This window comes from Onychostruthus taczanowskii, unplaced genomic scaffold, assembly GCF_017590055.1.
Source record: "Onychostruthus taczanowskii isolate IOZ18803 unplaced genomic scaffold, ASM1759005v1 scaffold272, whole genome shotgun sequence".
In the NCBI taxonomy this organism is placed as follows: Eukaryota; Metazoa; Chordata; class Aves; order Passeriformes; family Passeridae; genus Onychostruthus; species Onychostruthus taczanowskii.
In genome coordinates, this window is record NW_024500040.1 from 1 (window position 1) to 142,481 (window position 142,481).

General features: G+C 42.2%; 2 protein-coding genes across 3 annotated transcripts; both read left to right on the forward strand.

Annotated features, from left to right (window-relative positions):
* Positions 1–10,734: 10,734 nt before the first annotated feature.
* SLC49A3 (solute carrier family 49 member 3) lies at positions 10,735–35,764 on the forward strand. Of its 2 annotated transcripts, none has more exons than XM_041407655.1 (10): positions 10,735–10,873; positions 19,707–19,865; positions 20,733–20,952; positions 26,636–26,712; positions 26,830–26,967; positions 27,526–27,642; positions 29,179–29,331; positions 31,147–31,304; positions 32,315–32,427; positions 33,853–35,764. In XM_041407655.1, exons 1-10 carry the CDS (start codon positions 10,745–10,747, stop codon positions 34,005–34,007), a joined length of 1,419 nt encoding a protein of 472 aa, XP_041263589.1. In that variant the 5' UTR covers positions 10,735–10,744; the 3' UTR covers positions 34,008–35,764. The 2 variants fall into 2 exon arrangements, with proteins under 2 accessions (XP_041263589.1, XP_041263590.1); XM_041407656.1 differs by lacking the exon at positions 33,853–35,764 and adding an exon at positions 33,235–33,445.
* A 15,914-nt stretch (positions 35,765–51,678) lies between these two features.
* Positions 51,679–109,519, forward strand: LOC121337508 (neuronal acetylcholine receptor subunit alpha-7-like). Its single transcript, XM_041407653.1, has 10 exons — positions 51,679–51,804; positions 68,090–68,229; positions 81,421–81,465; positions 83,164–83,273; positions 85,571–85,650; positions 86,854–87,021; positions 88,503–88,697; positions 89,992–90,078; positions 102,993–103,102; positions 108,522–109,519. The coding sequence occupies exons 1-10, from the start codon at positions 51,726–51,728 to the stop codon at positions 109,041–109,043; spliced, it is 1,536 nt and encodes a 511-aa protein (XP_041263587.1). The 5' UTR covers positions 51,679–51,725; the 3' UTR covers positions 109,044–109,519.
* The last annotated feature ends 32,962 nt before the right edge of the window (positions 109,520–142,481 follow it).

Consider the following 142,481-nt stretch of genomic DNA (forward strand, 5'->3'; position numbering starts at 1 on the left):
GGAGTTCGCAAGCAGTTTCCTGATGCATGTCTGTATCATTACATGGACGACATTTTGGTGGCTGCGTCCACCCAGGATGAGCTGCTGAACATTCAGCCTCGGTTGCTGGATGCTTTGCATGCTCATGGGCTGCAAGTGGCTCCAGAAAAGGTTCAAAAACAACCACCTTGGAAGTATTTGGGGGTCAAAATTCTGGAACAGACAATTTGTCACCAAGAGGTGCAATTTGTGCATTCTGTGAAGACACTGAATGATGCTCAGAAATTGGTAGGTGTCATCACTTGGTTGCGTCCATATTTGGGACTGACCGATGCACAGCTGTCTCCGCTGTATGATTTGTTGAAAGGAGACATTGATCTAAAGTCACCTCGCACATTGACCCCTGAGGCGCAAAAGGCACTGGAGGTGGTTCAGCAAGCTGTTTCGGCTTGCCAAGTTCATCGCATTGATCCCTCCGTTGATGTCACTGTGTTCGTCACCACTCCAGATTCGCATCCCACAGGTATCATTGGCCAGTGGAGTGACAAATGGTCCGATTCCTTGCACATCTTGGAATGGGTTTTCCTGCCCCATCAGCCGCAGAAGACGGCAACTGCATTGTTTGAGCTAATCGCTCGCTTGATAATCAAATGCCGGCAACGGTGTTTGCAATTGATGGGTGCGGATCCCGCAAAGATTGTACTCCCGGTGCAACGGGAGGATTTTGACTGGAGCTTTGCAAACAGTGTGTCCCTGCAGAGTGCTCTGGAAAACTTTTCAGGGCAGATCACTTATCATCTGCCCAGCCATAAGCTGTTGCATGTGGCGAAATTCACACGAATTTCTTTGCGGCCCAAAAATAGTCAGGAACCCGTGCAAGGACCCACCGTCTTCACTGACGGTTCCGGGAGGACCGGAAAGGCCATTGTTACCTGGAGGAACGGATCTGAGTGGCAGGTTTTGGAAGGTCATGAGGATGGATCAGCCCAATTGGTTGAACTGAGGGCTGCTGTCATGGCATTTGAGAAATTTTCCCAGGAGCCTTTCAACTTGGTCACGGATTCCGCCTATGTGGCCGACATCGCGCAGCGACTGGGTCATTCGGTTTTGAAGGAGGTCAGTAATCCTGCCTTGTTTCATTTGCTGAAGACCTTGTGGTGTGCCATTCAGGCTCGGGTTCATCCCTTCTACGTTCTGCATGTGAGGAGTCACACCTCTTTGCCAGGTTTTATAGTGGAAGGTAACGCGAGGGCTGACAAGTTGGCTAACCCAGCATGGGTAGCACCTCAGCCTGATACACTCGCGCAGGCCAAGGCATCACATGGGTTTTTCCACCAAAACGCACATACCCTGCAGAAGCAGTTTCAGCTGACGCCAACTGAGGCTCGTGACATTGTCGAGTCGTGTGACGACTGCCACGCGCTTGCTCCGCCTTTGCCGGCAGGGGTAAACCCCAGAGGCCTTAGGGCCTTGGAGCTTTGGCAGACCGATGTCACCCAGATTGCCGAGTTTGGCCGGCTCAAGTATGTGCATGTCACGGTGGACACGTTCTCCTCTGCGATGTGGGCTTCTGCTCACACTGGAGAAAAGGCCCGTGATGTCATTGCCCACTGGAGGCAGGCCTTTGCCGTTCTGGGCATACCTTCTGCTGTGAAGACCGACAATGGTCCTGCTTACGCATCACAGAAGGTGCGGCAGTTCCTGCAGTTGTGGGGTGTCTCACACAAGTTTGGTATCCCTCATTCTCCGACTGGTCAAGCTATTGTAGAACGCGCTCATGGTACTCTGAAGCGGGTTCTTCAAAAACAAAAACGGGGAATGCAGGGTGAAACCCCGCACAGTCGGTTGGCAAAAGCTTTGTACACAATCAATCATCTTACAGTGCCGCAGAACTCAAATAATCCTGTCATTTTGAACCATCATCTCTCGTTGCAGGCTGCGGATGAGGCACTTCAGCCTCGAGCGAAGGTTCAGGTGCGGAATTTAGTCACCAAACAGTGGGAAGGTCCCTATGACCTTATCGCTTCGGGGCGCGGGTATGCTTGTGTATCCACAGATACTGGGGTACGCTGGGTACCTTCGAAGTGTGTTCGCCCTGACCTGCGACCGCAGAGACAGAATCTGGCCGACGGGCAACATGGAGACCGTGACCAACCTGAAAGGCATCAAGCGGGTGGCTCATCGAGTGATGACTCGGATGCAGACGACGCGAGTGATCACTCTGATGACTCCTCCGCAGATGGACACTGAACATTGTTCATGTTTGTTTTTTCACATTGTTCATTTTCTTTTTCGTTTTTTCTTTTTTAGACAGAAAAGGGTGAGATGTCGCCCTGATTTTGTAAGACTTTGTTAAGCCTTCTGATGTTTACATTCTTTCAACAAACTTTCTCACACACAGTTCTGTAAATAACCTATGTTTTGCATTCTTTCATGGAGGTGGAGAGAATTGATGGACCCTTGGTCTGTCCAGTGGCATTGGAGAGGTGGCACTGTCACCCTCCAATCCACTGTCACCTTTGGAAAACTATAAATGTTGGAGTCAGAAAATAAAGTTTTTCTTCTTCTTCTTTTTTGTTCCCCTCGAGAGCAGCAGTGTCTGTGTCATCATTTCGTGCCTTATCACAACACTTGCTAGCTCTCATTTTCAGTAACACTGACTACATGCATGACAAAAATAATTACTTTTCCATTTCTCTTCCTTCTGGGTTGGTTTAGTCCCAGTTGGTTTGTTTTATATTTACTGGTCAGCACCTATATCAGAAACAAAAGAAGGACTGAGATTAACTGGTTAATGCTGGACCTCTGTGAAGTTTTCACATGCCACTTTCTGCCACCACTGTGTAATAAAAATATTGAATTGCTCTTTTCCAATTACACAAACTGACAGCAGAAGTCCAGGAGCAAAGTAAGCATGCATGCCTCCATGGGTTGTGGATGTGAGAACATACTGTGTGTCCTACTGCAAAGAGATTAAGAAGTTGCCTGCTAGGGATTTCTGGCATGCACAGATACAGGCAAAACAGAAGAGGAGGGAAGTAACCTTGTAAACCTTTGCACTTTGGTGTCCAAAATCCTCTGCCAGCCTATATATGCTTCACCCAGCCTGTATAATTGAGCTGCTCTCTACATCTGCTAATTTGTATAAAGCAGAAGGAATACATTAGTGCATTTGACTACTGAAAGGCAAAACTAAAAAAGATTTTTAAGAACTCTGTGTAGTTATTAGCAGTCAAAAATTACAACATCCTCTTTGGTGTTTCGAATTAGGTTTAGGAAGGAAATTCCATTCTAGAAAAATGTCCAGCTGAAGGGGCATGTAACGGAATGTGCATCCAATGACATGATAAAGTCCACTGAAGAGAAACTGAAAATATCACAAAATAGGTCTTCCAAACACTAGGAATTGAACCAAGATGACCAATATGCAGGAAAGGCCTAGATAATCACCCAGCCTTTTTTGTTGTTTTTCAGAAAGAAGGAAAAGGAAAGAGGAAGAGGAGAGAGAGAATGAGAACAGGGAGCTACTGTACACAGGTGTCACTGCTTTCTGGGAAGATGAACAACAATATCTTGAGGTATTTAAAAACAATAATGATATTTCCTTTTCACAGTATCCTTAAAGCAGATTTAAATAAGTCCCTTGTATGCTCCACCTGGATAGCAGCAACCATCTCTTCTCATCTTCATCTTTGTTGCAGTGCACCTGGAATTGTAGCCAGGGACCATCAGGCATCTAATTGTGTTGGCAATATGTGGATGCTTACTTCACTCATTAGCTCCCATTTAACACATTTCTTTGTGCAGAGAACAAAGGACAAATCTGAGAGTGTTTCTGAGAAAAAGCCTGTCTTGGCTTGCCCACACCTGGGGGACAAGGCCCAGACTCTGCTGACCCAGTGAAATGCTGACAAATAAGAGAAAAAGAAAAAAGAAGTGCAGAGACAACGCTGTCTCAGGAAAGCTAATCCTTAAAATTTCCTTTTACTTAAAAATGTAAATTGGACCTATTTTGTTTGGATTTTGCATTTGCTTATTTTAAATGGAGCATGGCATATGGTCCAATATAATGATTTTAAAATAGTTTCAGCTATGGATGTTTGCAAAGCCATTAAAACTAATATGTCTTTCTACACCGAGAATAAAATAAAATAAATAAAATAAAATAAAATAAAATAAAATAAAATAAAATAAAATAGTAAACAAAAGTTTTATCTCCATTTCTGTTATTGAAAAATTTATTCTACAAGGCACTAAGCAAGCGGTGAGTTCACAAAGGACAGATTTTTAAATAAACTATAATTCCACTTGCTTGTCTTGTATATGTGGGAAAATTGGTACAACTATAACTGGAAACAAAATAGCTCAAAGAGGACTAAATACAAAATAGGAAAATACTTTGAAATATTAGGAAATTTTTACATCTTTCACTGAGTAATCTTAGACTTCAGAAAACACTGGCAGCAGAAATACAGCAGTCAGGAGTGTGTTTTACTTCACATTCATAGGATCCACTTTCTAAGGCATATGTAATTTATTTTTGCCAAAAAAGACCTGTTGTGAGACTGGATCTCCCCATTTGAAGGAATGGTTGAAGGTACGAAGACAAATCTGTACTCAGCCTTGGGAGAAGCAACAACTCCACAAAGAAGAGTGAGACAAAGTGTAGACAAGTCTTTAAACTTACCCTGCAGAAAATTATTCCAAGATGGGACTGCATAATGGACTTGTCTTTCACTGGTACTTAGAGCAGCAGAGGTGACACAGCTTCCCATGCTTTTTGGCAGCTGCTTGCAGTTCCCTTACAGCTGGTTTTCCAGGCTCACAACTGCCAGTGATGACAACACAAGTAATCACTCCCAGGATCTGCCTCACTTTGAAGAGATTCAGGCACTGGACAACTGATTTGCTACCTGGAGTGTTGGACATGCGTTTTGCTATGATATTTTTTTTTGTGATTTGACTGTCCTGTTTTGCTCTGTTTGTTGAAGCAAGCAGCTAATCTATGTCTGGAGGAAAGTGTCTGGTTCAGCAGTCTGCAAACATGCCAGTGCAGTGACTTCTGCATTCCTGTTTCCTCTCCATACCTGCCAGTAATGTGGAACTTGCATATGCAATACTCTCTTGCAGTCTGGGAGATACTTTGCTGCTGTTTTGCTCTGTGCACTCAACAATTGCTCTCCTTTCTGAAATCTTTTGATTTTGCTGTTGTTTTTAATTCATGACCTGCTCCATGAAGGGTCTTAGACTTATATCATGGCAGTCTTTGACTGTTCAAGATTTAACTAGTTTCTTTCAATTCGCCTTCCACACTGTGCACTGTTGATACAAACAGTATCATTGCTGGCCTCCAGGTTTGCAGAATGAGTCTTCAGAGCCCTCTATGCTAAAAATCAAACAAATACACACTTTAATTACCATTAAAATATCCAGATTAAACAAAATTCAGGATTCCCTGGGGAAACCTCCTTTTGCTTCTAAGATCTAGAAAAAAGCAATGGACAGTGGATCCATTTATGTAACAACAGCACTTTTCACCATATTTTTGTGTAAAGAAAATTAATTAAGACTTGCTAATTTAAACATTAAAACATTAGGAAATGCCAGAATAAAAATTGCTTGAGCAATCCTAATTCCACCTCCACCCCCATACACACATTCTGTATTTAATGAGTTTGCATGGCCTTTAATTACACTTTCAGGTACCATGCGGGCTCCTTAGATAGTACAGAATGCACAAAACTGGTAAGTTTGCCTATTGCTTTCTCCTTTCTTTCTTCTTCTTCTTTTTTTTTTTTTTTTTTTTTAATGTTACCAAGTTTTAATGATACATGGCAGAGAGGCAACATATCTAACATCATGAAAGTCCCTAGAGTTTCCTGAAAACCTGTGGCTAAGGAGAGACAAGAACCTATTAGCACCACAGCACAGAAACCTGCAGTGTCAGCAGCAAGCAGATGATCCATGCAGAAAGATATTATTTATGCCCCAACCATGATGAAAGGGTTGCAACTTACTCAGTGCTAGTCAACCCAAAGGTGCAGTCCTAAGGTATCTGACTCCTTAGTTCTGCAGCTCAGGACATCTTGTTCTCCACCTCTTGCACAGCTGCTTTTCCCTCTGTCACTCTTTCCAGCAGTGAGGAGATCTCTGAAGCTTCAACCAAGTGTAAGAATAGGACATCTCAGTGTTCAGGAAAAAAGAGAAAAATAAACATGCTGGCTTGGGTAAATACGGAATTGTGGCAGAACTCCAATGCAAAAATATACAGAAGATGGAAGGAGGAATGGGCTACACAGGAGGAATTTACAAACATTGCCTGGGCATGTAGGAATGGTGTCAGGAAAGTAAAAGCTCAGCTGGAATTTAAACTTGCATGTCAGTAGTAGCAAAAAGAGCTTCAGCTGCTAAATGGTAAGCAGCTGAACTAGGAAAAAGGCATCTGGTCACTGAGTAGGCTGGGTGTTTTACTCTAAGTGGACACACTCAAACCGGAGGAGCTCAATGCCTTCTTTACACAGCAAGGTCTCCTAGGGTTTCAGGCCTGATATTCATGGAGGGGGAGACATACCATGAGTGGGTGAATTAGGAGTTGCTGGAGAAACTTGGCTTATACAAGTCCATGGAAATACAAGGGCTGTGTCCAAGGATGCTGGGAGAGCCGTTGGATGCCAGCACAAGATTTCAATCACCTTTGAGGAGCCATGGATATCCCTGCCAACTGTAAAAATGTTGCATTTATACCTAAAAAGAACTCAAAGAACAGCCCAAGCAACTGCAGACTGTCCGGTCACACTTCAACCCCTGGCAAAAAATATCATAAAAAAGTTCTCTTGTATGATATTTCTGAACACATGAAGGAGAAATAGGCAATTGTGAATAATCAGCACAGGTTTCACCAAGGATAATTCATAACAGCGAATGTGCCTGATTGCCCTTTTTTGATAAAAGAATGGGATTTGTGGATGGGTGAGAGCAATGGATGTTATTTACCTTGAATGTAGCAACATTTTCAATTCTGTCTACTAGCATTCCTGTATTTAAGCTAAGACATTATGGTCTGGATGTGTAGCCAACTGATCCAACTTTGAATGAGGTCAGAGGGTTGTGCTTAATGAGTTGTACTCCACCTGAGGGCTGTGTTGTGGCATCTATCCTAGGACTGACCCAGCAGGAGAATCAATTGTCCAAAGAGGTTGTGCAGTCTCCGTTGCTGTGGGTTTTCAAGACCAGGCTGAGTCCTAAGCAAACTGGTCTGACTTCATTGCTGTAGAATCCTAGGAGATAAGAGGGCTAATGTGTGTGTCTCAAACACCTATAGCCAGATAGCTGTGGAGCCAGCCATGGATTGTTGGTGATAACAGCCAAGAATTGTTGGTAATAATAAACCGAGAAAGAAGAGGATGTGTCTGGAGAAGAGTCCATAAGGAGGTAGGGCAGCACATTTCTGGGACAAACATCCTTGTTCTGGCTGCTGGAGACGAGCACAACACAACCCAAGTGCAGGGATAAGGCTGAGAAGTGGGCATGGACTGTAAGAGGGGATTGAGACCACCAAAGATCCCCAAAGCCTTCCAACCCATTTCCAGAAAAGTCTAGAGGAATGGACTGCACAGGATTACTAATTTGCATAGAAAGTGAGAAACTTATCTCCAAGATGGGGAGATTTATCTGTAAAAGGTACCCCCATAAAGCTTGGGTGTGCAGGTGCTCCCAGAAGCCTGAACATACCATCAGCTGGATCAGTGCTGGAGCCAAGGCTGGTGATCTCACTTTCTCCCTTTTTTCCTTTTACTCTGTCTCCTCCTCTCCAATCCATGCCTCTGTTTTCATTCAACTTACCCCATTACCCAAACCCAGTGCCATGTGCTTATACCAGTTTACACACCATGAGTATCATTTACTAATAAAACTTTTAAGCTTTTGTAGCCCTTCTGACTTGTAATTTCTTTCAACCGTGAGCATCTACAAATCTGGGGTACACCCCTCCCCCTTAAGCCACAATTTCTGATCCTGCTTTGAACCTGGATGATCCTGTAATTACCATCATGGGGGCTGAATACTTGAAAAGTGCTATGGATGCGGAATTCTCTTCCAACATGAAGTTATTTCACATCCATTTTTCAACCAAGGTACAGAGACTTCAACTACTCCACTGCTGAAAACTTTCTTTCCCTTACTTACTGTATCAATTGCATAGTTGGATCTGTTCAGTGTATCTTAGATATGCTCACACATCAGAGACTACAGGTATCCCAGTACAAATACCTACAAAACAAGAAACTGCTTAACTAAGAAGCAGAAATCTGTCTTATCTCACAGTTCATAGAAAAAAGAATGAGGGAGAGAGAGAATGGGGAGAAAGAGACTGATAGAAATACACTAGGAACAAACAAAGCACCAGGAAAGAATGAGAAGATGCAGGGCAGATGAAGCCATTCTCCTTCAACACTAATCCTCTTGCTGTCCTGGTTGTGCTGCCAGTACAAATGGCGCCCCTGTTCACAGGGGATGGGGTGTAGAGCAGAGGAATGAGGAAGCAAAGTGCTGCTCAAAGTACTCCTATCTTTCTGCAGCTCCAGACCAGTCCTTACAGGGTGCATACAGCAAGGCAATACATCTAGAGGGATAAGTGGAGAATAGAATTAATTTTACGCCCAGGTGTGGGAGTAAATTGTTCTGCTGCAAACCTCAAAGCAGTTCTCTTCTGCTGCATTGTTCTTTCTGTAGCCCTGTTTGACACTGGATTTCTGATGTCTGCACCCAAACGGCAGAGCTGTCACAGAAAGTATCTCCCTCATCATCCAGCTCCAATTTTTTCTGGTACCCTATTTCAAGTAAACCAAACATTTTATCTTGACATAAATAATATAAAAAGGGGTTAAAAGGGCAGACTTGATTCTAATCTGTCCTCCAAATATGCACAATTTGAGCTTTTAAGATATTTTACTAACAGAATGAATCAGTAAAGGAATTTCACATGGGATCTTGGTTTCTGACAGCATTGTTCAGACATCTTTAATGATAATAGAGATTTTAAACAGAAAAGGATGTGAGCATGGTGATGTTCTACATAGAGTCTTAGTGAAGTTGATTTTCACACAGTTGATTTTCACACAGACACTTTTCCTCTCTGTCAGGAGAGACCAGTGAGAGGAGGGAATGATGGTTCTCCTGGTGAGCACTGGCCACTGTGCCTTTCTGCTGTCCCACACACCTGGGCTGTTTCTAGCTTGTCAGTGGATAAGTTTCTCTGCATGTGACAGCACTGCTGAGTCAGGAGGGCAGTTCACTCATGCACACAACTCAGATCACTGCATGTCTTTCCAGAGCAGGGCAGAAGTTGCTGTGCACCAGCCTACAACATACAAACAACAGTGCACATTTGTCAGCAGCTCACACACCAGGCAAACCGGGTCAGGCATTTGTAGACAGACGAACATGTCAATCAATTATATTACCTTAATATTCCCACTTGCTGTTACAAAATGTCAACTGGTATTACTAAATGTCAAACCCTAATTCCAGCTAAGGGAGACTAGAAGGCACAATCTATCAGTCAGTAAAGCTGACTAGCTTGCTCACCAGCACAAATAACCCATGCTTCTCTCTACAGTGAAACAACAGGCTTGGCATGGGCTAGAAATGGTTTCTTCATCTTAATTTTCCTCTCTCCATTCCCTACTCCTCTCCCACCCCAGAAAATTTCAGCTAAAGTTGTTCATGAGAGAATACTGGCATGCAGGATAACCTCCTTAACCACTCTTCCAAATATGCTCAATGCATTTGGCATAAAGTCCTTCTAACAATAAGTGACCTCAGCCTCTTACTGAGAGGTTGATATCGTCTCAGCAGGTTGTGGTGAGGAATGGCACAAGGATTTCAAAGGTCTGAGCAAGAGGTGACATGGTGGATGTTAGTATTTTGGGGCCATTTCTGGAGTCCATCAGCCTGTCTGCTCAGTACGGCTGAGGCCGAGCATTGGTGTGTGGTGGGCGTGGGAGGGTGATTACACCTCAGAGTTGACATAAAGACGCCAAGGCCCTGCCAGTGTTCATCCGATCTGAAGTCACAGGTCTTGTTTGGAAGCAGTGGAGACTTTTCTTTTGCATTCCTTTGCATTTTTTCACTTGGTGAGTTTTTGACTAGGAGACAACATCTACATCGGGGAAAGATAGCAGCAAAACCAGTCATAAAAATCCATAACCAAACTATATATCCTGCGGCTGATAGACCACTGTGGGTCTTACCATTCTCCCCTTATTCTCCTCTAATTCTTTTTCTACTCCAGTAAGCGATCACCCCTCGGACAGGGCTGCTCCCGGAAGGCTTCTCCCGGCTCATGCCGCCACCAGCACCCGCAGCTGCGGCAGATGCCGCTCGGGTGCTGCCCGGAGGCGACAGCTAACGGTGACTACCACGGGAACGCGGAGCCGTCAGCGGGCATTAGTGATGGTGGCGACGCAGATGTTGCTTTTTTAGCGACACACGAGCAGGAAAGGCGTCTCCTTGCCAGGGCAACCCCCGTCCACACACCTCAGCAGCCCCGATGCGGAGCGCAGGGCTTTCCCCCGCCGAGGAGCGCGGTAGGCCAGACCCGGCTCCGCGGGGAAGGGCTGGCGCCCGGCCCGGCGCGGCTCCGCAGCGAGGGTACGCCCGCAGCGCAGCCCCAGCCGCGCCGAGCCGGGCGGGACCGCCCCGAGGAGGCCGGGAAGAACGGCGGGGCGGGACCGGACGGGGCAGTGCCGAGCCGAGCCGAGCCGCGATGGAGGGCTCCGAGGCGGCCAGCCTACTGGGGGAGAGCAGCCTGGGGCCGCCGGCCCGGTTCAAGACGTACCGGCGGCGGTGGTTCCTGCTGGCCGTCGTGTGCCTGCTGAACTGCTCCAACGCCATGGTGAGTGCGGCCGCCTCTCCCGGCGCGGGCAGCCGCTCCCCGCAGCCGGCCTGCGGCTGGGACGCTCCTCCGGGGTGCTGGGGAAGGGGGCGGCAGCAGGGTGCCCGAGCAGCAGGCGGAGGCGCAGAGCAGGCAGGGCACGCAGCCCTTCCCTGCCGCCTCGCTGTGCAGCAGGTCTGGAGAGCAGCTCTGGCCGCTGCTGCTGCTGGTGCGGAGGGAAGACGGGCTGACATGGCTCGCCAGAGCCAAAAGCACCTCCTGTTTCTTCCTAGAAGCAGCCAGGCAAATCCTCAGAGCTCTGCCCCAGTGCCCTGTCTCAGATCCACCCCCTCATCCTTGGAGCACCGGAATCGGTTGTACGCGAACAGTTCAGAGAAGCCTCAGCCTGGCCGTGCCTTATGGACGGAATAACCGGCTTTTACTTTTGAACTTTGTCGTTTTACTTATGACCTAGGCCTTCACGCTTTCCTTTCTGACCGGTGGGATCCGGGGCGCCGAGGGGTGGTGACGGGGGAAGGGCAGGATGGGGCGGGAGGGTGTGTGGGATCTCCAAGAGCACAGCAGGAAGTACCGCAGGAAGACTGGGTTGAAGCAAAATGTGTCCTGGAGCTCCGCGAAAGTTGCTGCCGAGTCCACTTCGTATGCCATGGGGAGACAGAGAAAGTATTCATCCTTTCTGAGGGTCACATGTTTCTAGCCTAAGAATAGCAGAGCAGTGTTGAAACGCCGTGAGAGAGGAGCAGGAGTTAACTCTGCCGCATCGCTTGCCCGTGACAGCAGATTTATCTGGTCAGGAAAAGAATCAAGTTTCCTTTCAGGGTCTATTGCATATACAGAACGCTATAGGAGTGATTATGCACTAAACAGATGGTTTTATGAACTTGTTTTTGCCTACTCTTGCTGCCTTGTTCTGAGAGACTTGAAAAAAATTGCATACCAGATCATACCCCACCTGTTGAACAGATTTAAATTCAGTCATTATAGAGATAAACCCATAAGGTTTCCTCTTATCAAGGCTTACTATATGAAAAAGAAGCCCAGATCTTCGGTCATCAAGTCATTGAGGACATTGTTGATAATTATCAGACTGATACAGACTTATTCATATTCTTGAGGATTACCATGCTGTGAATACGGGCTGTCTGGCAGACAAGATCAGGCCCTGCAACCTGCAAACATTTAAATGCTTTGAAGGAAGATTAGCTATTCCATGATGCAAGAGTGCTGGAGTAGAGAAATGGAAAAACATAGTGAAAGTTTGGCTGTATATGGGAAAAAAAAAATGAATGCACCTTCTGAATGGAAAATCAGTATATCCTTTAAGAGTGTAAAAAAGTGTACTGCAGAAAAGCCCCACTGCTTGCTTGTGGTTAAATTGGCACAGCAATGGAACATTGTGTGACAAGAAATAAACTCACCCTGCTAGAAGTGGATGGTGACAGCATGGATGAAGGAAACTGTACCAAGCCTTTTCCAGAATGTCTTGTAAGATTTTGACTTTGCTGAAATCTTAAAGGTGAAACAGAAGGGCTTCTTAAAATGGGTCTTTTCAGTACACCTGCAGTATTACTGTGTCTCCAGTGTGTTGCTGAAAACTTTGTTTTCAAAGTTTTCAAAGCCCTGGAAGATTGACCTGTTCTGTCTCCTTTGTATCTTGATAACTTCCTGACTGCCCATGGTATTATTTTTCCACGGTATGAAATTAGTCCAGAAATTTACAACTTCAAACTGAGTGCCTAATAAATATCCTAGAGTGGAATTACTGTTTCTAAGCCATTGCAAATATCTGGAATGGCAACTATGCTAACATAAAGTTGTAAGCAGACATTTCCTGATGCTGAAGTTTTTTCTAAACATTCCTGATAAAAATCACATTAAAATGGACATAGTAGTTGAAAGTTCATGACATAAAAGTGGTTGGTTGCTGTTTAAAAGTTGCAGATGAAAAGATTAATTAACCAGTTCTGTGATGTGAAAAATTGCACTGAAATTTGTGTCCTCAATTCCTGTGCAGCACTTTGTTCTATGTACACCTGTGTCAGGCTATCTGTAAATGCATGTAGTAAGGACACATGACTTTTGAATTGTCTGACTGGGACCTTATTTTGGCAGACCAAGCCTCCAGAATAATGCCTTGTATTCCTTATTCTTGTCTATAGACATGAAGTTTTCTGTTAGTGGCCTTTGCTGCAACTAGCAGCGGCAATCAGTACTGAGTGGGGGAGACTTTCAGTATCAAGAAGCCAAGGTAGAAGCAACTTAACAAGCAACAGCACATTTGGTCGTGCAGCAAGGACAGGCTGAGAAAGGAATATTTCTTAGTCTGGTTTAGAGTGTGATTGAGCAAAGCCAGACCAGATCGTGTGGTGATGAAAGAGGCACTCTTCCCTATATCCTCCTTCTCTGTTTCATCGTGTGAAATCCTTTCATTAACTGGAGCAGAGTGGGGTTAATGTGATATAGAGGCTTTTACACCAGCAATAAATATAGCCCCTTACTTGCGCTTCTATTACTGACCTGAGTTTAAAAGCCTCTGTCTCTCCCTGCTGTACAAAGTGGGTACTACCTTAGCAAGAATTTGTTATCATTTCCTAAATAGGGCTATTCTGGGCTATTCCTAGCTGACAATATAGTGTAAGAAACTCCTGCCTTATCTTAGGCAGCTGCTGCAGTGCATAGCTCCTTCCTTTTTTCCTCCTTCCTGTGAAGCTGAACAGGTGGGAACTTTCTATTTCAAAGGAGGGACTTTCTCTTGCTTTAGCACTGGGGACACAGAAAAAGACAGAAGAATGAAACCAAGAGTGTTTACTTCCCAGTTCTGTGTTCACCACCATGAGCAAGCTGGGAAGGAGCAGGGGAGCAGAGGGTTGGTGCTGGCTCACACTTGGCCGAGTGGCTCCTGACTCACTAAGTGGAGGACTTACACCACCACTCAATGTACTTGGGAGAGGAAGGAGAGCTGCACAAGTGGAGCCTGGCATGCTCCAGGGCAGGGTGCACACGCTCCTCACCCACACCTGTCTGCTCCAACAGTGCCCCTGTAGTTACGCGTGCGCACACAGCTGCTGCTCTTTTTTCCTGCTACTTCTCTTGAGAGCTGTAGAGACTGAAAGTGACATCTTGGCAAGGATCTGGCCTTTTCTAAAGATCACGCCTCTGTCCTAATGTCCTAAGCTCCTGTGTCAGCATGGGTGCTTTCAGCTGAGCACAGGGGCTGTTTGGTTCCAAACTGTTTGGCCCTTTTAACCTTGAAGATGAGGACTCTGGTGTAAGGGCTTCATCATCCAGTTTCAGGGGAGAAGGAGGCAACTTCCATGTCACAGAAAGACCTCTTACATCACCTTATAAGCTGTCTTCAGGTGTATAAAATAAAGCATGCTGGAGCTGGCAGAATTGCTGTAGGCAAAGCCTGTGTGGGGACTGGCGAGCTGTGCTGGTGCCTGTTACAAATCAGAAATTCCCATTTCATGCAAGACAACCCCCTTGGCTCCTCGTTTTAAAACTGTACATGAAAGGTACTGCAGGGGGATTTCTACAGTCTCTTTCTATAGTCAGCTGTACAGTATGTTAGACAATGAAAAGCACTCCATTATAGCAAACTTTCTTAGCTGATACCACCACTGACATGGCAAAGTGGCCTGATTCACACCCTGCCTGATTGTATGTGCTTGCCTTTCTGCAGATATTTTGCTTTCCACTTTTAGAATCTTGATTTGTTCATGAGGAAAGTAGGCACTGATTACCAGCTTGCTTTTTGTGAAGAGCATGTTTGGCACTGCTTTTGACAGAGTTGTACCTGGTTATATGTGTGATGCATCAATATATCATTGCTGCACTTTGAGATTCATAAATTTTGCATCTGTCATGTATGCTGTTTTCAGCATACATGACAGCTCCCAGCTGTTGCTTACCAAAGTGTAGAGCCTGTGTGGAGTCCTGCCTTCAGCTACCACTTTGCTACCACTGCAGACAGAGAAAGGTGTCTCACCGCCTACCTCCTGCTGAAATGAGAGGAAGGACAAACGCTGACCTCTCTTCAAATGGATGGAGGGAACCAGATCTTGCAGGTGAAATTGGTCCTGGAGAGTCTGTGTGGTAGTGGAAACAGTGAAGGCAGTAGGGTGGAAGAACTGAACTACCTGATTCTGGGAGGAAGAGAGTGGGATACCTGTAAACCCTTACATATCAGCTGAGGGTTTACAAGGGTATCAGAAAGAACAACATAAAAACTTAAAAATGGAATCAGGATGAAATCAGCTGTAACCTGTTTTGGTTACAGGAATGCCCATGCAGGCCTGCAGTTGTCATAAGATCATGATCATAGAATCATAGAATGTTGTAGGTTAGAATGGACATTAAAGATCACCTAGTTCCACCCCTCTGCCATGAGCAGAGACACCTTCCACTAGACCAAATTGTTCACCCAGCCCGACCTTGAACACCTGCAGACATGGAGAGTCCATAACCTCTCTGTGCAACCTGTTCCAGTGCCTCGCCAACCTTAAAGTAAATTTCCTAATATCTAATCTAAATCCACCCTCCCTTAATTTAAGGCCATTCCTTCTGGTTCTAGCACTATATGCCTTGTGAAAAGTCCCTCTCCATCCTTCCTTTCAGCCACTTTTAATGAAGATTAAATCTCAGTTAATGGAGAAGAGACCAAGCAGTTTCTGGCAGGTGCAGGAGAATTAAAATGTCAGCTAGAAGAAGATTTAAGCAGAGGGCAAGAGAGCTGAAAGTGGAGCCAGAACAATTCCCAACATCAGTATTAGTCAGATAGTTTGAGTGTCAGTGCCCTGGCCCTGGTGCAAGCTTCATTGTTAAAGAAGGTGTGGAGGGGCCCTCCTGTGACAGAATATGAGTCGACTGTGGGTGGAAAACATTTATGTCCTTTTCTTCTAGTGTTGGGGCATGGCTCCCCAGACAGCTGTGTGCAGTGGGAGTTACAGCTGTACTCCAGTGCTAACCGGAACAGGCTTGTGGATCATCAGGGGCCCTTCTGTCCTCTTCCTCAGCTGCTGAGCACAAGTTTTCATAGTGAAGAGTGTATGCTGAGGTATGTCTTCCAGACCAGACTAACATGCACTGGAGCTTTTGCTATCTTTAAACCTAGAAACCACAGTGAGATGAAGATGTTTCTGAGGCTTGAGCTCAGAAGAGGAGTGTAGGAACTAAAATTCCTGCCTTTGGAGAAGAAACAGCGTCTATTATTACGCTGGCTGTTGCAACATCCTGCTAGATGCATATCTGAAAATAGGGAGAAGTCCATACCATATGATGAAGGAACAAATACTGTGATCTAAGACATCAGTGAAATAACGAATGATATTGGATTATACTACAGGAGGAGCTGTAATTTGAAAACAACGAATGTAAAATCTGTGAGAGATTGCTGGGGCAGTGAGTTTTGACAAGTGTCAGAGGATCGTGCTCACAAACTCATTGTGGCTTTTTGGCTTGCAAAGATAAGAGTCCCTGTGATTTAGTGGCTCTGCATGGGTTTCCATGTAAATCTTGATTAACTTGCAATGGTCCAGAAAGTGAACTGCTGCTGCCTTTCATCATCATCTGCTCTAACTTGTGCCAAATTGAGAATTTGGTCAAAGTTTGCCAAAAGGTTTTCATTAATTGTAGCACTGGCAGGGCTTTGAAGGGATATAAGCTGTAGTAGGTGAGTGAAAATTGCTTGTCAGCATCACAGTTGGGAATTGACTTTGTGGCATCTATCGAGCTACATTCAGAGAAGCAACTGTGAGCAGGGATGAAGCAGTGCAGTGCATAGCAAGGACTTGTCTTGATGCCTTCTGCAGCTCACACTGAGGCTCTGGTTTTGTGTGGCCTCTCAGGCAATGGAGCAGCATGCAGCTTGACCAGATCATGAGGGTGTATTTCCACAAAATGAAACTTGTTCAGGGACTGAAAATTGCAAGGACTGAACAACCCTGCAAGAGGTATCTCTCTGTTTCTCCTTTCTTTATCTGTCCCAGAAGCAACAAGCTTCTGGGGTCTGACATCCTGTAACCCCACACATTGTCTCTCCCCTTGTCACTGTGATGTACAGTGATAAGCTTTGATACAGGCCATTCAATTAAAACTTGGACTTGATGATCCTTGTGGCACCCTTCCAACTCAGAATATTCTGTCATTTTGTGATTCTGTGGTATTGGTGTGCCAGAGATGAGTGAAGAAAATGGCCCTTGGGGAGTGATGGAGGCCAGAATCTTTCTGTCTCTATTCTGCATCTTTGGAGCTTTGACCTCACCAAGAGAGAGCTGCATCTTCTTTACCTGTTCTACCTTAGGATTAGCTTACCTCCGGGCAGCCCCTGTGCAGGGGCTTTGGCAATGCAAAGTTTCAGAAAATTTGCCCCTTGGCAATGCAAAGTTTCAGAAAAGCACGTTGGATAAGCGTTCTAGCTTCCAGCAGAAGAGCTTATTAACTGCTGTGGGTGAAGTTACCATAACTGGGAAAAGCAAAAGCAGAAGGTGGCATACTGACTGTGTATTTCCCTCTGTAGGCAAAACTCCACAATGCCGCTTTTGGTGGCCTCTTTGGCTGCAGTTGCATCTTGATCTCCATTGCCCAGTTCTGAATTTCTATGTTAGAGCAACACATGGTAAACAATGAAACATACATTTTCTCTCCAGACCCATAAATAGACCCAGTTCCTATTTTGAGGGACAAGCTCATTCTTGAACAAGCTGCAACTTGCCACCCTCAATGCTCTCACATGGATATGCTAGGACTGGAGCTCTTGCTCAGAATAGGAATATGGGGCAGCTCCTGTGCTTGGTTTTCTTCATGAAATGGTTTTACTAGATCTAATGGAATTGTGCCAGTGCTTGATCCCAGATCGCCTAGATGCATACAGTCACTGAACAGAAAATGCTGTGCTTTGGCTTGTGGCATCACTTTCCTAAAGATGTAATGCATGATTGAGCATGTTGTGTAGAGGAGCAGGAGGGGTGAAAATGTATCTGAAGCTGGGTTACAAAATGTATAATCTCTTTAATTGTGTCCTGGGAGAGTGTTTCATCACCACCACTCCTGCATAGAAGGCATTGAGGAACCCAGAAGTGCTGTTGTTGGAAATACACAGCTGGGATTTGTTTAGCAGCGGTTTAGCATCCCATAAGGAAACTAATGCTCATGCCTCAGTAATGCTTGTAACATCTAAACAGTTACACTAGCATTAAACAATTAAACTCTAATCCCAGTCTGATGGAAGTCTGGAAAGTGACCTGGATTTGTCTCCTTGTTGTTTAAGAGAGCAGTTTCCTTCAGCACCTAGCATCTTCCTTCACCAGGCTGTAGAAGCTGAGTAAACACCAAATCCATCCCCTACCTGACCTCTGAATGATGTCACATAGGTGTGTCTGAGCCCAGCATACTGATGTGAGCTTTGAATTGAATACAGGAGGTACAGCATGGCAGCTCCTTTCAGAAAAGAAGAAAGGGCTGATGCTAGGAGTCCTTGCCAGGCTGCTGAGAATTTATTCAAAACTTCTCTGTTACTACCTTTTACTCATTGCATCTCTGCTAGGTGAGAAGCCTAGCTAAAGAGTCATTTGTATGTCACACAGGCTATTGTCATACAGTGACTCTACGGAGAAGAAAAGCCCATCTCTCCTCTGCTCCTGTCTAATGGGGTAGTTTTTATGGTCCCTATCATGTAAGAAAAAACAACCAGGAACACTGGAAATAACAAGTAGCAGTTTGTAGGAGCACACCTTCCTCTGAGATTATCCAAGCCTTTTTCGTTTACACATAAACCCAGCATCTGATGCTGGGTGCAGGATGCAGGCTGTGAAGAGGAAGCTTCTGATGACAGAGGGGAGTACCTGGAAAGCAACTGTGGCTGTAGTTCTTTTGTAGAAAGCTATAACTGAAGTTTTTGTTCACATTTCTGCAAACTTTATAACCTTGAGTATTCAGCAGCAGCAGGATCATCTAACAGTGAGATAGCCTGTAATCAACATTATTGAATGGTTAGGCCATTTGACAGGTTAGACCAGTCCTTTTGAAAAGCACCAGGACGCATCTTGGCAAATAATCTACAGAAATATCCTCTAACTTGTAGTACCTCATTTTCTTTCTTGTGGATGTGATCTCAGAACCTAATTTTAGGATCAAGCAGTTCTTGTCATTTGCATAAGAAAGCAGAAGCAGACAGGAACCATGAAATCTAAAACAAAGATTAGGGAGTTGTGTTCATATATGGAACTGAAAGAAAAATGTGGATAGTTGTTGAAGTACCTCTTCTGTGTGTACCTCCCTGTTACGTCTTCTAATACATTAAATAATGCAATCTCTGGGTAATTTTCTCTCTGTTGAGTGTGTCTAGGAAGGCAGGGAATAATGTATCTCTTGGCTGACACATAGTAAAGTTGTTCTTACAAGGCCACATCCAGGTGTTACAAATGGAACTGAAAATACCAGTCCAAGTTTAAGGGGATCGTAGCTGCAGAGAGGAGGTGGCATATTCTATTTTGTTTATGCTAACACAGAATGAGTCCATGTGGTTTCCATCAGGTAAGTGCATCAGAGCCAACCTGTTCAACATGGGGACAGGAAAAGATACTGACTTCTACTTTTGCCAGCCTCCAGCATCAGGACTAGGGGACTGGGGGTGAAGCAGTGAAATGTATGGGGTGCTCTGGGCCATGTAACTGCAGACACTGAAGGTTTGAACTTTTGTTACCAACCTTAACATCACAATTTCAAGGAGAGACTTGGACAGCGAGCCTCCTCCCAGCTCAGTTTGAGGGGATGCTGAATTACTGTTCCCTTGGGGGGTGTTCATGCTTACCGATTTTTGGTCTTTGTTTGGCAGCTGTGGCTGACGTTTGCTCCTGTGGCTGATAAGACAGCTGCTTACTTCCACATTTCCCTGGAGACCGTCAACTGGCTCTCAATGGTGTACCTCCTCATCTCGATCCCATTTGGCCTGGTGGCAACATGGGTCCTTGACAGCGTGGGGCTCCGCTGTGCTGTGAGTTGAAGTGTTCAGCTTCCCTGAGGGAGTTTCACCCAGACGTAGCAGTAGAAGCACAAAACAGTAATGTACATGCTTTAAATAGGAGTCTTGCCAAATGCTGCAGAGAATTAGCATGTTGAAAGCTCTATCCTAGTTCAGTAACATCAGCTCTGTGGCGATGGTGGAGAGAGCAGTGGGAAAAGTCAGAATAAAGTTGCATGTTTGCCTTTTCCAGCTTTAGTTTTCATTGTCTTAGCCAACTGACAGGGACAGATGACTGTGAGCTGACTCTGTGAACAGCTTTCTGTGATTGGGTCAGATTTGGTGTGGAAAAATCTTAGCATCACAATTTTGTTGACTGGGCCAGTTTAAGGAATAGCAGGACAGAGTGCAAGCAAGAGATTGTCAGGTTAGAGCTTGGCCTCTGCTAAGCCAGCTTGCAGTCTGTACACAATCCCAGAACTGTGTTGTGGAATGCAGCACTGAAACACTAGCATGCTAATAGAATAGAAGAACATTTGCAAGATCCATAAGCTGCATGATTCATTGCCATTATCTTTGGATTGTCACAGCAAAATACGGGTGATGGCGCAAACTTGAGGTGTGATTAGTGAACTTCAGATTTCTCATCGATGTGGTTTTTATATGGAGTTGAGACAGCCACCTTGCTCCCTGTCACCCCAAGACACTCCCTAAGGAGTTGGGTAGGAGCAGGAGCATCTTGCAGTGGCCCAGAAGGGTGGGGATGGTCTGCAGGCAGTGATTACTAACACCCAGTGTCTCCTGTAGTGCATTTGAGACCTTGCTCATGCTAATCTATTGCATTAAGTTCTGCCCTTCAGGCTTCAGCACACAAACCTGTTTTGTTTCTGCTCACTGCAGGTGGTCCTGAGTGCATGGCTGAACATGGTTGGTAGCATCACCCGGATGTTCAGCGTTCTGAATTTTCTGAGCTTGGGTTCCCAGAATTATTGGTATCTGTTTGTTGGACAGTGCTTCTCTGCATTAGCACAGCCTCTTATCATCTTTTCACCAACAAAGCTGGCAGCACTATGGTTCCCAGACCACCAGAGAGCGACAGCAAATATGATTGCATCAATGTGTAAGTGATAGCTGCAAAGTAACGTTGCTGCCTCTTGTGAGCAATTTGTTTGCCTTTCAGAGGCAGCAGGCAGAGAAAGTCCTTTGTACTTCAGCCATTTGCCCTTGCAAATACAGCTCCACCCAAGAGTCTTGTAGCCATGTGCAACAACACAGGTGAACAAGAAGTGGATATAAGCCACATCCAGGTGCAGTGCTCAGTATAAGCCATCCAGACTCCTAACTTTCTTCCTCTCTTCCAGGACCAGGTTGTCATTTTTGCCTAAATATCCCATAGGTTGACGACAGCCATTAATGTTACTAAGTGTTTAGTGGTCTTAGTTTTGCAGTTTCTTAGGAAGGTGTCTTAAATTGCATTGTAGTGCCAGTGGTCACAGTTGCCAAGTTCTGTAACTGGATAGAGGTGAGGTGAGGCTGCTGTGGCAGTTTTGCCCACCAGTTCATCCAGTAGGAAGGCTGAGCACGTATTCCTAATTGGTGTGTATGCACACACAAACAAAATATACTTGTCTGTATTCACAAACTTGTTGGGGATGCTGAATGGCAGGACTATCCATGCAGAAAGCATACCTGCCTTGCTAAGTGCCTGGAATGTGGGAAACTGGAGGAGAGGCACCAGATAAGCTTGCTTTAATCACATTCCTCTCTTGGCTTCTTTGGGCACAGATAGAAACAGGATACTGTACCTGATAGACCTGTTTCCTCCCCTTATGTGACATTTTACCCAGCAGCCAAAGAAATCTGTTCCTCTTTTCCCCAAGGACTTGCGAGATGCTCCAGAAACTGGGCTGGTTCACTGGCTCCAGCTGTGAAGTCTCACAGTACCTGCATGTGTGTGGCAGCCCCATCTGTCCTTCCCTTGAAACAGCCAGCAGCTGCCTTCCTTCCCCATTGTCTTGAAGCTGTAAGGAAAAGTTAGGCATGGGGAAAGAAGAGCACCCCTGTGCAGCTTTTCTAATGCTGCTACTGGACTAGAGCATGGGCGCTATTGTTTAGCAAGAATGGATCTATGGTGTCAGAACAAATAAATAATTTTTGCACTGCTTTTCCTAGAATAGGGTGGATATGAGGACTCACCTGGTTTTCCAGTGCTGAGACAGACCTTCACCTCTGCTGTTGGAGAAGGAGCTCTGTTGTCAGTGTGGTACTATACAAGCATTACCAAGGACCACTGGGCACTGCCCTGGAGGACAGCAGCCTGCAAACAAAGGGCTCTTTTAAGTAAGAGAGCAGCCAGAGAAGCTAAAGAGCATTTCATTCACACAGCATCCTCAGTCTTTACAGAACCAAGTTAATCTAGCTATGACAAAGAGCAAACTTGAAGAGCAAGGAACAGTGGAATCGCAATACCTGAAGCTGTTCAGTGTCTGGCATGTTGGGATGTCAGAGTGCAGGCTGAATGGGCTGTGATTGTTGTCTGCTGCAACACCTGCATGTTGCTTCCATTAATAATGTCTGGTTACATCCATAATGTATGCTGTACAGTAAGGGATTTAATTTCAAGAAAATTTAAATACTGCCTGGAAGGAGCATCTACCACAGTCCCAGTCTTTTAATCCGGTGGTTAATTGACTCATGGCAAATGTCAACATCTTGATGCTCTTTATGCCCCATGTATTCAGTCTTGTTGCACCTGTCTGTCGGGCAATTATCAGCTCTTCTTTACTTTGTCTTGAAAGCCTGAATGGCTCCCACCCAGCCACTTTACAGCCAAATTTCCCTTTGCTTCTTCGCACTTGTCTCCATTCTTTCTGTTGCTGATGTGAGCTTTTTGTGTCATCTTGCTCCAATTTATCAGTGCCCACTTCCTGTGTAATTAATGCTGAGTGGCACTCAGCATTCCACTACTGTCAGTATCAGTGCTGCATACAGAAACTGGCTCTACAGCCTCCTTGTCTATGGTAGGCTTCCGTGGGCTTTTGTGATAAATATGAACCTTGCGCCCAGGATCCTGCTGAGCAGCTGAAATTACTATGACTCAGCTGTCATAATGATTAGTGACTCAGCTCAATTGTTTGTTCTACGCATCATTTGTAAAGACTTAAAGAGAAGCAGTGCAAGGCCAAGAACTCATCCCCTGTGAAGATCACAAGAAATTCTCCTGTGTCAGAAGTAGAAATAGTTGTCTGAGTAGGAGTCTTCATTTACTGAAGTCTCTTGGTATATCACTTTCTTCACCCTGAAGAGTTCCAGTGCATCAGAATCACTGACCACAAAACACACAGCCCCACTGCAGAGTACTGCAAGCTAGTCCACCAGGACCCCTCGATCATAATGTATAGTTGATTAACTCAGTGGTCTCCTTTCCATTCATTATCTAGGCCATGTAATAGCTCTTCCCAGGAAAAGAAGGCATCTGAAACCATGTAATTACCCAAGTGGTCTCAATGCTTTCAAATTTAGCCCAATGCTCACCTATACCTTTCCAACCCTCATCTACACTTTCTGGAACTGCTTCAGCATGTTGATAGTTCATGGAAACAGCTGACTAGTTCACAGGCAGTCCCCTACAATGCCCAGTTGCATTTCACCCCAACAGAGAAGATGTAATCCATCTCCTTGGAAACTGCTGTTTAATTAGAAGCAGGTAATGTACTTAGAAGCAGGTAATATTTTACCATCATCATAAGCTAGTACTTTCTCAAGCACAGAGTAGAAATGCTACAGTTTTGTGCTATAGGATTATTAATGATGCCTCAGTATCATTATAGACAGACAGGGGTGGAAGTTACCTCTTGGGATCATCTTGTCCAACCCCCTGCTCAACCAGAGTTGTCTAGACCAGCTTGCCCAGGTTTATGTTGAGTCAGGTTTTGATTATCTCCATGGATGGAGATGTAGCAGCTTATCTGAGCATCTTGTTTCAGTGCTGAACAGCTATCACAGTAAAGAAGTTTATATTCAGGTAGAGTTTCCTGTGTTACACTTTGTACACCACTGAGAAAAGTCTTTATAATTGCTCATCAATGTTCTTTTCTCCAGGCTAACTAGTCCCAGCTGTCCCAGCCTCCTTAGGTATGAGGGATGTTTCGGACCTGTAATCATGTCTGTGGCCTTGACTGGACTTGCTCCACTAACTTGGTGCCTTGTATCAAGGAACACAACATTGGACTTGGCACTCTCTATGTTTCTCACCAGGGCTCAGCAGAGGAGGAGGATCATGATCTTCCACCTGCTCTTCCATGCAGGCCTGCATACTGTTGGACACCTTTCTGCAAGGATTCATAGCTGGCTTATAGTCAACTTGCAATCCACCAGCACCCCATGTCCTTCTCTGCAAAACTGCTTTCCAGCAGCTTCTCCAGGCTGATCAGTCCCACCTCTTTTAGTGGCTCCTCACGTGACAGAAGCTCTAGTCCTCTAATCATCTTTTCTCTTTTCTGGACCAGTAAATTCATGTCTCTCTCACACTGGGAGCCTGAGAACTGCTCACAATTCTCCAGATGTGGACTTGACAGTGCTGAGTAGAGGGTAAAGACCAGCTCCCACTGACAACACTGCTTAATGCTGAGCCCAGGATTGTGGTAGCTTTCCTTATGAGAAGGCTGTGTTGCTGGCTTATGATCAAGTTGGTGCGCACCAGGACTCCCTGCCCTCTCCTCATCTGGTCCTTCTTTGCAGAGTTGCTTTCCGGTTGGTGAGTCTCGACGGTTACTGGTGAATGAATTATTATTCTTCCCAAGGTGCAACATATTATTTCCTTTAGTCAAACTTCACAAGGTTCCCCTTTGTCTATTTCTCCAGTATATTGCAGTGCCTCTGAGTGGCAGTGTGGCCATCTCTTCTGCAAGTCACTCCTCCCATTGTCGCATCATCTGCAAACTAGCTGTGGGCGCACTCTGTCCTATCATCCAGGTAAACTGTATGGCCCCAGTATTAACCCCTGTGGTGCATCACTGATGATGGGCCTCCATAATAATGATGACAACCCTCTGGGTCCAGCCATTCGGCTGGATTTCAGTTCATCTCACTGCTCACTTGTCCAGACAGTACTTCATCAGCTTGTCTGCAAGGTTGTTATGGAGACAGTGTCAATTGCTCTTTCCTCATCCATCCAGCAGTCATTTCACCGTATAAAAGCTACCAGGTTAGTTAAGCATTTTTCCTTTTCACCTTGTCATCCCTCATGTGCCTGGAAATGGTGGCAAGGATTGATTATTCCATGACCTTCCCAGGGAACACAGTAAAACTGAAAAGCCTGAAGTTCCCTGGATTCTCCTTCTTGTTCTTCTTGAAGATGGGAGTGACATTTGCTCTCTACCACTCCTCAGGAGCCCCTTGAAATTGCTGTGGTCTTTTAAAGGTAACCAGAAGTGGCCTTGCAGTGGAAACAATCTGTTGCTTCCACACTGATGTGTCCTATCAGTCCCATGGATTTGTGTCTCTGGCTTACTTAATGTTCTCCAACCTAGTCTTTCTCCATTGAGGGTGGATCTTTATTGCTTCTAACTTTACCTCTGATCCCAGAGCTGAAGGTCAGTCTTACCAATCACAGAAGAGATGAAGAAGGCATTGAATACTTTGATGTTTTCTGTGTCCTTTATCACTGAGTCTCCTGTCCCATACAGCAACAGGTGCACATTTCTCTAACTTTCCTTTTTCTGCAAAAGCACTTAAGGGTACCTTTCTCATTGCCCTTCACCAGACTCACCAGGCTGGCTTTGGCTTTCTTAACCCTATCCCTGCACACTAGTAGAAAAGCAGCTTTACTTCTTTGACTATTTGCAGAATGTTGTCTTAACATTAAAAAATTGTTGCTTGCAAGCTGAGTTCCCAGAAGTGCTGCTTCACACACTGCTCAGCTCCAGTCCCATAGTAATGCAACTGCCTCCTCCTATACAAAATCTGCAAGATTCTCTGCTGCCATGTAATTTTTGTACTTGGTAGCAGAGATCAGTTTGTGTACCTGCCTGGTCTTTGCAAAGGAAGTATAAAGGCTTGAAAGGTCTCATGAATGACCTAGTGTCACTTTTTTGTTCATGGCCTTTTGACAAAGAAAAGTAATAGCATCCTGGTGACCCTCATAAAGAGCATTGCCAGCAGCTTGAGGGATGTTGCCTGTCTACATCTGAAGAACTGTTTTGGGTTGTAGATTCCTATATATAAGGAGGACATGGACATATTAGTGTAAGTGCAGTTAAGAAGCCACTAATACAATTAAGGGAAATGAGCATTTGTCATGGCAGTAGAGGCTAAGAGAGCTGTGGCTGCTCACCCTTAAGCAGAGGAATCCTCTACACAATGTATACATGCCTGATGGCATAGGGAAATACAGAAAGAAAAACACCTCTGTAACTCCTGCTATGTAACACCAGGACAGATGAAATGGATTTGCCCATTTTAATTTTGTTCCTTCAGCTTGACATTTACTGAGGCAGCCTTGTGAGAGTGAGGATATCATAATCCATAGTTGAAAAACAGTTTACAGGAGTTAGGAGTTAAAGGGAGATGGTTTTACAGAATGGATTTCATGGGCTTGAGACAACATATGTGGCAAGAGTAAGACTACACAGTCAACTTCTCCAAATGTTTCCCTTCTGGCTCTCTCTATATATGCCTTGTTTTGTCCTTGTTCATTACAATGCTGCACACTGCAGCTGGGATGCAGCTGGCAGGCAGTAGGGGTGGATACACGATCCTGACTGCTTGCATGAAAAAAATGTTTCTCTTCTCTTTCCTTCCAGCCAATCCCTTGGGCATTCTTATAGCAAACTTGTTGTCCCCTGCACTAGTTCCTGAAGGAAAGCACATTCCATTGATGGTAAATGAAAACTGCTTTAATCAGTCAGCTGGGCAGATTTGGGTCCAGCTGATTTATTTGTTTGGAGGTGGTGGAGCTGGAAAGAGTGGTAACTTGTCTTGTCCTTCTGTTGCGTAGCTGGGTATTTATGCTGTCCCAGCAGTAACAGCCTGTGCTCTAGCAACTCTGGGGATTCACGAGAAGGTCCCGCCAACGCCTCCATCAGCCAGTGCCACCAACTCCAACTCACAGCCATTCTTCACAGGGCTCAAAATGGTAAGTGTTGCAGCATAGGGACTGCTGTGCTGGAGTGAGGGATGCAGCTCTGCAAGGCGGGGATATACTGAACAATCTGCTTACAAAACAGACTCTGAATGCCACTCCTCCAAACCTGCCATGGAAGCCCCTTGAAAGAAATCAGTATTCCTTCCTTCCTCAGGCAGTGGAAGCTGCCCACAGCAAAGGTGCAAGAAATGCTATCTGACCATTCAGCTGTGGGCTGGGAGCCATTTAGATAGCTCAAACAGGCTGACTTGGACTTATCCAAGAGGAGCACACAACCTGAATCTTCTGAGCAGATATGGTAACAGGATAGCACATGGCAAAGCAAAAGAAGAATTTGAGCACTGAAGAGTTCCTTCCTCCCTAACATGGTCCCCCTTGTAACTTGTCCTCTGGCTGAACTGCCAGGACAAAGCCACACCTTCCTCAGTGACCATGGGGTTACCTTGTGAGCAATTTCAAGTGAGGAGTCAGAGCCACTGACCCTCAAGTCTGCTGTCACAGACAGATCTTTTTCCTCCTCCACTTATTTACATTAATTTCTTTTTTTAGCTCCTGAGAAACAAGCCATACATCATCCTGGCAGTGTGTTTTGGAGGAGGAATTGGGATGTTCACCTGCTTTTCAGCTCTGCTAGAACAGATCCTTTGTGAAAAAGGGTATTCAAATGTGAGTCTTCTTGCTTTTCTCCCCATTGTCCACATTGTCTATGATACAATCATATTGATATTCCCTCATAAAGGACTCAGAGCAAAATGAAGACAATTGAATATGCTGCAGTCTCATATCTTATTTGTTCATGTTATCTAAAATAGATTAAGCAGCAGATTAATCCAGAATGCAATCAGACTCTTAGTATAATAAATGACCTGCATTTCCATTATTGCCCATGGCCAGGCTCCCACTTGTAAACAAAAAAATTTTTAGGAAAAAAGAATATTGTGATTTTTCTAAGCCACTCCAGAGCACTGCTTTCTATGCAGCCTTCTGTCACCTACTCCAGAGCAGAATGGGGCCCAGGCAGGCCCTAGAGTGAAGCTGAAAACCAGCTGATGCAAGCCTTTTCCTCTTTGCACAAATTTACATGAAGTCAGGGCAGCAGAAGAGGTAAGTGGTACTGTGACAGCTGTTTATTCATTCTTCTCATGACACCAGCAGGTGCTGCTCTTACAGTTCAGCACAGTATGTGTACAGCTGGTTCCTGCTGCTCTCTCCCTCCTGCTTATTAGGAGCTCTCCCGCCCGCCCCCGCCGCCCAGTTCAGGTGTTTCCTCTCAGCAGGTTGCACTTCTGTCCTGGTGTTTGTATTGCCATGGGAGTCTTCTTAAAACACTTCTCCAGCTGTTACATATGCACATTAACATATCTGGTCTCTATACACCCCCTCTTCAGCTCCCAGATCTGGCTCAGGGCTCCATAGCCAGGTCACATTTTGCACACTTCAATGGCTTTTAACTGGAAACCTCTTAAACTTTGCAGCCTTGCTTTCTGCGCATCCTGATTTTGTCTCTGTGTGACTGGCTTGCCCTGGCCATTTAGTCCAGAGAAGCTATTCCATATACCCTTTCCTTCCAGTGCCCCTGAGGGTCCCAAAAATGTTTTTCCAAGTTTGTTGAAAGCTTCTCTGCTTTCAGGATTGATGTCTGTGTTTGAATTCTTATGGAGTTGAAGAAGTGCTATAAGCATGTACCCTATCCTAGCCACTGCTCACTGCCTCTCTAGTTAGACTTTGACACAGCCGGTGTCTCCTCTAACATGCTTTGGGTGTGCCACTGCAGGTCCCTGGTAAGAAAAGGGCCAGGAGGATAATTATAAACATCAGCAGGTACCAAGGCAGGTGGGCTTGTTGCCACCAGTGTGGACAAAGCACCTGACTGCCACTGGAAGAACCCTGTGGCTCCAGGCTGGAATATTTAATGCCAGGGACCTGCTCTGGCTCTGCATCCAGCCTCCTCTGACAGGTGTACGGAGACTTGTCATCCTTTGGGAGTGCTTGTCACCTTGCTGTCCCCACACACTTGTAAAAGCACCTGGACTCTGTCATTTGTTACTCAGAGCCCTCTGAAGGCCTCAGCTACTGCAATGGGCAAGGAATCTTTTCCTACCTCAGGAAGTGAACCACTGGTAGCTGACAGATGGGTCAGTGACATTAAAACCTTTCTCCTAACTGCTCTAGTTTCTCATTACTTGTTCTTCTGTCCTCCAGGATTTTGCTGGCCTGAATGGTGCACTGTTCACAGTCTGTGGTTTGTTGGGTGCTTTTCTGCTAGGCATGTATGTCGACCGGACAAGGAAGTTCATAGAGTCCACCAAGATCAGTTTCTGTCTGAGTGCACTTGCCAGCATCATGTTCGCAGTGGTGAGTTCTCCCTTGCATTGTGCCATTCCCATGAGCTTATTTCTGTTGCTATCTGATAAATCATCAACTTAAACCAAGGTCATTTGATGTCATTGTGTTTATTAAACCCTGTGTTATGCTTTGGGATTATCTCTTTGGGCTGGGAATTTCTTGTTTTAAAGAAAAACCCTTTACTGAGGATTTGACAGTGACTGTGGAGCCTGAGACAGACTGATTTGGGATAAATAGGCATAATTTTACTTCTCTGTACTGGCTCACTATGTTTGCATACTAACTCCTGAGACCATTCTTTCAAACACAAAAAGAAAGGGAATTGCTAAGTATTTATATCACAAAAATAAACAAGAATGTCATATTTTTCCAGCTCCTGCCTTTAACACTGGTGAGTGTGTTAGGGTTGTAACATTAGTGGAAAGCACCTAGTTATATTCTAGTTCTGAAGTAGTTCCTTGAGGGGGACAAGAGAGGCAGAAGAGGAAAACACTTGAATTCAGCCAGGAGAATGCACAACCTGGAGACTTTACAGCCATGGGGCCAGGTTACAAGTACTGCACTCGAGCACAGCCACTGCCAGTGGGAGCCAACACACAGGAGGAATCTGTTCACAACACACAGCACCACAGAGGACCCAGAATGGTGCAGGTTTCTGCTTTCCCAGGAGCCTTATGCTGTGCATTTCTCTTGTGTAATAAAAAACACAGACTTTCACTAGAGGGTGATCACACCTTCCCTGGCAAGGCCCCAGAGATGGTAGCTTCATTTGGAAGAGACAGACAAATATAATGCTTTTGTCAATGTAGGACAAGATGCCTAAAGCACACCTTGCATTTTCCACTTTCATATTCTGGCATTTGTTTTGAGGATGACCGGAATACAAGCCAGCTTGCCTGGACTCAGGTGAAGCACTGAATAGGTAAGAGGCTATGTTAGGAGCAACAAGCAAACCTATTCCTCCTGCCCTTCCCTCCTCACCTTCATCTGATACAGATGAACTGTTAGCTCAGAGTAGTAGAACAAAAGTCGCCCATTCAAATCTGTTTGATCCCTTTGTGCTTTGAACTCAGATTCCCAACACATAGAGTTTTCCTTGACGTAGCCAGTTTAGCTGGGTCAGGTTTCCTGCCATCCCAGGACAGACACCTTGTACTCCTCTGTGGGAATTTATTACATGGTCAAGGAAGGAGGAACCAGCAGCATGGCTGCAAGTACTTTGTCTTTAGTAGCATTGGCTGAACAAGGTCATACTCTTTCCTCCAGAGTTGGAGACAAGGCTGTTGTAGGCACTAAACTAATCTTCAGGTTCTGTAAATATGTCAGATGTTTTTTTTGTTTGCTTTTTTGTTTGGGTCTTTTGATGTTAAAATCCTAGTGTTACAAATGTGTGTCTGACTGATTTTCCCTGTCATTGAGCTGCAGCAACCCAGAATTCTCACAAGTAACTTAATAGAAACGTAATTTCCAAAATGTTATTTTGCTTTGGGACAAAGGTGTGTGTTTCACTTGGCCCTAGAGAGATGTTGAAATACTACTGGTAAGTTACTGACCGGTGAAGTTACTATAGTACAACCAGACCAGTGCTTTTCAGATAATTCTGCTGATCCTCTCCTTACTTCAATTCAACAGATAGCTCTCCATTTTGTAGCCTTCTGTTGACTCTAGAGGGCTGAAAGTAAAAAATTGATTTCCGTAAAAGGTAGGGAATATACTGGTGAGTCATCCCCTGAGACTTCCTGCAGGTTAAAGGTTCAGAGACTCTGCACAACAGTGCTGACATTGAGACTTTGGTATTGTTTTTTTTTTTTTTTTTGCCTGCAGACTTCTCGGTTCAGACATCAGGCCATTATGTTGGCCATCACCAGTTCACTCTTCGGTTTCTTTGGTTTTGCCATCTACCCCATTGCCATGGAGCTGGCTGTGGAGTGCTCCTACCCTGTAGGAGAGGGCACATCTACAGGCCTGATTTTTGTTGCAAGGTAAGCAGATTAAATCCAATTGACAGATGAGCTTGGGTTGCAGCACACACAGACACACACAAGGGTGTGGGTGCAGATACAGACATCAGTGCTTGCTGTCCTGATGAATGTCTTTCTGGTGTCTGTGCACTTGCCCCTGGCAAGGGGAGCTGGTTGGCTAAGCCATAGAGTTGAAGAGCTAAATGCTTTAAAACAGGGAGGACTATGTGGAAGAGGTGTAAGAAACGCAGTAAGAAAGATGAAGGTCTTCCTTGGCTGGCACAAAGCATGATTTAACTATGCCCAGCACCACCTGCCTTTGAAGTAGATGGGGGTTGCATGCCTGATAGAGGCACCCATTCCCACAACAGTACAGGGACGAGTCAGTTCCCTGTGCTCTGTTGAGGGACAGTGACTGTCCTTCCAGTTACCAATTTACCTGCCTGGTAAATTAAGGTATAAATAAGGGCTGGGTCTGGGCTTCAGCAGGAATGACTTGCTGGAGCTCTAAGCAGTGACACCAGTGACCTGATGCCATGTGTTTGTGTCAGGAGGAGGTGCAGCAGCAAGAAACACCAGTGAGGGGCATCAGACACTGCCTTTGAAGGCTGTTGTCTCTTACTGGTTGTAGACTTAGTGACTGCTGCCAGCCAGCTGTGAATGAGGAGGAGGCTGAAATCATAACCTTTTTTGTATCCTCAGTTCTGCAGTGAGAAGTGTTTCCAAGTCTCTGCCCAGTGAATATGCCTCAGGTTTTTGTCAGGTGTAGTTCAACACCTGCTCACCTTCAGAGGGAGTATATAGTGATCCTGCCACACTGGCCCTGTGTCTGGAGTTGACCTGGATACCCTGTGGGACAGGACCAGTTAACCAAATTTTTGGGCCAGAGGAATCCCACAGCAGCTTTCTCTGCTAGAAGGACCATGCTGCAGAAAGAGGCATCATTCTCTTCTGGCTGGGGAAGGTAGCCCTGTCTGCAGCACTGGTACCTCAGGCAGGTAACATAACTGCGTGTTGGCTTCTCCCCACAGCCAGATTGAGGGTGTGATTTTAATGATTCTTCTACAAGCTCTCACTGTCCATGTTTCTGAGGATCCATTTTCCACCTGTGCCCTTGATGAGGATGGAGCCCTGGACTGGACAAGTACGTATGTCCTTTAGAAATTATGCTGGACACTTAGTTGCACCCCATGTACTCCCCACTGTCCTCCAGGTCTCAGTTTGATGAACCCTGCAAGTCTGATTCCTATTGTAGAATATCTTCTAACCCCCTTTCTGAATCTGATGGTGCACTCCTTGCTGCTCCTGCTAAACCAATCCTGCAAGATTGAAATAGTAAGAACTCTAAAGCCACTGCTGGCTCTGGGTTAAAATTTCTCTTGCAGTCACCCTGCAGAGACTTGAGTTTCATAAAACTAGAAGGCAGTTGTTCTGAGGGGAATACATTGTCCGTGTAGTTCATAACCAGGGCTGGTTTTCATATTGGAGGCCAAGGTTACAAATGCTTTGACTGAAAACTACATGTGTCTGTTCTGCCTGTATTTGTAACATACTCGTATAGCTTTGTTTCATTTACTCCAGATTTCCCTTCCTTTCCTAGCTGGTCAGAAGAGACAGTAACTGAGAACAGGAGCACATGAGTGTTTTCCGTGCAGGCTAAACCCTAGTCTTGATCTCTCAGCTGGTTCATATTTGTGTAATACTGACACCTGGGGACACCATAAGCAAAGGCTGACCATCACCTGTTAAATATATCCTGCTTGGCTGAGCAGAAACTCCCCAGAATAAGGTCTACTAGCTGTAAGGAATTAAGGCTTCATAATAACTGTCCCCAAAAAGCAATTTGACTGCTTCATCTCTGAAAGCCTGCAATTTGCCATTTAATCAGATCAGAGCTGGATCTTGGGATTAGATATCCATTCATATTCCTTTTGTGGTCTGATACATACAGGAAAATCTGTGGAGAAGGGGATGAAGATGTTCATTTGGGACACTGGTGAAATTAGAACTACTTCCAGGCTTTGTTGCCTAATCTTTTAGATATACTTTTTTTCCCCTTCAGAAAAGATTCTTTAAACACAAATTTGTCATTAATAAAAGTTCATGTTAAATGTACTTTTCTACATGTTGCTCTCAGATGATATTACAAGGAGCACTACCTGTGAGGACCTATTTCCTTGTGGAGCTGAAGTGATTTGATTCAATCTTTTTTGTAATGTTTTTCACTAACCCCCAAGACACATATGTGTACACTTATAGAGGGACGCACACTCCTACAAGTAAAATGTGTGCTCCGATGTAAGACCTCCAACCTGGGGGGTCATGCAGGACACAGAGTTCTGGAAGCCTTCCACATTTTACCTAAATACTCTTCCTATGCTAGTGTTAGGTAAAGCAAGTTTTGTCTGTTACCAAACTGGTAAAGTCCCATTGTGGTCTGCACCCTGTCCTCAGTGGTATCCCTTGGAAGGAGGTCAGACAGAATGTGTCATTTTGTGGAATTGACCTGTAGATTTCTGTACCCATGGGAGTTTTGGATTCACTGCCTAAAAGTGTATCTCTCTCACAGCTCCAGTACTGGTGCTGGCTGGCCTCTGCAGTGGTATGGCTTGTTTCTACGTCATCTTCTTCCACACTGATTACAAGCGGCTCCATGCTGAGACAATCAGTGCTGATTTGGTCAAGGCAGAAGATGCAGCGACAGCACATGTTCCTGAATCCTAAACTGACCAAAAGGGGATGCCAAGGGTCAGGACTCAGACTATTGGGCATGGACCAATCCTGAGCTGGTACGATGGGATATTTTTGTCATGTTGCACAACAAGTAAGGACTAGAGCAAATAGCACCTTGGCGGCGCATCTCTCAGTCTTGTGTTTATTTGGGGATCTGGGCTGTTAGAAAGGCTGTCCTTCTAGAAAGGTTAAAGTGGAAATGGACAACTATGTTCTCAACTAAAATTTTTAGCCAACTTGATTCAACCTAAAGAAATGCTGCAGTGGAGGGTAGCATTGTATTTCAGCCATTTTTAAATTTTCATGTACATGGATCAAGGGTGAAAGTTTCAGAAAGATGGAAGCTGTGCCTACCACAAACCCAGTGTAAAACATCTATTTAAGGACTGCGGTACAGCATAACAACTCTTCCACTCACGTTGGAGCTAATTGTGCCTTTTAGCTAAAGGGCAGTAGAAGCTAGAGCATCCTTCCATTCCAGTGGGGATATGTAAGTATGTGATCTGTAATACAAGTCTGTTACAATGAGTCACTTTGTATCCTACAAGAAAAGAAAAGCCTTGCCTGTAGTGCCCCTATAAAAGAAAATATCAGTAAGCAGCAGAAGTTAAATACAGCAGCATTTCTCACCCCTCTGCTTCTCTGCTAAATGCTGAGACATTCAGGATTAGCTTGTTTTACTTGGGATTCTGTTTCTTCACCTCTTTTGCAGTTTCAGTGGTTTGAGTTTTCCACAAGAAGACAAACTTGCTGGTTTAGTATTAGACTAATGTGATGCTCTCCTATCAAGCATCACTCCTTGGGGAATGACACTGTAGTGCCTGGCATGGCAGAAGCTGTGCAAAGGTGACGCTTTAGTGCAGGGACTTGTCATAAGTTTCTTGTCATAAGTTTCTGCAGGTGACAGAGGCTTTTGGGAGGAGACCAAGTAAGAAACAACATCAAAAAACGCCTGTTCTCTCTTTGTTCTTTACTGTTAGATGAGATGGGAAGTGACACAAAAGATCCCTTCTGGAGTTCAGTTACACTGACAATTACAATGGGTACAACTGTATTTTTTCATTTTACAGTACTTCCACAGCAGTGTAACGTCCTGCTTTGAGTTCAGGTCTAGGTGTACTACCTGAGAAATTCTTACTTTATAACACATAAAAAAAAAAAAAAAAATAGATAGCTGGGATTTTGTGATGCTTCATGTTATACGTATTTCAAGAGAATCTGAGTACTTGCTGATTAAGGGACCTTGATGCAAATTGAATCTGTGACTAGCTTTATCCAGTCCAGCTAGGAGACAATCCCAATGCCAAGAACACACTGTGTCTGGGGAAAACGTACAAAGGATCTTTCTCAGTGCCTAAATTCTCTTCCCCATTAACAACTGGAAGGCTCTGCCTTTGCTAAACGTGTTTGCATCCTTCTAAGGAGCCTGCTTGTTCCTACAGCTCGAGCTGTGCTCTCACTAGGAAGCACTGATGTTTGACAAAAGGAGCAGGAAAGAAGTCTGAAACCAAAGTGAAACAAGATTGTTTAAACCTGTCAGAGGAATGAGATAGCTGTCTTTTGCAAAACTAGCTGGTCAGTTCTGCAGCCCTAGAACTAACACACCAAACAAATTAATGCCAAATTTACCTGCCACTTCTGAATTCCACTGTATTGGGAAGCAAGAAGCACTTGATATTTTATAATTTTATATATTTACAAATGTTTATGGTTTGTTTTTTTTTAATAAAGGGTGGTTTAAGAAAGGATTAACCTCTTCTCACTGTATCATCTTTTAAAAAGTATTTTCTAGATGCAAGGTTATGTTGGATCTGCTGTGCAGTACAAAGCAAAGGCTGCAGTATTTGCTAGCTGTGCTTACACTGACAATGTGTGAAATATAATCTCAGAGTAATCTTAGATTCTTAAAATGACCATGTGAAGTTAGCTGTAGGATAAACTATGGTTAGCTCTGTTTTGAAGGATAAGTTAAAGAAGTAAGGAAATACTGCTAGCAACTGTCTCCAAAACCTGCTGTTGCCCTGGTGAGAGAGTCTGCCTTGCACCAGCTGAGACACTATTATCTTTATCCAAGCACATAAAAGAGATGACAAAAAAGGGGAGACTTTTCTGTCTACTAATGCATGAGACATAGAGGTGTGTAAGGCTCTTTTTGGATTCCTGATGAGTAGTTGCTCTCTCCCTCTATGGTTTGTCATACCCTGACAGCGTGCCATAAAGGTGTGATGGCACTGCCAAGCAGTGAGGCCAGACAGCTCAAGCAGGTACCTGCTTTGCAGCATCAGCTGTTCCTGCTGGCTCAGCTAACTTCACATTTTGTGTTTAGAGCAAAAGAGGCTCGAGTGTCCATGCTAGTCTGTAATCCACCACAGCTGAAGAAGACTTTCTGCTGTGTTCTCTTCAAGATTGTGTAACTGATCTATCTCACAGCTCACTTATAGATGTGCCTTTTCTTGGAAAACTTATGGAAAATGTGAAGCTGAAGTCTTAGCAGAACAGAGGGATTTTGATGTTAAGACCTGGGCCAGGTATGCTGGGGACCCGTGTCCTTTCCCTGCCAAAGGAATGGCCTTCCATGACCCCAGCAGAGACCTCTACAAAAAACCTCTCTGGAAAACTGCAGAAAGTCTTCTGCAAAGGTGAACACTCCTGGCTGTGGTTGGGTCTCACTAGAGCCCTCCCATTTTTGTGAAGTCAAAGGAGAGGAGATGGGACAGTCACGTCACTAGTCCCATTACAGCAGTGGATCAGAGAGAAGCCCTCTGAAACAGGCAGGGGATACACAATCTTGCTGTGGCTGCAGTCTGAGGTGTGCAGTGCACCCTCTCCCTACAGCAGTTCTGTCTAGGTGGGGACAGCAGACACCACCAGGATAGATAGGACAGATCTGAAATTGCAGGAAGAGACACATTTCTCCTGGGGCAGGGACAGGCAGCAGACCTGCATACAGAACACATGCTCAGACGGTGCACCTCCTGCAGCAGGTGGCTGAGCTGCAGAAGGCAATGAGAAGGCTGCATAACATCAGGGAGACTGAGAAGGTGTTAGCTAGCTGGTCAATGCTCAGCCTGCAGTGACCCCATAAGCCAACGACCAAACAGCCAGAAAAATTCCCTCACCAGCACATATGGAAGGGAGGGCCTAATAATGCAGAAGAATGGAAGCTTGCAATGACAAGGACCATAGGGGGAAGAGACTTCCCTGAAGCCTGAAGTGCCCTTGCATAACCACTTTGTTTCCTTATGGACTGAAGAGGAATGACCTGTCACATCATGAGAGGCACTGGAGCTGAGTAAGGCAGCCCCATCTGCTCGCCGTATAACAAGCAGTAAGGCAGCCCCATCTGGTCCCACATCACAGCCAGCACAACTAAGAAAAAGTAAGGGGTGATAGCAGTACGTGACTTCTGAGAGGTTCAGAGGTACTGAGAGACCTGACACACTCTCTAGGAAGGTGCTGCTCACTGGGCAGTCGTAGCAGAGATGTCACTGATAGGCTGCTGAGCCTTGTACAGTCCACTGACTATTGCACACTGCTGTTTCATTAATTCCCCCCCCTCAAAGGGAAGGTGTTTGAAAGGGCCAGTCAGGTCTGCTAAATCAACAAGTGGTTACAGGCTGGTACCACAGTCCGCGTTTTGGCTTCCTGGACCACATGGCTCACCTTGAGAAACTGAGTGTACTGAGAGGGCTCATGGGGTCCACCTGTCAGAGAGGGGGAAGAGCTTCTTCAGCCACAGGCTTGCCAGGCTGGTGAAGAGGGCTTTGAATTCAAGGTGTCAGGAGATGGGAACCTCAGTCCCTCTTAGTCCTTCCAGTCTGATGGCAAATCAGCAAGAGACGGCCAGAGCTTGGAGCGGGTCAGGAGAAGAACACATGAAAAGTCATGAAGGAATTCCTGACACTCCAGCCAGTAAGTTTGCTTCAGGAAGGACTGAACTTAAATGCCTTTGTGCCAACACACACATCACAGGGAATGAACAAGAGGAGTTAGAGATGGGCTAAGAGGCACCGCAGAGATATGGTGGGGTGGCTCCTATGAGCCAATGCTCCTGTGAAGCGTTGGAATGAGAGGTTACAGACCTCCGTGGGGTGCCCCCCTCCAAATGAACCACATCAGGGATCAAGTAAGGAAAGCTGGTTTTTGGCCTGGTTTTGATAGCAGGGGTGACCACAGAGGTGGCTTCTGTGAGAAACTGCTGGAACTTCCACTGTGTCTAGCAGAGTCAGTCCCTGATGGCTCTGAAGATGAACATGTTGCTGGCCAAGTCTAGAGATGATGGTAATGCCTCTGTGATAAAATCTTTAAGAAGAAACCAAAAAAAAGGTGGGAGCACAGTTTTAATCCCAGCCAGAGAAGAGGAGGAAGTGAGAATATGTGAGGCACCAGGGTCAGTGAAGATGGAGGGGGAGGAGCTGTTCCAGGCACTGGAGCTGGGATTCCCCTGCAGGCTGTGGTGAGACCGCAGTGAAGCAGCTGTGCCCCTGCAGCCATGGGGATCCACGGTGGGATGCCGAGGTCCACCCGCAGCCTGTGGGGGAGATGCCAATGCCAGAGCACTTGGATCCCTGGAGGAGGCTGAGGAAGACCCACTGGAGAGAGGGGGCCCTGATTCCAGGGTAGAGCAGCCTGTCCTTGGAGAACTGCACCCTGTGGAGAGTGACCCACACCACAGCAGTTTTGGAAGGGACTCAGATTGCAGCAGTTTTGGGAGGACTGCTGCTCCTGAGATTTGGAGCCATGCTGGAGAAGTTCATGGAGAACTGCCTCCTGTGGGAAGGGACCCCATGGTCTCACAGGGGAAGGGCTCCTCTTCCTGAGCAGCAGAAGAAAATGTCGGGTGATGAACTGACCAAAACTCCCGTGCCCTGTCTCCCTGTGCTCTTGGTGGGAAAGAGGGAGCGGTTGCAAGAAGAAAATGTGTTTTTAAGGGCTTATATTACTTCTTATTATCTTCCTCTGATTGTTTTAGTAATAAACTCACTTTGTATCTCTAAGCTGAGCCTATTTTGCACTTGGGAGTATTTTCTTCTCATCCTTATCTCAGCTCATGAACCCTACATTAAATTTTTCTCTCCTCTGCCCAGCTGTAGCAGAGGAGGGTGAGTGAGTGGCTCTCGTGGGTGCCTGGCACTTGGCCAGTGTCAAACCACAAGTTCTCATAGACATAAATCTGGCCAGGGACAAAAAGGGCAACAAGAAATGATTCTGTAGGTATACTGCATAGGTACTGTAGCTAGGCTGTCTCAGTCACTGTCAAGTAACACCTGTTTTGGCACTGGCAAAGGCATGGTGACAGACCTATTGCTGGGGATGGTCCTGATGTGAGGAGGCTGGACTGAAAACATCCTGCCAGCAGCACAGCTGAAAGTCCACATTCAGATGAAGAAAACAGGTGGGTGGAATGTACCTCAAATCCCCTCTAATAACTCAAGCACCATGGGACCCAGCCTTTCAGGATCTGTTTCAGGATCACTATTTCCAGTTTCCAAATGATGTCAAGCAGTTCAAATATGCCAGGCCAAACATATTCTGTGGAGGATATCTAGTTGCATGTGCCCCACCATCAGGTATGAAACTTCGCACAATATCTTGAGGTAGGTCAGGATTGGGCATTTTTGGGTCTAGTTGCATTCTGAAAGAGTCCTCTTGTCTCACACGCTCCATAGCATCTTGAGTTTTAGAAATCTGTAACACAGGGAGTTGCATAACCAAAGCAAAAGTTTTAGTTACCCATGATTTATAAATACACCAATCAGGACATAAGAATATCATATTTTCTTAAATACATGTGTAAGTATACTCAACTACTGTTCTGCAGACTGTTCAAGAACTTTATAATACTCTGATGACACAGCCAGATGCACTTTGTGGTTAAGTATGTGAACCATGTAATTAGCAAAGGGGCAAAGTAGGATTCAGGTTCAGAACACAGGTTTTTGAGTAGCTAAATGTTGCTAGAAAATAAGCACAAGAGACTGGAAATAAGAAACATTCTAAATACACAGTAGCAAAAGCAAACCAATATAAACAGTATGAGGAACAGGGGAGACCTCCAACCCATTTTGGGAAAGAGCATAAAAGAAGCTAGCCACAATGGAGGAAAATAGAAGACGTAAGACAAGCTTACTTTAACCTCTCTCCTCAAAGTGCTTTTGTGGCTTAGTGCCATTTCCTCCATGACTAGAAGCCAGTCAGGACCACAGGCAGCAATGCTAAGGAGGTGGCATCTGCTACATGGTACTCATAGCTTACTGAGCACTGAGCTACATACTCACAGGGTGGGAAATGGAGATATGATGAACAGCATGCAAGACTGAATCATTAGCAAGAACTGTGTTGTTACAGAATAGATCTGCAATTCCCCAGCTGATAGATAAATACACATATATTCAGATATCAGTCCTGGTTTGGGTTGCTTTTTTGACTCCAAACCTTCCTCCACAGTCTCCTGCAGGTCAGATTCTCAGAAAAGTTTGAGAAACCTGACAGCCTTCATTGAGCCTTGTCTGGCATTGAGGAAACACAGAAGGAAAAGAAGCTATAAGAGATGCTGCTGTACCTATCATGCAACCTCATCTTAACCCACTTTTTCCTTTCCAAGCAGGTTGTGAGTGGAAAAGGGGAGGTTCCACGCAGGGGCTGCTGTTTCTGGAAGCATGCAGTTTGCAAAGGGGAGAAGTGGAGTGGCTGAGGTAGCACTGATGGGCAGTGCTTGGGATCAGCACAGACAAGACAAAAGCACTCAGGCTGCTTAGGTCAGCTAGGATATCGACAGAGGCAGGTTTCATTCTACCAGTGTCATCTGGGAGGGGTGGGCTGTCCACCCTGCAACAGGGCAGAGTCTTCAGTTGGGCAGAGGGTCTCTGCTTCCCAAAGACATTTTCATCCCTGAGGTGCTCCATATAGATTCGGGATCTTACAAGTGTCTTGAAGGTGTCTCCACCTTCCTGACTAGTCCCACAAGCAGGCCTGCAAAGGCACTGGGGAGTCAATCTGAAGTGTTCCTCTGCTGACAGTCACCAACACTTCCCTGGGTTCCCCCATGCTGTCACAATGGTCAAAGCTCCTGTGGCTAAAGCAGCAGCTTCTCCATATGGATGGACAGCCCTTGTATGCACACTGCTTTTTCTCTTCCCTCCTTTCCTTGTCCAGCAATTCTCACTCCCATGGACCCTTCTTGCCCACAGTGAGGGAAGGCAGCACTTCCTACCTGTTCTGGCTTGGTACTTACTGTTTGCACCAGGAACATGGACTGTTCATGCCCAGCACAATCCTGTTGATCCTCCAGATGTAGCAGGAATGGGGGATGATAATGCAGCTCACAGAGTTCATGGCTTGGCCTCTCCCGAAATGAGTGCTCCTCCCCAGCTTGGAGGAGAAAGAAAAGAACATAGAACTGAAAAAGTTACACATCCAAAAATCAAATAGTTGAAGCATAAGCATCCCTTGCCTAAGTCTATCACTTTATCACTCCACAGTAATTTCAAGATCTTTTTGTAGTTGCCTGTGGGCTAGAGAGAGTTTCCCAAAGGCTTTTATTAAGACAACAGCATTGCTGCCACAGCCAGAAAGGAATGACATGCAAAGCTGTTGTTGGTTAGTGGTATTGCTCTCAGTGCTTGGCCCCGTCTGCCTGGACAGCTGGCAGGAGGCCAGCTATGCACTGCCTCTCTGCTTCTGCTGAGTGAGCCTTCTGCAGTGGGCTCGGAGCAAGCCTGAGTGCCCCCTCTGCAAGAGGAGGGTGACCTCCATCCTGTACTCGGTGTGGGAGGATGACAGCTTTGAGGAGCATGTCATTCCACGCCATGGGGCACCATTGGACAAGTTCCACCTGAGAGCAGGAGGTCCCGGGTACCCAGCTGCCCCCCACATCTGCACAGTCCTGCAACAGCCTGGCCATCGGCGGGATGACAGCCACCTCCAGCGGCTGAAGGTGAGTACAGCGACTGGAACTGCAATATGTGTGAAGTTGCACTCGCTGGCAAATGCCTTCATTTTTAATAAATTTGAGAAACAAAACCAACCAAACAAACAAAAACAAAAACAAAAAACCAACCAACCAACCAAACAGAAAACCAAACAAAAAAAACCCCAACAAAATAAACAAATCTAGCACAAAAATAATGGATTCTGCTCCAGGTTTGCATTTCTGTAGTTGATCCCAGGGCAGATGTTTCCAGCCAGGGCAACTCCATGGTCAGCCTGTGCCCCAACACAACCTCTCAAGTTCTCTTCCTCAGCACATCCTGTGCCCCCCATCCTGGGGCTCTGCTCTCCTACCAGCTTGCACTGCCTGCTGCAGCCTCACTACAGCAGTGCCCAAATCCCTCCTCCTGTCCGGAGTCATGACTTGCTGCTGCATTGGCCCAGGGCTGTACCCTATCAAGGCAGAAGCCCCAAGAAATTCAACAAGGGGAAGTGCAGTTTGTGGTGAAAGAGAAGTGGGTGAGTGTTCAGAACAGAAAAATGACAAAAGAAAGGCCCAAATGATGAATATAATTAATTCAAGACTTTGCCTCACCTTGCCTTTCTTCTGCTGGTGAATAAAACTGTAGTGAGTGGGGAGGTAGAGGAGCTGTCCTGGGGGAGCCAGGCATTGTGTAAAATCCTTTGGTGTGAAGCTAGCACCTTACTTACAGAAAAGTTGCAAAGAACCTGCCAGGTAGCAGGTAGAGCCATTGTGAGTCAATTTTTCAGGAAAGCAGCACACCTCAGTGTTTAAAGCAGTCCATTCTGACAATCCCCCTTGTAGGAAAGAATCCAAATTTTGAGTGCTTTGAGTAGAATTGGCAAGGTATGGAATCTTGTGGAGCCAACAGGAGCTAAGGCACATCACAGTATATTTGGGGTTTGGTGAGATATGTATGAAACCTTTGGCATGGCCTTGGAGAAGTTTGAGAAAGTCTTGGGAGGGTTTAGGATTTAGGTTGTTTGTGGACATTTTAGATGAGTGTTTGGGGGAAGTTGGGTGTGATTTCAGATGTATTCCTGGCCCAAGAGAAAGGTTTCAGGGTGTTCAGTGATTGCAGACCTGGACACAGGGCATAGGAACTTTTGGGGGCCATGGACAAGCTTGCAGTTTGTTTGGTCGCTCCTGGAAGGGACTTATGGATGTTTTGTGGACTTCAAAAAAGTTTTATGGGGTGTTCGTAGGAAATTATGGTTTGAGGGTCTTTGAAGAACAACTTTCGGGGGTTCAGAAGCAGGGGTTGGGAACTTTGGGGGCTGTGAGGCAGGTTTGGGGGGTTTCCAGGGTACTTGGGTAGGGTTTGCAGGTACTCATGACACCTACATGACATTCTCCAGGTCCCATTCAGAGGACCAGAAGCATTCAGAAGTATTTGGGCACCTTCGAAAGCAGTTTTGGGTGTGTACTCTGAAAGGATTGGAGAATACCGGAGATACTCAGGTAGGCTGTGGGGATAAGTAGAGGTACCAGAGAGCCGGACTTAAGACAGTTTTGAGCCTCTGGCATGGGGATAGGGGTGTGTGGGGACATTTAGATAGGGTGGGGGGAAGCTGCTGAGCGAGGTTCAGACAAAGGGGACTTGAGTAGGGTTGGGGATGTTTTGGGGCCCTAAGACAACTCAAGCATCCTTGGGTTTAGTCAGGCAGGAATTTGGGGTCCTGAAGCTCTTGCATCCAAAGGAAGGCTACAAAGATTGTTGAAGAGCCTTAAGGAGAGGCCATATGAGGAGTGCCTGAGGTCACTTGATCTGTTCAGCTTGGAGGAGACTGAGGGAAAATCTCATCCCATTGTTCAGCTTCCTTGTGAGAGAAAATGGAGGGGAAAGCACCCTGGTGACCAGTGACAGGACCTGAGGGAACAGGGTGAACTTGCGCTAAGGAATGTTTAGGATATCAGGAAACAGTTCTTTACCCAAAGGGTGTTTGGGCACTGGAACAGGCTCCCCAGAGAAGTAGTCACAGCATCAAGCCTGACAGAGGTCAAGAAGAATTTGGACAATGCCCTCAGCACATGGTGTGATTCTCTGGGATAGTGCTGTGCAGGGCCAGGAGCTCGGCTGGATGATCCTTGTGGGTCCCTTCCAACTCAAAACATTTTGTGTTTCTGTGATTATGTGAGGCTGAGTCTTGGAAGCCTCAAGCAGAGCTCTTGGTGTTTGAGGTTGTGGGGCTGGTTCGGGCTTTCCTGCGGGCACCGGAGTAGGTTTGCGTGTGCCCAGTGATAACCAAGAGCCCCGAGTTAGTGTGGGGAGCCTTTTTAAGCTGAGCGTAAGGGTGGCGATGGGCTGGTTCAACGTTGCAGGAACATGCTCTGGGAACGTCTTTGCCGCTTTCCCGGCTCCCGCCAGCAGAGGACATCCCGCCGCCGTCCCTAGCTCCGCAGCAGCGCCGGCTCCCCACGGTGCCGCCCCGGGCGGGCGCGCTCCCCGCCTCAGGCCGCGCTCGGGGCGTCGGCGGCCGCCGCGAACGGGCTTTGGTGCGGCGCGGGCCGTGCCGGGAACAGCGCCGGAGGCGGAGGCCCCGCCGCAGCAGGCAGCGCGCAGCGGCGGGCGCGGAGGCCGCGCACATGCCCCCGGTGTGCTCGCAGCGCCGCCGGCTCCGAGGGGACAGCGAGCGTATGCCGAGCCCGGAGAGAGGCTGGGACGGTGGAGGGACTCTGCCCCGCGACGAGAGGGAGGGAGAAGGATAGAGAGCGAGGAGTGGGGATGTGTGCGAGAGTGGAAGGGAGGGACCGGGAGAGGAAAAGAGACAAGAAGGGGGACAGAAAGAACGAAATAGGGACGAGGATGGGAGGAGAAGGGGGAGCAGAAGGGAGAGAGAGCAAAAGGGAGACAGGGATAGAGAAAGAAGTCTGGGGACAGGGAAGTGAAGGGCTAAGAAAATATACAAAAAGGATACAGAAACAAGCCTGAGAGTGTGGCAGTAGGAGGAAGAGAAATTGGGAAAGAAGGGGGGTAGAGTGCAAAAACCAGGAAGTAGGGCAGAAACAAAGAAGAAAAGGGATGGGGAGCAGGAAGGAAGCACAGCGGGAAAGAGGGAGGTGGACACTGATTTGGAGAAAGAAATGTAGAGATGGGAAGTAGTGACATAAATAAGGCAGGAGATCTTTCTCCTTTTCAATGCCTTTATTAAAGAGATTCAGCTCAGGTGGGGAGAAAGCGACGGGTCGCGCCCACGCCGCCGCTGTCCCCAAGAGTGGCACGGAGGAGGAGGGTGATGCAGCTCTGTCCGCTGGTCTGCAGGCAGAGCTGGGGACTGCGTCCTCACGGGAGATTCGCAGATTCCTACTTTTCAGTCCAACGCTCCGGGTCCCTTCCTTAGTGAACATCTTTTGAGGTCAGGGTGTGAAGCAAAAAAGATCCAAGCAGGCACTGGACTTCACGCCCATCCTTAGACATCACCTAGGGTCCTCTAATTCTATATTGGTTCGTTGTTTTTAGGGGTTTTCTAGGAAAACTTTAGCGCGGTGCATTTCTCATTTGCATACGTGGTCCCAGGTCACTCCTATTCTCCTGGGCTTCGTGTCCAGGTGTAGCTCCGGGGCAAGCATTGGGAGAACAATGGCTAAATCACCAACCATTAATGGGCAATTAAAGAACTCTTTACAATTAAGCTAATTTAACAGCAACTGGTCCCACCGTTTTTTTTTTTTTTTCTCTGTAACCTTAAATAAAAATAGGTATATTTTTATTCATAACAGTAGGACAGATAAGAAGATCCGTAGGCCTCAAAGATGCAGGCTGACTCCAGGAGCACTGCATGTCAGCGCAGACCCCATCTAGACTGAGGCCCTGTCAGCAGGGCCAGAGGCTGGCATTGCTCCCTCACCAGCAGAGCATCCACCATGCCCAGTGGTGCGGACCCCAGAACCCGAGGAGGGGAAATCACGCTCTCAGCTGAGCTCTGGTGTGGTGCCCTACACCTCTGTGCTTCTCTTCCTCTTGTGTGGGGAAAGGACAGAGCAGGGGCTGAAGAATCAGAGCCTGAGCCTTTGGGTGAAATATCGGATTATCTGCCCGGCTGTTGGGGTCCACTCTTGGTAGCTATTGACCCTTGCCCGCATGATATTTCATAGACAAAGTTAAAAGATTGAGAAGCGCTCTTCTCCATGTGGGAAACATTCTTCTTTATTCCAAGACACACATCAGGAGGACAAACCCATGGGAGAAATAGAGCGTGCCCTGGTGGCAGGGAGCTTTTATACCCCAGGATGGGGACAGAGGGAGAGGTCCACAGACAATGGGATATCAGTGAGGAGTGGTGAGGGGAGGGGTAACCCAGGGGGGAGACCACCAGGGGGTACTGGGGTGGGTGAGGGAAAAGACCATGTGGTGGGGGAAAGGGGTAACAAACCACAGGTATAACCTAAGCTATACAGTGCAATATAAAACTATTCTGTGCAAATTCCCAATCACCCAGTGCAAGAGAACAACTAAAACTGGTGCACCACAACATTTGGGGATGAGGGGCTACTGCAGGCCTGCCTGACAGGGCTGGAGCTCCTTGCACCTTGCTTTTGTCATGCAGCTCTTTCCATGTGCCATTGGAGCATGCAGAGTTCAAGTGGCAGCTCCATTGCAACCTCAGCCCACCCACAAGGCATCTGCTGCCTGCAAGAGTGGGAAGCCATGAGGTCCCTAGTTCATGCAGACCCTCCTGCCACCATCTGCCTCCCTTTGCATCAGCAAAAGGAGTGGACCCCTCTATAGCTCACTTCCTTGGCTTCCTCATCCTAGCACCCAGCAGAATTGGGATCACCCCAGCCCAGCTCCCTGCTTAACCAGCCAGGTATTCATATCCTGCAATACTTTCCTATCTTCCAGCATCCCCAGCCTCACCAGCAAGGTCACTTGGTTTGTGTATGTGTGGCCTGGTGTCATCTGCTTTCCTTGGAGAGGAGCTGAACCCACTGAGTGATCTTGACATGCATGGTGAGACCCTGGTGATGTAACTTCTGAACAATGCACTATATTCACTCCAGCATTTGACATCTTTATCAGACTTCCCCAAATCACTCATAACTCATCCAAACCACTCCTGGGATAAAGCACTTTCCAGCACTTCCTGCATTATAAGGGCTTTCTTCATGCTCCTTTCTTCTTGCTCGGCTGTTAAAGTGTGACTGTGGCCAGCTGTCCTTTATCTCTGTTCGCTCAAAGCATTAGGTGCTGAGTTTGGATTGGAAATCAGTGCTAGAAGGGCTGACTGGGCAAACTCAGTAGCAAGCACAGCGAAAGGTGGTAGAAGAAGAGCTGTCTCACCTGCAGACAAACCCATCCACAGAGGAAGGGTGCCCAGCTCCAAACTTGCTGAGTTGTACCAATGTGACCCAGAGGAGACACAACCTCAAGAAGAGGAGCAAGTCACATAACTTCACAAGGCCAGAACATAGTCTGAACCACTAAGCAGAGCTTTGACATGGACCTGTAAGCAGTCTGCAGCAGTCCATCCCAGGTTTCACAGAAAAATGGTAGTGAGAGAAAATGTCTGCCTCCCAGCTCTTTGGTGAAAAATCATGGTTTCTGTATTCATGTCATCTGCTTCCGTAGGAGATGGATACTGAACAATGAAAACATCCAGAGCTGAGGGGCAGGTGTATATCCTTCCTATAGGATCTCAGCCAGAAGGGCTGATTTTACCTTCTCTGGGAATGCCTTTTGCAGTGGCAGCACAGTTCAGGTGGACATGGGAGAGGAGGAGCACAACAGACTTGCACAATAATTTTGTTCTCACTGTATCCTTCCTTAACAACAGCCTGTGAGAGAAGCACACCTTCAGGCCCCTGCACTGATGACCTATGTGAGCAGCAATCCCAACAAAGAACCTGGTTGCAGCTCAGTAGTGCAATAAGTTATGTTTTCTAGACTCCACAGTTATATTTGGTTGTCAGATATGCTTGTTTTTGCCAGATGAGATGGTTAAATGGCTGTCTGTGGGACAAAGCAACCCAGGCATTTCGAAGAATTCACTTGTAGCCTAATTTTGAAATGTGATTAAGAGCTGAGGAGTGCAGGAAAGGAACTGGACTGCAAAGGCCCTAGATTCTTCCTGTATGCATTTGCATGCTTAAAGTGGGATATTGCAGCACCAAATCTACTTGCAGAGAGCCAATAATATAGGTGCATTTTCCATCCTCATGAGATCAGTGAATTTCAGCCTGTGCCCCTGTGAGTCATTTGCAAAATGAAGCTCTCAGTTGAGGCAGCCGGGGCATTCGGGCGTCACTCTTGCAGCAGCAGAAATTATCTGGGAGGGGAAAACTCCATCTGGGGAGTGGGAAAGGTTTCCTTCCTGAGGGACATGGGTATTACTTCCATCTATCCTTAGGCCAGACAACAATTGTGGCCTCACTTTTCTAGCACAACAATTGCTGCTGCAGTGTCACTGAGAGACAGTGAAGTGGTTTGTCATCCCCAGCTGTCTTCAGACCCCACAGCGCATGGCAAGCATGGCCATGGAGCTGGACAACTGCTGTCCCATCTGCCTGGACAGCTGGCAGGAGGCCAGCTATGCACTGCCATGGCTGCTCTGCTTCTGCTAAGTGAGCCTTCTGCAGTGAGCTGGGAGCAAGCCTGAGTGCCCCCTCTGCAAGAGGAGGGTGACCTCCATCCTGTACTCGGTGTGGGAGGATGACAGCTTTGAGGAGCATGTCATTCCACGCCATGGGGCACCATTGGACAAGTTCCACCTGAGAGCAGGAGGTCCTGGGTACCCAGCTGCTTCCAGTCCCCACACTCTGGCCATCAGTGGGAGGACAGCCACATAGAGTGGCTGAAGGCAAGTATAGCAACTGGAACTGCAATATGTGTGAAGTTGTACTCACTGATGAAAGCTTTCATTTTTAAAGGAATTTAAGAAAAACCCAAATGTAAACCAAAAACAATGACAAAACTATGCTCCACGTTGTTCTACTATGGGGATGTGAGGGGAGTAGAGAAGGAGAAAAACAAGATGTTTTGCTACAGGTCACAGATGTTTTCCCAGTCAGCACAATTGGCTGCAAGAACAGGCATCTCTGCTGTTGGACAATACCTTTTTCCTGGCCCAGAGATGGGACAACTGAGAGGCATTTTGAAAGCTTTTATTCCATTTTTAGTCTCATGAAAAGAGTGAGACAATACAGATGCTATAATTCACACCATCACAATCAGCAGCTGACTATTTCCTAATTACAATACACTATAAGCATTTCTTGGCCTATGAGATTTTTGCCACACATGCTGTAAATGCCTTAAAGCCAGTCATCTAAAACTACTCCTCATGGGTCCTACTACAATGCATCTTTCATAGTTCTGTTTCTCCAAAGTATCTAGTCTTATTTGCAAGGCCATTCTTTGAAACCTTTTTCTAGCTCCATTTCTCTCTCAGCAATATCTGTCCTATTCCCTGGCATTTCTGTCAGCATTTCTTGTCTCAAAGTTTGCATACAGATACATACTGTGTGGGTTCTGTCAGGCCCTGAGAACTCTCTATAAATCCATTTCCCACACTTTGCAATGGGCTCTGCTCAAGTGATCTCCCCTGCATGGAGCTGTGATCATGTGTCAGAGTCACAGAAAATCTGATGCCTGATCTAAGCACTTAGCTGCCCCCAGTCTCCATTGCCCTGCAGCACTATCAGACCTGAGAGTAGGACTTCCTGCTGCTCCTAGTTCCCACAGCGCTGCAATAGTCCTGCCATCAGCCATGTGGCCACTGCCCTGGCGTCAGTGAGCATCTCCTGCACTATGTTTCAGCATCCCTCCTCTACCTTGCTGTTCTCCACCACCTGCTGTCGTGGTTGCGCTGGGAGCTGGGGCAGATCTTTAAACATGGTAGGAAGCAGCAACAGTGCAGTGCTTTGTCCCATCCAGCCTGCACTACTTTGGCCCAAATGAGGCTTTGTTCCATGTTCTATGGGCCTCCCTGAGGCACACAAGGAGCTTTGCCCACTGGCTTATTGACAGCATCACATACAGGCTCAGCAAGGAGACTCAACATCAAATGGGACCGGAGGTCAGCAGTGCAGCTGGAGAGTGGGAGGACAGCCCCTCTATGGTCCCTGGCCCTCATGCTACCCAAGGGGATCTCCCAGGCCAGCCTTCATGGGGTCCCAGCAGCGAGTCCCATTATGTCCCCATTCCTAGCCATGGGTTGCAAGAAGGAGCCTGGAAGAACTCAGCAAAGGCTGTGCCTGGTTGTTCATGTGCAGCTGGTCAGTGAAAGCTCACCTGGGGCACGGTGAACAAGCCTCCAAAGGGAGGGCCAGCAACTCTGAGGACCCTTCCCAACCCCAGCAAGCCTCCAAAGGGAGGGCCAGCAGCTCTGAGTGCCCTTCCCAGACCCCCAGGAAAACAGCCCACCATCCAGTGACAGGGTGAGAGGGCATTAGGATACAGCTAAATCAGTCCAGACTCCAGCTTGTGGTCTCAGCCTTTCAAATCTATTTAACATTTATTAAAAGAAAATGAAAGCATGAAAACTGCAGAAGACTTTTGAGTGTTACTAACTAATGCTTGTGGTGTTGCTTTCCCCACTTGTACCGTTTTCCTCCCCTTTCCTGGTTCTTTGACCAGTCATTTCTCACATGTTTCCTGAGCATTATAAGTTTGCATTTCTGCAGTTGATCCCAGGGCAGATGTTTCCAGCCAGGGCAACTCCATGGTCAGCCTGTGCCCCACCACTCAACCTCTCAAGTTCTCTTCCTCAGCACACCCTGTGCCCCCATCCTGGGACTCTGCTCTCCTACCAGCTTGCACTGCCCGCTGCAGCCTCACTACGGCAGTGCCCAAATCCCTCCTCCTGCCCGGAGTCATGACTTGCTGGTGCTCTCTGCATCAGTCCAGAGCTGTACCTTGTCAAGGCAGGAGCACCAAGAAATTCAGCAAGGGGAAGTACAACGTCCTGTCCCTGCTTGCAGTGAAAGAGAAGTGGGTGAGTGTTCAGAACAGACAAGTGAGAAAAGAAAGGCCCAAATGATGAATACAATTAATTCAAGACTTTGCCTCACCTTGCCTTTCTTCTGCTGGTGAATAAAATTGTGGAGAGGAAAGGAAGCCAAGGTGTGTATGTAATCCCACAGCAGACAGCTGGGGAAGAGAGCACTCAGAGCATCTCCTTACATCTGGTGGAAGCGATTGCAGGAAGGGGTGCACCAAAAACAGACAGGAAATTGGTTATTTTAATATTTTTAAACTTTTTCACTATTGAATCCCCCCTGCCACCTCTGCTGGGAGAAAAGGCAGGTGTGTGCCACAGGTGCTTGCTGCAAGTTGCCCTGGCAGCTGGGAGAGAGCAGAGGGGGACACACACTAATTCATTTCACTGGGAAACAACTCTAGAGGCACTCGAGTACAAGCACTGGAACACTGCAGCCGTGCTGTCTCGAGTTAGGTACAATATGTGGAGATGTGGAAAGCATCTCCGAGGCAGCACACTCCCCCTTCTTGCAGTACACAGACAGCTGTGTGCGAGGATCACTTGCATTTGCTCCTGACCAGGGAAAGGCTCAGTGTGTCGAGCAATGTGAGTCCAAAGGAATGTAACCTGTTCCTTTGTGTTTGGATTTACTGACCAAGAACTGACTTGGCTCCTGAGGACTGGAGAAGTACATGAGCAAATGCACTTTTCTCCCCTGGTGGGAAGCTGGTTTGATGCCTTGTTACTGTAATTGCCAAATCCATCAGTCATTGCAGGCTGTCTTCAAGACTTCATCTCTTTCACCCTCTGCTCAGGAAGGAGATCCAGCTTATTTTGACAATGCTCACAGAAAAGTGCTTGGCATTTGTTTATTCTGCACTGTATCTCTGGTCATCCTTGCTCTTCTCACTCTTTAAAGGTAAGCTCCTCTGTGTTTGTCCAGGGCTTTTGTTTTTTTTGATTGTGGTTTATGTTTTTTGTTGCTGTTTTTAATTTGTTGTTTGGGGTTTTTTTTTTGTTTTTGTTTTTGTCTTTGTTTTGTTTTGTTTTTTGTTTTTTGTCTTCTGAATGCTAGTTACATCCAACCCCAAATTTTATTTTCAGGAACTCTTGTATCTACTTGTATTTTGAACTTCATTACAGTCCTGTGCTGGTTTAACTCACTTTTGTAATCAGTTTCGGTAAGTTTGTAGATCTTACAGTGCTAGGCACATTTTTTTTTTTAAGAAGGAAGAAGGTGTGTGTTTGTTTTCGTGTTTTCTTTTTTTTAAATTAAAGGTGAGTAATTTAAACATTCATAAATTAATTGAAATGGTTGTGTTTCAAAAAAATATGTTTTTGCTTCCCTGAAAAATGTAACCTTCCCATGTTTTTTTGACTACAAGCTATTATAACTTCAGACTGGGCAGAATGATTTGAGAACCTTATAGGTGTGTGAGTGCAATGGTGTTCTACAGAGAATTACAAGCAGAAGAAAATTCATAACTATTTATTTTCTGTGCATCATGTAGAAAGATTAAATCTGTATAAATACATAAATTTACTAATTCTGGTTTCTTTTTATTAAACATACTCTTAGTATGCTTAATAAAAACCAGTTAAGACAGAGATGGATATATAGCTGGAAATCTAATAAGTAGAATAATGGGTTTCTGTAGTCTAAGGTGTCAGCTCTGACATAGCTATCTTCAGAAGTTTCAGCATGGTGCTAACAAAAATAGGAGCTGTGTGATTATTTCAAAACATTCAGGATAGCAAGGCTGACAATAAAGTGTTTTTAAGTGAGAACATTGAAATAGCCACAGTCATGAAAGATATTCAGTATTCTACACAAAATGTGCTTTTATGGCTCCCTTCAGCTGAAACATAAATGCCTGCAGTAATCAAAAATTCTAAAAATGAGTATTCTAGGTGTGAAGGACCATGTCTTGTTACTCACAATTTATCTATAAAGCAGGATTGTCTTTTTAAAGCTGATAAAGGTGACCACCTATTTCAGAAGTGCAAGGGCACTGGAAACTTGCATATATGTGATGTTGCACTGGACTATTCATGCCACATAGACAATTCCTCATTAATTCATCTGAAGCTGTAAAACATCTGAGTATTTCATTATTACAGACCCACACTTCATCTGCCTAATATAGTAATGGTAATGCAGAAAAATGTTTCCCTACCTTGCTAAATTAAGAACCTTGCTATCTTCAAAACATTTCTGTGCTGCTGTAGGAGCTGAACTAACAGGCCGGTTACAGCATCTAGTTATGAGATAAGTAATTTTGTTGACATTTCCATTTTGAGAAGTTGTGTGTCATGTAAATCCTGCCGTTTAAATAATGAGTAATCACTAATTCATCAGGGGATGCCTAATTTCTCTCAACATCACATGAAGACAAACTGCTTTTATAAATAATTCAGAGAATTTTTTTTAGGTGCTTTTACTAACAGCTTACAAGTACGCACTTTTAAAGAAAAAGGCTAAAGCAGAATAAAATGAATCTCTTATAATGTTGGTCTGTAACTGACTTCTGCTTACAGATTTTTTTAACTTAAAAAAAAAAAAGAAGGGGAAAAACCCTCAGAAATACCTGGGAATTGAGCAGTTGGGACAGAAGAGAAAAAAGTCAAGATGATATTAGCATGTTATCAGTAGCAGGGTTTTTTAAGTAAATCCAGAAGAACTCCCCCCTGGGTTCCTTAGTTCACCCACATGGAAGTCACGGCAAATTCAAATCATAGCTAACATCACTCTCACATAGCACTGAGTTGTTTCAACATTGTTCATAGCAATTTATCAAGTACTGAAAACTCCTGAAGGGCTGTTTGACAGGAAAGTTGTCACAAGAACCAGATAAAAACCAAACACAAACAACACATGGAGAACTTGGGTTTTTTCCCCAGTTCTTTCCTCAGCTGTCTGCTTCAACCAGACTTTACTTGCAATATGCTAGGAGCCCCAGTAGTCATGTCATTTAAGCTAGGTCATTGCAGCCCTCTTTCTTGAAGGGCTGATGATGCTTTTTTTGAGACATGGGTCTAAGGAAAAATCATGAAACTGGTTTTCAACCTTCCTATATCCCAGGTGAATACTCTCAGGGTCAGACATCTCTTCCAGGCCAGGGGCAATCCTTGAAGGAGCACCCAGAATGTAGAAGCACCTAGTGAGTCTCAGCAGCTACCTAACAACCTTGGGTGGAGTGACTTGAAAAACCTAGTCCAGGGATTGATTGAAAGGAGGGATAGACCCATTCCTGCTGCTTTTTTTGATTGTGGTCTGAGAGATAGGATACAGGCAACCCTACAAGGACATTCTGAGAAACGTGTCACAGTGACCACAGAGATGCATAGCCTCTCTGAGGAGTTATCTTCAGCTCAGGGCACGGGCACCTGGAGGGTTTAACAGCCAGGGAGGTTAAACATGCACTTGGCTAGTCTCCAGTCAAACCATGTATTATAATTACTGTGCCTTTATATCCTTTTTTATTTCTCGAGTGAGACCACAGTGCCCATGTGCCACACAGAGCAGAGTCAGACCTCTCAGTTTCTTTACTCTATACAGACTGCCATCAGGGTCCTATCTGGCCAAAAAAAAAAAAAAAGCCCGACAAAGACAAAGGCAAATTGAGGACAACAACTTTCTCTGCAGTCTGGTGGGAATATAAGTGCTCAGCTGTATGGGACAAATCCTATGGCAGGGGATGTTGCAAGTGAGCTGACCAGCTCAAAGATGTAAATGATGAAGTAATTCAGCCTGACTTGGTGTACCCAGCTGGTGCAAAGCAGCTTTTCTTTGGCTCACTCATAATACAGATTTGAATTGTGGTGCTACACCCAATTTCATGCTTTTTCACACCTTTGCTTATTTCGAGAGGGTCTAGTGATCACATCAGAACAGAACTGATGATTTCTTGGAGCAAATCCTCACAAATTTCTCGGTTCACTTCCCTGCAAGCAGGTTCTGTTTCTGCAACAGCAGAAGCATTGGCAAGATAGCCTCAAAAGGCCAGATTCCGCTGCCAAGCTACAATTTCTCTAATGTGAGCTAATTAGACTGAGGTGACATGAGTATAGAGATCTGTGTAGTAGGAAGAACAAATCACATTACTTAAATACCTATATATGGAGTTTAAACTTCAGGCCTCAGCTGTTTAGGCCCGATAGAACGACACTGATATGTTTTAATCAAACTTATTTACTCCAAAGAGACATGGTTGAACAGATAAAAGGATTCCTGTGCCTTAAGAGAGTACAGTATTATATCATTGGTAGTTTAGGTGGTGAAGTAGCTGTATTTTTACATCTCAAAACTGTTATCAGAGTAGAAGCAGGTGTGAAAGTTAAATAATTTAAAATATTTCATACCTTTAATTAGAGATCTGAAAGTTGTTTTCACCTCAGCTCTCCACATTCTCTGTGTTGATGCATTGAATGGTATAGTTTCAAAGATAACAATGCAGCTGATACACACTGAAAATAGAAAAGATATGAGCTAGGCCTTAGCTTGTACTGGTGGCTCTTTTTTCCATATTGATGGCATAAGAAGATGCTACATGTGTAGCTTGCATACATGGGAAATTGCTGTCAGATCCCTGCCAATTAGATATTGCTTTAATATCTAATAGCACAGACAGCAGGGCTGATCACTCTGAATGCTGAGAGCGTGCTAAGGCATTGCATATGCATGGAGCCAAGGGAATAAATATACTTGTCCATGGCATGTGTACATATGTTCTCTGATTAGGAACACTAGTGCTGTTGATATGTGTCGATACATTTAAGATGGGCAGGCAGGGTCCTAAGCAAACGCGTATTTCCCCGGCATTACTGTCTGCTACAGTAATTTGCTGTCCATGCTTGCTTCTTGAGGTTGACTTGATAGTTCAAAGAACCAGACCTGGTGTTCAGTCAGTAATCTTCTATGTGCATTCACTGGCAGGCACAGCTCTAAGGCTGATCTGCATTTTCATAGGCACAGCTGTGACAGTGGAGCTGGCCCAAACTTCTGAGAAGTTGCCAGGCTCCAGAAAAGTTGGAGGTATTTCTATGTGCATTTGCTGATAGTGATCTGAGCTAAATCTTGTGTTAATTCTTCTCAAATGTCACTGGAAAAAGTGGTCAGGTCTAAAAAAGGCAAATGAGTCATGACATCACCAGTGCCTATTGTTGCATGCACCTATTGGTATAGCAGTCTTGCATGTAGGGAGGGGTCCAGAAGCAGACACAATGCATGAGAATGTAGCACCCATCTGGTCTTTGGGTTGATGCCAGATGGCATCTTGCATACCTTCAGCCTTGCTTCAGCTCACAGAGTTTTCTGATGGTATCAGAGCAGAAGTTCTCATTCCAGGCAGAGGATTCATTTCTTAAAGGCAGCTTTTTTCTCTCTGGTTTATTTTCCTAAGGCATGTGGAAAAGAACATGAGTTAGTGATGGTGGTAGCATATACAATTTCATTTGTATGTGACAAGAAGGAGGGAGATGTAGTCTCTTCAGCTCTAGAGTGTGGTTAAAGGAGATGAAAACCTTTGCATCAGTCCTGATATGGTTGTTTGAAGATGTCTACTGCCTAGAGATCCTACCTAAACTAATTAAGAAAGAGATCAAATCTGACTGAGACAGGTAGGGCTAACACTGGCAATCAGTATCAACCCAGGAAATGAGAAAGGCAGACAGGAGTTTATTGCTGTTTTAGAACACACTCCTGAGAAAATACAGATTGAAGAAAGAGTTTTGCTTATCAAATACTTTCTGCATTGAGCAAAACAGCTGATGAGAAGGCTGAGACCAGAACCAGATGGAGTGTTTGCAAGTAAGAATCTCCCCACCCAGGGCTTGCAATTAAGTCAGTAAATTGCAATGGCAGGGGAACCTGTAGTCAAATGAGTACTTAAGCATGTAAACAGTGAGGTGCAGGTGTCTCTGTCTTGCCTTGCTATCATCGGCTTTGCTCAATTAGAAAATCTGTGCTAAATGGGGTGCTGAAACAGATGCCTGCAAACCTTTTCACCATTCAGAAATGGATATTTTCAACATTTTTGCATTCCACAAGGTTGGAGAGAAAACCACAGTCCTCATGTCTATTCTTAATGCAACATAGATTTGGGCAGAAAAATTACTTAGAAGAAACAGGCAGGTTTGAGGAGGTCTCATTTCTCACTGAGAACTCATAGAGGCTGAAGTCAGTTTGCAGATTGGACTAAGGCAGTACACTGTGTTCCCTGAAGCTCAGCTGTGATTATGTGGAAAACCATCACTGGTCACTTAGATCTTCACCATACCAAGGGAGAAAATTAAGTCATAAATTGGAAAAGATGTGTCTGTGGCAGCTGAGGTGAGAGAGGGTCTGATCTATACAGGTTCATATAGTGGTAGAATAATTTGGCTGGAAGGGACCTCCAGAGGTTATCCAACCCTTTTTCTCTATTGGATTGTTATCTGAGGAGTCAAGCTGCAAACATCTCCAAGGACAGTAGTGTTCCTTATGTAGAGTACCCTTGAGATGAAAAAGACTCTCTTAGTACTGTGGGAATGCCCCATCATGCATCTTTATCTTACCGGTCCTGTCCCTGTGCACCTCCCAGGAGAGCCTGGTTTCTTCATGATGGAGCACTTCCTCATGGAAGCTGAAGACAGCCAAAAGAACTCCCCCTTGTTTTCTCATCGCCAAGGATCAAAGCCGTATCTCTTTAATCCATCTGCTGTGTTACAGCATCTTGTTGTCTGTGGCCTCCACTCCACTCCAAGAGATCAGTGCTGCCCTGTGGAGGCTTCATGACACAGAGCTAACTCTGTGTCATGCAGTGAGTCTCATTGAGCGCAGTCTGGCTGTAGAGAATGATGCTGCTTAATGTTCTCATCACATCTGAGTCAGTGCATTTGGGAAAAATCAAAACTAGGAAGTCATATAATCATGCAGATAATACTTTGCATAATTCTTAGCCATCTTGTGGGTTTTTTTGAAGATCCTGCAGAAGTGATAAAGCAATTAATGGAGTGCTTTCCCTTTAATATTGTGTCATTTTAGAAAGGTAGTCAGTAAACTGAAATCCAGCTTAAGCAATTGTAACAATGGGAAGAAGAGATGAGAACTTAAATAAAAAGTTGCCAGATACTTTGCAGTTCCCACTGTTTCAAGTGGCAAATGGGCAGCAAATTTGAATTAAACCTGTTCATGTTCAGTCTTCACACACAATCCATAAATGGCAATGGGGCAGCTCCAGGAGCTCCAAGCTAAAGCTCTGCCTTTCTATTATAACCAAACAGCTATCCTGTAGCGTACTCTCTGCAGTAGCATTTTGTTCAAGGTCTAAGACTTCTAATGTAATTTCCAAAGATATTAGGGTCACCAATTATAATTTAAATTTATTGGATAGGTATCTCAGCTCAAGCACTTCAGCTCTCCTGGCACCATCAGATCTATTTATGTGTTGCTGGATTACATGAAAAAGGGGGCAGCAGGGTAAAGAGAAGGTAAATCTAAGGGAAACCAGTCTGTGGTTAAGGAGAAGAGACATCCTTCTCCAGAGGAGGCCTCTGTAAAGTGGGCAAATTACTTCACCTTTGAGTCAAAATGCTCTAGCAGTCTCAGGAATTCTTTGCTGAGGAATACAAGAGGGCAGCCCAGACAGCACAGGATAACTTTCTGGCTTTCAGGCGCATTCCGGTAGCACATCCTGCATCTGTGGCATTGCTACTGTATTACAGGGTGACAATCATGCTCCCTCTGGATGCACAAGGCATCAGTTTTGTTTTAATTTTGTTTTGTCTGCACCAGCACATAATTCAGGAGTAGTAGACTGAAGTTACCAAAGCTTAAAAGCAACAGAGTAAAGACAGGACAAAATGACGCTCCCCAGATCGTCATTCTCTATAAGTACCTCAATTTCACTGTGATTCATTCCTGCTCTTAGCCAGGATGAGTGACTCAGCCAAGGCAGGTTTGGCTGGCAGGGTGCAGCAGGGAGAGACCAATATTTCATATAACCAGTAACAAAACCAGGACCTGAGCCATGTATCCAAGGAAAAGACAATAGCATCTAGTATTATGAAAACAGATCAAGGCTAACCAACACTCAGCTGTCACTGGGATCTTGATACCTTTAAAGTCTGGGGGAAAAAATCAAACAACAAAATAGATGTAAGCTTTTAAGCCACTTTGTATGCATATATGCAAATCTGGACTGAGTCAGCCAAAACATAATACATACAGTTTCAAGTGTCTTAGGTCAGATCTCCACAAACCTTGTTTGATTGGTCACAAGTCCAATTTGCTCAAAGCCAGTAATTTACTTCATCAAGACAGTATAAGAAGCAGCTTTTATCTTCAATGTGAAATAAATTCAGACTCCTTGCTAAGAATGTTCACACCCTTATTTACAGTTCCCTTTATCTTTGAAGACTTCAACCACCAAAACTTCAGACTTATTTCCCTTAGAAAAAAAATCCCTTGATAGCAGCCACTTCTGCTGCCAAGACCTCCAAACTATGACCAGCTGATTGGCAGCACAAAATCTCACATAAACAGGCAAGTTGACCTGACTTAGTGGAAGATCACTGGTGCTGCCTAAAACAGGGCTGAGTCTTATCTATAGGTATGTTATGAAAGTTCTGCTCCCCAAACTGTTTCAGATTTAGGAAACATTTAGAAAATGTCTCTCCATATTTCCCAGTTCACATATTAAGCACTGAAAAAATTAAGAGTCATTCAAGGTGCAGTCAGAATTTTCATCAGACATTCCATCCCTTTCAGAGGGCTCTTACACTATTTTTCTCATTATCCATCGTTTGACTTCTGGTATTGTAAAGACAAACTTGGAACTTTCTTTGTATTCTCAGATCTGTGTTCACTAAGGACGTTTGTGTCTTGCCTGTGCCTTGCAGCCAATGGAGCTCTTACTTTGTTCATGGGCAACAGCTGCAACTTGAGTGATGAGGGAAAAAGGCAGGAGAAGCCATCTCTAGCCTTGCGTTGCATCCTCAGTGACTTTGCTGCTTGGCTTTGGACAGGTGGCAGGCTGGCAAGGCAGAAGTTCATAGTTTGGGAAACTAGCTGTCTCTGGGACCATAACCAGCTGATGAGCACTGCAGAAGGATGCAGAAGGAAAAATGGAAAGAAGCACTGCAACATCTCTGAACATACTGGGCACAGTATTTTCACAGTGTCTGTATCATTTCCACTTCAGTCTATCCTCTGCATTGCCCAGAGGAGTTAAACCATATTACCACTGCTTCACCAGTAACACACTGAGGCAATGGTTTAGAGCAAGATCTCTCCTTCATCTTGAACCATAAAAAAAGGCAGCAAGCGTTTTTTCCTGTTAAAGACATCCCAGTGACTAAGGAATAGCTCTTGGAACATCTTGGGACAAAATGATTATGTTTCTCTTTCTGGGAAGTTAGCATATCTCAGTATATAAACTGAGGAAAACTGACTAGAAGAGGCTGATTGCTGCTCAGGGGTGGGCTGGGCACAGATCAGTGGTTGGCAAGCAGTTGTGTTGTGCATAATTTCTCTTCTTTGGGTTTTATTTCTGTCTCTCATTTTGTTGTCTCCCTTTTCATTACTATTATTATTATTATTATTATTATTATTATTATTATTATTATTATTATTATTATGTTTCATTATGGTTTATTTTTAATATGTTTAATTAATGTTGTTGTAATTTTTTCTAGTTCTTCTCTCCAGCCCGAGGAGTTAAACCATATTACCACTGCTTCACCAGTAACACACTGAGGCAATGGTTTAGAGCAAGATCTCTCCTTCATCTTGAACCATAAAAAAAGGCAGCAAGCGTTTTTTCCTGTTAAAGACATCCCAGTGACTAAGGAATAGCTCTTGGAACATCTTGGGACAAAATGATTATGTTTCTCTTTCTGGGAAGTTAGCATATCTCAGTATATAAACTGAGGAAAACTGACTAGAAGAGGCTGATTGCTGCTCAGGGGTGGGCTGGGCACAGATCAGTGGTTGGCAAGCAGTTGTGTTGTGCATAATTTCTCTTCTTTGGGTTTTATTTCTGTCTCTCATTTTGTTGTCTCCCTTTTCATTACTATTATTATTATTATTATTATTATTATTATTATTATTATTATTATTATTATGTTTCATTATGGTTTATTTTTAATATGTTTAATTAATGTTGTTGTAATTTTTTCTAGTTCTTCTCTCCATCCCCTTGGGGAGGGGAGATTTTAAGCGAGTGACTGCGTGGTACTCAGTTGCAGTGTGAGGTTAAACCACAACATCATTGCAGGATCCATCACTGCTATTATCTGCGCTGGGTTTAGGAAAAAGAACTCTTCCTACCTATTGTTTTTCTCAGCCTATCTGTTACCACAGAAATCATTATTACACCTGTCATTTAACTTATGAGTTTCCCAGATCTGAGCTTCCCACATGTGTAGATTGGGCTTTTGATGGGGAGGTGCAGACTGACTTGACCCTTTTGAGAGCCATCTGTTAATGCTGTCCATAGTGCCATGGCTGCTGCATTGATGGCACTTAGAGGGTGAAGCTCATAGTACTTTCCCAAGAAGAGCTTTCCCTGGGTTAACTGGTTTGGGTGCTGAAACACGTAGAGATGAAGGGATTGTGACAAGATGCTCTGCAAGCCAGTGGGATCAGGGAGTGCAGAAGCCCAGTCCAGTATACTGATGACTGTATCACTGGTATCTTGCTTTAATTGTACTGTTTTGTTTCTTTCCTTTGGCTTCACTACTACTCCTCTCCACAAATTTCAGGATGGCTGGCAAGAGTTGCTTCCAGACAGCCGCAGATCTCTGTAATGTGTAGCAAGGGGTGTTCCTGTCTTCATCACTGCTCCAGATTACTCCTCCTGTGCTTCCTGTGCATCTAGTATTGTAGCAATGACACTTGTATTGCATAGAGCTAATGTAAACTAGCATTACACTAAAAGTACATTTTTTGCCTTTACTGGCTGTAGCTACTTAGATTTCTGACCTGGATTAATTAGGCAGCTTAAATAAATTTGATAGCTATGATTGAGAGGTATCCCACTGTTTATACCTCAAAGTGTGTATCTCTGCCTTACATGCAATACTCAGCCTTTAAAACACCCACAACCAAGCCAGTAGGACCAAAAATGTAAGTCCATCCTTTCATTATATAGTTTTAACATGTTGACATGGGCTTAGAATCTTTAAGAAAAAACCTTTCCTTGCATACCTTTTTATATCCACCACTGCTGAGAACTTTTTATCTGCTACGAAAGAACAGAAATTACTCATATCAAGAATATTAGGCCCTTCTTGCTTAGGAAATCAAGTAATTTCTCACATTCCTCTGATGAATTTTGTGTGTAAGATGCAGAAACAATCTGCATAGCAAGAGACAAAGATTAGAGTCAAATATTACCCAGAAGGGAAGTAGATTAAAAAGAGGTTTTAAATGAGAGAAATATTCAAATACACAACACATAAACACACACACACAGAGACACGCACAGGGTAGAGGTAGCTGATGTGATTCCATTGTTTCTTATGTGAATCTGCTTCCCTGAAGGCATGATGGCATACATTTTAAATCAAAGGGCATTGAAAGGAATAGTGCATTTGCAATCACAGATAAAAGTAACAATGCTGCACATAAGAACAAAAGCAGATGGGACACATCTGTGTCTCTGGGGATTAAGTGACATATGGTAATGACATTCTCAAAAATCTGCAAAATATTCAAAATAAGTTGTTTTTTATAGCTATCAAATCATAAGAACATGCCTCATTTTATAAATGCTCTTGCCATTGCAGTTATTTATGCAAATGAAATTGTCTGTGAAACAACCTGCTTTTTTCCTGTTATTTTTCATGTTGCTTCCCCCATAATTCATTATTGCATGTAGTGTGTGGGTGTGTGTTTGTGTGTGTATGTTTCCTGTGATCATTCTGTTTGGATTCTGAAAGCAATAGCTAAAAATCCCTGCAAAAGTACAGTGATAAACTAAAATGAAAATAAACAATAGAAGGAGCTGTGGCAGGAGGATTTTAGGAAAATAGTTTTAAGTTCTAGGATTTAGCTCTGATAAGCATAGTTTTTAATGTTTTTTTTCTCTGTAAATATTCCAGCTATAAGAAAATTAAATACAATCATTACACAACTAAACAATTCTTCGCAGTATAATGACACGTTTGTGTTTGTCTTTTTTTTTAATGCCAGAACTTTACTCATTTTCTTTTATGAAACAAATAACAAACAAAACAAATAACGAACAAATAAACCAAAACAAAAGATACGTGTCAAAGTAACAGTACAGAGATAAAAAAGTGATATAGATGTGGTGAAATACCTGGAGAAGGTACAAGGGGAGTGAATAAATGTCACAACCACAGTATCACTCCATTCTGAGACCTTTCATGAAGTACGGGGGGGCGAAGTATATAAAAGCAACAATGTGATGGATCAGAAACATGTTGTTGATTGTACCTTACCATGTTCTTAAAAAAGATTATAAATTTAAGTGATTCTAGGAACTGTCTTTGGGAACAGAAGAAGAAAACAAAGAGACATTTTATAATTCAGAGGCATGCATATATGCTAATATAAATTGATATGGAAAGAATATGATGTTTTGTCTGAAAGCTATCATGTTAGGTACCAATAATCTTGTATGAATAAAGTAATTACTTGTGTATTTGGACTCAGGTGTCTGCCTAAAGAAATGAGCAACAGATAGAAAACAGCTAGAAGCTCCCCCTCTCAAAAAGTTGAGAGATTATGAAAACAAAACCATGACACACTATGAAACAGAGGTGGAATGGTTGATAATACAGGTGTCGTTGCTGAAAAACTAGTGGAAATCCATGTTCTGCTACCTATCATCTTGTCAATATTTCATTATTTCTTCTTTACTGTGCACAATCAGCCAGAATGTGTCTCACACAAGGGTTCTCAGTTAAGAAGCTGACTACTTTGTGAACAATCCTGGGGAACTGGAAGGGCTGGACTCTTGCCTTATAGCTTGGGGACCTTGGTATGCAAAGCAGAGCAGGAAAATCAACCAGCCAAGACCAGACATGACCGCACAGCTCCTGGAAAGGAGAGAGCATCCGTCCTTCCTGGGGATGCCATATGGATAGACTGGCTGGATCTAGCTGCAGGTTCCCTTGCTGTGCAATTGTCAGCAATTACATCCTGGAAAGAAACATTAAATACAACTATAACATCTATTATCAAAAGATCGGTAGCAGTTTATAGTTTATATAAGTCATTCAATCAGTAGGCTTCTTGCAGACTTCTTTGCACATGCAGAAGCACGGAAGGAATTCAGAGAGGTGTTTAAAAGTTTAACATAGTGCACCAGTAACTGCTTTCCCTAGAGCTCTTCACAGCCAATCCAAGGCTTGGTTGCTGTGTGCTTCCCAGTTGTCTGCAAACTCCAGGAGCAGTTTAGGGAACATTTTCAGATTATTAAACAGTAAATCTTGAGGAACAATCCAGTCCTTGATCTGGTAATTTCATGTTTCCTTTCTACTGATAAGCCCCAGCACTGGATCCAGCATTCCAGGTCTGTATCACCAGTGCTGAGTAGAGAGGAAGAATCACTTCTATTGATCTACTTATATGGTTCTTCCTGTTGCAGCTCAGGTTGCTGGTGGCCTTTGCTACAAGGGTGCATTGCTGGCTTGTAGTCAGCTTGGTACCTATATGGTTCCTTGGGGCTTTTGTGCTATCCTGCTCACCAGCCAGTGAGGCCCCAGCCTTTTCTGGTACCTGGGGTTACTCCTCAGGTGCAGAACAACTTTATACTTTATTTCATTGAACTTCGTGGGGTTTCCGTCAGTCATTTCTCCAGTTTTTTAAGTTCCTTATGAGTGGCAAAAAACCTTGTGCTGTATCAGCCACTCCTCCCAGTTTTGCACCATCTAAAAAAAACCCCAGCTTGCTAAGGGCGCACTCTGTCCCATCATTCATAACACTGTTAAATATCATTGTTTCCAATATCCATCCCTGGAATACTCCACCACTGGCTGGCCTTCACCTGAACTTTTTGCTGCTGACTACAATCCTCTGAGCCTGATAGTTGAGCCACTTTTCTGCCCACTGTTCACTTATCTAGCCTGCAAGGCATAGACAAATATGTGTGAGAATTTTTCAGAGATGGTGTCAAAAATCTTGCTAAACTTGAGGTAAACTTCCTACACTGCTCTTCCCTCAAACTTTAATGAGTTTGTATGTTTTCCTACTGCTTCAAAGATATTTCATAGACAAGGGAGACACTATCAGAGGCAATGGGTCATAAAAGCTCTCAGATTTTTTCCTTATAAAACATGCCCTTTGCCAATTACTTTTACTTACCAGTAACATAGGCAAGCAAGTCTGGCACTGATTTTGGGAGACTGACTTGGCAAACTTATATATGGACATCCGTCATCTAGCCTAGTTTAAAAGGTGAACCAGTGCCACTGTATTTGATTAAACTTGCTGTGACTGAGGGGTAGTCAGTGGTAAAGCTTATTCTACCACTTGTCCTGAGAGAATCAGGCTTCCCCATCACCAGCAAGCACTCCATTTAGCACACAGAGTTGTAGTGTCAAAATGCCTTAGTACAAACATAGGAGAAAAAAGCAGAAATCTCTCTGGAGTATGAAACATTAAGTATTTGAAAATTACAATTTAAAGAAAAAGTCGTGAATATATAAGTCAGACTAGTCTTCCACATCAGTTCCCTTCTCCAAAGCAGCTGTAGCAGAGAGATGGCAGTGTGTTTAGGCTAGCCAGCTCTTTGTGGTATCAACAGCTGCTGTGGCAGTTTGCCAGGACACCCCAGGGTTCCATTGCTTCTGAATATATGTCATTTTGTAAGATAAACCATGCAGCACAAAAATACGTGGTCACCAATGTCAAGTCGGCAGACTAAGAATAGATCATCTATGACTATGTTAGCGTTTTGAATACAAGAGATTGCAAAGTATCAGGATTACATTACAGAGAAGAGAGTCGAAGAAAGGATGGAAAACTAGGTGCAGTTCTTGGCTACTTCACCTCACAAAGTTTAACAGGGAAAGAGGCTTGGCTTCAGCATGGATGAAGCACACAGCACAAAGACAGCTTTCCAAAGCCTAGAGCAAAGGGTTATGCTTAGATTTCTGCAAGCCAGACCTCCCTTGGGGGGCTGCTTCAATTTACCCTGACAATGGTAGTACCAGTCTAGCAGCCCGGTTGGGTCCAGAGACTGGTGAAGGGTGCTTTTCCCCTTGTAAAACCTGAGGGAGCTAGTTCAAAAGAAAGGTTCAAGGCAAGTATTATGTAAGTACTCAACATGAGAGCAATAGTTCAGGAACTCATTTCTTCCCTAAAGCCCAGGAGCATGGGCGGGTAGGTGAGTGAAAGGACAGCAAATTTGCTCCAAACTCAGAGCCTCTTTCCACAGGGCAACGTGTGGTGATTTTCATGGGTTTCCTTCACACACAATACATTTATGATGGAGTCTGGTCCTGCTGAGGAACTGGAAAGTACTAAGGCCACAACAGGGGACTTAAATCTCTGCTTAAGTAAGCAGGAAAGATTACTTAAGATGTTGGAGGAGAGACACTGTGGTTAGAGCTCATCTTTGCCATTGGTGAAAACATAGCAACCAATACTGAGGTGTCAGCAAGAGCTATTGAAGGCTTGCTTACAGCATTTGCTCCTCTGGGTGCCTGTGATCATGTGGAATATTACACGAGAGGAAAAAGGGCCCATGAAATTGATGTGATGGTGTAATTTATCAAACTGAACCAAAATAATCTTCTTTCTTGTTTATTAGGCACTGCAATGCTAGAAAGTCACAAACTCCCTTGAGTATCAGCAAAAATGAAAAGAACACAAGTTAAACAGACCTATGAAGTTTATAAGCTGAATTTATTATTAGTTTTAAAAGGCATGGCTGCTTTGTTGTAGGGCAGCTTGTCTCAGGCTTGAAGGGTTTGCTAAGCATAGTAAGAGGCTGGGAAGGCAGAATGGGTTGTTATAGTTTGTTTGCACTGTCAATAAAATATTCATCACAACTTCTCTGAGAGAAGTTTTGGTCTCAATATGTAGAGCTCTGATCAAGAAGTAAAAACCATCATATACAGAGAGTGGGAACTGCAGTGGATAAAAATTGCTTCAGCCCAAAGTAATAATGATTTAGAGTGCAATTCTCTGCCAGGGATTGAATTTATACAGTTCAGAGAATACACACTCATGTTGACAGGACTGGTTGACCTCAGGGAACCTGTAGTCCATGAACTTCCCTCTCTTAGGTGCAGCTCTTAAGTAGAGCTCAGGCTGCCACTAGCCAGAGCACTAAGATTGGCAGTTTTGGGGAAACTAGGGCTCTGAGCAGTCTATCCCAGCAAACTTCTTGCTTTGCTGAGGGAAGATACCCAAACCTTTACCATCCATACTTGTCGTGGCAAGGAAACCTGGTCATGCAGGCTAGACAGATGCTCTCCACATTGGAAATTAAGCATAGAATGAAGTTCTGCTAATGTTTAACATGCTCAGCTGTTTACATGACAGCTTTGTTTGGAGTCTGTTCTCAGTGCAAACTGAGTTAAGCATTTAATACCAGAAATTCAATATCTCTGTAATAGCTGTTAAATACTCTAGCCTTCATACCACCACCTCAGTAGTGTTAACAAAGTGTGCTGCCCTCAGATGTAAAAAAGTCAAAGAAAGTAACCTAAAACCTGGAAAAAGGAAAAACAGTTGTTACTGTTTCTTGAGCATAGAAAAAGGCCTGATACTTCAGCTCCAAGAAATAAGGGTACCTGTTATCCATGCTTGGTATAAACACAATATGGCTAAGTAATAACAGTGCTGGCTCACAGCAGCCAGTGTCTAGGAAATAAAAACAAGCAAATTAATTAATTCATTTGCTTGCCTTCCAGGAAGCTGTCTGGTAGATCTGGAGCCACAACTCTACTGTCCATCAGCCGGAGGGACTCCAAGGAATGGGGACATTCAGTCACAGCCTCAAATTCTGTTCAGTAGTTTCTGAATGTTACTAATGAGTTAGAGTGTTAGTAGTTAATTTTTTTGAGAGTTCATAATTCACATATGCAGAAAAGCTGAGTCACATCCATGTGCAGAATTTGGGTGATATCTTTGGGAACTACTTTCTAATTACAAACGTAATAAGAGGGAGTTTTCAACAAAACAGACAAACAATGGTGACTGTGTGACAGTGTGAATGACAGATACCTTCTTTCTTTTCCTCCAGTCTCTCAGCAGGGGGAAAGCCAGAGACGCTTGTACAGAGAACTGCTGCGGAACTACAATCGTCTGGAACGACCTGTAATGAATGACTCCCAACCGCTCGTAGTTGAACTCCAGCTTTCCTTGCTGCAGATAATTGACGTGGTAAGTTACTTGCTGTTTTCTTCTCTATGGCACCCATTCAGCATAACAAATCTGATCTCTCATCTAGGAGACATATTTTCATTTTTATCAGGCTATCAGAGATGAAAGCAGTCTGTCGTTTGCTAAGCATCCTCCCTAAATGCTGGAATACATGCTTTGACACTTTAGAAGAGTGAATATCGTCCTAAAAGAACAGCCACTTCTGACACAACATGAGCTTCAAGGAAATGAATTATGTATTTTTTTTCCATTTGTTTTAAACAGAAAAAAGAATTCAGTCAATTAGAAGCCATGTGTTACTAGAAATTATTAATGATACATTCTTCTCAGAGCTGTGTGTGATGCAATAACTCAAGACCATGTACAGCATTCAAAGCAACCATCACTGCACTTACAAATTTTCATTAGATATTATAATGGCATTGGCCTCTTCTCCCATCATATTTTTACTGTGCACAGCAGCTGAATGAATCTGCCCTGATATGAGCTTAGAAATACATAAAAGTAAAACCTGGAGGCACAGCCCTCTAATTTTCTTGACTGCAACATGCTTTTACAGAATTGGAGATTTGACCCATGGAAAATTTTAACATAATAATCCAAATCCTTTTTTTCATAATGAAGAGGATTCTGTATGATAAACCATGATATATATAGACAGGATTTCTTTCATCTGTGTGAAAAAAACAAGCCAGGAGAACAATTCTGAGCATCTTCACCCTGTCAGCAGAGCAAACAGGTGAACACACTAATGCTCTTATCTTCATCCTACCTTTTCCATAAACTGTATTTGGAGCTGGTTTCTGATACACTGTCACCGTCATGAAGGGAATGAGGAATAAAGGAGAGATGTGGAAACATTTGTGTAGTCACAAAGCAATTTAACAGGACCCTCAAATATTTAAACTTTTTTAAGCTCTCACAATCTTTTTGAAAATGTGTAGTACACCAGGTGCTCTCCCTGGAGAGGCAAGCAGGACCCTGAAGGTGTAGCCCCCTAGCATCACAACATGCAAGTAGCAGGTCCAGTCAGCTGTGGTATTCCTGGAGGCAGGCAGGACCCACTTAGATAGAGTGTGCATCTTTCTGTTTTGAAATATTACCAACTGCATCGAACTGGAAGAAAGAGGAGATCTGTACTGTCAACCAAAGGCCTCTACATGAATAAAAGAGCAAAGATTTCCTGCAGCTAATTCAAGTAAATTTCAGCAAGCAATTCTAAGTTTAGCAGAGGTGTCTCAGCTCCAAAGATCTTCCTTCAGTCCTTCTTTATTTCATTTTGGCATTCTCTTTCAACCTTATTTGAAAGTTGTGGGTACTAAAGGGCCATAGGGCTGTAAGTGTACATTTTCAAAGTCAGGAGGAGTTACATAAAACAATTTTCAACTGTTCTACATTCATATATGAAACCCAACCTTTCAGGAAATTGCTGTGTTTTTAAAGTACTTTATCTACATTAGGTCAATGTCTATTATAAGAAATGTAGTTCCACTGTTCCCCTTTGGTTGCCCAAATAGGAAATAGGTATGCTGGATGTTCATACCTTTCAGAAATGAAGCTTTTTTTCATTATATCTTTGTACCCAGTACAGATGCTAGATGTTAATCTGTTTTAATCAGAACCTGTTCCAGGCTTGTGGTTTTGCAAACCGCACCTAAAGTGTTTTAAAAAACACCCGGAGGTGCCTGAATTTTTTATCTTGGATGATGTGAAAAGGTGCCTGTCTCCTCAGTGGAGGACAAAAACTCACTAGGCAGTTGAATCCCTATACTGAAAATGTCATTGTGGCATCAACAAGTGGCTAAACCAACCAACCTAAAAGTGTGCAAAACACTTATCCTCTGGATCCTTAAATCAGGAATCAATGCAGAAACATGCCAGCAACAAGCACTGTACTTATGAGCCCCTCATCCTCCATTGCTGGCTGGACAGATGGCAGTATCTGTCTGCTCCAGCTGCTGACGTAAATGTCTCTTTAAAAGGAGGCTCGTTGTAGCTACAATGATGTAAAGAAAAGCAGTCAAGCTACAAGAAAGAGGTAACTTCTATCAGCTAAGACACCATGAGGCAAACCAAGTGGCCATCTCTGTTCAGTCAGATGGGAGTCTGGGGTGAGTAGACTCTGCCTCCTCAGCTGCCCTGCCTGGTGGAAGACAAAGCAGCTGGTGCACAGCTCTTCACTTTGGGAAGAGGAAAGAAAGCATCACAGTCTTGGCAATAGTGTATGCATTAACAAAGGGAAAAGCTGCTCTTTCTGAGGACTTGTGTGTCTGGTGTGGTCCATTACTGTAAAAGAGCAGGGTGCTAGGCAGGGCCCCAGCATGAAGGCACTTTTTACATCATACTGCCTGGGGATGAAAAAAGCATTCCATGCTCAGGGATGTCATGTGCCAAGACATACTACAGCATTGCTGGACTCACAAGATACTTGGCAAGCAGTCACTGCAATGGGCATGAGACAGTAGACCTGTTCTTGTTTCCCTGCAGGAGAAAACAATGTTGAGAAGATGAAAACAAATCTGTTTTTTTGTTGCATGGAAATGAGAAGGGGTCTGCCACTGATACTCAAAGAACCTTGTGCCTTACCCATGCCAAGACCTGGCATCACATCTAAAGCACTTCTGTCTGGGACAGGTTCCATCACATGCCTCCATAAGTCTGTTTCTTACACATACTGTATTAAAATGTAATGAATCCTAAATTCATCTTCTGCTGACAGGCTGCTGAGAACAGCATTGGTGACAATCTAGTTGCACACTGCTACACAGAGAGAAAAGACTGCTCTGAGATCGCTGTGGTTTTCCAAGCAGTAGTATAAGTAACTACTTAAAATCTTACCTCCTCTTCTTAAAACAAAGAAAATGTCAAAGCATAACGGCATTGGATGATGTTTTCTACTTCTTTGTGCATGTATTTACCTACACAGGATATGTATGGTTTGTAGGATTCAAAGCCAGTCATCATACTCAAAGCTGAGAAGAATATGTTCTCTGCTTGTCACAGTTGTGGTAGACAAATGCAAATGAAGGACTTTGGGGTTCGGACTTTTTCCCAAAATGATATTAATTCATAACTACAGCCATGACAGGCCCATTACATTCAGGAAACAAATGAGCAGAGAGAGGGACAGTTACAGCCCCTGTTTAACAGCAGGGTTGAGTTCAGTTTGCCTTGTCCTCTTTGTGGAAGGACAGCTTCATGCTGTGCTGTCTCATGTGTATGCCATTTCTGAGGGTCACTTTTGCTTGGAGCCTGACCTCCAGGCACTCCCTGTGCATCAAGAGGGCATTGGCTGGTGATCTCTTTTGCAGAGCACTGTCAGACACTGCCAAGCTCTGCCAACCCAAGAAAGGGTAGACGTCCAAGTGTACTTGGACCAAAAATTCTCCTCTTATTTTGTCTGAGAGCCCAGTCATCTGGTGAGGGTACCGTAATTAAGAAATGAGGCATGGCATTTTCGCAGCAGAGGAAATGCAAACGTTTTCCTTTGGCACAATGTGAAAGGAAGCTGCTAGGTGAAAACTATTTGTCATCATGAATGATTGTTTTCATTTCTCATGTTGGCATCTGCAGGAGACCTTATCTGAAGGGGTGTATATGTGGTCGTACTGTTAAGTTATTAAAAAAAAAATACAGCTGTTGACATCCCTGCATATGGTGGAGTCCTGTAGCACTTTTCTCCTCCATGTTCAGTCTTCCAGCTGCCACTCTCAGAGGTCATAATGACAAAAAAAGGAATTGCAAGTAACTAATGGGAAGAAACAAAAATTCTGCAAAAAATCCCCAGCAATCCATGAGTCATATGCACTTCCAGAAGCCAAAAAAATACATAATCTTCTTGTATTTTGGGCTGTAAACCCAAAACAAATGCTGTGTCTGGAAAAATTTATTATGGACTGTTTTGGTTCAATTGCACAGTGTGTAAAATGATTGTACATCCTAGGGACTGCAGGATTATCCCAAACATCATGGTTGGGATATCACAAGGCTGCAAACAATCTCACTTTTAAACTACCGATGTTGTTGCTAAGGTGTGTCAAAGCTCTCCACATTTTTGGAAAGCAGCAAAACAAGGTAATGTAGGAGTTTAGTAGGACAATGAAAACAAAGATTCACTTTGAGTTTTTTTCCCTGAAAACTGGGTCTGAGCCTTGCTGTTCAGAGAAAACAAGAGAAAAGATCCTTGCATACTTTCACCAAGTGCTCAGGTGCAGTCGCTATCACTATAAGCAGCATACTAGCTTAGCAGCATAGATATTTTTGCCTTCTGTACCCAGACCTTATCAAAATGTTGGATTCAAACTTAAGCTTCCACTGGTTTCCTCTAAATCAGAGAATACAATCCTGAAGGAGTTGGAGGTTATTGTTATTTTGGGTTGGTTGTGGGGTGTTTTTAGAAAGTGTTTGGTAAGAGACCAACTATTAAATGCAGGCATCTGTTGACATTGAAGCTGCCTTTACCAGCCTGCTCATTTCTCAGGTGATCTGCTCCTCAAATAATAGGACTGTTGAACTCAGTCCTCAGGAGCTTAAACCTTTTTGCTAGGGAGTTCTCTATGGGAGTGAGAGTTGCCAAAACTAGAAACTGCCTGTCAGTGTACTATACCAGAAGTTAAAGGTGAGAAAGCAGGAGGGGAGGCTATGCCTGGCCCTGGGGTGCATCCTGTCTGACACAGCTCTCCTACTGTTGAGTTTTTCACAAAATCTCTGTCAGATCTGAATGCCTTTAGCAGTTGATAGCCTTGTTTTTAGATTATTTTGTTTCATTAACTGTCTAGGGCTGGTTCTGCAGGTGTATTGAAAGCCAGAAAGTTCAAGGTTTATTTTCTAGCTCTAATTCACCTCTTCCTTGTTAAACTGACCTTACAGCATCTAGGTCATTCCCTCCAACCTTTCATTCCAGCACTCTCACACATACAAAAGTCTATGCTGGGTGTTATGTAGTAAACCCAGATCAACAGACAAGCAATTCAAGGAAACAAATAAAAATATGCAGTGCACATAAGCACCTACTCATTTGTTATTCCCAATATAGTATCCGTATTTACTAGATTAAACTATAATCTCTATAGTACATCCCGTACAAATCTTTTACAGATAGATATCTTCAACTATATAAGCTTGACTGTTCAACTGACTCTTTGAGCCCTTCTAGATTAAAGTATCTTTTTTTTTCTTATTTCCCAATAATGCCTTTGTATTTATTTGTGGGCTTCCTGCATAGCTTTTGTGAGCGATGTTTACCCTGTTTCTCCTTGAAAACCTACTCTACCAAACTGCATATCTTTCTGGAAAGTTTTTTCACTCTCATCTTGCAAGAGACAGTTTGATGAGGCCAGAGCAGCAAAGATGATTCAAAATGGTGCAACTGAGAAGAAAAACAAACCGGACACCATTATAAAAGGTGAAAATCAGTTCATGATCAAGAGCATTAAAATTTCAGACAGAAAAATTACAGAAAGGATTCTAGATCAACAGATTCATTAAAGTTAAATCCCAAAATCTTTCTCTTGGTCACAGAACTCACTTATTGTGACCAATTTTCAACTCCAGGAAGAAAAAGTAAAATTCCTCTCCATTAGCATGGGAGGATATTGAAAATTGGGAAATTCAAGGCTAATTGAGCCATGAATTATTATTTTGGCTGTCCCCTATGTGCCAGACATTATCAAAATGCCAGTCTCACTAAACCAATTAAACATACAACATATGAATTTGCTAGCACAATGAAGTTATGTGCCATGGGAGTTATGGCTTCCTGACTAATACTACTTGCACATGCCAGCCTAAAACATTATGATGGAGTTTTAATTACCTGAACCTTACTGGCATCTTTTTACTTTGTAGGACTTCTGCCCTGCTCAGCTCAGAGTGGAGGCAGCTCACTTAGTGAGAAGAAATGCCATGGTTTGTTTTCTTTCAGCATGGTTCCCCAAGCTGTACTTAGTGGCAGTGGCTCTAACAAAAGAAAGGCTGACTTCCTTCTGATATTTTTAGTTGTGGTCATCGAGCTTGGGCATTTCATAAAAATTAAACAATTTTCTGTCTGACTGGTGAAAAGACTGTACTCTGTTGTTTGTAGGTGTAGGGATTTAGATCTTGATCTCATGTATATTCCTTAATTTTAGGTAATTAATCTGAAGTATCAAAGATTTGCACTAAAACAGTTAAGCCAAAGCTGTTGGGGTGGCCTTGAACCTAGTATTTCTTAGTTTCTCCGAGTTCTCTGAGGGTAAGTCCTGAGAGACAGTGAGTTCAGCTCCTGAGTAAAAACCTCTCCTCCCATTTTCTATCCCTAATCACAGGCTTTAAGAGCTCAGTTGAGTTTTGGAGCATACCTACATTCCCGTATTTTTTGCTGTGCTGTCACACCAGCATGCAAATACAGAAAGAAAAAACAAAGGGAACTTTGCAGATAGACTGAGTGTGGATCTCGGGTAAGTACTCAGGGCTGGCTTTCTCAACCATCCTTCTGCTGTTTTCCTGGTGATTTCAAATGCTGAGAAAGACAGTTAATAATTAATATCATAGAATAAAGGTTTGTGTCTAATCCTGTTTGTTTGAAGCACCTGCCAACTGTGCACAAAACACATAGGGGGCTATTTCAGGAAGAGGTATCCACCCTGGAGAATATAAAAACCACCTACATGCTATGTGTGGATATTTTGGGATTTTAGTGGAGGACTGACAGCTTTTGTATGGTGACATAACACCCTTTCCCCCAGAAACTAAGCATGTATGTCAGTTTATCCAAGCAGTTAGAGAAGGACTGGAAGGCCATGTGAAGCTCTCTGACCCAGCTTCCAGGGCTTCCACAAGAATTATCTTTGAAATAGAGGGACAAAGCTGGTGGCTTCACTCTTCCCAGGATGTCAGAGAGCTCTGGGGGCAGGGAGTTCTGCGATTTGCATGTTTTTGTGGAGCAATTTGGAGTCAAACAGTCTCAAGACCAATGAGGCTATATTGTGTCACAGTTCACACCAGTGAATGAGATCAGTTCCCTGATCTTCAGGGACTGGTGCAAAGGCACAACTGAGAAAAATAAAATTAGTTTCCTAAGTCAAGTACCCACAGCCCCAGGCAGTGGGAAGTCGTGTTGCATGTGCAGAGCAAGAAAAAGACTGCCTTTTTTCACCACAATGGAAACTGGAAAGTTGGTAAATTCTAGGGTGTAAGGAAAGTAAGACACAAATCAAGTAGGCTTGGGAGACTCTCAGTCACCAGTTGTGCCAGTGAATGGGAAGGCTGCCTACTCTGAGGTCCTGACTGGCAATAGAAACTGGCATTTCTTCCCTTATTTCTTACTCCTACTCTCAGCTTTGGGGATATATGGTTCAGTACCTGCTACAATGGCTTTTGTATCCAGGTCTTTGCATTTAACATCCATGTCTGGTTGGTCTCTGACATACAAGTAGCCAAGGCTTTCACATGGAACACCTCTAAAGGACTTTTGATAACCATGCATTGCACAGCCTAAGGAATATGGCTGGCAGCCCTCTGGCACAGTCCCTCTTTCAGTGTTGTGCTTCCCAAGTACAGGGTTCTCTTTAACTCTCCACTGTGGCCACAAGTGATTGCTCCAGTCTCAGGGGCTTGTAAGGGGAGGAGTGTGATCTGACAGGACCCAAAACCTCCAAAATGTAAAGTTCCTGTCTCAAAAGCAAGTGAATAGACTCTGCTGAAAGCAGCAGATAGAGATGCAATGGTACTCCCCCAAACTGGGGGGAGAAGAATGCGGGTGGTTAAAGACAGCGGGACCACACAACCTACACAGCCTACTACACTGCTTTTGTAGTAGCTGCTACACAGTGGAAAGACCAAAGGCAGGTTGCACTTCTTGTTGACAGTGAAAAGAACACATTCGTCTACAAGAAAGGAGGGAACCAAGAAAGGCGTGACCTCAAGGAGAAGCCAGTGGCATCAGATGGGAGTGTGATTCAATATGAAAAAACACTTATTAGACATCACTTCCAACCACTCATAGGAGGAAATCCTGAGCAACAAAGATGTCTAGCTATGAGCACTTGCTCAGATGTCTCTTCGCCTTGATGGGCAACAAAATACTCAGTGGGTGTTTGTTCTTTTCTTTCCTTTTGTTTCCTTTGTATTTTTGTAATTCTCCCCAGTCTTTCACCTTAACTCTGGGCCCTCCTGTCTAATTTCCGTCTTCATCCTGAGGGCGTTTTCTTAAAGGGATTCAGATGAAGTACTTAAAAACTTAAGTTATCCCTACATAGTTGATGTTACCATGACAAGGTTTATTTCAGTTTTTTAATGAGAGCCATGAAATACAAAGACTGTCCAGCGATACTTACTTGAATGTTGCCAGGGCAACCTGGGCACTCCTCGAAATTACTGGTTCTGTGAGCCTTCAACTATTCAATGCATTTGAGCTGAGTTTTAGATAATCAGCTGAAAATAGTGGACAGATTGGTGGTTCAGCAATGGAAAGGAGTGCCTGTGCAGTTTTTGAGCATACAAGCATTTGAAAGCTGGATCAATTCCTTTGGATGTTTTGAATAAGATCCCACTCAAAGCTCAGTGTCTCTGCTAACAAAACTTTCCAAGTCTCCATGTCAATGATTTCTTGTTACTTCACTATTTCCCTTCTTGTCTTCCAATACTCAGGTGCAAAAACAGTGGGAAAAAAACTTCAAAATAACCTGAAGTAGTATCAAAGTCACACATGACTACTGAGAGTTACCTGTTCAGTTAGAGACTTTTCTGATCATTGTCTTGAAATGACTTAGTGGCTGATTCAACTCCTACTTCTGTGCTCTGTGAAAGGGCAAGAATTAAAGACTCCTGCTGATCACCTGGTAACAAATGCCTTGCTACATAGATGACATGTAATCATATGATGTGCCTACTGAACTAGGAAGGGCTTCAGGTTTTTTTTTTTGTCCAGGTGATATGACCCAGGTAATTATGTGGCTAAGGGCAGTTATATTTTATTTAGATATTGACCTGGCAAGGGAGAATCTGTTGACAGGCAGTACTGCACAATGCATGCAGCGGCGGCTGACCTTAAGGTGTGTCCCGTTCTAGACAGAAGGGCTGGGGCACCGAGTGACAGACAGGGAACCAGGGAGGGACTGAGGGAATGGATACAATGGTTGCTAGGGGTAACAGGGAGGAGAGAGTTGACAGACGGGGAGAGACCGAGGGACAAGGAGAGAGAGAACCAGGGCAGAACCATTACAACAGAAAGGGGAGTGAGGAACAGACCAAATCAGCATATAACATAACAAACACAATACAACAAATGCAGGCAGATGTACATACATTGTAAGGTTTGAATTTAGGGCAGGGAAAAGAAAACCAAACTAAACCATTCACATGTCACAGCATGTGCACCAGAACAAACCAAACTGTCACTTTACATGGGTCAAAGGTGGCTGTAGGAATAAGCAGATATTCAGGGCAGAGGATTAACTGGAGTCAGGCTAGAGATAGACAGGGGAGAAAATGACCCAGATAAATACAGGAAGGATTTAGAGAACAAGTGTTGCACTCACTAGTGACCACAGCTTTTCCAGCATTTTTAAATACTAGAAGCAAATTTATTTGTCTGAGCTGAACATTTGTGAACCAGGAGAACTGTCAGGGGAATGATGGAAAAGACCTCTGGGAGCTGATCATATGCAGCCTCACCCAGAATCTTTGCAGGACTGCTTTCAATGCTTTGCTGCACAAAAAGATAGGAGTTGAGAGCTGGCCCAATGCAGAGGGAAGGTCATTCCCAAGGCTGACAGTGCCAAGACAGGAAAGTTGAACAGAAAAAACAGTGTGACAGATTATTCAAATTTTCTCCCGGGAGGAAAGGCATCCTCTCAATTAATCTTTAAACCCCTCTGCATAAACCAGAGACACAGAATGAGGGAACTGCCTCCAGCACTTCCCAAGCTCAATAATTACCTTTTAACTTAGGCAAAGCTAAGTGATCAGTGATCTCCTGAGACAGAGTAAACCACACACATTTTCCAGGATATTTGTTTGTGAGTGTCCATGCAACAGAAAAATACAGTCCCTTCTGTGCCAAGATATTTTAGAGGTGCATACAGCACACAGGTCATGATGAAGATGGCAGGAGCTATAATTCTTTTCCATCTTTGTAGAAAGCTCCATAAACACCTCAGCTCTGAAATGCCTCTCACTCTAACAGGGGGTGGACTCAGACTAAAGCCCATGGCCCTCATCTCCTCGGCAGCCCCAGCAGGCACTTTTTCCTTGGTTCCTCAGAGTCCTCCTCTAGAAAGGACTTAGCAGGAGAGCTACACCTGGACAAATGCCTGCCCTGTGTAAAGTCAGCTTTGCTGCTTCTGCAAACCAGGCACTTCTGGAAAACTCAGATCCTTGTTTGAAAAATGTATTGTTCTGTCATGCAATGAGAAAGACCTATCAGGCTGCATCTGTTGACCAGCACTACACATGGAAGCATTTTCTGTGTTTTGCCAAAATGTCAGATGCCATTTAAGAGCTCAGCAGCCTGAAGGCAAGGATGAGAATAGTCTCTGAATGGCCAAGAAAACATCCTGAAGTGACTTTTTTGTTTCACCCAAGCTAAGAGAGATGTAAGCAGCTCAAAGCCCTGGTTAGACCTAGGAAGACAGACAAGGAAGACCATTGTTGCTCTCTAGATAAGCATTTGAGAACTCAAAACTGTAAGTTTCCCTTTGACTAAAAAATATATCTAAGCACAGTAGCCCTGTGAAAAGCAGGCAAAGCAGACCCAAGACAGTACATTTAACGCTATGTGAAATACCTGTCTGAAGAATTGTTTGGAGTCAAAGCTGATTAGCCAGGTCATTAGTATCTGACACACAGATAAACAGATAAGGACAACAAACTGTTTTGTGAAATACAGAAGTCAGCCCAAGATATCTTCCTTTGCAAGCTGTCAAGTGTAAACTTACTGTGCCAGAAAAAAAACCAGTTTCCTTGTAAATTAGAGCCACATATGAAAGGCTCCTGATAGAAGTTATTTGCACATGATGGAAACCCCCAGCCTCACAGATGTACATTGGACTTTAATGCATTCCTGTGAGGTTCACATAGGTAGATGACAAAATGAGGAATGTCCCCTCTTCCCTTTCCCTACGAGTTTCAGTGTAGAAGGGGAAAATCCTTAGTTTTGTACAGCAATGGCATTGGCTGATTGTTGCTGACCAGCTTTTTAATCATGTTGTTCAAGCTCTTTTAACAGTACACAGAAAGTCTTTGTTAGGAGGACATGTGCAACTTACAAGTATAGAACATTCTTTGGCTAACCACACAAAATATTGTTAGTACTTGATGTGCAATTCAGGTGATCATCATGCTTGCCAGCCCTACAGGACACCTCAGGAGTCATTGGTGGCCAGGAATGCATGAGTTATATGGGCTGATGGCTAGCCTCTGAGGATCCCTGGGACACAACCTCTGTGTTTCCAGGTTGCTTTCATTTCCCAGGTCAGTAGACACAAATAGCTCTGATGACTCTATCAATTACCAGCTCTGGGGTTATTCTTTACTTTAGAATTTTATTTTTCAAGATGGTGTTTGAATCCTTCAGCATCTAAAAAACTTGTCTCAACAAGCCCAGTCCTTCTCTGATTTTTCTGCAGATTTTCTTACAATTGCTTCAACCACAGCAACCAAGGGAAAAATGGGGGTGCAGAAGAACCAGGCCTCTGGAGATGGTTTGTGGTTTGCATAGAGAGAGGAATACATTTGCTGGAGCAGCAAAGAGGAGAAAGGGAAATGTATGATCAGTATTACAATATAAAATCACATCTGATTTTTGTGTGGCATCTCACAGCAGCAGAAGCAGTGTAGTCAGGTCTCAAGGGGAGTCAAGAGGAGGTAGTGTGATAGACAGTTTTATGTGGATCACTGTGGCAACCTGTTTCATGTCTGAAATTTACCTTTCCTGGGGACAGGTGCTTGGTTTCAGAGCCCAACTATGGCCACAGTGCCGAAACAATCAGGAATCCTCCAGGTCAATGATGTCTCCCTTTCTAGGTTGTGGTATTTCTGGAGTTCAAACAATCCAATTGTCTGAAGAGGAGATCATGTTACAGACAAGGTTCAGGAGGGGAGGAGGGGAGGAAAGGCAGAATGAATGTAGCTTGAGGTGAGCAGACTGGTATTTTTCCAAAGTGAATAGGGCAGTTTAGTTTTTCTACCTTGTTAGAGAGTACGTACTGCAATAAGGACATGACCAGAGAGGGCATGCATGTCCAGAGAGCTCTACGTATGGTTTAAATGCCTGCCAAGCAGCTTGCAATTGCAATGTCTCCCACCTGAAACACTGCAGACAATCATGTAAGCTTCCTAGGGCATGGACACACACAGGGGCAGCTGGGCATACAGTGACCCAGTCCCCCTGAGCAGCACAGCCTCAGCTCCTGGGAAGTGCAGGGCATGGCTGTGGTGGTGTTTGGGTACCTGTGTGTCTGCACCACAATGGCTCTGCAGCCCTGCTTCTCCATCCCCACAGTGCAGGCTCCTGCACCTGCAGAGTAACTGCAGAAAACTGGGCACCCCAAAGAACTTGGGTACCTACTGGGTGGTGAAAGCATCTTCATTTCTGTTATAAGAGATTCTTCCCCATGGCCTCTGCATGCAGGAATGACCCTGCAGACTCCTGCTCTGTGCAGGTGTTGTGTGAGCTCCCTTTCACACAGCATTTTTGTCCTTTTAGCCAAGTGATAGCTTCTGCCCAAGGCCAGCCCTTTCTTTCCTTTAGCCAGAGCTAAGTTACATAGCAATGACACTTGAAAAGAACAGCACTTCTGGCATTATTTCACCATTGCTTTGCAGTGGCAGCAAATACAACATAAAATCTCTCCAACTATGACATGCAGTGTGGTATTGAAAAACATCTTGTTTTGAGCAAGTAGCTAGAAGGTAAAACTTGGTAAGGAGTTAATCCCCAGAAAAAGAAGAGACATCATCTATTACTTTCCTTTCTATTGTTGATCAGTTATGATAAACACAAGGAGTCTGTAGGTTTAAAGGACAAGAAAAAGAACCACTATTGTCTGGCCAAATAGTGGTGTTCTAGTGAGCTCACAATCTACTCCATGGAGTTTGGTTTATATACCCCAAAAGTCTGGATTGTCTAAAAGACACAGAAAACCTTCCATCTCTAATCAAACTGTTTCATCCCTTTTTTCTCTTGTCTTTCCTTCCCTCTTATCTTCAAAGGATGAGAAGAATCAGGTGTTGATCACCAATGCTTGGCTGCAGATGGTGAGTAAAGAAGCTCTAAAGAAGCTCTATCAGTAAAGAAGCTCTAATTGCAAACTACTGAATGTGATTTCTTAGCAGAAAAGCAAGACTGCTATCTTATAGATTACGTATAATGCAATACAAGTAGGCATTTTGAGTCCTTTAAAATTTCCCTAAAGCTCCTTTTAGAATTGAAAATGAAACTCAGGAGACTACACTAATCCTTTGGACAGACCTGTTGACCTTTTGAGCATGGAAACACACTGCATTGTTTTGCCAGTGGATATAGTGATCTAGTAACAAAGGGTCTAGAGTTAGGGTCCCATCATAGCTAAGAAGAGAGGCTCAAGGGGCTCAAGGCCTTCTCCATAACACAGTGATGGGGGCTTATGAGCAAGCCAAACACCCAGTAAAGCAGGGACCTGCACTTGCCACTTCTGGGAAAATCCCACCTCTCAGCTTCCAGCCTGAGACTGGAAGCTAGGGCATCTGTCCCTGAACACAGAAGTGATCACATGCAGACTACTCATATGGGGTGGTGGGTAGTCCGGGAACCACAGGGACCAATGCTGCTTTGCTGCTGGCAGCACTCAGGCAGCTCTCTGGGATATTGCCTTCCCTTGTGCTTTACAAACCTCTTATATAAACATTCTTACTCCTTCTTCTGCAACCTGCTCCAGCTAAGGATTCACCTGCATGCTCACACAGAATAAGCGAAACTGACCTTCACTAAGGGAAGGGACCTCCTTTGCAGGATGGAACTTCCCATCAGGTCTGCCTGGCTGCCTGTGGTGAGGGATACAATGTTTTCTTATGCTGCATAAACAGATCTCCTTAAGGGCTTGTGGTCAGGAAAGAAGCAGTTTTTGAAGGAAAAACCAGTGGGAGACTTGAATGATTAAACAAATTCCACTTTGATTTTCACAGCCAAACACGATCTCATATGAATATGTTCAGCTGAGTAGGCTGTTTCTTCCTCAGCTCCCTGCTGAGATTTGCAGCAGAAATGAGCGTTTTTATATTGCAAAAACTAACCAAGACAAACCTATATGACTACAGGATTGCTAGGTCAGAATCTGTGGGCGTCCTGTCTGTCCCTTGTAGAGATGTTCCACAGGTTCAGATGTTCCACAGAGATGTTCCACTGATTAAGGCTTCCCTTGCAAGCCTCTCATTGACCTTCACTGTAAGTCAGAAGGTTCTTCCCAAAAGCTGTTTCCACACCTTTCTCACATTAACTGTGTTGAGGTGGAGGAGGTGGGATCAGAAACAGCCCCTTGGCATATAAAGTTTGCTTGCCTACCTCTCATAGCAGGTGGTTAGTAAGAGTCATCCAACCTTTGTAACAGATTATTTCCACCCAATGGGGAGTTTCAGATCATGGTCCGCCTACCACTAACTACCTCAAAAACCACTTTACTTCAGAACCAGCAGTCCTCATGGAGATGCCTACTGCCATTGGTTCTGCCAGCCCACCAGCAAGGATTTGGGATGCCTGACTTCTGGCCGCAAGATGAAGAGCTAATCACTGTCTTCAGTGGTCACACTGTTATTTCCTCTATATATGCCAACCTTTCTTAATAATTAAAACCAAGCATTAAACTATTATCATACTGTAGCTATTGTTATTGGCAAAATCTATTCTGTTCCCATAATATTCCAAAGAACGTAGAAGACTTTTCAAAGCTCATATAATCTGATGTATGTGTTTGTCAACAGTCCTGGGTTGATGTTTACTTGTCTTGGGATCAATATGAATACCCAGGAGTGCAGAACTTGCGATTTCCTTCCGACCAGATTTGGGTACCAGACATTCTTCTGTATAACAGGTAAGCAAGATGTGAAATGGCTGGTAGGAGACTAGAACTAAGTGCAGAGAATCAGCCATGCTTCACTGATACTATGGGCCTTTTGCCCTCTATGGATTTGGTCTTACCCTTAAAGAGTAACAAAAACAAGCATTATCAGCTAACAGATTTTTCTAGTAGCCCATCTAATCTTCCTTGCTGTAGTTCCACAGATATCTTCTTTAACTTTTTCTCAGTGAACACAGAGAAGAAACTGTTTTAGTCTCTTCAAAATTACCATATCTGTAGAACTACTGTCCTATATGTGTCATAGTATTTTTGATTGAAGTAAACAAATGGATTTTCGTCTCACTTTCGTTATCACATATTTTATAAACCTCTCCATCATTCTTCTTATACTCTGAACATTCGCTAATCTGTTTTTCCTTCTACAGAGATGAATCTAGCTCTCTAGACAGCATTGCTGCAGTGTTGAATGAAGTGGAAACTTTCTAGACAGCTGTTTCCTTAATGCTTTCCAGGAGAAGGGGATTTGGGGTTTTCTCTAATAATATCTTAATTCTGGACTTATTTTTTTTATCTGTTGCAAACCCGAGATGTCGTTCAGCTCTGCTGTCTTACTAGATTTTCCCTGTTATGTCTTTCTATGACAGTTTTCAGGGTAACACTTTCTAATTACCCACATTAAATTTCATTTTGTTAGTTTCCAGAGTTCACCATGATCTATATTCCATTCCAAGCCCTCACTACAAGATATCCAAAGGAGGCCTGGAGACACCTAGATTGTTTAAGTGCTCTTCTCTACCTCAGCTTTGCTTCTTACTGTGTCTTTATTCCTTTTCAGTCTCTAGAACAGAGGCATACAGCTTGCTCCATATTACGGTACTTTATAAGAACATGCTAAAGTTCAGATAGATACCAGCCTCCTCTTAGTAAGAAAAATAGATTGATTTGATGCAGTTGGCCCTTCACAAATCTGTGCCAGATGTTTCACCCCATTTTCTTTGAAGTTAGGCTGATGTCTATAATTTTACCTTTAGAAGAAGTCAGAATTCCCTTTGATCTCCCCTAATTCACCATGCCCTTCCCTCTTCTCCACAAGCTCTCACACATAATTGTTAATGCTTCAGAGGGTATTTTGGCCAGTCCTTTCAGTTCTCAAGAGTAAATTTTATCAGCTCTGCTGAACAGAATCTCTCTTATCTACATTCCCTTAACCTGTTCGTCCCCTGTTCTGCCATGGACTCCTGCCACTGTGTGAGAATGAGTTGCAAAGATCGAAGCACAGAGGGTGCAGGATACTGCAGCTCTCTGCTCCCTGTTGTTTTTTCCCTTACTTTCCTCTTTTTCCTATCTCCTTGTATTTATGAAACTGCTTTTTGTTTTCTTTTATGTCTTTCATAAATATCACTCTTCTGCACTTAGGCTTTTCAGTGTCATCCCCTTTGTTTTGTGTTGGGAACTGAGGAATTAAGACATGGATAAAGGGCAGATCAGAAGAGTAATGGAGGCTCTGAATTTTTAAAATGTGGTTGAAAGACAGGGCATGCAGGATGGTGTAGTCATGCAACATAGACCTGCACATAGCCATTACGGGCAAGGCTCTACAAGCCAGGGGATCCCTCTGTGGTTAATCTCTTCCTAAGAGACCATCTGGAACAAGCCCCCAGACCCGTTTCTTTGAAGAATCGTGTCCTTGTCTGGCTCATTAGCCCTTTAATTATCTCAGAATTTTGGAATAGTAAAGAAATTCTTGATCCTTGGTCCCTTTTGCTCTTGGAGTTTCAATGAATCTCCTCCTACAAGCCCCAAAATAACTTTTCTCCAGTGGTTTCTTCCAGTGCTAGAAACAAACTCTTGTCCTCTCTGCATCTCAGGAGAATGCAGAATTGTTATTTCAGGCCCCCATTGCAGTTACGATTCATCTGTTACTACAGATATCTGGGTAAGGTAACAGATAGGTGACTTATGTGGTGAGCTGCCTCATTTTGACAGGTGCCATAGAGAAGCCTCATTGTCCCAACTGTCCAGTTTTTGGATACAGCTAATGTGACGCTTTTGCTTCTTTTCCTTCTGCCTTTTTTTCTGAGACATGCAACACTTCTTTGAGGATATTGCAGCAAGGCAAGCAGCCTGCCCAGGTGCAGGCTGACAGCAACTATGAGGAACTGAGATATTTATCAAGGGTAGACACTTCACAAGATGTAGGAACTTAATTCAGCCAAAAGATTATTTTTATGTTGACAGTTACATCTTTGTTCACACATCATCTTGCTTTTTCTTTATTTTTGCTCTGTTTTGTTTATACTATGTTACAGTGCAGATGAAAGATTTGATGCAACATTTCACACAAATGTGCTGGTGAACTACTCTGGATCCTGCCAATATATTCCTCCAGGTAGGAGGAGAGTAGTTGTTTATTTTTAATCAAGTAATTTAAAGCAGGTTTCCTTCATGAATGAAACCAAGGTGTTAAAAGCCCTCAGTAGAAATTTTGCAACCTAATGTTTGCAACCTTGCAAATATTATTAGAGTGTCTAATAATGGGACAGACCCACTATGAAAATTTAAGTCCATTATCAGTGGCATTTATACTTTATGAAGCAGTAAAATGTTCTCCTGAGCAGTTTGCTCAAAACATCCAGAGGCCCACCTAAGGTGTCATCCAAAGTAAGATGGTGTGCACCATGTCATCATGTTTCATGTGCAGTCCAGCTAGGTCTCTGTTGTGTGGAGAGGTGTGTGAGCAGAGGGTGACCCCAAGAGCAGCACTCGCTCAGCATTGAAGCCTTTCTTGCCAGGCTGAGGCTAAAAATCCAGGTGAAAAGACAAGCTGGGATTGGTCTCAGCCAGCTGGGCCCAAGTACCAGTCTCTTTTAATCTGTGTCGCTGATTCCCTGCCTGCATGGTTCAGCACCCAGGACTCACCAGTCAACACAGAGGCTATCCCACAGTTGCTCACTGTGGCGGACAAAAAGTTCCTAAACTTTGTGTCATAGCATAGCACTGTCCCCAAGCAGGTCCACAAGGCCCAGTGGGGATCAGCACTGCCTTCCCTGATGGCCGCTCCCCTGTTCCCTACCCATTAGACCTCTTAAAGCATCCCAGAACATGAACTAGACACACCCAGAGTTAAATTCAAGTCTCAGTTACCACACAGATGATAAAGGCCAGCACGGAGCAAGGTTTAGGACAATAATGTATTTTCAAAGGGCTATGGGTCTGAGGCATGGCCTGTCCAGGAACTCCTTTCAAAGAGCTGGTCACAGCACAATAAGTCCCTGGGGCGTACTCTTTGCTCAAGCAACACTGCCTGTAATCTGCTAGGGCCAGCTGGCGCTGGGAAACAGGCTGGGCTGCTCCTGGATGGCCCCAGTGTCCCAGGCAACCTACCTGGATGCAGTGAGAGAGATCTTCACTGGTGGAGGAAGGGAGGTAATTCCACTCATGGCAGCATCTTCTACCTGCAGTAGTTGTTTGGTTACCCCATGACTGTATCACACAGTATTTTTGAAGGAAACTTGGTCACAATCAGAGACAGATAAAGGTAAGATGAAATGCACCCTGCACATGCTTGATCATGACTTATTTCTATCTACAGGCATTTTGAAGAGCACATGTTACATTGATGTCCGCTGGTTCCCCTTTGACGTGCAGAAGTGTGATTTGAAATTTGGCTCCTGGACTCACAGTGGCTGGTTGATTGACCTGCAGATGCTCGAGGCTGATATTTCCAACTACATCTCAAATGGAGAATGGGATTTAGTGGGTAAATTGGCCAACCTACAAATTTTCAGTAGTATAGTTTTCAAAGGCAAACCTCAAATATATAGAAATAATCAATTTGTTTGACATAGTATACAAATATTAAAAATATAGATCTAAGAAGAAGCAAAAAAAAATAGGAAAAAAAATCACATATCAGAGATAGCCTTTCAGCAACGTTCATTGAACTGTGTCTGAAAACACTGTGTTCTGAAGCAATTGACTGCTACTGAGTACATAAATGAAAGCTATTAGTCCTGACACATTTGAGCAGTTTGTCAGTACTAAACTTGGATGTGTCTCATGTAGGTGCATGGAACACTACTGTCACATTTACTGTAATCAGCAAAATTGATTGGTGTAAAAAGTATTCCAGCAACACTTTTACATAAATGGATCTTTCTCACCCAGAAAAACAACAAAGTGTCTATCAGTACATAAAATGCACAGATTAGTATGTCCCTCCTCTATGCTTTGGAAGATACCTGTATTTTCAAAAGAACTTATGTCCAGAATTAGTTATTCAGAGAACTTCTAGTAGGTTATTTTGCACTCATTTACATAGCTGTAAGTCACAAGCAATGTTACAGAAATTGATGGAAGTTAGCCAACTGCAAGGAGAGGTTACAAAAAATACATTTATTTTCTGGTTTGTATGTACAGACAAGGAGATAAGTGTCCTGCCCAACTGCATGCAGTATTTTTACCATTCAGGGCATCTGAGAAATTGTATTCAGTTTTATGAGAAGCCAGAAGACTCCATAGTGAAATCCTCCTAAAGTCCAGCTATTTCAGAGCAATCCTCCCTTCCAGTCCTCCTTTACAGTGGGTATTTTTGTCCAATAACTTTGCATATTTGATTAAGAGTTTGTGGTTTATCTGCCTTCAACCCTGACCAGGGAGAACAAAACAGGGACTTATTTAGCTCATACAGCAAAAGCATTAAATAGCACCTCAGGCAAGCTGTGGCTATATCCTTTAAAAAAATCTTTGCTAAGCCTCTGCCAAAATGCACACATTGTCATATCATCTGTCATGTCCACAGAAGCAAAAGAGAAGTGAGCAATTTTGGCATGAAAGATACAAGGTGCTGACTTCTTCCAGCTCTCCTGACATTTCCAGTGCTCTTGTGGTCCCCATCATGGAGCACGTCAGGCAATCTGCTGCAGCATGATCACCATGGGCAACCCTGGTGACAACATCAGCAGTATGTTACCATTCACAGAACGTAGGAAGGCAGAATGCACATTCTTGAGGTTGTGATGCCCAGGACTGTTTTGTTCTGGCTCAGATGAGCTTTATTAGCTAAGCGAGGTTTGAATGACTCAGAAGGCATGAAAGCAAACCCTAGAAAATACACAAGGTGGACCAAGAATAGCAGAGGTGATACACATTGGCTCATAAACCATCACTTCTTGGTCCAGTCCTGGGAGGTAACTGGAAGTCCTGCATATCTCTGCACTGCTCTGATCATCCTCTCTGTAGGTGTCCCAGGCAAGAGGAATGAGATATACTATGAATGCTGCAAAGAACCATACCCAGATGTGACATACACCATCACCATGCGTCGACGCACCCTCTACTATGGCTTGAACTTACTCATTCCCTGTGTTCTCATATCTGGCTTAGCACTGCTTGTATTCCTTTTGCCAGCTGATTCAGGGGAGAAGATTTCTCTAGGTATGTGCTAAAATATTCATTTGTTTTATAAGCATGCTATAAAATAGGAAAATAAATGCCTCATGACACTATGTTGCTTGATGAAGAAAGATTTCACTAGATGAGCAATAGAAGTACTTTTTTTTTGGTTACAGAAACAAGGATAACAGCTTTCTGTATGGCATTCACACATCCTGTACTATACATATAATATCTTGTGGACTGGGAAGAAGCTGAACTTGTTGCTGGCACAGGTGGCAGTGATAATATTCTGTCATGCCTGTTGTTATGTACTTTAGTACACCTCAATGCATTTAACAGCTCATTGACTCTCTTTTTTAGATGGAACATACTAGGAATCAAAGAGTGAAGGGCTGTGAAGAGCAGCAGCTGGGCACTGGATGTTCACCTTCAAAATTAGCTCCCAAAACACCTAGCCATGTGTCCCTTGTGAACACAGCCATGGAAGGGCTAAATGAGATTTACTGTTGTCTGTGTTGATAAAAATGAAAAGGGTCTCCTTCCAAGAGGAGATAGATAGGGAAGAGCTGTAAATACACCAGACTGGGCCAGATGAGATCTTAAGAGTTAATTGTGCATGAATCTGTCTCAGGACAGAGACTTCTAAATCATATGAAATGTCCTCAGTGGGGCTTTTTTTGGTTGAAAAAAAAGGTGCAGCCTGCCTTACAAGAAGTAAAACACAGGCTATCGGGGCTACAATTGCTGTCTATGAAATATAGGATGGGGGTAAGGGAAAGAGTTATTTGAGCTCAAGTACAATGTTGTCATAAAAATAGGAGCTAATGTTCATGCATTGATCTTTTGATTTCTCAGTATCAGGATGGTTAAGTTTAGAAACAGCCTTTTCATATAGAATAAAGAGCTTCTTTTAAAACAGACTGCATGTCTTTGAGGGATGTTATATAATATGTGATAGCAAAACCGAGGCTGCTGTCTGTGCGAGTCTCTCCTAGCCCTTAACAACATTTTGGGCTTTGTGCAGTGTTTTGGAAAAGCACTGTAGTTCACCAGTTTTGCAAGCTTCTTTTCACTCAGCAAAAAAGATTTCTCCATTACTTTGAGAGAAGCAAGGGTTTGTGTGTATTAGAGAAAAGTGAAAAGAGAGCAGATAGAGTTGTACTGAAAAACATTCACACTTTGTGGATGTTCTAATCTTCATTGACAGACATGAAGTCATGAGTTTGCCTTAGCTGTATGTCAGGACAATGCTATATTTAACAGCAAAGACATCAGAGGAGCAGCTGCAGAGTTCATTTTCCTCATTCTTCCCAAATATGTTCACTCCCTCCAGGTATCACTGTCCTTCTTTCCCTTACTGTATTCATGCTGCTCGTGGCTGAGATCATGCCTGCAACTTCTGACTCTGTCCCACTAATAGGTAAGTTGGTTTCACAGTGCTTTGTGCACTGTGTGTGATGCCTCTCAAGAGCTGTTCAAAGCCAATTTGAGGACTGACTCTTTTTGTTACTCCAGTTTTGTGTTCAGCAATGTCAGGAATGTCAGCCTGGATTTCACTGTGTACATGTATGAAAAGGACCTACCTGAGGTTACAAAAAGGTACTGGAAATAATAGATAAGCAGGTAACTGCAAGGATTGACAGGACACAGAATCAACACTGCAGAAAATTAGTTTTTCTACTTCTGCATTACACCACCTCCCTGCTATTACACAAATCCTTCCTGCCTTCCCTCTTCCCTCAATCTGAAGAGCAATTCAGAATGCAACAGTCAAAATTCAAGTATATCATTGGAGCATTTTTAATATGTACTGAAAACTATGGGACAGATCATCATCTGGGGACTGTGGGCCAGACAGACATTGTTACAGCCTCTGATTTGGTAGGACTGCCCCTTTACCTTGGTCTCATGGGGACTTACTGCAGGTTAGACAAAATAAACCTGTCCTATTTTATAAAGTCACAAAGAATGAACACTACCTGAAAGACCTGTGAGTAAAAATCATTACTGAAGTACACATTCTAGACAACAAAAATGAACAAAATTGTCAACAATATATCTAGGTGCTGATGGAAGAAGCACCTCACAATTGCATAATGAAGGCCTCAAAAAAGTTATGTAATGACTAGGTCAAAAAAAACCCATTTACTCAGACAGCTTCATTATCTCTCTTCGAGGGTTTAAGACTAGGCCTGACTCTGAGGAAGGAGGATATGCATGCCACAGTAAGGACAATGGCACCCATAGGCAAGAGTTTCTGAAAGCCTCCAAAATACTTATGCATCTCAGTGAAAGTCAGCATACTTTGAGTCATACAGAAACTTCCAAAAAAGTAATAAAACCTCTTTCTAAGCATATACCTAGGATGCAATGGAAACAGACACAGTTCTAAGAGAAACTTGTGTGCAGGAAGGAGACACAAGCCATCTTGAGCCACTGTTGACATAACTTTGCTGCGTATGATACATAACAAATCCCATTTAGAATTTGTAAAGGGTACACTTGCCAGTGGCCAGTCCACTAGCTTTAACCTGAACAGTTTCTACTTTCTACTAATACAGTCTTCTCTCGTAGAAGGTAGGATTTTTAACCAAGAAAAGCGATGAACAATTATGTATCTTTACGGACTTTGATGTTGCAATGACAGACAATTTCTGCTTATCGGAGAATTCCTAAAGTTGCTGTAAATTATATCCACTACTCTCTCATTCTCTGCAAATATTTTAATTTGTTATTGAAGACAATCATGTTGGTCAGACATGATTTATTCTTATTAAACATTGGATGGCTGTTCCCATCCCCACCCCCTTCCTCAACTGTCCAGAAATGTTCCCTGAGGACTTGCTGCCTGATTTACCCAGGGACAGAGTCACAATGACAAAGCTCTTGTTCTCTGAATTGTCCTTTTGAGAGGTGGATGCAACATCTGTCTTTCTCCATCTCCTTGGTCTTGCAATGATCCCTTTAGGATTCTCGATGATCCTATGGATATGGGCAGGTGCAGATCTCACAATCAATCCATGAGTCCTTCCTTACCTATTGCTGGTCATGTGCCTCATCCCTGAACCATTTCTAAACACAAAGACGTCAGAGACCTTGATGGTGCAAACTGAGGCAAAGTACACACTGCCTTGACCTTATCACTGTTCACTGTCACAAAATCATCCCCTCCTTTCAGCAGCAAGTCTATGTTTGCCTTGTTTAGCTGTTTGTATAGTGTTTGTGTAGTGATAGAAACTGTTCCTGTTGCCTTTGATTCCCACACCAGCTTCAGTTAATGAGTTTTAACATCTCTGACACCAACCATAATGATCAGATAGTTCTTCCAAATTTTCATTTTGTAGCCTGTCTCTGCTTCCCACAACCCCACCTCTGCTGCACTGAAGCCCTACCATGAGTTCACAATTTAGCCACACTCATCTACTGGTGTGCTTGCCTATTTATTGCATTTGGAGGCACTGTGCTTTAAGCCCTTGCAGTTTTGCTGTCCTGCTTTATCTTTCAGAGCATTTCCTGGTGGGATCCCAGCTGCTAGTTCCCCCCAAAAATGACAAGTCTGTTCATCTGAAGTCCGAGGTCTATGCTCTGCTGTTCTTAGTCCTCATTCAATTAATGATCCTGAGTTTCACTATTTCACCATAACTCCAGCCTAGGTTGCCACTGATTATTATGTTCCCAAACACTTCTTCATTGCTAGTGAAGCACAATGTGCGCCACTCCTGGTTATACATTATATATGTGCTACCTTTTCAGCAGTCACCAGGGTAGATCAAGCCACTGGTGGCAATGAGGGTTTGTGAGACAGAGGTTTCCCTGTGTTGTTTTAAGAAGTCCTTATGTCCACTGTCTTAGGATAGTCTATTATGCACTCCCACCACAGGATCACTCCTTTTGGCCTCTTCACTGAATCTGATCCACAAACTCTCCAGCAGCTCTAGTCCATCCTGACAGATGCCCCCTCACATCCAAGTGGCTCCTTCATATAACTTCTCCTGAAGAGCTTCTGGTAGTGAGAAATGTCCCTCAGCATCTCAGTTTTCCAGCAACATTATTTTTTCACTACTATGTGGCAGAGTTTCAGTTCGTCCTGCATATTCCCCAGAGTTAATGCATTTTCTCATTCTGGAGGTGAGATTTTCCACCTTGTTTCACCATTCTTGAGGTCTTTCTTGCTCTGATTACCCAATAGCATTTTTTTCCACCCTAGTCTGCTACTTCCGCATTTACATTTGGGTTGTTATCTCCCTTCCACAGTATTTCTAGTTTAAAACCCTGGCCCTATCTTCTTGCTCCACTCCAAATTTGCAGGGAGACTGCTTATCCATGTGGCTTCTGCACCCAAACAGCCCTTTTTCAGTAAGTGCTCAAAGCTGGGCTGTGCACTTTTACATTATCTCGAGTTCTGAAAATGTTATCCTTACTCCAATAAAGTGACATAGCATCTTTTCCTCACAGTGGTCTTACAGGTGATCCCACAGAGGATATTTTAGCTCCTGAATAGAATATGCCAGGTCATGATCACATTTTTTCAGTTTTTCAGTGTGATCTCTAGTTCAGTTAAAATCCTCAGAATTAATACACGGAAAAGGAGTGCATTTGGAAAGCTCATTCCAGTTTTGAAGAATCAACATGGTTAGGAGCAGGTTTCAGGAATAAATAAATCTTCTAAAGCATGTGGTTTGTGAAGGATGCAGATATTTTGACCTTGAAGTAGAAAGAACCCTTGCTGATCTGCTGAAGAGTCACTGTTATTGGTCTTCATGCGTATGGGGGTAGAGATACTTTGAAAACGTGACTCCACATGCTTTAAAAATCTGCATTATATTTTTAGGGCCTGAGTTTTTAGAAACAGATATGTATCCATACCTCTCTGGATCTGCATGCACCCTCACAGCTAATGCACCTTTCAAAGCCACTAATGTCTAACATGCTGTACTTTCTTCTCCTTCTGACCTCAGCTTTAACTGCTGAACTCTAATAATATGGAAAAATATCACAGCTGCTGTTGGAGTGTCTTTATTGAGGTAGCAAAGGAGAACTAGTCTAATATGGCACCAAGAAAAGTACTAGCTTTTGCAATCTGCAGTATATTTACATATAGTTATGTGGAAATAATTAGTTCCTCTAAATTATGGGGAACTTCAAATTATATTAATAACAAACAAAGCACCTATCAGATTAAATAATCAGAAGGATGCAAGTGGTACAAGATGGTTGCTTTTTTTGTACCTTTGCAAAGTGGGTCACCCCTTCCTTGGTATGTGTTCTGCATTCTCTGTCTGTTTATAAAGCTACCCAAAGCAGACACTCTCTTACTCCACACATCCAACTTCCTGAGATGTGGGATTCCCATTTCTCAGTGGCCTGCCAACTATCATATTAATATATGGTAAAACAGGTCAACTTCTTTTTCTGTAAAGAGCAAGTGAAGAGACTTGGCCTAGGAATCAGTCGCTGGCTGCTCAGCAATTTAGAGCACCAGCACCCTGCTGCTCCTGCTGCAGGGCAGAACTTTTGTATGTTCCAGTTGGACAGGCTGGCCCCCTGCTGTCACTCAGCTTTCTTGGGTTTTGCATTCACATCAGTAGCTACTTGCCCAGCAGCATGTCTGCTCCTATGCTTCTCTAGCACACTTCCCTTTTGGGGAAAATATTTATTTTCAAAGCCCAGTTTTCGACAGTACACATCTATGCAAAGAAAGGCACCACTCTATTTTAAAAGTTGAATCCTGCCCTTCCACAGAGATGCCAATGAAAGGAGAAGCTGAACCAGGGAACGATATCTCTGTTTCTGTTTAAAACAGTAATCACCTGTAGCACAGCAATACACTCAACCATTTAAATCAAAAGAGTTGAAGGCCCTTGACATCTACAAACATAACAATTTGGCTAGAATCCAGCACATGTCAACTTTATGAACAACCATTCTTTCTCTACAGAGTACTGGAAGTCCCTCCTGGCACTTAAAGCCTCTGGAGTGTAGCTCCTAAAAGACTCTCAGACCATGACTATACAGCAGCTACTGTGTCCTAAACTTACCCTTCCTACTGTAGCTTAATCATGCCTTGCAGGAAGTGTGTCTTGCTGCAGTTGTGATTTTACTTACTTTTAATTTTTCTCTTAAAAGTTACTTTTACCAAGAGTCCATATAAGTAAAAAACTGGAGTTCATTACTTGAGGAAAGTATCTACAGAAATGCAGAGAACTCCAGATGTGCTACACAACTAAATTACTGGTCTGACTGTGCTAATCACTGGGTAAAATCATAAAGCCTGGGTGATACACCTCAGGTATAAGACAATTGTTTTTTTCTCTTTCTAAAAACCTATGTAATTATGCAGATTTGTTCTGCACTATAAATGCCAGTAATTTCATGTGGATTTTGTGCATCTTCCAGTCCCTATTATTGCACTTATCCAGTGCATTACATAGGAAGACGTAACCATGTCCCATTGTGTTGATTTCCTGGATCAGCAACTAAATCAAAATTAAACAAATACTGCTATTAACAAGTACTCTTATTTTAATTAGAGCCTTTGTACAAGATCAGGCTCTGTCTCTTGAAATTAAAGGACTAGGTAATTAATCTGAAAACTACATTAGAAGTATTTAGCTCTACATTGTAAGGACTATTTTTTTAATAAAGACATTGTGATCCATGTCAGGTGAAAGGTTGATACCAATTATATTAGAGGTATTTTCAAACCTAAATGATTCTATTATTCTAGGTAAATAACAGTGGACAAGGATCTGGTTTTGGTAATGGTTATATAGCCATTTTTCAGGAAAGGATGAGTTCTTTCCTTAGGCAATAGATATACACCCGAATTCCTTTAAAGTCTTCATATCCCTGATCTCTTTTATAAAACGATGTTTTCTATCCAAAAGCAGTCTTATAATTAAGACTAGGAAATCATGCATTAAGAAGTCACTAAGGAACAAATTCCTTGAAGTCCATACAGGTTCCTAACTAGAACTTTTATCTTTCACTACTATCCTTTGGCTGGAGCCTCCTTAAGATTACACAGTTGGTGGTCATGTGGTCCCACATCCAGTGGTGGGATCCAAGTAAAGCAATGACCAGAATCAAATTTATCATGCACTGCTGTAGGAAACTCTTCAATAATGCCTCAGGATAAGTTGCTAGTTTGGGCTCATAGATTTAAAATAATTCATCTTCTAATGTAATACTTAGTTCTTTCCAAAATCAGCCAGTTCTTTAGAAAGACAGATCAATCCACAGCCCACGTGAAGTCAGACATGGCCAAAAGCCATTGCTCAGGAAAATTCAGGCCAAGCCAGTGAGAAGCCTAACCAGTACACCTTCCTGACTATTCTTTTCCCCTGCCTGCAATACCACCTCCAGAGGGGCAAAACTTTTGGGGCTGCATGGCACTGTCTGCACTTCCCCCCGTCCTTCCTGCAATTCTCTGTTTTCCTGAGCTGCAGTCCCACCACTGTGAGGACAGGGTGACACCGTACAGAGACAGACCCTAAAATGCCTGCTTTGAAAACTTCACACTGCTCTTTGCATTTGTATTGAGCTGAAGCTCTGCAGGCTTTGAGTTCAGGCCCTAGGTAGCACAGGAGGTATAGTCACGGAGAAAAACAGCCAGCAGCTCCCACGGCTGGACTCTTTCAGCTTTAGACTAACGTTGCAATAAGCTCTGACTTAGCAGCTCTCTGTCCATCCTAGCCTGTGTGCTGAGGAAGTATCACTTTCAAAGTACTTTGTCAAAGCAGACAAAGCATGCTTCTGCCCAAAAGCCAAATCTTGAAATTAGAGGTTCAGATGTATCAGGCCAGTCAGATGATTTGTTTCTTTGGTAAACACTTTTTTTTGCAATTCAAGGCTTCCCCTTGTACAGGAGAAGTAAGTAATAGTTTCTGATTGTCTTCCATGCCAAAATAATTTCAAAGTGCTGCAAATCCTTATTTTCTACCAACTCCCTCCAAAATAACACCACTGATTTTGAATTAAGAGTCTGTATTTTGCTTTAAAATGTGTTTATAGCAGAAAGTGGGGAACACCAGGCAGCTGGTATGTAGACAGTGTTTGAAACGGGGAACATGAGGTTCATAAATATGAGGAACTGGCACTTCCTATTATTAACATTCATGTGATACTTGACATTTTGGCTGGATGTATCAAATGAAGCACAATCAAAATAAAGTTATCTCCATCTCCAGTTAGCAAAACTGAATTTCTCTGTCTTATTTTGCTAAGCTCCTCTGCTTTTTAAAAAATAACAATTTACTTGCTGCTTAGGCCTCCATTATAATGATATTTTCCAGCTGTGTCCCTTCCTTGCTGTTTCTTACCATGCCTATGCCATTTCAGTAAGCATGAACGCTTTGCACTCTAGTTAAGTACCTTTGCAGCAGATGCTTGGGGTGATTTCTTGCATTTAGTCGTACACCAAATGAGACTGGAAATTACTAGGACAGGGAAGCAATGTGGTGCTTTGTCATCTTCAGGAGTTACAAATCGTTTTAAGTTATGTTACAGATTGTTTTAAGTTATGAACATAAGGCATTAGTTATTCTGACCAGAGAGAAAATTAGATTAATCCATATTACATATTTTGTCATCTTACAGTATGTTCTCAGCTGATGCCATCTTACTTTACTCTGTCCCCGTGTGAGTTTTTGGAGTACTTTTCCCCCCTATCCTTTCATGGTCCTCTGTGGTACCTTCTCAGAATCAGGCCCCTGCACAATCTCTTTCATGAAACAGAAATTCTCATTCATGGCAGCTCTTACAGCTTCATTCCCCATGATCAGTGATGATTTTCCCAAAGCCAAGAGTCTTGGAGGTTTTTTCTTTACAGAAAAACAAAATAAGAGAACAGTTTTACTTTTCAAACTCCCATTTCTATTCTTCAAAAGCATGTGGAAGGAGAAGAGTTTCAAAACACAAGTACCATAACCGTATGTCCACTTATGTATTTCTTTTCTGTCTGAGTACAACAGTAAATCATAAAGAGACTTTCTCCTCTATCTTTTGATTTTTTTGGTCTCTGAGTAACTCTGCTGTTGCCATTTGTGTATGTCACAGCATCTGCCAGCACCAAGCCTGGTCCCTACCATAGGAGAAAAGAAGAAGGGTGGTTGGAAGCCCCTCTGCCGGTATGTGAGGTTTTCATCAACTTGCACAGGCTTTAGTTCTCTCACCTGGAACACTTCCAGAAGGAGGAGCAGTGAATATCTCATTCTGAGCTCACAAGAAGCACAAAGCATTCAGCCCTGAATGACTGAAATTACCGGACTTAGAGTGGTTCTAACCCAGTTATTCATTTCACATGCAAAACCTGATGTTTTCTGGAAAGATAGAATAGAAACAGGAACACCAGTGGGAGGCATCCAATGTCCAACTTGATCAATGTGAATGCCTGAGCACAAAATTTGTCCTTCCCCTATTCACAGCAGCAACAAGACTGTAACTGGTCACAGTGCAGATATATTGTCTTTCTTGTGATTGACTGTGTTAGCAAATCTGGTTCAGATGATAACTGCTAGCATGTGATATGATATATGATATGATATGATGATATGATATGATATTACTGTTCCATGACAAAATCAAGGCAAAACATCCATCTTAGGGATTCTGTTTTGTTTACCCTGTCTGTAATCACTCCTTGAAGTTATTCCAGTTCCACTTCAGCAGTATGTCTTCCAAAACATCTCTAAAATAATGCTAAGGTGCTTCTCTAACATCAGATAATGACACAAAACATCTAAAAATGGTTCTGAATGTTCTTCAAATTATGAATTGAAAAATCATTGCTATCCTTTTAATATAGGTAACATCAGAGTATGCCTGCAAAGAACAGCTATTCTCACTGACTTTTTAGAAGACCTTCTGACTATCTGTGGTTTTATTAGATCCATATTTGTATTATAACAGCACCTGACCATCTTCTGATTGTCCTGGGACAGATGATGACAACTCCTAGATGTTAAAACTGCTATTCAGATTGTTACATAATGCCTCTGGCAAAGAAAAGGAAGAATATCAATTGTACAAGGGCAAATATTTCATACTTCTTGAAGATCAATCAAGCATCCAAATCAGCTGTTTTGTTCACTCACCTCTGCTGAAAAAAGCATTATATTGTTTTTAAAACCTATGAAGAGCATTTAGAAGTGACCAGTAGAGACCTCAGTATCTCTGAGGAATGTTGAGGGACTCCAAACACAGGTCTTCTGGTGCATTTTTCTGGTCTGTGGCAGCTACCCAGGGCAGAGTGCAAATGAGCTACTTCCTCTCCAGAATGTGTCAGTCACTTCCAAGCTCTGCCTCAGAGCAGGTGAATTATCAGCATCCCTGGTCTTTCACATGCACCCTGATCTGGGATTTCTCTTCCTGACACTTCCCACAGTGAAGGGAATTGTTAAAGATTCCAAGATAATCTAGTAACTAGGAGTTACAAGTAGGACACAGAGGGATGTTTAATGGGAGTTGTTAAGCATTTTCCTCCTGCAGTTTAAGTAAAAGGGGCTGAGCTTCTTTGTAAAATCAGATTTGCCTTTACCTCTGCCAACAGGCACATGGGCATAGGACTTTGTAGGGGCAACAGCTTCAAAGCACTAAATGAATAAAAAGGATTTAGAATGGTTCCTAAAACACTGCCAGAAAGGTCTGGGCCAGGTCTGTTGCTTGGGAGACAAAAGCTCATTACATGTCCCACCCCCTTCTCCCCGCCCCCTCCATACCCCATCTCACAGGACAACATCCTATTTCCGCGCTCAGCAACCTCAGTGGAGACCCAGAAACAGAGTTTGCTAATTCAGGGCAGTGTGGGGCTAGCGTGGAATGGGTGAAGATTGAAGTCCTGTGGCTCCAAGGGAAGTATTATCCATGAGCATTGTAGCTTGATCCTTTAAGCAGAAAGGCTTCTCTGCTCACAGGGTTGCTGGAGAGGGCTGAGTCATAGTCATAATCAGAGAGGGTGCCAGAGGTAATGTTGAGTTCCACTGTGGGGAACTGCATGGAGTTCTTTTAATAATGGACGGTTGGGAATGAAATTAAGCCAAATGAGGCAAACATTGTATCTGAGAACCATTTATTGGTAATGAAAAGACAAAATAAAAAGGATTTACTCTACCAAAGAGGGCTAGAGAAGCTGGAGCAAGAGGAAGAAAAATGGAAGAGATGGAGGGAGACAGGAGACAGAGGGAATAAGAGGGCATTATCTCCAGAGGTTGGGGAGTGCCCTCAATGTCCTAAGGCTGTGCACACTCCCTGCCTGTGGACAGCTTCTGGAGTGGACATGAGGTGAGGGGGATCGGGCAGGAGGGCCAGAAACCTGGACAGGGTTGGGGTGAGGATCACGGTGGTGGGCAGACTTGGAGGTGGGCAGGGTTGGACACAGGTGGCCCAGGCAGGAACAGAGGGCGCTGGTCAGGGACACAGGGAGGCAGGACAGACACAAGGGCGAGCAAGAGCCGGCACGGGCAGGAAACCCAAAAGGTCAGCTGGAGCCAGGGAAGAAGAGTAAGCCTCAAGAAGCCCCATAAAGACAAAAGACGCAGGACAGAACAGGCCCCAAAGAGCCCCCAAGGCTTATGATGCAGTTACTTTTTATGCCCCCAGCTCCTCCCAAATTCTGCCTGCTGACAGGAGACCCTTGGCCCTGCCCGATATTCCAGTGCAGTCCATTGGCAGAGATCTTTTGCCATTGATTGCAGAGTGTCTCCGGGGTACAGTGCCTTCAGTGCTCCCCTGGTGGCTGCCTGTCCCATGCAAGACATGAACTGGCGGCCAGGCAAAGTCTTCCCAGAGAGAAGGCTTTCCTCCACTTTCTCCTAGCTGCCTCCTAGACATGGCACATGTGCAACCCCTCCCCTGTGTGCCTCTGACAACTCTTGTTAAGGCATAACAAAACTGAATTGGCTTCTCACAGGTGAACAGGGACAGCAGCCCTTGTAGCTGTCACCAGGTGATGGGTTTGACCTTGCTGGTGCAAAGGCAAAAGCCTGTCAGGAACAGAAATGATCAGACTGGAAGATTAGGCCATGCTTTTAAGGAGATGCATGGAGGACAGCACAGGAGTTTTCCTCATCAGTTCTCCTGCTGCAGTAAGATTATGTTTTTCTGCTGCTAGGAAAGAGAGGATGTAGGATTAAACCCTGGGAAAAAAGATCAGAACATGCTGAATAAGTAAGGATATAATTTTTTTGCCTTATGGACATACCCACTGAGTTCTGAGGTCTTTCCTTCCCTTACAGGGGAGTCGTCACTGAGTCTAGTTGCAGGGTCTTGGCCATCCCTGCCTGATTCTAGATTGTAAGGACAATCAAGGACATGCATGGTCTTGTGATCCAGCAATTCCTTTGTGATCAATAGCTATTAGTTCTACCTTCTCCTTTCGCATAAAATGAGGCAACAGCCTTCATTATATCTCTAGCTAGAGATGTGAATGACCAGCAGCTGTGCCAGTCATTGCTGTATTTTTCCTCTACTTTCACTGTTGTGTCTTCAGGACTGGCAAAATCCAGCCTTAGAGCAGTCCTGGGCATTTCCAGGACTTTGTGACCTTCTCTCTGAATACAGCACCTGCACCTACCTGGTGGGCAGAGATCTACCTGCCAGATTTCAGAGATATCTTGTACATGTTTGACTGCCTCATACTAACACATAGGGCTCAAGTACAGTGCACTATTTTCTCCATCCTTACTTTCCAATGGAAGCCTTCAGTGTACCTTGAACAGGAGCACCCCACTCCTCCCCTCAAAATGCAGATGACACATCTCCAGCCTCTTCTTTGCCTACCACCAGGCAAAACTATGACATATCTTTCTTTATGGGTTTTTGGCTCCCCTCTGGTTCCCAGTCTGTTCTGGAGAGAACTGTTTTCTATTTAATAGCAGTTCTATACAGCAGTTTCCTGACTTCTGCTTCTGGGTTTACAGCATAAAAAATCCTGGGAGCATCAATTCCTCTGCTAATCATTGGCTAGGATCTTGAGTCAGATATTATCAGGTTGTTTCCAAGTTTAACTAGGTAACTAATTTTCCAAGGATATGTGAAAAATCTTAGCTAAAGCCATTTAAATGGACCACCATTTCAGTCTGGTGGCATCAAAATGCGCAGACTCATTTTGATGATATTGATGATCTTTACTGACTCATGGCGGTGATTAAACCAAGAATATCAACACTGCTGTGTTTCTGTTACATGGGGAATGTAACAACTTCCATGAAACCCGGTTTGCTCTGCTTCTGCCTGCTTGTTGACTCTCCAGTCTATGAATAAATGCAATAGAGACCTTTAAATTCATCTCACCCTTGGGACTATTCTTCTAATCTAGATACAAAATTCATTTTGTCATGAAAAGCCATACCTCTTGAAGCAATTGCAGCCTTGTTTTCATGAAGGCCTTAGAACCTCATTATTGTAGGCCAGCTTTTTGCTCCCAAAGCAGTGAAATTTGGTATTAAGAAACAGGCAGAACAAAACTTGCTTTGGAGCTTTGATTGAATTTGTATTTTTCCTTCAAGCTGCGGGAGGGAGGGCTGGGGGGCTGCAAGAGGCTGCAGACCGGGGCAGTGTGATGTGCTCTCCCACATTGCACCATTATGTCAGCCAACAGTAATGCTCCCTGGTATTTTGTCACTGAAGCCTTCAAATGTCATTACCCCTGTGGGCAATTTTGCTTTACACTCAAGCGCATCAACCTCACTTCTGACATGAGGAAGCTATACTGGCACTTAGGAAATGTGGTTTCAAGCCTCAGTTCTGGCTTTCAAGGTCTTGGTTTCTTTCCTGCACAGCAGATCAAAATTTAGCATTGAAGGAGGCTTTACTGTACTTTCATAGGAACTAGAAGAAGTGTCTTGAGGGCTAAGAAGAGTAATGAGAAATATGCCTAACCACTGGGAGCAATAGAGGGGCAAAGGTGGGGAACTGGTGACACTTTTTGAAGGGATACAGAGGCACCATGAGGACAGCATCTCCCTCCAGCACCTCTGCTGGTACCATGGAAGGCCTAGGACTGGGAATGCTGGTGTTCAGTGGGTGTTGTCACCTCAACTTCTCGCTGTCCTGGCAGCAGGCACAAAGGTGTTCTTACTGTGAGGCCCTACACTCCTCTTCAGAGATAAAAACCAAACAGTTTTCACCTTCTGTGTGTTCTAGGCCTTCCCTCACAGGAGAGAAGGGAGCCAAACAGATACACACCTCAAATGCACCAGTGCAGCAGATCAGAGAGTAGAGTGTTCAGATGTGATGCAGTGCTTCTCAAATGTGGATCTCGAGGCATGGCCAAGGAATATTATGTGCTCTTTGTATTCTCTCCCCACCGTAACAAAGTCCTCCTTTTGCTTGCAGCTCAGTATTTCGCTAGCATCATGGTCATCGTTGGTCTGTCTGTGGTGGTAACAGTGCTGGTTCTGCAGTTTCACCATCATGACCCCCAAGCAGGAAAGATGCCCAAATGGGTAAGCAGTTTTGGTGATAAACATTCTGGAGGTTACTACTGAAAGAAAAGAAAGTTGTCTACAGTAAACTTGTTATAGGTGAGAGGCAGAAGTTGTTTTCCATTAATCTGAAGAGTCAGTCACAAACAGCATAGTTGATACTTATGTTTGCAATTGAAGGGAAAGAGCAAACATACTAAATGTGCTTTTCCACTAAAACCAGTTTCCCCTATTCTCCATTGAAAATAGTTCCTCCTATTTGGCCTTTGTTTTCAACCTTACGACAGAGTGAGTGGTTGAATCATTACAAAGTTATCTCATTCACCATCCACTTTGCAAGTGCAGACCTTTAATTTCTTATCCAGCAGACACCAGTGCTGACAGAATGTGCTAAACAAACACTAGTCTCTACTGGGCAGTTTGTCTGCTGCTATCTGATCTATTCCCAGTGCATTAGCATGTGGACCCTCTTTTCTCTGCAGCAGCAGACTTTGTGAGTCCAATGAGGTCTGGCACCAATGCCACCTGGCTTTCAAACTAAATGTTTCCTTTAGACTTTGGAGTTAGAAGAAAATTATGCTCTTTCTCCTTCTCTCCTTTTTAAGACAGATTTTAGAATAGGCAAGGTATGCTTGTATTTAGAGAATGAAAAAGGACAAAAGCAGAAGCAGATAGTCCCAGTCAACTATCTACCACCCTGTTTGTAGGAGTCTGGTTGTACAACACCCTCTGATATCTTCTTCACCACATTTTTCATGCTACACAATTATCCTGACATTTCCCAGTTATTTCCTGAAATGCTGTATGATTTAAAAACCTCTTACTTTCAAGGCAGCAGAGAACGTGAATTCTGGATGAACCTGCTTGTAGGCAAAACATGAGGGTACAAATCTGGGAAACATGCTTCAGATGTCTTCATGGACAGAGTCTGCAGCAGTGTAACAGAACCCATTTTATTGCTTTTTGAGGAGCTCAGGTACAATGGCTCATGTTAGTCCTCCTTCCAGGATCTGCAAGTCAGCTCTTGCTCTCTACCAGTCTCATGTTTTCTTGGCAGAAAACACACTGTGCGGCAATTTCTCATTCAGGAGAAGCCTTGTTCAGTGGCCTGACAGCCAAACTGGCATACATTACAAAACATGCCACCAGGAAGCAAAAACTGTGGAAAGCATAACTGGGAAGTGCAGATGATAGACTGTAAAATGTGTAGAATAGACAAGCTGACAGGGCTGAGGGATCTCAGGAGGAAAAGAGTGAATGCTAAATGTGTAGGGAAGAGGCTGACCCCATAAAAGTAGGCACTTTTACTCTACAAGCCATGGCCAAGGCTCAGTTAGAATTTGTGCTCATCTCTATTCTTTCTGTTGTTGTTTTTGGGTTTGGGTTAGGTTTGTTTTTGGTTTTTTTTCCAATTTTGCCTGTCCACCTATGTCAGGTGTATCTTACAGAGTCACCTTGAATGACTTTTGCTCAGTAAAAAAAAAAAAAAAAAAAAAAAAAAAAAAAAAAAAAATCTGAAGAGAAGAAGTAACTTAAGAAAGAAGAAAATTTTTTGCATTACAGTTTTCTGCATTTCCAGTACCAGCTGCTGCCCTTACCATTTACTTACTTCCCACAATGTTCTCTTCATGTCAGAGCCAGACATCAGTTTATTGCAAACTCTAACCCTGATTAATTGGATATTGTTACAGGATTGTTTTCACCTCCTGCTTAAATGGATTTGTCTGCTGGAGTCAGTTGCAGGGAGAGGCATTGGACAATTGAGCATTTGTGGGAGCTTCTGCAGACCCAGAAGATTTGAATGGATGCATTTCCTAAACACAGCTGCTTTCTAAACCATTTGCAATTGAGCAGTTTCTTTTCCCTGCCTGTCTCTCAAGGGGTCTGTGCTTGCACTTCACAACAGAAGAGGGAGGAGAGTGCCTGTTAGTATTTATCCTTTCTGTAGGTGTTCACTTTCCTTATTCCACTGCTTAAAATTGTGTTTTCCTTTCTATTAATCTTTGAAGACTTACAAACCAGCTTTTTCCAAGAGAGGAATTTAAATCCAAGGTGTTCAGTCAGGGCATTTGTTGGCTACTCAGTTGAAAAATGAGAGCTGCTGGCTGATGGACACTTTTGATAATGTCTGCTGAGATAGCATGGAAAAAACCACTAAAGAAGGCCCAGCTCAGGCACTGTTTGGAAGTGGATAACATCAAGTATGGACTACAGCTCAACTGATCTTTCTCTACTGACAGCCAAGACTATTTCATGGGAAAGAGATATGGAGAGACCAAGTACTGAGGGAAGAAGGGGTTTTGTGGGAAAAGGCAAGAGAACTCTGGCTCTTTGTTGTGCTTAAAGCAGGTTTGTTATGTTTCAGGCTTCTCTTTTGATATGCTTCAAACCTGGACATGCACTGTTCTCCACAGGTGCAGATGTCCCTTATCAAGAGAGCTTTAGACTGTCTGCTCTGGACTAGGCCAGGCTGGTGGCTGTGATGGAAGCTAGCAGTATAGCTGTATTATAGCTAGGAGAGGCTCACAGAAGGGTTGTTGACCTCTGAAGACAGCTGTACCTGTGTACTTCCTTCATAGAATTCCATATATGACAATGCAGGTGGGAGTATAGATTCTTATTATCTTACTCAGCTGTTATCCAAAAACCTGTACGCTGCAGCTGTCTCCTGAATTAAATGGTATGACAAGAACAGATTGATGCCTGAGTGTCTGTGTTTTCAAGGAAATAGGGCATTTGAAATCGAAGCTAATTAAAAGCTGTGTTACTGTCTTCTGGGCATTTATTTTTCTATGGGAAATGGCTTTGACTGTTGTTATAAAAGTAATTTCCCTAAGGAATAAAACCTCTGTCTAGAAGGAAAAAGCAGCATTCCTATATAAAAGCGCTTTTTCACCTCACATATCCTCTCAGAGTTAAGGCAGACATACTAACATTTTCTAATAAGAAAGCTTGTCTGACTAAGTGTTTTGGAATTTCACAGTCCTAAAGAATTAACTTCTCTCTCCCCTTTGCACTGACACTGTTGACACATTGCTTGAAATTAAGACCTTTATTTTGTTCCATGTTGCCCCATTTTGAGTCCATGATCTGTCTGAGCACATTATAATTAAGTAAGTTCAATTAGAGTAAGTTCAATTAAGTAAGTTCAATTAAGTAAGTTCAATTAAAGGCAGTGTCAGTTTCTTAGGCTGCAACACTGTGGGTAACTATTTGTTTGTGATGACTATGAAGGAAATAATGAAATATTTAAAGCAAAATAATATGAATAATGGAAAACAGTCTTTCAGGACTTTCATATTTTAAATCTAGCTGGCATTTAAGTACCAGACAACCACTTGCTCACATCCCAGCTCCCTTCCCTTGTGGTGGTGAGAATAAGAAAAAAACTCCAACACTTTGTGGGTTGAGAGAAGCACAGTTCAATAATTGAAACAGAATACAATATAATAATATGAATAATATTAATTATAGTAATGAGTAACAATAATAAAAAATAATAACAGCAAGGATGAGAGACAGTAATAAAATGCAAGAGAAACAAGTGATGCACAATACAATTGCTTACCACCTGCTGACTGATGCACAGCCTGTTTTTGAGAAGCAATTGACAGCCTCCAACCAACTCCCCACACTTTATATCCTTTTGGAAGATCCCTCTGGCTAGTTCAGGTCAGCTGTCCTGGCCATGCTTCCTCATGACATTGTGTGCACCTGCTCACTGGCAGAGCACAGGAAACTGAAAAGTCCTTGATTCAGGGTAAGCGCTACTTTCCAACAACCAAAACATCAGTGTTTTATCAACTTTATTCTCATATTGAATCTAAAACACCACGCTGTACCAGCTACTAGGAAAATACAGCCAAAACCATGACAATGATGAAGAACAAAAAATTCACTAGTGGGAGAGAAGCAACATGGCTCGCAGAAACTGGTACAGGACTGTGACATAGAAGAGCTCACATTGCAGAATTAAAAAATTGTGTAACTGTCTTTCATTGGTTTTGGCGGCTACTACTACCACTATTATTATTACTATTATTATTATTAGTAGTAGTAGTAGTAGTAGTAGTAGCAGTAGTAGTAGTAGTAATAATATTACTATTATTATTATTATTATTATTATTATTATTATTATTATTATTATTCCCATCTGTGATTACTAAGGCTTCCTCCTTTCTGAAGTTATGCTTATCATTACAGCAGTAACTCCAAGTTCTAGCTGTAATTTCCCCATTCCTGTATCTGTACTGTGCAAACCCAGGAGTCAACTTTTCTTTCATCTAAAACAGCTTTGGAGGCAAAGTGTGGTCCCAAGCCAAATATGACCAAAGTAACAGGAGCAGGATTACACAGGGAATCCTTGTGAGTCAAGGCTCAAAAGGGAAACCAGAGGCCACATCTGTTCCCTCCTTGTTGTTAGATTATTTGGCTTGCAGCCAGGATAATAAAGTCATCCAAGAGGCCTGTATGCATGGAGGGTCCCTCTCAAGCACATTGTAAATTACCTTTTTGTAAGCATAACACCTGGAGGATCTTATAATTACAAGATTTTGCTAATTTACTTTGCTGTTCTTCACACAAGATGTTACTGAATCCACAAACATTTTCCTGCCTTTCGCAGTTACCAATAGGAATTCTAGCAGGCTCAGGCTCAGGCCAAACATCTGAAGGTCAGTTCACTGGAAAAAAATCTCTGGAAGCACTCTCCAGAGTTAGCTCACTTAATGACCTTGACAAGAAACACATGAGGCACAATCTGCCATGTACGTGTTAGAGCATCGCGTGATGCACCAGCACGCAGGGAAATGACAGCAGATAATAGTGGCACTTAGATTTTTAACTGCTAAGTGTAATTGATTTACTCTTTTGAAAAAAAGCCTGCTGTAATACGTGGTTGAACTCCTCAAAGGAGTATAAAATAGCATTTAAAAACCCATGAAAACACATCCAAGGTCTTTTATTTAGATGTAAGCAATAGCTGTGAGGATGGAAAATGTTCTAGAATCTGTTGTATAGGGATTTTTTTCAGCAAAATCTAAACATTGGCCCCCAAAAGTATTTAACTGTATCTCTTTCCTTACAATCTGAGAAATATTTGAAAACCATGCAGCTGATTTTGGGTGGTCTGCTCAATTGTAGACATCTCTGAGTGTTTGATAAAGATGCATCTCCAAGGACCATTTTGTAAAGTAAGATTTTATGTCTCTTGCATTATGTGCTAAGTGGGCATTGAACACCCCTATGTTCAAGACAGATCCAAAAAAGGGCTATCCTTGGTAAAAAGCTAGACCCTCAAAGAAACATTTTGAATGCAGTTAGCTGGAGAACACAGAAATCCATTAGTATTTCTAAGACACTAGACTAACTACAACAGTCACAAAAAAATTTAAAATGCTGATGAGTCTCCTGTATTTCTGCCATGATAACTCTCTTTCAGGTCCGTGTCATCCTGCTGAATTGGTGTGCTTGGTTTTTACGAATGAAAAAACCTGGGGAAAACATAAAGCCCCTGTCTTGCAAGTACAGCTATTCCAAGCAGCAGCTGAGCATAAACAGCATGGAAGTGAACGTCCTTCCTGGGCACCAGTCCAGCAACGGCAACACCATCTACAGCTACCACGCCATGGAGAGCCCCTGCTGCCCACAGCAGAACGACCTGGGCAGCAAGGGCGGAAAGATAACCTGCCCCTTATCAGAAGATATTGAGTTTGTGCAGAAGAAAGCTTTAATGGACACTCTTCCAGTGATTGTGAAGATCCTGGAGGAAGTCCAGTTCATAGCAATGCGGTTCAGGAAACAAGATGAGGGTGAAGAGATCTGTAGTGAGTGGAAGTTCGCAGCTGCTGTCATAGACAGATTATGTCTGGTTGCATTTACCCTTTTTGCCATCATTTGCACGTTTACAATACTCATGTCCGCTCCAAATTTTATAGAAGCTGTTTCAAAGGATTTTGCATAACATTTTCAAAGATGAGCATGATAATCAAAAAGGGAATATTGCCAGTAATTTTACTAGATAATTTAACTCAAATAGAAAAGTGTACTTATATGTGCTAACATACACAGAAGGGGATTAAAATAATTTCAGGACATAATTATTCCTGATGTTAGTGATTGTAGTTACTGAATAGTAAATATATTGAACTCCGTTACTTATTTCATAGACTAGTGTCACATGTAATTATATCATGATCTGTGATAAGTGATAGAATTCAATACATTAAAATACTATAATATATTTATTACAAATTAACACTAGATCAATGTGTTATTTTGAATTTGTGAACTTTTGGATGTCGTTGATTTAAATAACCATTGAAGACTATAATTGTTTTCAGTATGTCTGCCTTTTATAATTATTGTTTGGTCTGGCTGTGACATGCATTTCTCAGATTTGAAAGATGTATCTCCACAGTCTCATGATGCTCTATATTGTATTTATGAAAATAAACTGTCATCATATTAACTCAAGATAGCACAATAACTGGAATGCTTTCTTGGTAAATTTGTTAAGACTGTATCTTTCCCAGAAAATCATTTTGGTTTTTTTTGTTTTTTTTTTTTTTTTAAATTTTAATTAGGAAATATTGGTTGTGACATTCGAAAGAAAATTCTTTCTCCTTGCTGACAATCATATATGTAATTTACAATGCTTGCTTAACTGTTTCTGCCACCTTGAAGGTCTACTTAGTTTAAAATATCACTGCTCTCTTAGAACACAGTGGCCAACATAATACTGACTAACTGTACAATTAGGGCAGAATCTTGTGGCTCCATAATATCTAAGAAATGGTTCACAGATTTAATTTGGCTCAGATTTTGTATTTAGTCCATACCACCAAAGTAGTATTTTTTTGAAAATTCTATTAGTACAGTCTCCTTTCTATGTGGTCACTAGGCTTTGTTAAAAGGAGCATATAAAAGACTGATTTTATTTTGCTCAACTTTAATATATCAAAGTTTATTATCAATTTTCTGTCCCTAAATAGTCTCTAATATAATGTCTATATGTTAATAAAACATAATTGAATTATGCCACTTCCTGGAATATAGGGGGAGAAAAGCACACTATTCTCAATAGCAGCTTTTTTCTGCCCAGTACTGTAGGTGGGAATGACGCCTTTGTTGCATGATTTTATTTTCCCTGCTGATCACAGCAGAGCTAGAAAAGAACATGGTCTGATGTAGACATCTTTCCCCTTTGGAGTAACACTTTTCTGAATGTTTACTAGAAGAAAATAACAATCTATATTCTTCTCAGGCTGACTTTCGACTTCCTGTTCTTCCAGGGTTAGTAAAAAATTAACATTTCCCATCTGCATGATGGGATCCTTCACACCATCATTGTTGGAGAGAAAGAATATGATCATGATTTTACTCAGTGGGAAGTACTTCCATCTAAAATGGATGGCGAAGCTGGTAGCTCTACAGATTGAAGCAATATGCTACTTTTTCTTTAAGGAAAAGGTCCCTCAGCTTTTCCACTATGGCCTTTATTAGGTGTTGATAACTGGCTTTAAACAGAGAGTTCACTGTTTTGAACATTAAATGTCTGCAGCAGTAAGATTATATCATAATAACTGTGGATTTATCATACTTCTTGGAGTTGTGTTCAAAAAAGCACCTGAGGAGGTCAGACTAAGAAGGTCCTGACTACAGTGACCTCTTTTATATTTTACGTACTTTTCCTGGTTACTTCAGCTCCAGATGCAGCTCCAAGTAGTAACAATGGTAAAATCCCCTACTGAAAATTCTATCCATAATTCAGGGAGTTCTCTTCTTCTTCACAGGAGCACTAGCGCTCTAAGTAACTCTTCCCAGGCCCACAGGAGAAAACTCCCGATACCTAGTTATTTCTCCTCAGTACTTTGCTTCTTCTGCTTGCAAAATTGCCCTTGTTGGGGCAATTTTCCTAACAGAAAAACCTCAGCGAAGAGCAGAATTATTTTGGGGGTTTGGGTTAATTACAGCAGGCTTTTCTCTTGGACAGCAGCTGAAATACTAATTTCATTTTTCTGTTAATTAAAAGTCTAAATATCCCATTATTTCTGCAACTTGTGATGAAGGATGCTATATGAACTTTGGAGCACTTGTTCAAGGACCACTAATATTTTTGCTTGAAAAGCATTTTGGAAAGTAAATTTCAGTGACAGGATAAAAAAAGGTAAAAGCTAATGTTAAAGCACACAGTCAAAATAACTTAGCATCCTCATGCAAAGCATTGTTCCCTTACATGAAATGAGTTGTTGTATGAGAGTATTTTTAACTAGATGCATAGATCTTAGGATCAGAATGAGGATGGAAACTATCTGAAAACAACAGTGAAAATTAGTTTAAATAACTTTTTTTCATATATAAAAGTCGGTGCAAATAAAAAAATTCCATTTATAGGCCATGACTTTGTACTGTTAGATTGCCAAGGCTGGATTGTCCCTTATAGATATGCCCTAAAATTCAAATTTCAATTTACAATTCTTTACACTGGACTGAAACTACTTGCTGAGTACTTTTCCAGATCGCGTATGAGGCAGATCCTTTTGCTATCCACTTATCACTTGGCCTTCTGAAAGGTAATAACATTGTTACACAAAGTTTGTAGAACAAACTGTGTAAAATAGCACAGAAAAATGGTTACTTTACAAAGAGAACATTGCAGAGTGTGAACCAATCTTAAGATTTTCCTGAGAATTATAGTACACTTGGAAAGATTGATACATACTGATTCACAGCTCTTTATGGCATCACCAGTTAGTGTCGTTGTGTATTTAATTCCAAGAGAAGGAAAAAATCTGAGCTGTTACAGGAATGTTACGCAAGGAGTGGTGACCTTACTGTCCCCTGATAACACAGAGCATGATAGTAAAGTTCCTTGTGCACTTCATGTTGCTGAGGAGCACCTTATTTCCCAGAAGGCATGATAGATTTCTGCTGTGAAGCTATTCAGCATATTCATCTTGTTAGATGGGAATCTGCCCTGGTTTATTTATCAAACATAAAGAACAATTAATATAATGAAACATAATCTTCAATTCTGACTCATGAGGTATCTTAACGTACCTAGATACACACATGAAAATCTGTGGTTTCCTTGGTTTTCATAGATCATTTTTGTCTTGCAAGTTTTCTAATTTATCTGCCACCATGAGAAATACAGCTGTGTCACTTCCAGCAGGGAATGTCAAGTATTTCTGTATTACAGTAAGGTTGCATACTTCTTTCATTTGAAATTAACTTTTCAGTATTGATGACAATAAAGTAGGGGATCATGATCTAAACCCATTATTCTGAATTACCAAGTGCCTAGGAGAAGAGGATGCTATAAATCAGAAGAAAGTTAATGAAGAACAGGTCTAATCTGGGATTTCAGACAACAAGAATGTCAATATTGAGAAATCCCCAAATACTGTGAAATCCCTACATAAGTAAATAAAGGCAAAACATTTAGGGTTTGAAGGCTGAAATGCCTTCCCTTTTTTGAGGCTTCTCTTGGCAGAATTTGGAACAAAAATTTAGAATTCTGTTAAACACTTGGTGAGGTTACATCTGGGTTAAGGGATTGAGCTGAGCAGTGATCCTCTCTGGCTGAAAGGCTTTCCAGAATTACATACCCAGTTTGGAATTAGATGCTAAACAAGGATTTCTAGGTTTTGGATTTTTTTTTTCTTGATGACGAAGAGACTAAAGGAGAAAGGATGTGCAACATATGAAAATCCAAGTTTCAATGTAGGTAAAAAGCATGTGCTCAGAATGTTGCCACCTTTTCTTTCATGTTGAATGATCTAGAGAATACAGAGGGCTTTGCACTGGTGACAGTAGAAGAGCATGTTTGGTTTATGCTTGATAGTGCAGTTGTTAAAGCTAAGCTCCATCACAACTGCTTCCTGACACCATTTGAGATGGTCTTCAGATCTCTAATTCTTGACTCCTTGTCAAGTCTGTCAATCATACAAATAATTCACACCATTTTTCTCCAGTCCAAGTATGGGAGCAAAAGTGGCTGTGTCTCAAGTGCTTTCAAAAGTTGCTTAATCTTAACTTCCAATAACAGAGAATTCAGTTTCCCTAATAAATTATTTGTGCATTTATTACTTATTGTTAATATCTAGCATATAAATGAATCATCTCAGTCACGTGAAAACCCCTTCTTTCATGTGACGAAGCAGAATGTCAGGATTGTTAGCTGATTAAGTATGAGTAAAAAAATCTTTATGGTGATAATCATGATCATTCTTAGCAATCAAAGTCCTAATCATGGCACAGATATTTTAATATTGGGAATGCCTTGATCATGTAACAGGCACAATTTTGGAAAAGAAAGTTTACTAGTTCTTCAACGCATAGAGAATTTATTTTGTGAACAGAAGCCTCTGAGTTGTTACACAGGCTGTCAACACACTGCTCCTGTAGATTTTCATCTAATGGAAGGAACTGATAAAGACCTTCCCAAGTAAAACATAGGTAGATTTGTCTACTTAAAAGATAGAGTTGTCTGACTGAAGGAAAAAATGTTTTGAACAAAAAAACCCCAGCAAAACAAAACAAAAAAACTCCACAACCCCAAATACAATTAGAATGCAGGGAAAAAAGAACTGAATGCTAGTAAAAAACATTCAGTCATTCTGGTGGCAAACTCTAAAAATAGATATTGAAAAAGAGATAAAATTCAAAAATTTGATTTTCAGAACACATGCTTAACTCATACAGACATTATATCTTCTTGGATTTTTGCATCCATTTTTGAGAGAAAACAGGATCCAAATTCCAGACCAATGAAGGAATATGGTACTGTGCCTTTGGGAGTATCCATTTCCTTATATAGAAAATTATTTTTGTTGAAATAATTTGCATGGTTATGCAACATAGACAACATTCAAAAAGGGGAATTATACATGACATGGTACAGTGAGTTCTAAAAAAAAGAAATTCAAAGATCATATCTGTGACATTCTTGGCTTTAAGGCACATGACATTGCATTCCAAAAATTTTCCACAATCCACATTCATTATTAACATTCAATGATAGAACATAAAAATGGGAAGGCATCCTTAGAAATCTCAATATCCTCTAGTTGTCTGCATCCCTCAAGGTTAAAGCTGTACATTCAGCTATTTTTGCCAACAAATAGCACTGGGAGGTTTTTTTTACACAGAAATTTCATGTCAAAAAAAGGAATGAAAAAACCTTTCTCATTAAGAAAAAAAGCATAAAAAGCAAAAGAAAGTGCAAAAAAAAAAAGCTTCCTTGTAATGTTTTGTGAAATTGTGGGGGAGAAAAAATAGTCTTGATAGTGCTTCAGCTAGAGATTTCTGAAATCTATGAAGTACAGCATTATAGTAGGGCAGATTGTGGTAGAAAAAAAGGGGAAGGGTTTTAAACTACAAGAAGAGGGTTAAATTAGATGTTGGAAAGAAATTCCTTTCTGTAAGGATAGTGAGACACTGGAACAAGTTGCCCAGAGAAGTGTTGGATGCCCTATCCCTGAAAGTGTTCAAGGCCAATTCAGATGGTGCTCTGAGAAACCTGGTCCAGTGCAGGGAGGTTGGAACTAGATGATCTCTAAGGTCCCTTCCAACCCCAAACATTCCATAATCCTATGATTCTATGGTTCAATGATCCTCTGTCAGTACACACTGATGTAACCTTTCACTCGGCAAAGGTTTAGATATCATCTTTCGTGCATTCAAATGCTCACTTTCCAGCTCAAACAAATTAAGATTTTGAACGGAAAAATGGAATTTCAAAGAAATGCTTATCTGTTATTGGCACATGTACCTGCTCTGGTTATGAAGTACTGAATATTACACTTGTAGATCAGCTTCACAGTTCCTTTGCAGTTCCAAGTGAGTCTCTGGGAGCAATAGATTCATTTCTGTAGATGAAGAATCTTCTGTGACTGTGTGTTGTGGTTTAACCCCAGGCAGCAACCAAGCACCACAGTCATTCTTGCTCAGTTCCCCACCAGCAGGATCGACTGGGCAGAGAACTGGAAGGGTAAAAGCTGGAAAACTCACAGGTGGAGAATAATTCAGTTGCATAGGGAATGCAGAAATCACACACACAAGCTAAAAACCCTGAAGAACTCATTCACCATTTCCCATAGGTGGGCAGAGGTTTCGCATCTCCAGGACAGCAGGGCCCCCTCACGCCTCACAGGGACGTGGGAGGACAAATGCCATCACTCCAAACATCCCCTCCTTCCTCATTCTTGCATGGAGCTTGAAATACTGATCAGGATGTCAGAGGTTTTGCAGTATCTCTGTGGTCAGCTTGGGTCTCTCCCCAGCCTCCCATGTACTCCCAGCTTCCTCACCAGCTTGGCAGCTGGTAAAGCAGAAAAGGTCTTGGCTCTGTTATTTTCTCCCAGCTCAGAAATAACAAAAGCATCTCTATGTTATCAACCCTGTATTCAGCACAAATCCTAAACACAGCCCCATACCTGACAGCGTGAAAAAAACTAACCCTACCCCATCCAAAACCAGCACATAGTCCTGTCATTATCCCAAGGACTTGCAGTCAAAAACATCCCGTGAACTAATAGAATATCCTCGGGATGCAGACACTGAAAAGAACATCAAAAAGTGAAAACAGTCATTAAAATGTCACAGACAAGAAAAACCAACCAGAAACGCAGAATCCACTCAGCAGGAAATATTGAAGTTCATGAAGGAAGAGATAAGGTCAAAGCCACAGAGAACTCTAAAAATAGATGTACCAATATTACTCTAAATTTCATTTTAGTTAGAAATAATTCTGATTAAAAACTTCCACTAGTTTTTATGATCTTTTGAGAAGGTATATGATTAGTAGTTAATAATTCATTTTTGTTTGGGTAGCACTGTCAGTTTGATTGTATAAAGAAAAATTACTGCTAAGCACAAGGCAAGATTTTTCACTTCATAGTTAATAAAAGAGTGACGCATAATTAACCTTTGTATCTCCATAGAGTCTGTCAGGCCATGAGGACTCTCCAAAATTACAGGTGATAGCTCCCTTTTTCCTTTAATCTAGGGGAAATAAAAATGCTCGTTGTTCATATGTCATATCCTGACATATGAACAACGAGCATCCATGTTCTAGAACTCTGTAGCAAACAAATCTATTTCCATTTAGAGCATTGGTTTTTGTTCAGTTGGCTTTGAGGTTTTGTTGTTGTTGTTCTGGGGTTTTTATTTGGCTGTTTTGTTGGTTTTTATTGCCGTTTTGATTTGGTTTTACTCTTGGATTGTTGGTGGGGTTTTTATAACCTGTAAAAAATACCTGTGGAAAAGAAAAACCAAGGAACAGGAAAACTTTTGGTGACTTTTTTGACCACGACACTACAAATTTGGAGTTTTCTACTGGATGCAATTTGCTAGTTTTAACACTGCATACTTAAACTCTACTTAGAAGTTCATAGCTAAGTTCAGCCCATCGGAAGACCATCGGAAGCACACTTAAATTATACATAGTGTGGTGATGACGTGTCCTTCTAGTCCAGTGTCCAGCTAAGAGGAACAACAATTTCAATGACCTGGTTATGCCTTCCTAAATGGAAATTAGTTTCTACAGCTTTGCAGATAACAAGGAAATAAAAGACCACATATTATGTGTTGGGAAGAACTGAGAAAATAAAACATATTTGTGGTTAATATGAAAATCTCCACATATGACCTGAGTGTTTAAATAATGCATTTTTTCAGCACTCTGAATGCTGAGATACATTGACTTTGCAAGGAAGTCAGTGTTGAAGCACAGTTTTTTGCCAGTTCAGAAAGTTTCCATTTATATAATTCTGTGCAACCAAATCTCAAAATCCCATTGCAAAATTATGTGATTCAATAATGAATCATGATGCGATTAATAATGATTCAATAATGAATCACTATGTGATTCAATATGCAATAATGAGCAGAAGGAAGAGGAAGTGACAAAAAAGAATCTTCTGCATTAGTTATTGGGTGCATAAGATTCTGAACAGGAGAAATTGAAGGTTTAGGACTTTGCTAAATACATAATCTCAAGCACTAGCTCAACTCCAAATATAAAATTTGACACGGCCTGTTTGTTAAAGTCCCTTGGGTGTTCTTTGAATATGTGTCCACTGAACACTACCACTCTAGCAAACCTCTCCACTAAATTCCTGCTGCTGCTGAATTTAAAATGAACACGCTCTGGGATTAAGTGTCCCAGCACACTCCCCACAAACAGATCTAAGGTCAGCAGAAAAGACTGCCAGAGATTCAGGTTCTCAGCAGGAGTTTTTTTAAAGGCAAGTAGTGTTTGTGGTAATGAGGAGGACACCTAGAGACTTAGTTCTCTCTAATTGTGTTAAGATGTCCTCAGCCTTAATTGGAATACTGCTGCCAGAAACATTCTAGACCACACACCTGGGACAATGGCATTAAGCAGACTCTGTGCAAAGTGGAACAGGGAACAATAGCTCCAGAGAGATCAGCCAGATGAAGAGAATGACCCTGTCTCAGAGACTGATGCAGTGCAACGACCTGGAAGGCTCAAGCTGTGGAGGTGCTGACTACCACATATTCCACAAGGACTGTGTTTCAGCATATTCTCCCTACTGCCCAGAAGTCTTTCTCTTGAAGAATAGCAGCAGATTGTCACCAGATGTCCAGGAAAAGGCTTGACTAACAGACTTTTCAGTCAGCTGTGTGAATTTTAGATTTTAATTCCAAATTACCTTCAGAGAAAGGAATGCAAAGCAAACTTGGGACAGCCTTTCTTTAATATCTCTGGACAAGTCTCCTAGTTAAAGCTGAGAAAGTCAGGTTCAGAATGTGCCATCTAGAATGGCTATCATGAGGTGCATCTCCTACAAAGCTTCCTAAGGCTTCTGAGGATATGCTGAATTGAAGGATATTTCTGACAGAGCAGAAACCTGATTGTTTTGAAAACTACTATACTATACTATACAGATGTTCTCCATCTCTTCTGACATACTCAAAAAACCAGCATGACCTTTTTTTGAGAGCTCCCCCTGAGTTCTAGAAACAAGACTTAAAAACATTATCACAAAATCAGAATTGGATCACTTGTCCCTTATTCATAGTTGATTTCTTGTAATGATTGCTTCCACAGGAAAATACCGTGCATTTTATGCAACAGTATAACAATCTCAGCTTTTGATATTTTGGTATTTGAGGGAGTTTTTCAATAGCAAAAAGCAGTCAGATTTCTACCATGGGCAAGATGGACAAGTAAAAATGTGGGCTTTTGGAAGGATCAATTACAAGCATCTGCAAAACACTAAAGATTCTCATGAAATTTTCAGAATTCAGTGGTGAGAGAGAAAGACATGTTTGTGAGAAGAAATGTCTTTTCCACAGTTCCTGGGGATGCGTGAAGACCATCTGACATACAAACCAACTGATCTTCCAAAGCTGGATAAGGCAAAAAATAAACCACACGTGTCCATGCTCCTCTTCCATGGCTGTTAAAAGATGGAAACAGAGGCACTGTTTATGGTTAGACAGCAATAGGTGTGTAATTTGAGACAGATTTTGATGTAAAAATACTATAGTATAGTGGCTTTTTCATTCCCACGGACACAACAAAAGAGCTTGGTTTTTATCTCATTGACCAACCTTCAAAAAATAGTTCCAGCTTTTTGTAGCTCAAGGATCACATTTTCTATCACATTCTAGTAGGGTCTTCTTAGCAAGATGACAGTCAGTTCTGTTCTCAGACAGGCTGCGGAGTACTTCTCCTCTGAGACAGGGTTTTCTAGGTGACACACCTGAAGCCTGTGTCATGGAGCTCCCTAAAAAAAAATGTGGCAAAGGAAACAGTGAATTTGTCCAGTGGCAGAAACAGCCATTCAGGGTTTAGTCTACAACACAGGCAGAGTTTTGCCATAGTGTTCAACACTTTTAACAGACAGAAGGCAAGTATTTTATTGCCCCTTCCCAGAAGTGCAACATGTAAACATCCTTACAATAAGAATCCCTGGTGTGCTCCTAATGTTTTCCTCTGCATCAGGAGGAAATCCCAGTCAGAGCTCCGTAGTGTCTTGAGGCTGGATGTAAAATTGTGGCAGACTCCTGTCCTGGCACAGGAGTACTTATCCATTGCACAGTGAACATTTGAAGTTCAGGGCACATCTACTGAATATTTAGCAGTGGTTCACTGTGCTCATAAAACACTACACCTATCAAAATACGGACAAGCACCCTTGAGTTTATTCACAAATCAGAGTATATTCATAACCAAGCTCAACACCAATATTACCAAGGATCTGTAAAAGTTCCCAGGAGTACAGATGAAAGTGTCCTGATATGAAAACCCAGCAAGAAATTATAAGTGTTTAAAAAGTGGTGATCTGAAGTTAAATCTCTTTTTCCATTCAGTCATCATTTATAGATGTTCTCTGAGTTTATGAAATAGTCTCAGAAGTAAGGCTAGTGAATACCAGTGGCAGAGTCAGGGAATTATTCTCTCCACAACACAGAGAAGCAGAACACATATATTCTTTTCTGACTGCAGTGCAGGAACTGTGCACTGCTCTGTTTGTACTTAGCACAGAGAAGGTTACTCTGAAAGAGTCTGCCACAGTGACCCATCATGGGGCTTTAGTGGGGATGGATCCCTCCTGATGGACAGATCCAGAGCTGCCTGATACAGACTGACTGACCAAAAAAAACCCCAAAACCGTGCTGCCTATATCTGAATTATATCTGAATTAGATTTGACCAGTAGCATGGATGAAATGAAATAGGGATGGTTTTGTTGCTTACAAGCAGATTTGCTAAAGTAGCTTTGAGATTGAGGAGGTCTAAATACCAGAGCACAATCATATTTTTTTGTGAAATGTGGGTCCCTGCTTTCCTTTATCAAGGGCATCTGAAGGGTGATTGAGAGCTTTGAGTTAGGTGTCTACATTCACACCTCAGCATCTAAATGCACATTGTCATTGTTTGGATTGACCTTCAGAACCTTTGCTTTCCACAGACATAAACTAATGGCACAAGTGCTTTGACCTCCATAAAATATGCTGGGACTCATTCATAGTTATGTACAGAAACACTCATCTTTCATTGTCAACAACTTATGGACTCCATGCAAGGTCACCTTTCTAAAATAACTTGGAACATTTGGTGATTCACAGCAAAGTACAAGCTAAAGGATTTGTATAATATGAAAGCAGGGGACTGAACTCTTCCTGCACTTGTTATATGGACTGGGTGAAAGAACTCTTGGTGTATGATGGACATATAAGTTGCCAAGAAAATTATTTCAAATTATAAGCATTGTGTAATATATCTTATAACAAATTATAAAATTTGTGTAATAGCAGGGTGATACAAAAGTAGCTTCCACTTTCTGTTTTGCTTTTCAGCTATTTCAGAGCATCATAAGAGATGCCCTAAATATTCAGAGACATCTCTTAAAGAAAAAGAACCATAATGCACTCCAGGGCAATTAAGATTTTCACTACAATGTAGTAAACATTTCTAACATAAGGATTTAATGAAAATTATTAACTGTGTGATTAAGGGTAGCTGGGAATAATGCAGTCTAATAATTACTAGTCACAATGCTTTTCATCGTGTTCTACACAGAAAACAATGTTTAGATAACATTCTTTCAAACATACTACAAAACAGAAACAAATTAAATGCCCTCAGAATTATGGTCATACCAATACAATAATAATATTCCTATAGGCAAACGGGGACAAGCATTTTTGAGAAACATGACACGAGTGTATTGGCCTTGCTTATGTATCAAGTGCACAATATTGCTGCAATGCCTATTAGAAAACATAAAGCACTATTTCTAAAAGGATTTGGAAGACTTAAGTGATTAGAAAAATCATCTCTACTGCTCATATACATTTTTCTGATGAAGTATCATAGCAACATTATGCAACTTTTGTTCTGCTAGGGACAATACCATGTTTCTGGGGAACAGCTGATGTTTCACATTCCTTACATCTTATCACATTTTATTTTCTGAAAGAAAATTTTAACACTCACATCACCTAATTTGCATAACTCTCACAGCTAGTTATATGATCACCCATAAGAGGGGTTATTGAAAAGATTTGCCTGCCTTGATTTACACTGATGTATTGAAGTAGGTTGGTGTTCATCGCCATTCAGTCTCAGCGAACTTGGTGAGAATAGTTCCACTGGCTTGTCTGAATCCAGCCCTGAGATTTTCAATATTTTACCACAAAATGTCCAGTGCTTGCTCTGGCCCCAGGAGTCTGGTCCCCCTTCCCTGTCCCTATACAGTTGGTGGGCCCATCAAACAGTAGCTTCTAGAAAGCAGGAGAAATAGGAAGAGCTCAGCTAGAGGAGGAGCTGAACCCAGGTTGAACTCAATCTTCATGCACTTCATTATTCTAAGAAATATTTTCTGAAGTGCAAGAGGGTTTTTTTTTTTTCTGCTTAGGGAAACTGAGGAAATCCTAAAAGTAGGTGCTTAACCAGCTGAAATTACCACAACCTGGGATTTCATCCTGCTGCTTTTCTGAGTTGTGATCTGAGGTGACAAAGTGTTCCGCGCTGTGCCTGTGAGGGCAGCAGGGCAGCAGGAGCTGACAGAATTTAATCTAATGGTTTAAATGATTTATCCCACCCACCTGCTCTGACATCTCTTCAGATACAGTGGTGTGCAGCATGGGCCAGTATGGGGCACCTGGCAAGAGGCTGCTAACGCTGTAATTTGTCGCAGCAGAATGTTTTTTATCATCAGTCTTAACAATGATTACTGTTTGGGGGTCTTATTTCTTTAAGTACTTGAGTTATAACTCCCAATATTTGTGCTGCGTAGCACCTGCCTATACTTAGCAAAAGAACATTTAGCTTAAAAGAAAAAAAAGTGTTTTGCTTAATAATACATGCTTTATATTCACTAGTAAAAATGTCTTTGTGAAGATGTTCAAAGCACAAATGAGAATTCATGCTCTATAATGCTTTGTACAACAACTTCCATTGATTAACCATGATTTATGATTGGGATTTTTTTCTCCTTTTAACATTCAGAATATTTAAAAAAATAAATATTGAGTATTAGGAGCATTAACTTTTTATGCTATAAGTGTAGGTACTATTTCATTAAGTAAGATCAGGATCATCACAAGGGCACTTTTGTTAAGAGTAAGTTTATTGAAGAGAAAACCCATTTTAATTTTGTTCAATCAAGAATGTTCACAATATAGAGCAGCAGCACCAAGAAGGATGAAAGTGAACGTGTCATACCAGGAAGTTTGGACAAGATGGTTCTAGCAAGTGCTTGAACAATTTAATCTCGGTTTTTTCCTGATCCCTGTGCTTTTGTTCATGGCTGCAACTCAAGGATTGTACAATTAGAGTATTTATCTCTTTATGTTGTAGAGAAAAGAGAGAGAAGAAGCCTCATCCTGTCTTCTCTTCCTTTTTTTCTTTCTTCATAGGACACATTTCCATGGGATGTTTGGGATTGTGATCTTATTTACATGGCTCACTCCAGAATTTAGTTCTGGTATTCTGCACCAACTTTCTAGTTATGTACCAACTTTCTCAGCTCTTTAAGAAATAATACCTACACAGGAAAAATGCATTTCCTAAATTTCATACCCAGATATATACTGCTCTTTTTTGTTTTAATTCTGCACCATTACAGTCCCTTGAATTGCAGACGGCAATTCAATTTATTTAAATTCAGAATCAGATTAAATTCACAATCAGATTAAAGTGTTTGTTAATACTTCAAGCTGATCGTTCTAAAGACAATTTTCACTGATTTCTACAAAAAGAAGCTTATGCTTCTCAGTATGTTTCTAATTTGACCATTAAAATCCTTATATATATTATTAAATGAGACCTTAAACATGAGGAAATGAGTTAAAATTTTAATGATTTTAGTTCATTATCTTAGTTCTAGATGTTTTTAAATCCTTGTTGCAAGCCCAGAGGAACAAAGTTTATTAAATATTGTGTTATTTATCTTCCCTATTTTCTATGGGAAGGGTTCTCCTTTATTTTGCTAGTACTTCACCTTATTGCTATAGAAGCCTAGTTGGTATAACTAATTTTAATTTATGGACACATAGTGCAGCTTTTCTCCCCCAAATAGAGAGCTATGAGACTCATACATTGATTTGATTCAAAAACTGCTTCTAAATGCTGGAGTTGATGCTATATTCCCAAAAGGACTGGTATGTGTTTTGTTGCCTAATGGGTTTAGAATAGGAATTTAAATAATTAGAAATCCTTTAGGAACTGTCAGAAAAATGACAGAATGATGATTTACAGTTCAGGTTACTCAGAATGATACAAGGTAAATGTAACAGTGTTTCTAAAGTCTAGGGTGGTCATTATTAAATACAAGTATAGGAAGAAAGCATGTCTTATCATCTCTTGTGATGAGCAGAAACAAAGACAAAAAGAGATGAAATTACTTACCCAGGGGGTCTGTGGTACAATCAGGAATTATACAAAATGCCTGCAATTCTACCCAAAAACCTTAAGCATAAACTAGAAATCTTTTCCTTCTTGTTTATGCATCCATTAGTTTGCATTTAAGGTCTCAACATTCTTATCCTGTGTGTTTCTAAGCATATAATATTACTTTGATTCAGCTGCTATAAATGTCCTGCTTAAGAAGATTTTAGAGGATTACTAGGGTACCCGTAGGAAAAATGAATAGGATTTAAAAAATACAATGTTGAGAACTTGAATGTGAATAGCTTTTTAGTACTCCTTCAAAGTGCTCCTTTGTGAAATCAGAAAGTATAAAACCACTATCCCACTAAAAATGATTGATTTGTACAAAGCCATGGATAATATATATGCTAGCATAGAACATAAAATGTATAAATATTAAGAAGTTATTTATTAAAACCTGAGTTGATAGGAAATGGGCTGAAGGGAACATCCAAGGATCCTCTGTTATGCAAGAGAAGCCAGATCTAACAAGTAGTACAGCCATTTCTCATTATTTCTGCTTAACAAACTGTGATCGTTAAATCAAATTTGCCCTTTAATCTACAAAGTACAATTTATTTAACAAAACTGTATTAGAAATGTATTTAAGAAAAATCCACAAACTTGAAACATTAGGTTGGCATTTCTGGGCATTTTAAGGAATCCTTCATCTACACTCAAGAGAAGGTTTCAATGTATTCCAAGTCTCAGCAATTGCCATGCACTGAGCAAAGTACACTCTCGTTGCAGAAACATCCATATATTTATGACATCCATATTAAAGTATTTTCTTGTTAATTAAATAGGTAAAATTAAACATCAACCTATACATATGTTATCAAAATAAACCAAGGATTTTCCTTGAAGTATCTGAAGATATATGTAATTCACCATAAGAAAATATCAGTGGGAAGACATGGATGGCAAACTTTTACATAGGTGGTGACAGATCAGTATCAGCTTTTGATAGACTCAACTCGAACCCTGAAACTGAGGGGTTTGCTACCATTTAAAAACCCAGATGTTATTCTGGAATACTCTGTCTTGGCTATGGAGGACAATCTGAAGTTTGACATTGTCACACACATTCCCCAACCATCCTGCAGACAACACACAGATAAGAAAAAAATATTTAGAAATCCCAAGATCTGTTTCAAGTTTTGGCACTGAAAATTAAATCACAGACCTAAAGTGACCCTGAAGGTGGTCACTGAAAGGGAGCATGTTTATTCGGTGCTCTTCTGCTCCCTGACAAGAAGACGAAATTAAATAAAACCATCAGGTCAGTTTATGTATTTGCAGAAAATACTTAGTAAAGTAGTGCTTAAATAATCTACTAGCAAGATTCATGTCAGAATATTGCCAGTGCCAAGTCTGGGCCAAGAATGCCTCCCTGCAACTCTGCATGCTGATAAGAAAGCTTTGCATATTGGAAATGAGGGACATCAGCAATAATTCACCACAGAAAATAACAGTTTTCTATATAAATGCCTGCAAAGACTAGAACTGAATTTTAGCATCTTGTTTAGGTGCATTGAGTGAGCTTGATCTTGGATGAAGATTATTGCTTCTCCATATCAAATAAAATAGGTATGAAAACACACAACTATTCACATTCATGGAGTACAAATATAATACCTGAGTCTGAATAAATAACTACTCAGATTGTCAGGTAACTGAAAGATTTTCATCCTTTTCTCAAAATGTATGTACCTGATTCTGTATATTTGTCGTGTTTCAGTGTGCCAGCAAAAAAGTATCTTCAAGACTTTAGAAAGCAGATACAGTTTCAGATGCAGTATTGACAGATTTCTGCTGAACATAAAAATGCACAAAGAAATATTATTTCATATTTCTAAATATTCTGAGTATTCTGATTGATCTAGGAGGTTTTTTATTGTCATGTACACAAAAGTGGAAGTGCCTTCATATCAGAATCAGTTCTTTTCAGTTGTCAAAGTATAAAGCAATATTGGCAGTACTATAAAATATATATGTCAAGCAGTAAAAATTATGTAAACATCGAATATCGGACATCATACATAAGCAACTGTATACCTGATTTAAACATGGTCATGGGTGCAGCTGCATATTTATGCTTTATGGCCTCTATTTGCCTCATCACCCAAACAGCTAATTTGGGTCATCTACTTGTATATGTGCCCAATTTCCTATATAAACAGAATTGATGCATGTGAAAAACATACACTTGTTTTCAATTTCTTCACTTGCAACTTCAAATTATGATCTTTAGTAGGATCATCAATGTACATGAACTATTTTTTTCATAATTTCAGATAATGATTGAAAGGGTTTCAAATTCCATATGGAAATACTAGTTTCTTGGTAAGAGATAAATGAAACTTCCTAGACATGCAAACCTTCTAAAACTAACTTGGTATCAGTACTATTTAATTACACATGGGCACACAAAAAGACTCTCTGAAAGACATAAAATGCATTTTCATTTGATTTGTCAAATGAAAAGTGGAAACATTCTCAGGGAACAAGAAAAATTATGTCAGGTATTATTATGCACTTTGACTTTTATCTCAAAGGGCAAATATTTGTGATACAGTAAACAAGAAGTAAAGGTTAATAAAGTGAATATGAGAAGTCTAAAGAAATGCTGTGTCTTTTAAATGGAAGGGAATTAATTTTTGTTTCAAGACAACTGCTAAAAGAAGAATAAAAAAGGAAAACTTTATATGGTCTGTGTGGAACATGGAGGTGTTTTGCAGAGTTTGTCTTCAAGGGCTGATACATTTACGTTTTACGTTTTCACACTTTTTTTTCCTGTCATTGGTAGCTTTTTCATTCTTAAGGGTCTGGCAATTAATGGAAAAACAGATTATCAGAGTTGATATTCTCATGAATGTCACATTTCTTTGGAATCCTTGGGTAAAATCCAGAAAGAAAATCTATGTTTTTTTCTCTAGAATAGTCAGGGCTACATAACACCAAAGCAATACAGTTGCATTTTCATATTTCATAAGAGAAAGGAACAAAATGAAAGGAAACAAAGAAAAATATTTGAATAGAGACAATTCTGAACAAGAATCATTAGTATAATCAAATATTAATGCATTCGTATAATCAAATATTAACTCTGTCTAATATAGTAAAATAGTTTTAAAGACAATGTGATGGCCTCTTATGACAGTGTTACAAAGTTGGTGGACGGAAGAGTGACTGAACTTATCTGGACTTGTGCAGGTGTTTGCCATTGTCAAACACAACATCCTTGTCTCTAAACTGGAGAGATGTGGATTTGCCAGATGGAGCACTTGGGGGATGAGGAATTGGCTGGATGTCCCACTCAAAGGGATGTGGTCAATGGCTCAATGTCCAAGCAGTAACCAGTGGTATCCTCAGGGTTCAGTACTGGGACTGGCCCTGTTCAACACCTTTTTTGCCCCATGGATGGAATCAAGGGCAAGTTTGCCATGAAACGGAGCTGTGGAGGGCAGTCAACACACTGGAGGGAAGGGATGTCACACAGGGAGACCTTGACACTCTTGGCAGGTGTGTCTGTGCAAAGCTCGTAAAGTTTAGTGAAGTGGAAGGTCCTACACCTTGGCTGGGGCAATCCCAAGCACAAAATCAGGGGGATGAATAGAAAGCAATCCTGAGGAGAAGTACTCAGGAGTGCTGTTGGACAAGGAGCCTGACATGGCCTGGCAATGTGCACTGGCAGCACAGGAAGCCAACTGCATCCTGGGCTGAGTGCAAGGAAGTGGCCAGCAGTGCGAGGGAGATTAATCCTCATCTCTGTTTGTGCGTGTTCCTGCCCGGAGAGCTGTGTCCAACTGTCCTGAGATCCCAACACAGGAAGGACATGGATCTGTTGGGGCGAGTCCATTGGAGGTCCACAAAGCTGATCAAAGGGCTGGAGCACCTTTCCTACAGAGACAGGCTGAGAGAGTTGGGGTTGTTCAGTCTGGAAAAGAGAAGACCCCAGAGGACCTTAGGGCACATTCCAGTACCTGGAGAGGGCTGCTAGAGATTTGTACAGGGACTTTTTACAAGGGCATGTAGGGGCAGTACTAAGGGGAATGGCTTTGAACTGAAAGAGGGTCAGTTCTGTGGTAGAAAGATAGTAGAAATATGTAGTGTGAGGCACTGGGGCAGGTCGAGAGAAGCAGTGGGTGGCCCATTACTGGAAGTGTTTAAGGACAAGTTGGATGAGGCCTTGAGTAACCTGGTCTTGTCCCTTCCCCTGGTGGGGCATTGTAAACAGATGATCTTTAAGGACCATTCAAATCCAAACCTTTCTGTGATTACATGATTGTAGCCCAAACAAAATCTGTAATCTAAACAAGCATTTACTATCTTATGCCAAAGAACAAATCTTTTGAAACTCATAGTGGACTGCATTCTGCAGATTAAAATGGATTTTGCTTAGGAGGGATGCTTGAAAACACTTACTTCAACAAGTACATAAAGGTCTTTATCTTAACTCTTTGCAAAAGAGTTCGGTTTTTGTTTGTATCTTCTAGTGTATGGGGAAGGTGACTATATAAAATATATAGTATTGGGAAAAGAAAGCACTTTCGTATTTGTCAAGAAAGAAGACAGTTGGATAGAAGATCTGCCTCATCTTTGCAGCCATTTTACTCTGTTATACTACAACAGTTACCTTGGTTCCCTCACCATTACTATCATAGGTGGAAGCTATGACTCAGTGGAAGGTGGGGCAGTAATGACGCAGTCTTAAGCAGCCTAAATTTAGTACCAGGTATGAAGGCTAATGAGTAATACATCACCAGCTCTAGAGCAGAATGTAAGAGAGGTATTTGTAAGAGTGAAAAACTGTAATAACCTTGCAGAAGACACTGCAGTATTGTGAATGCCCTGTTCAGTAACCTGTGGTGCTACAAATAAATTGTCTAAATCTGTCCACTGATTCCCTCAATACATTGAACAGATGCCTGGTCAGACTTGGAGGGAAAACTTCAGGCATAAAAATAAGCAGACAGTGTTTCTTTGGAAATGTCATGAAGGTATGAAGTCAAGCAATCGTGGACTGCTCCTGCTGCAGAGTGTGGAAGCATACAGCTGCTGTCTGCTCTCCAAAGGCATGAAGATTCCCTCTGTGGATGCTCTTTCTGTGAAAGCAAGAAGGAGATAATCAGCTGGGTAATGGCTAACACACTCAGCAGAGAAGATAATGGCAGAGTTCAAAGAGGACAGCAGAAAAGCAGTTGCATAAGCCGAAGACTGTGACTGTGACTGAAAATGGTGAGCTCTGAAAGCTCCTTACTGTAAGAAAGACACTACATTTTGTGTTAGAAGATAAAAATTGGAAATTTGCTTTTCATCTTGGAAAAGGGATTTATGGGGTAAATGGTCTCTGTTAATATGAGAAATTCAGGGTTTTTTAAAATACTTATTTTGGATAGGAAACTTCAAGAAGATTACCTATGACTTGATAGGCAGCATGTAAGAATATTTAACTACTCTGTGTATAAGGACTATATATGGAGTCTTTAAGTTAGAAAGTTCTTAGTCTTTCTGAGAAAAAAAGAAAAAGAGGTTTAAAAAATCAAAACCTCTGTGTAGTATTAAGAATATTTCAGAGGCACTCAGTTTTGATTCCTTAATCTGAGTCTGAGATCAGTAGTGATCACAGATCCTGGACTTCAGTTACTGTATCCTTTGTTTCACTGGGTGCTTCAGTTTTAGAGAGTATGTGGAATTCAGCCCACCTAATTTCAGTCTTCAGAAAGAATAGTGCCTTTCTGTTAGCCTGCTGTCTTGAACCCTCCCCAGTCAATGGAATGAAAAGGGCACCTCATTAAGGTCATAATAAATCAGGAAGAATATCTAAAACAGATGGAATAAACATGTTAAACAGATGGAATATGCTGTGTCTACACAGTGTGTGTTTTTCTTCCTTGCCCTCCTTCTCCTTGCTTTTGTAAGGGGTACTAGAGACAGCTCAGAGAATAGACCTGTTAGATTTACACCACAATTAAATTAAATACTTCTGCTTGTCAGTAACTAGCATTCACCCTACCTTTATCTTGCCATGACAAGCTGTATTAACAATAAAAACATCTTTGGTTTCTGCAAATGCTTTACAGCTTCATCTGGCAGCCAGTTGGTGGTGTCAGCTCTGGGCCACGTTACATAACCTGCCTTCTGCAGAGCCCTTCTTCTCCAACAAATGCCAGAAGCAGGCAGCCGCGACACCGCGGCACAACTTGTTATCCGTCAGGGCAGCGCACGGCCCCTGCCTGCCCTGGCAGCAACGGCTCCGGGAAAGGATCACCCTCATTAAATTCATGCCAAATGTTCCAAACAAGAGACGCGAATGCTTTCTTCTCCTTCTGTGTTAAAAGTAGAAGGCAGTGCGTCCTTGCGTGCAGTGGGTTTTGCGCAGTTCTGGAAAGACGAAATGACCAGAGCACGGATCACAGCTTGTCCCCAGGGCACCAAGAGCTGCATCTGCCCATCTCTCTGTGTGCTGTGGCTGAAACTAGTGCTCAGAAAAACTCCCCTAAATTGCCACTACATTAGTCCTTGGAAAAGCTGAAGCTGTCAATTCAGCACTAGAAAAACTCCAAAAACAGCCCATTGAATTCCAATCACTACTTGAATGCTGATCTCCTAGTTTGGACTCTAAAACAAGTTTTCATCATTTTTACTAGTTTTTCCCCAATTTCTAATCACCTTTGTAAAATAAAAAGTATACATCTGTATTAAAAAAATATACATATACATACACATATACATATACATGTACAAATACATATATCTGTATTAAAAAAATACATCTGTAAAGTAACTTTCTCTACAGATGTATATATATTTTTTAACACAGATTCTTTCAGATTTTTTCCGAAGTGGAATGAATGAAAATGGCCATGCAAGCTTTTTTTAAGTTACAGCAGCAATTTTCTCAAGAAAATATTTTAAAAATATAAAAAGAAAACAGATTTTTGCTCTCAGCTTTTGAAATCTTGTGCACAGTGGGACAAACAATGGGAAATGTTGTGAAAACAGGATTTAAGCTGCAACCAATGGCTCTTTAATATGCATTTGCATTCTTAGAACACATAGCTTGGCAAGTTTTCAGGCCAAGCCTGAAGAAATATGAACTTGTATCTACGAGAATTGATAAAAAAGAAATTCCTGCCATTTTGGGATGAAGATAAAAAAAATTTATAACATTGGTAACAAGTAAACTACTGCTGGCTGTAGTGGAAAATATGATAAATATTGACTTACTGCAAAATCAGTAAAGGGACATCAATAGTATTTTTATTTAAAAACACCATCAAAAATCAGGATGAAAAGAGCCTAACAATGGAGGCATATATATCCATGTGTCCACTTCCAGTCTATGATCTTATACTCCAGATATGCAGTTTATTAATTGAACTGCCTGGAAACACAGAAATTACTTTTTCTTTTTGTGTTTCTTCCTTTATCTTGTAATTTTATAAGTCAGTTTTAAGTAGTAACCTTGTGCAGACCTTTCTGCAGAATCATAACTAATATGATTGATGAGAGGGTTCAAAATAGTGAAATACATATTGTACTGATTCCTTTTGAGCTAGTCACTATATGAAATCTTCAGAAAATACTATTACAATTGTGAAACTCTCCTTAAAGGAAAAACCTCAATATATAACACAGGCAGAATGACTTTTTTAATGACTGTCTCTTCCTATGTGCTTCAGTACCTTCAGACATACTTGGCTAACAGCATGAGAAAAAGAAAAAAGAAAAGCCCCATGAATGCAAAAAAATATTTTTCTTCATGTTTTGCAAAAGATATTTTCTTAGAAATATGTAGCTGTCATTTCTGTGAATGCTGGTCATATGTCTACATGAAGTCCTTTTGCAGGTTCATTAGCTATATGAATTAAAAGAAAAAACACTAACTATATATTTAAATTTTCTTTCCATTTTTTATGGTGCTGTGAAGTTAATAGATGGATACTAGCAACATGGAAACTGGATTTCCATTTTCTGAATGAAATAGATTTATCTACAGTAGCTTTTAGCTTTAGTCAGATGAGCATGCTGATTACATAAAAAGTGGCATTAAAATTTTGAGACATTTGAATGTGGGAAAGAAGAGATTTAGAGCAGAAAAAGATGTAAAATAAATGGTCTTGTAGAGATGGGCATAACCATGCTATAAATTAGCTGAAAGTTCACTGAATACATCTTATTACAATTTAATGGTCTTGTTTAGCTATTATAATATCTCATTTTCAAGCAGTTACCTTTCCTAAGGGGCAGAAAGAATGGCCAGGCAGGAGAGCCAGCAGCTTGATTAAAAAGATAAGGGTTGCAAAGGTAAGCAAGTTCAGTAAGTGTGAAGAGAGAGTATAAAATCAGAGAGATCATAGAATATTTATTTCTCAGAACCTCTTCTAGGTACCCTTGATTTGTGGGGCACTTTTGCTTTCCTAATGGAGGGATGTTTTCTTTCTTTTTAGATTTCATATAGTAGGACTTTTTTTTTTTTTTTTTTTTTGATTTGCTAACTAATGACTTAATTTGATTCCCATCCTCATCTTTCAAAGCACACTGTTATTCCTCTTCTGCACTCTTTTGATCTCCTCAGTATAAAGCTCTGTTATTTCTTTCTCATTCATTTCTCATTCTTTTCCAGGATGAAGGTTTCTAGTCTATTTAATTGTTCCTCATAAAAAACCTAAAAAATTTTTTTAAAAACCGAAAGTTTTACACCTGTGATGATGCTTATTGCTCTTTTTTTTACCTTTTCCAATGTTGCAGCTTTTGACAGGGGATGACCAGAATAGCACACAAGATTCAGTGGGACCAACATGATTTTTACAGGGGTGTAGTGTAGAATTGTGCTCCTCTACATTACTTTCCTTCTGTTTTTTTGCCCTTTCCTGAGTGCTGCTCCTGGGTTTTCATAGAACTGTGTGTCACAACTTCTCAGATTGCCTTGTAGGAAGAATTAGGGTTTTTTCCCACATGCATGATTTAAAGTTTATCTATACATCTGCCACTTTATTATCCATTTTACTGCATGAGATTCTTCAGCAGCTCTTCAGTTTGTATATCTTCAGTAATGCCACTTCTCTGTATATCTTCAATAATGCCACTTCTCTGTATATCTTCAATAATGCCATTTCACTGATCATCCCCTCTTAACAGGGCAGTTACAGTCATAATGAACACAAGTGAGTTTGGCAAGGAGATTCCTGGGCTTTTACTAGTTGCTTGCAGTATGAATATTATCTCCTCTGGTTTTGGTTTTTGTGTTTAAACTAGTACAGACACTCCTTCTTATTCAGTGGTTTACTATTTCATCGGAGACTGCTGAGTACTTTGAATTCCAAAAATGTTACCAGTATTACAACTGGTTTGCACCTTTAATTCTTTCAAAGACCTGCAACTGATCCATGGGGCCTGACTTCACTTTACAAAATGAATTCCCTTACTCTGTAATGCTTCCCAAGAGCACTTGTTTATCCATTTTTAGGAATAATGGGTAATGATATTCCTGAGAATAAATTGACTCATAGAATGAATCATAAAATGAGTAGTAAATTCTATTATTCTATGATTCATAGTTTTTTCAAATTTTCTCAGTCTCAACAAAGACTGTTGGGTAGCTCCCAAGAATGTCTCTTGAATATTTTTTAAAAATTGCAGTCACATTTGCCACAAAGTGAAATGAAGATATCACTGCAATTTGAACTGGTCTCTTTACACTTGAGTGAGTAGTACACTTTTTTCATCCTTGCAAGGGTCTAAGTTTTTGAGGTCAGTGCTACTCTGCTCTTGTTATGTGCAACTCTCAAATATATCAGGTGTTTTATCCACATCACTTCTGCCAATACTAAAATTTAAGACAGAACAGAGAGGTTCTGGGTGGGAATTACTTAAAGTTCATCCACCAGAACTGAAAATGCAAATTGCAATTTATGATTTCTGTCATAACCATTCTGTTCTTTGATCATGTATTTAACTGGAGATTTCCACTTCTGGCTTCTACTGTCATTGGAAAAGTTATATTTGTGATTATTTTTTTTGCAACTGCCTCTCTAGAATTATGAGCCAAACACATCACACGTTTTTGAAAAGCAAGGGAGGATAGGACTTTATTCTGTGTTTTGTCAAAACCTACAATTCCATTCCTGAGGCTTGATATAGTTACTTGCTTAGCACTTGTATTTACATGCACCACACTATACATTAAGACTAAAATTGCAGTATATCATGACTTGTTGGAACTTGATATTCTTAAGTACCTCCAGTAATAAGTTCATCTTATTTCATGTAGTCTTAAATAAGGTGTGTCTTAAAATATAAAGGAGAATAACTAAAGACAAATACAGCAGTGTGTAAAACCAATATCCACAAATATGTTTTTTAGAAAACAACATAAATATTTCATCTGAGAGCTTCAATAACAAAATTTTTTTTTTTCTTTGTATTTTCTGAATATGTTTCATTGGCAGTATTTAGCAGCATAGTGACAGGACAGGTTTTACAAAGCAGAGAGCTTAAATGGAAAGGGAAGTTCCCATGAACATAAATACCTGAAAAGCAAATAGCTGTTGTAGCTTAACTCCAGCTTTAACTAAGCACCACACACAGCTACTCCAGTCACTGTCCCCCTGGTGGGTTTGGGAGACAGAATCAGAAGGGTAAAAGCTGGAAAACTTGTGGGTTGAGATAAAGACAGTTTAATAGGGAAAACAAAAGCTACGTGTACATGAAAGAAAAGCAAGGAAGTAATTCACCACTTCCCACGGGCAGGAAGGCGTCCATCCATCTTCAGGACAGCAGGTCCCCATCACATGTAGTGGTGACTTGGATAGACAAAGACCATCATGCCAAATGTCCTTGCCCTCCCTTGCTCTTCCCCCAGCTGTTATTGGGTGAGCATGAGGCCATGTGTTTTGGGACATCCCTTTGCTTAACTGGGATCAGCTGTCCTGGCTGTGTCCCTTCACAATTCCTCATGCACCCCAGATCATGTACAGTAGGATGGTGTGAGAGACAAAAAAGGCCTTGAGTCTGTGTAAAGGCTGCTCAGCAACAGTGAAAACATCTCTGTTATCAGCACTGTTTCCAACACAAACCCAAAACACAGCCCCATTCTTGTTACTGTGATGAAAATTAACTCTATCCCAACCCAAACCAGCACATGTGAACATTTGCTCTCTTGTTAACTTTGGCTTAATGCAAAAACCCATTTTTTAAATAACATGGTGTCACAAAACTAATTAACATGTGTACTTTAGTAATATTTGCTAATTCCCATATGTGTGATTTGGGGGATAGAATAAACAATTTTTTTAATTGCATTTAGGAAACCTGCTTGGAATTCGGGAGTTTGGAATTGGTTGGAGGTTCAGATGAACCAAAGCGCAAAATCCACAGAAAACTTATGGGAGATAACAGTTAAGAATTAAAACTAAAGGCAGAAGATAATTATTGAAACTTGCAAAGGCAGTAATTATGCGTTGTTTGTGCAACCGTATAATAGCAAAAACAACCTCCTTTTTCGCATATAATTTTATCACCACGGCTTGCATACTGACATCCCTTTTAGAATCAATGCTACCTATTAAAAAAAAGTACAAGACCAATGAAATTAATAACAAAGAAATCAGAGATTATGGATGTCTAAGCAAAGTGAAATTGTGAGAGCTGTAAAAATGAGCACCTGATGGTGGTAGAAGAGCAGATGCAGCAAAACATGATGACTTACCATACATTATGTAGACCTTTTTATGATTCAGCTCACAGGTTTTAAAACTGGGTAAGTGTACAGTTTTCCAGTGGATTGTCATTCATTCTTTCATACAAGAACCACATGTAAGTAATGTGGTACACCTCAAAAAGCCATAAAAAATGGGAGTGGCCTGAAAGCCACTATAGTGTAGGTTACATTTTGCATAAGAGTACAGCAAATAGTGACTTTTAAATCTTAGAGCATCTTTCCATTTATCCTAAACTGTAGGTAGGAATTTCAAGAGCACAGTTCTGATCTGACATTAAATTTGTGAAAATGTGCTCTAATGAAAATTACATACTTGGCTGGGTTAAACATTTTACAAGCTCTTATAGAGCAAACTCCCATGTAAAGTTGACTTGGCAGCTTACCAGAAGTATTCCATTTGTTTTATTGCATCCTACATCATGTATTTCTGCAATAGAGCCTTGGCTTTATCCCAGTCAAACTGACTCCAGTCTGCAATAAAGCAAAATTTTTATGAGTGCTCATAGCAAGTGCAATTCTGTGTCTGGTCACTTTTGAAATAAATGAAGATTTGGGATTCATCATTTTGAAAACTCTGGAGCTTAAGTGTTGAAATCAGGGTTTTCAGTCTAATATTCAGACCTAAAATGAAAATTACTTAATTTTCTGAAGAACTAAACACCACTAAATCCGTGAGCATATAATTTTGGCGGTAGTAGCTTAAAAACCAGAATCGAGGCAACATTAGGCATTTAGTTGTTCCATATTACTTTAAACACAAAAAACCTGCTACTACTCTTATAAAAGTGAAGAATTACATAATTTACATAAAATGTGTAGAAATATATATCTACACTTACTCTATACAGGTGAAACCTCAGCTTCCACTAAGGCAGCAGTAAAATTTTGTCAATTGCTACACAGCTAAGATTTCATGCATGGCAATGTAGCATCAAGTATTTTGTCACAATAAGGATACATTTAAAAGAGACTGGCATTTTAAAGGGACCAAGTAGAATTTTTTTCCAAATAAGTCTAAAGATATGATTTCCTAAATATCAGTAAAATATTTTGATATTGACATCTGTAAAAATCTGCCTGACAGCATGTGCCATCAAACAGTGTAATCGATACCTTTCTAAACATCCCTGCTTCTTGTGAAATTGCTCAGAAGCTTCAACTGGGTCAGGACATGTGCTCAAGACAAGCACCAATGCAGCTGAGGAAGATTTGTCTTTATGCAGAGGTCAAAATCCAACCTGGAGATTTGCTGTGAATGGTTTCCAAGATTTGCTATTCCAAACTCTGCAAGTGCAGAGGTGCTCAGAGGAAATAATGATACAGCTCTACACAAATGCAGAAAAGATTAGCAAAATGAACTGCGCCTTAGCAGTAAATCCTTTGCTTCTTGAACAATACCTGACAAAATCAGATGTATCCTATTTTTTCATTGTTATACAAAGAGAAAAATAATTAAGAATTTTTAAAAAAATCAATCATCTAGGATACTAATTTAAAAATTTATCACATCTAGAAACAACTGCCTCAGTATATCCACAAGCAAAAGAAAGAGCTCTCTTCAATCTACTAATTCAAATAATGTTATCTTTAACTGGTAATGCTTCAAGAAATTGAGGTCAGCTTCTAGAAGCTGGACCTGCTCCATATCAAAGGGAGGAACTACAAAAGAGCAGTCTCTCCAAGTAGTCTTACTGAAGCCACTGCATTCACAAATATAGACTGTAAATGGCACTGTACAGCTGTAAAAAAGCCTCTAAAAAGCAGGAAGAGCAGACACAAACTACCTTTCAGGTCTATGTTCCTCCATAACAGCTATGAATCTACAAGTTAGTCTGGGTCTACCTTAAACCCAGCTTGAAATGGCTTATAGAGAGCCATGCCCACATTCTTTCAGGACTCATATTTCATTAGTCCTTTCACAAAGAAGTATTGGAGCTTGGAAGAGGAAGAATTCAAAAGGAGCCATAACTTTTCTGCAATAAAGAACTTCACAATTAATTTCTGAAACCTGATCAGTCTTGAGTCTCAGGCAGCTTTTGTCACCTTTTTTTTTTCTTTCTTCCTCCTGTTGCTCCATAGGAAAGGGTTCCTAATTGTTGTGTCCCCATTCTGGATGAACATGAATTCCAAAGAATTTTACATATGGAACTACCATTTTCTATGCCATGATTGTCTAGTCCATACCGTGTCAATAATCTTATATCTAGGTCATAAATATGACAGAGATAAAACAAACAGATTTTTATGCTTCTAAGATAAAAGCCCCTGGAACTTCAAAGTGAACACATATTTTATTACATTCACTGGGAGCACACTACAAGGATTAAAACAGAATCAGAAGACACATACTGCATAAAAATCAATAAATAAGTCTTTGGGTCTTCTCTGAGCAGGAGGATTGAACTAGGTAATCTCTTGCATCTCCTCTAACTTCACTGACTTTGTGGTAACAAATAGATCATTTTCAGACAGACAGCTGTGCCCATCTTACTGCTAGAGGAAGTTTTTTGTGTGAGGTGTTTTTGTGTCCCATCAAACAAGGGCACAAACACTGACATGGTCTGGGTTTGGGACAAGGAACAGGTAAGTGTGGGAAGAAGGGAGAAGTACTCCACATACTCTTTTGCGTTGCTTCTGTGGAGGTGGAAGAGGAGTTTTGAACTGCCCCATCGAGGTGTGTGACAAGATCCTTTTATGCAGGCTGAGGAAACAGAGAAATGGGCTTTAGGAAACTACTTACAGACAGAGCTGAGCTGGTGTCTTTGAAATTGTTCAAAAATACATCCAACGAAATGAGACACTGTCACTATGAAAAATATACTTTTAAAACAATGGCTTGAAAATCACAGAAGTATCTTTCAAATATATCCAGTTTCTTTTGTTATCTAATTTAATGAAGATAGGACTACCAATCCCATCCTTTTGAATTTCTTTCTGTGCACTTCATCTCAGTCATGCCACATAAATCACATAGTGTCTTCAAGCCATGACACATCCAGCTTAACAAGGCATTGCTCTTGAGCAGAGAGAATACTCTGTGAAAATCAAATAAAGAGAGTTACAAATAAAAGTTTAGGAAGTGCATCCCTTTCAGTAGGGAAAAATACAAGCCTATAAAACAAACAGCATTATGAATAACATTCTATTTCTGAAAGTGATTTGAACACATTCCTTATGTCAACTTTTCAACTGAGGGAGAAGTTGTATTTAAGCATGCCTAGAAATATGTTCTTAAGTTCCACTCATATGTTGAAGTATTGAGTATACTTTTCTAGACTCAGGCATGCAAACGACGTAAAAAACGTGCATGGTTTAGAGGATACTTTATCTTGGAAAAATATTAATTGTGGTCCTACATATTAATATTTTTAAGTCTAAACTCTTGGAAACCACCTTTCCCTCTTGTCTATAAATACCCCTGTAAACCTCAGATGTCTAATCTTTGATGGATGTCTTTAACCCAAGCCTGTTGCAAGGTACCAAACCCAAGTCTCAAGGCTCCTGGAGGCAGAATTCCATTCCATATCTCTAAATCCTCCTCTTTGCTGTGGGATTTCAAGGCACAGCGTAAAGGTAGACAGGACCTTGTCAGAAACTGAGGAAGACCTCAACAAACATTGGTGCATATTGTGTGCAGAGTCTGACTAAGCTGTATTAGGAAGAGCTTCTCCAGATTATCGTTCCCTTCAAAAGTCTTAGCAGTTTTACTAAATAGTTGAAAGAGGAACAGATTAGCTTTAGATGAGCCCAGTAACTTAATTACAGCCAAATTCTGGAGTAATTCACTAGACTATCTGAAAACATTACTCTTGATTGTATGTGCTAGACCACAGTTTCAAGTAAAGATGCCATAGACCCTCAGTCCTCACCAGTGACTCCCTTATTTTTTCTCTAGCAGTACCACTGTATTAGATGCCAAACACATGCAAGAGCACTGGGGAGGCAAGATGACAATAAAATTAGTTTGTTTTAAAATAGGGACACCTGCAAGGCAGCATATTCTTATTTTTGTTTTGATGGTGAAAAAGCAGAGGAAAAAAGTGAAATATTAGGGAAAACCAGAGAAGAACCTGATCCCTTTAAAGAGTTCTTATGTGACCTTGAAGAAAGTTGATTTAGTCAAATGTTGCTTGATACTTAGCTTAAATTTGTCTGCCTCACATTAAAAATGATCTGATTTCAAAAGTTGATGAATAGTAATCAGTCATGGAAAAAGATGGTAAGAGGAACTTGCAGAATTTCTGTCAGAGAAGTTTGCTAATAACAGCTTAAGCAAATGCATGTAGAGAGAGATCCAGGCATTTCAAACCCTAGAAGACTGTGGAACAGAAGACGATGAGCACTCTAGGTCCAAGAGTATTTTGTAAGATTTATTTAAGCATCTTAACCTTAAAAAGAAATTCACATATATGTATACATGCATATGTTTATATATGCTTTAAAAGAGAAATAAATTTTATTTGTCACCTAAACTAAGATTTAATACAGAATATATGCTGGAAGTAAAGCATGAACATTTTTACAACTTCAATGACCGCATCAGTTTCTCATAATGTACATACAAATAGAATGAATGCTTACTTGAGGTATAGAATAAAGAAGCCTGGTCTACACTGTAGGATAAATTCATAAAGCCCATGCTAATCCCATCTCCTAGAAAATATTTTAAGCTTTTTTTTTTTTTCCTAAAAATATTCTAGTTTGTAAGTGTGGACATTTTAGTGCAATTTAATAAGATGCTGTCTTGGGGCACTTAAAACATGGGTAATGAAAAATGCTATTTACTTGAAAGATATTCTAAACAAACCTGCTAAAAACACTACAAAGAAAAACTGATACACAGGATCTGCCTCTGGCAGACTTGCTACTGCAAAATGCATGACAGAGTGGTGACAACTGAGTATTTCTCGTGAGTGGCGCGCTCACTCACTTTATGAATTTTCTGTAACATTTCTTCTGCCTCCTTCAGTCTTGTAGTAATGTAAAAGAAATAAATTTTCCCACTATATTTTTGCATGTTCTCTGTAATTAGAAACTGAACACTGGAGGAAACTTTCTTCTCCCAAGGCTGAAGTGGTTACAGGGACAGCTTATCAAAGCACATTTGGTATGTAAATGTTAAGTCACGCTGAAGGAGACCTGACTCCACTTAAATTTCTCTCACTCTCTTCTGTTCACCAAAGGCAGAAACTCAGGACAAAGGATTATTTCTATATTGGGTACTGTGCACCTCTAAAATAATGAAGTAAACTTAAAACCCAGAGGACTCTGCAGCATTTTGTGGCTTTAGAGCTGCAGAAGTTAATACCAAGAGAAGGTAGTAGCTAATATTCATTCTACAGGCACTGTGCCAGCAGATCATGTAAACTGACTTCCTGATCAAAAATTCTGAAGAATTTTTTTCTGAAGAAGAAAAAATTATATAATATGTTCTGAAGGTTTTAAAAGTAATCAGTTGATGACCTTTACTTCAACAAAGTAACATCTCAGCTCTGCTTTCTGGGCAGGGTGGAGATATCTACGTTATTTTCAGCTACAGAGGGACAGCCTACTCAAAATGTCAATTAAATTATGCCACACCACAGAAGTTGAGGAATGTCTTTTAAGTAGAAATCTATATGGAATATGTGCAAATAGAAGTTGTTTTCCAAGAAAGGGAAATGTACCCAATTCCGTAAGGCTCCCTTATTTAAAAAATCGTAGAATGGCCTGGATTGGAAGGGACCTTGGAGGTCGCCTAGAACCAGCCCGCCTGCCACAGCCGGGGATACCTTCTGCTACATCAGGCCCACCAAAGCTACATCCAGCCTGGCCTCGGGAGGGCAGCTTCCAGGTACCCACAGCTTCTTTGGGCAACCTCTGCCAGCAATTCACCACCCTCACATTAAAGAATTTCCCCCACCATTCAATCTAAACCTACTGTCTCTCAGTTTAAAGCCATTTCCCTTCATCCTGTCACTGCTGTAACCCCACTGGAGAAGGCCACCAATTTTGTCAGGCATTATCTACTTGGTGAAGGCACAGTGTTGACTGGTCATCAACAATTACCTAACTATTTTTCCTGTGCACTTTCCAGGAGCATCTGACCTATGATGTGTCCAGAAACACAGGTGAGACTTGCTGGTCTGTAGTTCTCCATTCCATCCTTACATACTCTTTTTAAAATGTGGATTATATTTTCCCTTTTCCAGGCAATGAGGAGATCACCAAACCACCACTACTTCTCAAATATGCTGGACAGTGTCTTAGTCACTTCCTTTGCCAGTTCCTTCAGGATCCATGGATATATCCCATCAAGTCCCATGGACTTGTGCACCTTCAGGTTTCTCATATGGTCTCAAACCGATCTTCTCCTATAGCAGGTGGTCCTCCAGTGTCTTCACTTTCTGTGACTTCTGCAATTAGGGCAGTGTGGCTGAAGCACTCACAAGGGGAGACTGAGTAAAAAAATTCCTGGAGAGCCTCAGTCTTCCCCATGTTTCTGGCAACCAGGTCTCCTGCGCCCGTCTTCTTTCAATCATCAGTGTACCTGAAGTAAATTTTCTTGTTGCCCTTGATGTCCTTGGTGAGTTTTAATTCTATCAGGACTTCAGCTTTCCTAACCTTATCCCTGGCTGGCCAGACAGTATCTTTGCATTTTTCCCAGGCTGCTGTCCTTAGTTCCACCCTCAGTGCACTTCCTTTTCATGTTTGGGTTTATCCAGGAGCTCTTCATTCATCCACATAGGTCTTTTGATATTTCTGCCTGACTTCCTCCTTACTGGAATGTATCACTCCTGACCTTGAAGAAGATGATCCTCAAATATCAACCAGCTTTCTACGGCCTCTCATCCCTTCAGGGAGTTATCCCATGGTACTCAACTGAGCAAATCCCTGAGGAGGCCAAAGTGTTCTCCTCTGAAGTCCAGGATAGTGAGGTTGCTGTGTGCCTTCCTCACTGCCCCAAAGGTCTTGAATTCCACCATTTATGGTCACTGTAGCCCAGGCTGCCCTTGGTCTTCCCATTCCCCGCCAGCCTCTACTTGCTGATGAGAGCAAGGTGCAGGATAGCACCTTTTCTTGTTGGCTTCTCTGTCACTTGGAGAAGGAAGCTGTCATCACTGCATTCCAAAAACCTCCCAGATTGCTTATGTCCTGCTGTGTTCTCCCTTGAACTGCACTCAGGGAGGTTCAAGTCCCCTCTGTGGACCTGGCTGCTCCTCTCTGTCTATAGAGAGACTCATCTTCTCCGTGTTCTGCAGCGGCGTGGCCTTAAGATAC

What these genes read in the sequence shown, in the direction of transcription:
- SLC49A3 (XM_041407655.1), top strand. Translation starts at nt 10,745, where the DNA reads ATGGAGGGCTCCGAGGCGGCCAGCCTACTGGGGGAGAGCAGCCTGGGG. An exon ending in GCGTGGGGCTCCGCTGTGCT is followed by an intron (nt 19,866 to 20,732) that starts GTGAGTTGAAGT and finishes TGCTCACTGCAG; the next exon opens with GTGGTCCTGAGTGCATGGCT. An exon ending in TGGAGCCCTGGACTGGACAA is followed by an intron (nt 32,428 to 33,852) that starts GTACGTATGTCC and finishes TCTCTCTCACAG; the next exon opens with CTCCAGTACTGGTGCTGGCT.
- LOC121337508 (XM_041407653.1), top strand. Translation starts at nt 51,726, where the DNA reads ATGCTCACAGAAAAGTGCTTGGCATTTGTTTATTCTGCACTGTATCTC. An exon ending in GACATTCTTCTGTATAACAG is followed by an intron (nt 83,274 to 85,570) that starts GTAAGCAAGATG and finishes ACTATGTTACAG; the next exon opens with TGCAGATGAAAGATTTGATG. An exon ending in CTGCCAATATATTCCTCCAG is followed by an intron (nt 85,651 to 86,853) that starts GTAGGAGGAGAG and finishes TTCTATCTACAG; the next exon opens with GCATTTTGAAGAGCACATGT.